At 36.1% G+C, this 144179-nt stretch overlaps 3 protein-coding genes and 2 long non-coding RNA genes across 10 annotated transcripts in view; 3 read left to right on the forward strand and 2 right to left on the reverse strand.

Moving 5' to 3' along the window:
• The window catches only part of LOC115212024 (protein ILRUN), a 39372-nt gene extending 2147 nt beyond the window's left edge, over positions 1-37225 (reverse strand). The window contains exons 1-4 of the mRNA XM_029780821.2: positions 35823-37225; positions 11982-12136; positions 6998-7195; positions 1905-2134 (exon numbers count right to left, since the gene is read on the reverse strand). Coding sequence (XP_029636681.1) covers positions 1905-2134; positions 6998-7195; positions 11982-12136; positions 35823-35980 — 741 coding nt within the window. The 5' untranslated portion in view covers positions 35981-37225. The remainder of the gene's footprint in view (positions 1-1904; positions 2135-6997; positions 7196-11981; positions 12137-35822) is intronic.
• LOC118763630 lies at positions 21828-32328 on the forward strand. The gene is made up of 3 exons (XR_004999395.1): positions 21828-21886; positions 25775-25781; positions 32317-32328. It is a non-coding gene; the product is annotated as an uncharacterized LOC118763630 (long non-coding RNA).
• Positions 37226-46001: 8776 nt separating the features above from the next.
• Positions 46002-46744, forward strand: LOC118763631. Its single transcript, XR_004999396.1, has 2 exons — positions 46002-46193; positions 46665-46744. It is a non-coding gene; the product is annotated as an uncharacterized LOC118763631 (long non-coding RNA).
• Positions 46745-65133: 18389 nt separating this feature from the next.
• On the reverse strand, positions 65134-91011 carry LOC115211620 (nucleosome assembly protein 1-like 1). 6 transcript variants are annotated; one of them, XR_003881673.2, is made up of 17 exons: positions 90874-90994; positions 82704-82741; positions 81481-81542; positions 80180-80300; positions 76546-76687; positions 76378-76452; positions 75335-75407; positions 74413-74486; positions 73537-73605; positions 73208-73347; positions 72967-73112; positions 72853-72875; positions 72642-72761; positions 72105-72131; positions 68358-68454; positions 67435-67485; positions 65134-65802 (listed from the first exon to the last, which is right to left on the reverse strand). XR_003881673.2 is itself a non-coding variant. In XM_029780234.2 (16 exons), exons 2-16 carry the CDS (start codon positions 82718-82720, stop codon positions 65767-65769), a joined length of 1176 nt encoding a protein of 391 aa, XP_029636094.1. In that variant the 5' UTR covers positions 82721-82741; positions 90874-91011; the 3' UTR covers positions 65138-65766. The 6 variants fall into 6 exon arrangements, 2 of the variants coding, with proteins under 2 accessions (XP_029636094.1, XP_029636095.1); XR_004999394.1 differs by lacking the exon at positions 68358-68454 and adding an exon at positions 69605-71728; XR_003881672.2 differs by lacking the exon at positions 67435-67485.
• Positions 91012-139462: 48451 nt separating this feature from the next.
• LOC115212391 (single-stranded DNA-binding protein, mitochondrial) overlaps positions 139463-144179 on the forward strand; it is an 18687-nt gene continuing 13970 nt past the window's right edge. Inside the window, exons 1-2 of the mRNA XM_029781274.2 lie at positions 139463-139611; positions 143367-143448. Of these exons, the coding sequence (XP_029637134.1) occupies positions 139588-139611; positions 143367-143448 (106 nt within the window). The 5' untranslated portion in view covers positions 139463-139587. The remainder of the gene's footprint in view (positions 139612-143366; positions 143449-144179) is intronic.

Consider the following 144179-nt stretch of genomic DNA (forward strand, 5'->3'; position numbering starts at 1 on the left):
TCCATCATACCAAAACAGACTGCTGCTTGATGCAGACTTCCAGCTTGTCAGCCCTGGTCAAACTGTCCAACCCATGCCTGTATAGACAATGGATGTTAAGTGATGATGATGATGATTCTTCTGCCACTGCCTGCAAAGTTAAATTTTGATCTTGTTCTAATTTTGTAAATTTCCAGGAACGCATATCTGCATCTTTCTTTGTAGGAAGCCTCTGAACAAAAATTAAACACTTGAACATGTCCTGGGTTAATTCTTTCAGTTTGAATTTCTCACACTCTCTGTTAACCACTCCAGCATAGGTGATGAAATCTTCATTGTCTTTTTTGATTAAATTTAAACATTGCCAGCGAGTAATGAACTGGGAACTTCTTTCACTGAAAATTTTCGATAAAATATTGTTTCATTGAAACAAATCTCACCTGGCTTCTTCAGCAGAATATAATTACTATATTTTTCATGTTTGGCAGTGGATAACTTTCTTAAAAGTAGTCATACTTTTTCTCATTGGACCAACTTTTACACTCTTCTTTGAAGATTTCTTCATATCTTCAAAAATATGCAGAGAAGGTAATCGCTTCCTCTGGATTATAGCTGAATTCTTCAATTGAGTTTGCTACACTGTCTGACAAGTACGGACCTGAAGTATTTTCAAACTTCTTCAATATTAATTCCAGCAACTGTTGGCTTTGTTGTTGTTGCTGTTGCAATTGCACCACAGAGGCCAATAAGTTCTCCATGTTAAAATGACATTTTCTTTGGTCTCGTACCAAAAAAATTTTTTATATGCAAGCTTTAAACAACTCGCTGCCACTTTTATATCCTTGTATGTTGCATACATAATATAACGAAGCAGTGAGGAAAGAAAGTATTTACATGACACACTACTATTACTATTACACAAGACACACCACTCTCTCAACCATGACTCACAGTGAACTCCTTACCAACCCGAACTGCCAATCACTCACCTTTAGTCACTTGCAGTGTGGTTGGAATCCTTCCACAACACATCTTCAATAAGTTGTAGCTCTAAGAATGCAACTTCCCAAATAAATTTAGTAAACAAATTTTGATGGTTACACACACGTCCCATCCTCCACAATTTTGCAAATTATTTAAACTGAAATGTTCTTAAAATATCCATTTAGAAAACTAGGAATTCTCTCTTTCTCTCTCTCTCCACTCAGAGGAAGAGATTGAGAAAAGAATAGAGTACATGTAGGAGAAAGTGTTTGGAAGAGTGTAAAGAAAATAAAAAATTGCCTGTAGGGTTACTTAACTGTATCTATTTTGCTTGTTATAGCAACAAGATTAGAGAGTTTGAAACTCCCACAATGTGGCTTCTCAATGTCAACAATTTTATAACATAAGTAAGGCCGACTTTTGAGATACTTCAGTAACAATTGTAAAATTAAAACAAGAAAAGAATAAGTGATCAGATAAAACCAAATTTATTTCAGAATAATACTAAGAAAACTAAAATTACATGGTTCTTTTTTGTTTTTAAATATTTGTTCTAAATCATTAATTGTGTCAGTTTTCTTCAAACTACAAGTTGGAGAACTGATAATTGATTTTTCATTATTAGCACAATATCGTATCACAGTGCAAGACATATCATATTAGTATAAGTCTACCTAGCTGTGGAAAAAGAACATAATATCTTATTGCTTAAACAGTAAGAGTGTATGATTGAAAAATAGTCCTACTGTCTAGAAGTAGACAAGAAATCATCCTCCCCAGAGGTTCTGAAATTAGCAGGATTTCCAAAGCCCAAACTCACTTAATTGAAAATGTGTCAGAAAACTATTACAAACTCAGTGTGTAATTGTTTTCTGCATCAAGCATTCCTTTCAAATGTGTATTCTATAAAACTCAATAATACAACTGAAAGTTATACTCACATGTAATACAACTTGGTCAGAGTTGTTATAATGGTTTACGCCCTGGGAATGTATGGTGTCTACAGCACCAGTTAGTTCAGAAGAATCCGAGTGGTTGATTTTGGGGGAATTAACATCAAATGGATTTGAAGGGTTCTGTGCTGATGGCCTGCCAAACTCAAATCGTGACATCTGTTGAGTAACTGCTAATAACCCAGCTTCATCTACATTAATTATAACCCAAATTACTTCTGCAATAAAATGAAAAAGTTTACAATGAATATCACTCATTTTAATTGCAAAATATTAACAAAACATTTTTTTACTGTTTCCCATGTATTTTTTAATGTTGATATGAATGAGTTGCTGGATATTTGAATATAAATGCTCTCTAACTGAAGGTGGATGTTTTGTGTCATTTTCTTCTGTACTAATGTTATGTAAAATCTATTTAACAGATTTTAAGCTCAGTAGTTAATGTTAAAGACTAAGTTTCAACCCTTGCAAATAGACTATGACTTCAGGTCATAGTGGGGAACAGCATTTCAGCCTTTATAGTATGGCTTTGTAGGTTTAGTGTAAACTCTCAATTGATTATCCTACTTCTTTGTAATTTCCTAAGACAACAAATCTTTTAACTTACCATTTATATTCAAAGGTATTTAATTTAACTGTATGTCTTGACAGTTCATGTAGAGTTTAGATAGTTTACCATAAAAGTCATAGCAGGGGGTTCATGTATCCATTATTCACTTGGCATCTAATGATAGTGTTAATTATGCAATATTTCTCAACAAAGTGTTACATTTCTTTTTGTATGAGAGGGGGAGGGATAACACATTGTCTTGTGTGTTATTGCTCTGATCAACTTCTATTTCTCCCATTTGTTTGGCAAATGGTAATTGCAATTATTGCACCCACCCTGCCACCAATCTTGATAATTGAAGCAGAACTACCATAATCCTAAAACATTCAATGTTCAAAACATTCTATTTATGCTTGATATTTTTTAGCAAGTGATTGATCATAAATAGTGTAGGCTCGGTAGCTTTTCTGTTACTTGTTCAGCATTGAGCATCATTTTTAAGCTATTTGTATACCTCACTTATCTCTGTTTGTGTCATGATTCATGTTTTTAACAGCTTTTTTGAGAGCAGAATCTAATGGACTGTTGATATTATTTACTATGCATTCTTGATGGTTGATTTTATTAGGTTATTTCTTCTCAACAAAGATAATTTATTGGTGCAGCTGCTTCACACTTAACTTTTTTGATATCAACCCTCCTGATATTGCCCTTATGATATAAACTTCCAGTATTTTAAAGCAAGTTGCCTTTCCTATTATCAACCATTTTACAGTACAGAAGGAGCGCATTTTATTACATGACCAACACTATAGAGATTGTCTACAGAAGTACTAAAGGAGTACCTTCAATCCAGCATGGATTTTATTCAGAATTTATATTCTCCAAGACATGTCTTTCCATTATGTAAGGAGGCTAAAAAGAGTCTCACAGTGGTAGTTTGTCTCCTCTATCAGGGTTAGGATTAGTTATAGCTTCCTTGAGGTCTTACAGCGGCATTCCTTGTTAAATGCATCCTCTCTCATGTTAAGGTTTTTATTCAGAGTTCACTTCTCTCTTAGTATATATTTGCTCCAGCTTGAAGGAGCCAACTCCTTTGTGCAATTAAAACAGAACATTTCTTATATCCTGCTAAGTTTGTTTAGTCAACCTGAACAGCTGAACTGAGAAGCCACATCTTTGCATGGTGTAAGTGGAAAGGTGTCAAGACACCATGGAAAATTGAAGTTGTCTATCAAAGGCTACTGCAACCAAAGGGTGGGAGTTTAGGATTATGGTAGTTCTGCTTTAATTATCAAGACTGGTGGCAGGGTGGGTGCAATAATGCATTTGCAAGTTAACCCAAGTCAGTTAATGAGTTATATAAATAGATTAATATTAATTATACAGATAAACAAATTTCTAGATTCTGTGAGAGTTTTCATCACTGCTAATGAGAAGATAGCTGTTTGAAAGTTACAGATTTGTTCAAGAGAATCACATATAGGAATTTCACTTAAGGTACCTAAATTTCTACAAATTTCAGAGAATTACATGTGGAGAGGGGAGTGTTGAGAGATAGAGAAAGAAGGGATAAGAGACACACACACACACATTTCTTTTATCCTTTCACTGTTTCTGTCTACAATCAACAATTACATTCAACAGAATTAACATACCACATACATAGAAAACAAACATTAGAAATTGTGCTCATCTCTATAATATTCAAACTTCATATAGGTAACAGCAAAGTAGTGTAAAAAAACACTGCAAGAGCATTATCAAGTACCATATTTTGTCAACAAAGAAACAACAGTAATCCTATCTAGATCTAGATTCTAATATACATAGAAATAGCTGCAACATAAATATCCTCACTAGCCTCAAACACTGAACTGAAATGCAAACTGCCAACAATAAGTGAAGAGTAACAGCAACTGTCAAACACTGACAAAGTTTATTTTGCCAGCCAATGTTGTGACCATCACCAGAATCTGTAGAAACAGATTAGATGGTAAAGAGAGGACAATATGTCAAGACTATTACACTGCAACTTCAATAAACAAGGGACAAAGATGACCTTAAGTTGTTTTGTAGATCATTCAGACCATGTTGGCATGGAATAATAGATATTGTAGCAATGATGACAACAGTGACAGAAAAACTAACACTGATAATATTCAATTTTCATATTCATGTCATCCTTCTCTGCGTCAACAAGTTTTAACAGGTATGGGTTGAACATATTTTCAATGCAGCATCTCTCCCTTTGATTCATTCTACCATTTCATATGTGAGGCTAAACAGTCTGAGCTATGACCTAAGAAGTACTTCCCAAGTATTCCAGACATTTTCTTCTCTATTTCTAGCAGTGACAGTAAATGCTGTTGCTACCACCACTCTATTTTTCCATACTTACATGTACTGGATCCTTTCATACATTGAGACTTCTAAGATCAGCTTTTACACTTTTCACATCTTCCTTGGTCTTCCTTTCTCAGTTTAACAAGTTCCTTCTACTCTGATCACTTGACATTTCTTTACCTGCACTATGCCAAAAATTCTGGACATTTTCTTGTACAGTTGTCATTTATTTGCTCTATGTCACATTCCTGTTCATAATTACCTTTATATATAGTCATCTTCAAAACGATATTTTATTTTCTCAAACCAATGTTGCTTCAAAATATATATTCTACTTACATTAGGAGAGATAATTAAAAAAACTAAGAGTAAATACATATTTTGTTACTTCATATTCAGTAGCTAATCAGAATTGAGACAAGACCATGCTGCTTTTGATAGCCAATCAGTAGTGAGTCACGATCACATTACTTTCAGCAACCAACCAGCAATGATACAGTCACACCCTTTCAATAGCCAATCATCACTGAGACACAATCACATCATCTATGTTAACTTATCAAACATTGATGGTACTTGTGTTTGAACTGTCACTCTTCATATGGCATTATGACTGCACACATTTTAGGAAAGACTGGATATTATATAAGCAAAGAAAAAAAAAGAATACCCCTCTCAACAAATAACAAAATGACTGGGAAAATGTGTAACAAAATTTTGTGTACAGTTTGTCACCATATTAAAGAACATGAAAAGAAGTAAAAAAAGTGAGCATGATTAAACTAGTTCTAATTGTCAAACAATAAAAATTTTTAAAAAACAGCAAAATTACAGTTTAAGTGCAAGATAAAAAACATCCCTGAATGGTCTTCTGAGAAGAAAATAGGTAACCAAAGCTAAGAAATAGTTCTAGAGAGTTCACTGAGCATTTGAAAGAATTTATATCATGGATGTTCACACTACTTCTACACATCCTTTTCTTGTTAGCCAGCCTGTTATTCCTCTCCATGTCTTGTACACTCATAAGTCTACATTGTGTACACCACATGGAATTCCTACCAACTCCTTTTCTTAATGGTTTGAATATCTAATTGTTAGACTCAGTTTTAGTTGATTTATTTAAAAAGTCCTAATTTGTTGAAATTACCAACATTTCAGTTAGGTGATGTGAATTATTTTCACTCATTAACTTGTATAATACATTTGAATCTACAGCCACTATCCAGTATTATACAAAGCAATATTGACAAAAATATATTCTTTCTTAAATAAAAAGAATTTGAAGCTTTTGTAATTTGCTAAATAATGATTATTAAGAGATTATTAAAGTTTTGTACATTGAAAATATAGTAATTGGTAATATTGCTAATATTCATAGCAACTGATGATCAAAATATCCTATTGAGGTTAACTATTTGGACAAGTTTCAACTAAAGTCATCCAAACTATTGATAGAGTGTTAAAATCTAAATCAATCCTTTTTGCCTTCTGTGTAGGATTATCGAAAGTAAAATAAAAAAATTAAAATAGAACCTCATTAAACCTAGTGTACCAAGTTTTCATTTTGATTGCAGAATGCATGATTACTGAGACATTCAGCAATAGTTTCAAATCCTAACACAAAATTATTTCAGTTGTTTATGGGCAAGCCACAGCAAATATTGTATTGGTAAAATGTTAAAGTGATGTGAATGTGGAAAACAAAATTAGCAAGCAAATAATAACTACTGATAATCAAGTCTGAATAAAGTTGAATAAGAGTAGAATACAGACATTTCCAATGGCCAGCTTTGGAAAGAAATTACCTTGACTACTGCACTCATCCTTATGCAACCACCAACCATGACATTTATGCATCCAGCAAACATTGCCTATTCTCACTGCATGTCCAAATAATTATAATTGCTACTTTTGCATGCATTACCCAATGTTTGTTATATCCAGGTTTTTCTCATCACATCTGCTCTCAATTCATCTTTTAAATTCATGTTACATATCCAGTGGATTACACTCAATCAAGTCTTCTTCAATCACTGTAAATTTTCAGCATTTACTGCTCAAGTCACACATGCATCACAGATTTAGTTGAACTATAACTGACCATATTTCTTTGCATATTTATGCAGACAAAATCAAAGAACTCTAGGCATTCAATTGTTTCAAAAAGTGATAAACCACAAACCTCCAAAATAACAACCTGATGGTGTTATCATTCGCCACTGTCCTTGGTAGATGCCTGTTTTAGAAGGACTGACCATATCTATACTTATATCAGTCACTTGACCAGGACTAAGACTTACTGACATAACTCTGTCTATATGAGTCATCTGGTCTCCATAACAAAACTTTAAGCAGCAGCCTGGTGGCCAGCTATCATCTCCTACAAAAGACAAACAATAGAAAAGAAATAAATTATAGAAATGTTCACAATAGAGTAAATTTAAAAGAACAACACAATAATGTAAAATGATTAATAAGGATATTTTAAAATTATTTCTATTTACTAGGTTAGTAGGAGGTGGTTGAAGCACTCAAACTAAATGATATTTAACTTTATCTTTAATCTAGAGAGCTTTAATCCCACTGAAACTGACTTTTCATCCATTTGAGGTCAATAAAATAATTCCAGTAATATATACCCAAAACATAAATCAGTAAAGGAAGTTCCTTTATTGCCTACAAGGAATGTTACATATCTAATTAAATATGTAATATACCTTTATAGTGTGATACATCATTTAATATCCATTGTCCATGCTGGGATGGGTTGGATGATTTGAACAGGGTTGGTAAGCTGAGGGGCTGCACCAGACTCCAGTCTGATTTGGCATGGTTTCTATGGCTGGAGGCTCTACCTAATGCCAGCCACTCCAAGAGTATAATGGATGCTTTTATGTGCCACCAGCACCAGTGCCAGTTGCATGGCACCAATATCTTCCACAATTACAATTTTACTTTGCCTGATGGGTCTTCTAGTCAAACACAGCATGTTACCAAAGGTCTCAGTCATTTGGTATTGCCTCCATGAGGCCCAATGCTCAAGAGGTGCTTTTTACATGCCACCAGCCATATTGTCTCTGTGGGGCCCAATGCTTGAAAGATGCTTTTTACATGCCAATAGCATGGGGTCCAGTTATGTGACACTGGCATCAGCCACGACTACGATTTCACTTGGCTTGATGGGTCTTCTCAAGCACAGCATATTGCCGAGTGTCTCAGTCACTAATAATTGTAATTGCCTCTATGAAGCCCAACGTTTAAAGATCATGCTTCACCACCTCACCCCATGTCTTCCCGAGTTTATCTCTTCCCCAGGTTCCCTCCACAATTAGAGATCGGTACTTCTTTACACAGCTGCCCGCTTCCAGTCTCATAGAGCTTGAAAGCTGATAACACAAGCTCAACATGGATCTCATTAATGGTAAAAAAAGGAAGTTACAATATATATATATATATATATATATATAAAATTCATTTCTGCTGTTTTCTGACTGTTACTTTCTTTAGAATCACATCGTATAAGTGCCATAAGAGTTAAAACTGTTTCTACTTCTTGTTTTCTGAAAAACAAAATCTCAACTCTAAACAACTAAATTGATTAGTATAGCAGTCAAATGGTTAGAAGCACCAGGGACAAAGATGACTTATATTGAAATGGAAAGATACATATTCATCTCAGAACTTCCAAATATTTCTGCCTCTGATATCAGAGCAGTATCTTTATCTCTAATACCATCTTCATGACCAGCCATTAATCTCATCTGCATTATTATCATCATCATCACCTATTGCTTTGCATACAAGCTCTGAAAAATGTTGTAAAAGTGTAGAACAGAATATGACATTAAGTTAACATTTTCTCAGTGTGCTGAAAAAAATCCAGACTCTAAAACAATAACATATTTCAGCTTTTCAAGTCACTCTGTGGATCAATGCTCAGTAAGTTAAGTCATTTTAGACCAAGGATTCTATCATATCTGTAGACATGAAGAGAAATGCTTTCACCTCACAATATCAATTAACATTTTTCTGTTTTGTAACACGGCCACTTTTCCTTATCACTCCACATTTCCATATTCCTCCATTTGTATCCCTTTGTTTTGCTAGCATTGATGCATGCTTACATCACTGAGAGAGAGAGAGAGAGAGAGAGAGAAAGAGAGTGTGTGTGTGTAACTTAAAGGAATAAGGATTTAGAATCCGAGCAGGTACCTTATTAGTACTCAGAAATAATCCAGGTTCTGATTAACCATATCAAATGATAAGGAACATAGAGAATTATTTCAGATAAACAATTACACGGCACTTCACTTGACAGGTAAATCCTGAGTTTGCTTCCTTGGATTTTATATGCTGTATAAAATCTATATAGTCAAAACATCACAAATGAGAATGGAGAATTATACATCTTCAAAACTTGTTTATTACAGTATTTTAATCAAATACATGTTTCTGCTGCATAAGTGTCCTAATGTCTCTTAATGTAGCATTTATGTACATTTAGTTGGTTCAGTTGAAGTATATATATTTATCCAGGGTAGAAATAGCTATGCAGCTTTGTTCAACATTGCACCTATGCAGGTGGGAGAAGCAAACTGAGGAACTCAGTGTCTGATTTAGATATATGTTGTAATCCCAGCACAAGATTAGGCTTACCTTTTCAACAAGTAGAAGATTAAGAGGATTAAAGAATTCACTAACAGAAAATAGTAAACACTGATAATAAAACGAATATTAATTGTAATAATATGACTGGTGGTAATAATAATTATACGGATATAGTGGAATGTAAAATAAATGACTCTAGGAAGAGAATAAATACCCGTTTGGCTAACAATAGAAGTGAAAATGATAATGAGCTTACTGAATATAGTGTAAGGGAGGTAACTGGGCCCAAACTACACTCATTTGAATCAATTGAATCACGTGAATATAACCAATTTAACATATATAGAAACTTAGTACCCATTGAGAGATAATGTTTCGGAAAAAAAAAGTTTATAGATGTACAGTTATGGCTGATAGCATTTCCAATTATGATACAAGTTCGTATTCAATGGGCTTTAAGCATAGATTGCATAACCACTTGATTTTTTGTTCAAATATAAGGATAAAATTAATTGTACAATCTTGAATGAAACACTAAATTTGACTTTAAATGGGCAGTAATTAGTAGAGCTTCACACAAAACTATTGGGAAATCAAAGTGTAATCTAAGCTTGGAAGAAATGTTCCAGGTTATAACAACAGGTTATTAAATCATAGACATGAATTAGCTCTGAGATGTGTATATTCTTTTAGTAAAATGTTTAAGTACTTCCCATATAAGGATTTTTAATAGAATATCACTTGAGTAAAAGATACATAAGCTAACCTAGTCAAATACCATAGATTTACTCTAGTTAGTCTTTAACAATCTCACAATAAACCTCATCCATCTTTATTTTTTATTTTTTATTATTATTTCTTATTTATTTTTGATTCCTCTTAATCTATTTACTTATCTTATAAGGTTCATTCTATCTTCATTAAGTATAGCCATTGAGGGATATACTTCTTGGCCAGGCTTCTTCTACTCCTAAGTATATCAAATAACCTATTCTCTTAAATTCTAAAAGGTCATTCTACGTTTAAATAATATCATATTTCAGAGCAACCTCTACAATCATGTACACTGAGCATTTGTGATTCCCTTACTTCAAGAAGGACAGTTTGCTTCACCCACCCGCATAGGTACAATCTTCAACAAAGTTGCATAGCCATTTCTGCTCTGGATGAATATGTATTGCAACTGAACCAACTAAATGCACATAAATGCTACATCAAGTGACATTAGGAGGCTTATGAAGCACAAACACATATCAGATTGAAATATTGTAATAAACAAGTTTTGAAGATGTGTGTGTGCACGCTCATGCTTGCTTGAATGCATGTGTGTGTATAAACTATAAAACATGGGGGTTTAGCTCACAGGTGATCTAAACGATTAGGTATGCCTGCACCTCAATAACATAAATAAAGAGCATTGTTTTTAAAAAGGTATCAACATCAAAATCTAGGCATTCATTCTCACACATACATACATATATTTATATATGTCAAAACTTATTACTTTGAATTTCAGAGATAAACTCAAGCAAAAATTCTAGAATTTGATCAAATCTTGACTATTGCTGGGTTTAAAATTCTTCAAACACACTTAGATCCAATTGCGACAACTCAATAAATAAAGGAAGTAAGTTCACTTCAGATTTACATAAAATGAAGCCACTTCTTTCATAATTTCTTTTATACATAGAGTTCTTTGAGGTCAGTTGAAATATATCTGACTATTTTAAATCCAGATCTCTATACATAATCTTAATTTAAATTTATCTGAAACTCAGAGCAATATTTTTTACAAAATTGATACTTTAATTACAAAAAGTATTTAATTTCATATCCAAATATTGAGTGCTCCCTTATTTTATGACACTTGTTCAAACATCTTTCTTTGTCTTTCTCTCTTTCCATCTCACTTTCTGGTTAAGAAACTGACTGTGGCTAGAGCTGTAGAGGGAAAAGTTGCATCAAGCTTAGACACCCAATACTGTGTGTCATGACTACTGCTTTCCCAAAGTTGATGCTTATAGGTAATGCAGCTTGCAGAGCCCAAGAGGTTATGGGTCCATTAACATAATTTACTTATGATAGCAATAAAGATGGAACTCAATTCTTCAATACAGCACCTGGGCTCAGAAGCACAAATATAACTTTGTATGTAATATGTATACAGATGTAAAAGTAATATGTATTTTACTTCCAATTTATTTAACACATATTTAATATTAATAGCTATATTTCAATTAGGTGTAAATAATCTGAGAAGCATATAAATGTAGAGCTTTTAGCTGATAAGCTCCACAGAGATTATCACATTAGTTTGACTACAATACACAAATAAATTATAAACAATAGGTGAAACAGGGTTTTCAGTTCAAGGTGGAAAGTATTGATGGGAGAAGATTTGAAAAGAAGATATTAGATCAGTTCTGAGCATGTAGGGCTTTACAAACACTAGATAGATAGAGTTGCTTTGCTGCATACTCATCTCACTCATAACCACATGGTAAAATAGATGCTAAAGATAATAAGATTAGTGATAATGATATTGTTTTAATTTTTACCTGAATTTTGCAGTCGCCAAGTTTTAGTGAATTTAGTATTTGGTGGAACTGACTCTCCTTCTCCAACAGTGACATCTTTGACAAAAGACATGGACGGTAGGCGAATACTAGGTTGTTCAAAATCATAATATGAACAAATTGCAGCTTGCAAATTCCTGAAAAACACAAAATTGAAACTTATGATCTTTAACACAATAATAATGTGAGGCCAATTCATGCATTTCACACTAAGAATAGAAAAGAAGATATTGATTTAACTCCTTTCTCAAAAGCCTTAGCAATGAAAAGTAATGATATCATGAGATTTGGTCAATAGTTCAGAAAATTGCTGAAGGTGCAAAAAGTGGAGAAAATGAAAATTGTGAAGGAAACACATTAATATACTTTTGCCTCATAACAAAATAAAAAAGACAAAAACAAAAACAGCACAAACTTAAACAGACATGAGGACTATTTGAAAAGTTTCATTCTTTATAAAAATTTAAAGAAATATTTTCTGTTTATGTGATCTTGACTTGGCTTTGTGAATGAAGGTTTGAAAAGGGGCTGGTTCAGATTGACTGCTGGCACACTCATGGCTGAGAAGACCAATGTAAGACAGGAAGGTACAGCCACTGTGGCTGGTCAGGATTTGATGACGTGGTGGTGTAGTTCTTCCTCCTACACCTTTTGTCCTTGAGACTGGCCCTGTGGGGGTTTTCAAAGGAGGAGACAGCATGGTTGATGGTGAGATGCCAAGCATCACAGTCCTCAGCTAGGGTGGACCACCAGCAATGGTCAATGTGACAGGCACCAAGGGATTTTTTTCAAGCAGTCTTTTTATCACTTCTCTGGTGCCTTTCTGTCACAATGGCCAGTGTAGAGGTCACTGTAAAGCATGATCTTGGGTAGGCAATGATTCTTCATCCTAGTGACATATCCTGCTGACTACAGCAACATGTTCTTGATGCTGGTGACCTCTACTTGTTTAAAGACTTCAATACTGGTGATGATGCCATTCTAGTAGATGTTGAGGATAGTGCAAAAGCAGCACTGATTGAAGTGCTCAAGGAGTCATACAGATCAGCATGTACAGAGCCATAGTATTTACCACATAGGGGAGTGGTAAATACTATTGCTCTGTACATGCTGATCATGGTGCCCATTTTCAGGTGTTTGTTGTTCCACATGCATTTGTATGGCCTATCAAATGCACTGTTCACCTTTGCTAGTCTGTTGTCTATTTCCCTGTTGATCTTGACATTTGACATAGTGGTGCACCCCAGGTAGGTGAACCAATGAACTATTTTCAATTCAGTCTCACTAATGGTGATCCGAGGAGAGTGATATTCTTCCCAAGGTGCAGGCTGATGGAGTACCTCCATCTTTAAGCTGACTTCAAGCCCAAAGAGCTAGACAGCTTCTGCATGGCTCTGGGCAACAAGGGCAACATCAGTGGCAAAGAAGACATCTTGGATTGGTTGTTCCAGGGTCTTCATGTGGGCCTGTAATCATTGAAGATTAAACTGGTTGCGATCAAGATGGTCTCTGATATAGACTCACACTTCATTGGCAAAATCTTTTGTGACCTACTTGAGCATCATGCTGAAGAAGATGGCAAAGAGAGTTGGTGCCAGTATGCAACCCTGTTTCACTCCATTGGTGATTGGGAGGGCTCTGAGCAGTCATTGCTGAGTCTGACTTGGCCACACTGGTCTTCATGCAGTTGGATGACCATATTCAGGAAGTTTGAGGGACAACCAAGTCATTCCATGATCTTTTCACATTCCTTTCCTACTCAATATGTCAAATATTTTAGTCAGGTGAACATATGTTACATACAACTCTTTGTTTTGCTCCTGGCACTTTTCTTGGAGCTGCCTGAGAATAAATACCATGTCTGTGGTGTACCTGTTGGCTCTGAAGCCACACTGGCTCTCTGGAAGGTCTTCTTCAGTGATGGTGGATACCAGTCTATTCAACAAAATCCTTGTGAGGATTTTTTCTGTGGGAGGAGAGCAGAGTAATCTCTCAGTAATTAGAGCAGTCTGACTTCTCCCCTTTGTTCTTATATAAAGTGATGATAATTACATTGCGGAGATCTTGTGGTAGTTTGCCCTGCATGCAGCTACAGACAAAGAGCTTGTAAAGTTTTGTATGTAACACTGGGCCTCCATGCTTCCAAATCTCTGGTGGGATCCCATCACCTCCTGCAGCTTTGCCATTCTTCAGTTGCTCGGTGAACTCTTCAATGGTGGGCAACTCACCTAATTTTACTTTTACTAATTGTTGGGGAAAACAGAGAATTGCTGATTCCTGGACAATGTAGTTAGCACTGAAGAGGGCCTGGCCTCTACTCTATGTTTTACTCTGGACTTGATGTGAAGGACAATAGAAGCCCCTGATGTCTCCAGTGTCTGCACACAGCTGACTTCTCTCAGTAAGATTGGTCCACCACTTGTTCTGGACCTTTTGAAGCTTGTACTGGAGGTTACTGCATACAAGATGGAATGCAGCTTTCTTCTCAGGACAAGATAACTGAGCTAAATGGGCCTGATGTATGACTCTCTTCACCAGCCATACTCAAATGTCCTCATTGTTTTCATCAAACCAGTCTTTGTTTTTCCTTGAAGTGAATCCAAAGACTTCCCAAAATGTCTGCAGAATGAGTTTCGTGTTGTTTCCAAAGTGTTCCAGTAAAGGGATCAGTGAGGACACTTGCATTTTCAAGCTTCAACTGAAGAGCTGCCAAAAATTTTGCTTTCACTTCAGCTGACTGGAGACTGCTAACCTTTAACTTTTCCCTGAGGGCTCATCCTTTCTTTGGAACAAGGCAATGGTTGGTGTGACATTCTACACTTGACGGACACACTGGTCATCACTTTGGTATGCAAGACATCTTTCATATCATGAGGGCACACTAAAATCTAATCAATGAGGTGTTAATGTTTGTACCAAGAATGCATCCAGGTTGTTTTCGAACTGTCTTTCTTCTGGAAGACAGTGTTTGTGATGACTAGTTGGTCCTTTCATACCTTTGCAGGTGGGTGTGTATCACTTTCTCCTTGATGCTGCTTGACCGCAAGCGAAGATGCCTGTTGACAGTAGTTTGCCACTGGGAAGTGGGGCAGGAGACAAGCTTTGTTTAGGCCATCTATTCTAGGCCCCTCTCCATATGGAGCAAGCAGTGCTGTCCCTAAAAGGCAGTTTGGTTATTCAAGGTGTGCAGAACAATGCTGTCATCACCAGGTCACCATCAAATGACCAATATCCTAAACCACCTGCATGCAGGACTAGGACAATAGCTTCCAGTGTTGTCTTCCACCTGCCATTTACACTCTTTTCCCATTGCTACAGGACTTGGAATAATTGGTGGTTGTGTCCGTCAAGCCTGTGCAGTGGAGTTTTTAGGTGAAGAGCAGTGTGCACTGAACTGGCCCAACTATTTACACCCAGGGTTCATTTGCCATGGCCCAGCAAGCTAGGATAATGACAGCAGGGTCCTCAGGTTAAAGGTTTCACACCAGATTTTCCTTCTCCTATCCTCTGGCTCAAAAACCTTCATCAGAAGCACAGGGGCAGTTACCCAGGCTGGGAAGAGGTGACTACTGGATGCTACACAACATGTCCATGGACTGAGGGTCTTGGTACATCAAGTCTGTTCAGTACACTTTGCCACTAAGCCTATTTAACCTATAGATGGAACCCTGATGGGTCCTACCACCCTGGGTCAGAGCAGACCCAGAGTAATAGTAACTAAAGGATAACTCCATTCTCCCGAGAATCTCAGAACTCTTGAATTGGAGCCTCACCACCAGCTGCAGTTTACTGTCATACCCAGAACTATTTATGTGATAGCATATCAGAAAAGTAGGGCAAAGATGACAGTTTCTTTAACATAAAGTAAGACTAAATACAGCAATTATGATCACACACAAGCATATGTATGTACATGTGCATATATATATATATATATATATATATCAGCAGCAGCAGCAGCAGCAATTAACATTTATGTTCCATGCTCACATGGGTTGAATGAGTTGACAGGATCTGACAGAATCAAGGACTGCATCGTGCTCCAATGTCTGCTTTAGCATGGTATTTATCAGCCCTTGAAAAGTTGCAATGCAGCTTGCAAGACTAAGATCTCATTCATCTGAGTGGGGCTACAGGAGAGCGGGGTGGCTTTATGATGAGGGACTTAAATATGAAAAAAGGGGTCAGAAGAGAAATGGTTTCTTACTATAGTGTAGTACATGGCTTCCCCCATTATAGAAGAAAGAAAGAAAATGTGGGAGTGACTAGGATGGAAATGGTCATAGATAAAATAATGGTGATGAGGTGTCATGGTGGAGCTTCAAGGTACAAGGTACAGTCTTTCCTTCATTCTGTGAGAGAAAATCTTTGTTTCCAGCAGAGTAACTACTCCCTGATCTTCTCCCAGTCTGTTCTTCTTCTGGTTTTTAAAGCACTCCACTTCCCACCTATGTAACAGAAACTATCAACTAATACTAGAGAACAGTTAAAGCACTTGAGAAAATCTATTTCATGTGTGCTCATAGTGCTTGCAACTCCTGAGTATCTAGCACATATAAAACTTACTTTCCCTTTAGTTTGCCTCTGATTTCACTATGCTATATAGTTTACAGTGACTAGTTTCTACCTATTCCTTTTCTGCATATCAAGTTTGGCCATTTCCATGATGGTAGTAGTGTCCTGCCTTCTTTTCTACTCACTAAAACTTAAATATTTACTAAGTTTACTTTGAGGCCTCTCAATTCTAGGTTTGCTCCCACATCTGAATTTTCTTCTCTAATTCTCCTTCAGACCCTGTCATTAGAATTAAGTCAACTGCATAATGAGTTTCTACAGACTAGTGGTCTTAGATTCTTTTGTTATGGTCTGGAGGATTATCATAAACAGAGATAAGTTAAAAACTGATCCCAGATAGATCACTACTGTTACGCAAAATGTATTGCTGTTCTTATTATTAATTCTTACCTGACTGACTGCACCTCTGTACATGGTTTGCATGGTTTTCACAAGCCATTCTTCTATCCCTGTCTTCCTTAGCAACTACTAAATTACTTAGTGTGGAATTTTGTCAAAGGCCTTCTCTATATCAACAAATGCTAGATTCAATGACTTCTACCTAAGCACATTTCTTGAAATTGTCTCAATAAATAGAGAGAATTAGTACTATCTTTTCCCAGCAAAAAGCCAAACTACATCCCTTCCTAATCAATTATGTTGTGACACTCTCTGTCAGTAACTTTCAGAAGCTAATGCCTGTGCAATTTCCTCAGTCTATTATATCTTTTCCTTTTTGATAGTTGACAATGACAGTGCTACATTAGTCATTGGGAATGATGCTTTCCTGTATTGGCTGATTATGTGGATGACTATCAATGTCTCCTACTCCACTGGACATTTTAATCATCTTGGAAACTATCCCACTTAGACCAGTAACCTTCTGTGTTCATATCTTTAATCATCTTAACTGTACTGCTGTCAAATTATATAGCTGGTCCCTTTATTGGGTCTACTTAGAGTAAGCCCTCCCTCAAGTAGTCCCCAGATTTAAAAGGCTCTCACAGTAGCACTTCCAACATTCTGTATACACTCCTTAACACATCTGTTTTCTCTGGCACACTCTTGTGTAATCCAGAAAACATCATGCTTCTGGTTCTTACACTGCATCCAACTAACCCAAACAAGCATAGAAAGTGAATATTAAAATGATGGAAATGATAATATATTCACACACATATTTACACATGTAGGCATAAAAACATACTACCCATTACATGTATTACCTAGGTTCATGCATGTTTATTTACTATATATCTCAGGGCATGTATAAATTATCCAATTTATTATATTCCTTCTGTAGACCACTTTGAAGGTATTTTTGTTTACCTTGCTAAGACAAGTATCATTTATTGGTGATATATATACAATAATAGTTTCTTTCCTCTGTCTGTTTCTGGTCAATTTATATACAAGTGATTCATGGTGTCCACAACTGCTATATATTGTGTGGCCAAAGAGCAACTGTTTTCAGTTCAACATCAGCTATTAGGTAACTGGTAGTAGATATTCTATGATTTTTTTTTTTGTGGTATTTGAGATTCATTCTTATTTGAGTAATTCTCATACACAAGTGTGGCTGTGTGATAAGAAGTTTGCTTCCCAACCACATGGTTCCAGGTTTAGTTCCACTGCATGACACCTTGGGAAAGTATCTTCTACTATAGCCCTGGGTTGACCAATGCCTTGTGAGTGGATTGGATTTGATAGACAGAAACTGAAAGAAGCTTGTTGTATGTATCTGGCCCCTGTGCGAGTGGTACATAAAAAACACCAACTACACTCACGGAGTGGTTGGCGTTAGGAAGGGCATCAAGCTGTAGAAACACTGCCAAATGAGACTAGAGCCTGGTGCAGCCTCCATGGCTTACCAGACCCCGGTCGAACCATCCAACCCATGCTAAGATGGAAAACAGACGTTAAATGATGATGATGATGATGATATATATGTGTGTGTGTGTGTGTTTGTGTGTGTGTGTGAGAGAGAGAGAGAGAGAGAGAGAGAAAGAGAGAAAGGGAGAGAAAGAGAGAGTGTGTGTGTGTGTCTTTGTATCTATGTTTGTCCCTCACCACTGCGAGACAACTGGTGCTAGTGTGTTTACACCCCCGTAACTTAACAGTTCAGCAAAAGAGACCAATCGAATAAGTACCAGGCTTAACAAAATAATTACTAGGGTTGATTCATTTGACTAAAACTTTTCAAGGTGGTGTCCCTGCATGGCCACTGTCTAATGTCTGAAACAAGTAAGAGACAAAAGATATATAAACTCCTACCATCAAATATCTGCTGAATCAGCACTCATTCCCAGTTATAAATATCTTGCTTTGATTAACTAAAATTGGTTCATATGTGCACACACACACACACGTACATGTAGACAAATATGAAAAAGGTTATTAAAAAGTAATAATAGCAAAAACAAAGACAAAGAACACTGGCAATTTGGAGATCGGAACTTAGCCATTCATCATTATCATCATTTAACATCCGGTTTCCATGCTAGCATGGGTTGGACGATTTGACTGAGGACTGGCGAACCAGATGGCTGAACCAGGCTCCAATCTGATCTGGCAGAGTTTCTACAGCTGGATGCCCTTCCTAACGCCAACCACTCCGAGAGTGTAGTGGATGCTTTTACGTGCCACCAGCATGAGGGCCAGTCAGGCGGTACTGGCAACGGCCATGCTCAAATCATGTTTTTTACGTGCCACCTGCACATGAGTCAGTCCAGCAGCACTGGCAACGACCTCGCTCGAATGTTTTTTCACGTGCCACCAGCACAAGTACCACTCAGGCGACGCTGGTAATGATCACACTCAAATGGTGCTGCTCTAGCAACGATCGCACTTGGATGGTGCTCTTAGCGCTCCACTAGCACGGATGCCAGTCAACGAATTTGATTTCGATTTCAATTTCGTTGCAAGCAGAGTTTAGTGTGCAATGAAGGAAAGGTACGCATAAATGGGCTGGTTACACCACTGGCATAGGCCACAGGTTATGGTCTCACTTAGCTTGCCAGGTCTTCTCAAGTACAGCATATTTCCAAAGGTCTCGGTCACTAGTCATTTCCTTGGTGATGCCTAATGTTCGAAGGTCATGCTTCACCACTTCATCCCAGGTCTTCCTGCATCTACCTCTTCCACAGGTTCCCTCAACTGCTAGGGTGTGGCACTTTTTCACACAGCTATCCTCATCCATTCTCGCCACATGACCATACCAGCACAGTCGTCTCTCTTGCACACTACATCTGATGCTTCTTAGGTCCAATTTTTCTCTCAAGGTACGTACACTCTGTCAAGTATGCACACTGACATTACACATCCATCGGAGCATATTGGCTTCATTCCTTGCAAGCTTACGCATGTCCTCAGCAGTCACTGCCCATGTTTTACTACCATGTAGCATGGCTGTTCGTACACATGCGTCATACAGTCTACCTTTTACTCTGAGCAAGAGGCCTTTTGTCACCAGCAGAGGTAAGAGCTCTCAATTGTCTGGATTTGGTTACAGAAATCTTTAACTGAAAGGGGAGAAGGTAACATTTGGGTTTTATTTTAGAGCAGGCAATTGATCAGAAGCAAAATAATGTATGATTCTGAAATTAAACTGAAATTTTCTTGAAACTGTGGCTATAGAGATTGGTAATCCTAACATCCAGATCTAGGACTCTCTTAATTAAAGACTTTTCATGAAAAGTGAATGACATGTAGTTGTCATGGTTGAAGATTTTTGCTGATAGCAACTGGGTGGGTGTATAAAAACAAACAGAAATGGATGATTAAAAATTTGAATGATTCCAAAGATGAAGAAGTTATAATCATTCAGTCTGTTTTCTTTTCTGATAAAATATACACAAAAAAATTGCCCATTCAAATGCTCGGCATGATCCATACTCTGCATGTAGGAACTTTGCTTAGAAAATGTCACATGAATCTGTGAATTTCATTTTGGAGATAAAACAGTATACATATGTGGAAGCAGACTACCTGCTATAAACAGACAAGAGAATTTGTTGTAGCTGTTGAAGATAAAATGATATTTGGTAAAGAGCACAGTTATCCGGTGCGCTTGACAGACTATCAAAGTTTACAAAAGCACATAAAGAATTATTTCTGTATATGTAATTTGTTTTAGAGCACTAGAAGAAAAGGACATCAGGGACAGTGTAGCAAATGTAAGAACAAAAATTTTATTGAGTTGAATTCAACTGATTTGACAACAGTTTAGAAAATTATTGAAGGACTTACAAAATTACAAACTTGCCCTTAACTACTTGTAGATTTCCAAGCAAAATGAAAACTGCAAAAGCCATGGCATCACACAAAACTAGGAATAAACACCATTTTACAAATAATAGAGGGTTTTTTTCCCCTTAAATCTCTAAGATATTGGAAAAAGTCAAGATAAAGTCACTGAGAATCACAAACTAAGATCTGTCAGTATACATTCAGAATGTTTAGATAACTTCTTTAGTGCTAATCAAATTAATCAAAGAAATTATTAATTGTATAGGTTAAAAAAGTACAGAGTGGCAGTATTTAAAAATCTAAGAAGATATATTGACATCATTGGTCACAATATACCACTTGATAAATTGGAAGATATGGTATCAGACAGGTTAGGCTTAATTGGTTTAATAATCATGTAAAAATTTGTATAGGTGGGTAAATGAAGATGCATAAATATTACTAGTAGAGTAATTCATAGGTTAGTATTAAGATCAAAATGGTTCATTTTGCATGTAAATAATATATGTAGAGTATCAAAAATACTGAAATTTGTTCTATTTGCAAATGACAAAAATGTGTTTTGTCTGGGAAAAAAATTTACATCAACTTCTGAAGATAGTCACAACAGAAATGAGAAAACTGAAATGGTGGTTTGACATAAACAAATTAACATTAAATTTGAACAAACAATGATTATGTAGCTTAGAAATAGTAAAATAAACACTCAAGTACAAGTAATGATATATAATATCAATACAGAAAGAGTATATATAAAACTAATTTCTGGATGTGATCCAAAATCTACAGGAAACCTTCCCTTTGAACAAGTGAGCATGCTTTAGCATGTGCAGTTACAATTGACTCCACTCCTAGAAGATGTAAAACTGTTTGGCTACGTGATTTTGAGTTTATGTCTCATTAATTGGCAGAAACTAAATTGGAAGACATTCATTAGCAAAAGTTTTGTTCACTCTTGAACATTAAACAGGAATATTAAGTGACCGACAACTAAGTCCTAGAAAGAGCCAACAGTCAAAGCACCAAATGGTCAGAACATGTAACAAGAATGGAAGAGTCAAGGTTCCCATGCCAAGTCTTATCCAGTGAGCTCTCTTCAGAGAAAATATCATGGAATTACCCTCTTGAAGATACAAAATCCAACTCAAAACAACACCAAAAGCCACAAGCCCAAGATCTTACCAACTGGTGGTGTTCCATCACCATTAGAACCAAAAACTTCAAAGCCACCATAAGAGAAAAGGAAGAAATCAAACAAGAGAGAAAGGCTCAACAAAATCAACCTTGTCCTTCACCAACATTACCATGCAGTCAACACCATCGACTCTTCCATGCAAGTCTACATAGTCATCAATGCTATCACCATAAAATCAGCAAAAAAAGAAATTAAATTCTTGGTTATGAGATAAAGTTGAGGACAATGACGATGATAAATTGACAGAAATATTATTTTCAGCCATAAACACAACACCAAATGGCTAACAACATTTACGTCTTCCAGGATATAGTCAAAGAAAATGATGCCTGCTAAAGTGTTTTCACAGGTTTAAGAGGTTTTAAAGTGACACACCTTGAAGTTCAAAGATTCTGTAGAACTTAAAGTAGCACAAATAATGCTTAAAGCAAGAAATAATTTGCTTTTGGGTAATATACACAAAATGTTCTTTGAATAAGATGGCATGGTAATTTGAGAGGAAACTTTAGTCTAAAGAAAATTCTTGTGTTCATATAGGTGCAGGAGTGGCTGTGTGGTAAGTAGCTTGCTTACCAACCACATGGTTCCGGGTTCAGTCTCACTGTGTGGCACCTTGGGCAAGTGTCTTCTAGTATAGCCTCAGGCCAACCAAAAGCCTTGTGAGTGGATTTGGTAGATGGAAACTGAAAGAAGCCTATCATATATATGTATGTGTGTTTGTGTGTCTGTGTTTGTCTCCCAGCATCGCTTGACAACCAATGCTGCTGTGTTTACGTCCCAGTAACTTAGCAGTTTGGCAAAAGAGACAGATAGAATAAGTACTAGGCTTACAAAGAATAAGTCCTGGGGTCGATTTGCATGACTAAAGGCAGTGCTCCAGCATGGCTGCAGTCAAATGACTGAAACAAGTAAAAGAGTATACCATTAAGAGGATATATATTTCGATCAATGGGGTGAAATTGTGGAATGGTTTGGATGTGGAACTAAACCAAAGTACAAACATTATTCATTTCTAAAAGATAAACAAAAAAATTGTTTTTAAAAGGTACGGGGGTGAAAAGTAATAATGGTTTAAATTTTATTTTATTGCCATCAAATGGATAATTAGGTTATACACAGAATTAGGATAGCTATGCATGCAAATGTGCTGAGTTGTGGATAGAACGGAAACGGTTTATGAAATGTACATACGAGTTAAATAAGTTATTAAAAAGTAAGAATTTCAACTCCTTCCGACTCCTTTTTTGAACAGGTTATATTTAATTTGTCTTGGCTTTGAAAATTCATTTAAGTTTGTTCCTTTTATTGTTATTATTATTATTAAAGGCAGTGAGCTGGCAGAATTGTTAGCATGCCAAGTGAAATGCTTAGTGGTATTCCGTCTACCATTAGGTTTTGAGTTCGAATTCCACTGAGGTCAACTTTACCTTTCATCCTATCAAGGTTGATAAAATTAGTACTAGCTACATACTGGGGGTCAATGTAATCGACTTAATCCTTTCCCCAAAAATTTGAGGCCTTGTGCTTCCAGTAGAAAGGATTATTATTATTATTATCATTATTATTATTATTACTATTATTATTGATTGATTGATTGATTGATTCTAGTTTCAGCTTATGAGCTGTGGCCATGCTGGGGCACCGCCATTTGGTGTTGCTACTTGGTTTCACTTTATGGAGGCTTTCTAGCAACTGCTATTTGGTGCATGAGAGAGTTCGATGCAGCTGCCCTCATCTGCCCCTCCTGCCGTGAAGTTGGTTCATCTGGGACACCTGACAGGAAGAGATCCAGCTTCATTTTAAAGACATCTGTATCCACCCCATGCAGGTCTCTCAGGTTCTTCGGGAGGATATTGAAGAGCTGTGGGCCTCGGAAGCCCAGGCTATCACAGAATCTTGTCCTACATCTTGATGGCAGGTTTGGAGTCCTAGGCACCACGCAGTGGCGCCCAGTTCTGGCATTTGCGTAACTCTCGATGCCAAAGTTCAGGACACTTCCCTCCAGGATCTTCCAGATGTATATTATGGCATATCTTTCCCGCCTACGCTCCAGGGAATATAATTTTAATCTCTTGAGTCTTTCCCAGTAGCTTACATTCTGCATAGAGGCTATCTTCTTGTGTAGCTTTGTTGGATCGCCTCAAGTTCTGTGATCAACTTGACACTGGATGGTGTGACCATAGCTGAGAGCAATAGTCAAAGTGGCTTGGACAAGTGTCTTCCAGAGGACCATCATGTTTCTTGTTCTCTTGTTCTAAAGGTTCTAAGAATCCATCCAGCCAGCCGTCTACATTTCATTGTCAGTTTAGCAACATGTACATGAAAGGTCGCGTCATCACTCATGTGAATACCCAGGTCACGCACTGATTGTGCCTCTGGGATTGCAATCCCTCCAGGTCCAGTGTATTCATTGGGTATTGCATTCAGTTTTGCATGCTGATAGTATAAAGCTTGAAACTTTCCAGCATTGAACTGCATGCTATTCTTTTCAGCCCACTTGTATATTTCGTCCAGCTCACATTGCAGGTGTTTAGTGTCCTCAGGGTTCTGTATTGCCTGTGAAACTTTTTATCATCTGCATAACTTGTGATCGTGGCTGAGGGCATGTCTGAGAGGGCCATTATGAACAGTAGTGGTCCCAGAACAGTGCCCTGCGGAACACCGCTCACTATTTGTGTGTTAATGGAGGTGGCCCCATTGGCTACTACCACCTGACTTCTATCCTTCAGAAAGTCATGAAGCCATTCTCCCAGTTTTCCAACTATGTTGAGATCACGCAGTTTGTGACATATCATTCCATGATCGACTTTATCAAAGGCCTTTGCAAGTCGAGATATATCACTTCCACATTTGAGTGGTTGAGCAGCCGTTTCAGCACCCAGTCGTAGTGTTGTAGGAGCTGAGTTAAACAGCTTCTCCCTGGTCGGAAACCATGCTGGGTGTCGGGCAGCAAGTCATTCTCTTCAAGGAAGGTGATCAGCTTCCTTCTGACTATTCGTTCCATGACCTTGCTGATGTGTGAGGTCAGAGAGATAGGTCTATAGTTCTTGGCTTCCGCTCTGCTACCTCCTTTATGAATGGGGCATATTTTACCTTCCTTCAGTTTTCCTGGAAGTTTGCCAGCTGCAAGGAAGCTCTGAAAGAGGAACTGCAGTGGTCTTGCTAGGACTCTCTTACATGCTTTTAGGAGGATTGCCGGGAATCCATCGGGGCCAGTAGCTGAGTCTGTTTTCATTTCATCTATAGCCTTGGTTACATCATCTTCCTTTATATCGATGTAATCTATCGTCGCCGCCTCTGATTTTATATCTGCAGTGGTAAAAAAGTCAGTTGGATTGGTGATTTGGAGATGCCCAAGGGGTGGAGTGAAAACACTCTTGAATTGCTCATTCAGTATTTCACTTACCCTCATTGGTTTTCCTGTAAGTGTGCCATCCTTTTCGAGGAGTGGCCCTATTCTACAGTGCACTGTAGCTGTTTCTTTGGCATACCTGTAGAAAGCTCTGGGGTTAGATTTTATGTTTTCTATAGCCCAGGCTTCTTTGTCTGCTCTTTCTTATTCATGGGAGAGTTGCAGACATTTTTCGATTTCCAACAGTTTTATTTTTTATTTTTATTTTTTATTATTTTGTTTTGTTTTATTTTTTTTTGTACATGTGTGAAATACAAAATTTTCAATTACAAAAGTTAAAGACTGTTAATGCTTTGATCTTCTTTGTGGAAAATATCAGAGTATTGCCTAGGGAATCAATTTGAGAATGTTTCATACATAATCTAGAAGAAAAGTGGTGTTCATGATAACTTAAGACACAAAAAATGTACAGTACAGGTTTGGCAAATGTTCAGTCAGTTTACTGATCTAAAACACAGTAAAAGGAAAATTTTAACAGAAAATTTAGTAATACTTAAGAGCAATTATAAAACTTACATGCAAAATCATTATCATCATTTAACATCCCTGTTCCATGATGGCATTAGTATGATGGTTTGAGAGGATCCAATGTGTCCAAGGAATGCATCATGGCAGTCTATTTTGGCATTGCTTCTATGTTGAGATGCCCTTTCTACTTTACAGCATGGACTGAATGCTCCTCTTCATATCACCAGCACTATTGAGGCCACCAGGCAGCTCACAGAACTACAAACTCTGGGAGTGGATAGTTGACTTCATACTAGGGTATGAGGGGATTGAACTATGAGAAGAGAGTGATTCCATGTAACTAAAGACAAAAAATGGGATTTCAAAACCCTACATGTCAGATTTTCACAAAATTTTGACCAGTTGTTCCTATCAATAAGAACAGAAAAAGTGCAAACTTTCAGACCCCAACAGTTCAAAAGTTATGCCAATTTGAAATTTGGCTCAAATCACCCGCTTTTCGGTCTACGGCACCCATCTTGAATCTCAATGCTGCAACAAATAATGTAATAACTTTCAATCCACATGGACTATTTTTCTGAAAATTTGTAACTGACCATTGGGAGGGGGGGGGCTGAATCTGAATTTGAAGAGAAAAGAGTGTATTTCTCATGGTAAAGTACTTGTTTTCTTGAATCAAAATGAAAATACTTAAAAATTTACCCCTAACACTGCTGTATAATCAAAGCCAAATTCCCAGAAGTGTCCAAACCCTACAGCTTCAAAACTTTTTGCACATAAACTGGACATAATCTTTTACTTGTGTGTGAAAAATCTCAATGGTATTCTCAGGACATCAAAAGTTATTATCATTTATCTCAGAAGCATAACTTTTTAATTTTTCTCAAAAGCAAAAAATTGTGTTTGACCAGTCAGTGAAAAACAATCAATGCATCCAGCATTGATGGCAAATCAAAATCCAAGTGGTAATAATGCAACAGATATCATTTTCAGACTTAATATCATTTGCATATAACATTTCTGAGTCATATCAATCCTACTATGACTGAGAGACTTTGTACCCTCCAGTCCACACCAAATTTTCACAAGTTCTGAGAATGTTTATATCACAATGAAACTCTGCACACATTGTCATGTTCTTTGTATCAGTAAATTTTGCAAGCCATCTTTTTCAAACATTCTGCTTTGTATGGTGTTGTTCTTCCAGAAATATTATCATCACTTCTGAGCAGCCAATATTTTCTAAAACATGCTGGCACAACATTGAAAAGAGCTTGAATTTGTCATATTTTGGTCTGTCCTCCTTCAGCAAAATGGCTGCCAAGAGAAAACTGCACCAAATATGGAGATTGTTTTTGTTTTGAAACAACAATAAATAAATTTCAGTCACATATATCAGACAAATTTTCAAACCAGTTGTTTGTGAAACAAAGTCATGATGAAAGAAAATTAGGGGGTTTGTTTGATTCAATAACTTATCACTCAGCAATTTCAATTCAGTGCCCTGAAAGTTGGTCTGAAATCTTGAGTCTAGTATTGCAACAACACTCACTTTCAGGCAGTATGAAAGCATCTTGTGGCAAGCACTAGATCTTGAAACTATGTACAATCAATGGAAATTCGAAACTTGCCAGTTTCCATGATCTATTGAACAAAGTTCTGAAGTGCACTGTATTCTCAAACACTCATCATGAGTATGAACTGCACACAATGGATAGAATTATTTCTCCAAAACGTCAACATACATCCAAATCAAGCTATGAAAAGTCAAACTCCAAAAAGGATGCACATTCGTCAGCAAAAGTGTGTGTTTACCAAGTTGAAAAAGAACAAATTTTAAAATTTAGGATAACAATATAGCAGCAAAGGAATCAGGAAAATTTCCTTTTTTGAAAAACAAAATCTGGTTTTGGGGGGAAATTTTGACAGAAATGTGTCCTTTTTGTCAAAAATTTCATCAAAGTGTGCCTTCATATGAGTCATGAGCCAGCCTCTTGCTTTCTAGAATATGGGCAGAAAAACAGTGTGTCAAACTTGAGGAATGAAAAAATTGTGCTCCCATATCTCGATTCAAAATCAAAAATACCTCAATTCAAACTCAATTGAAAGAAGGCTCAACAATTCTTTTGCAAACAACGAAATGCCAAACATTCACATGGAAAGTATATCCTTGATCAGTGTCATTTTTTTTTTTTGTCAGATGATATTGTCGAGCAGACAGTGATGAGACAATTGAGGTGGCTCAATTCTGGCAACCATGTGTCAGTGGTACCCCTCATAAATCATCTCTTGTCAGCCAGCTGAATGAATGGTTTGGAAGGTGTGGATGCATGAATTTCACCTTCACATCATTTGCTTCCCAATATATCTGGATAGCAATGCCAACCCAGTGTTAGTCATCATATCTGCAGAGAAGGTATTGAGAGAGTTTGATACCACCTGTATTAAGTTTGCAGTCAAAGTCAAAAGCAATACACTCTGACACCCATTTTATCTTGATTGTGTGGTCTAAAGTTGGAGTAAATTGGTGATAACTTCTGCTGCTTGGAATAGCTTTGTTAAAGCGAATCTTTCAGCTAGTTCATTTCAGGTGGAGTTCATTGCATGATTCCTTGAATTGAACTTTCACAGAATTCAAACATCTGTTTTGCAGACAGAATTTGAGAAGCAGTTGGTCACTGCAGGGTGGCTCTTGCTGTCAATCTTTTTCACAGTCCCTCTTATTTCATTACAGTGTGACTTACCATGGCTGGTGGCAAGAAAGTTCCACACACAGCTGATTGAGAAATCTGTGAGGTGATGACAAAGATTGAGGAAATGCTTGCAATTCCAAGCAGCACAAACATCTGAAAAATGATGAATGACTTCAATTGAAGGATTCAGCCTTTATGTGATCTGTTGTCTCCTGCAGAACCTTGTGAACAAAACCAACATTACGATCCACATCATCAATGATGCAAATGAAAGAATTATATGGAATTACCGAAGAGGATATGCGTGGCTACTCACATTTAGAAGGGGAACAAGAGAGAAAGAAATTAACAGTAGAAGATGCAGAAAGTTGTTAATTTTAAACAAGAAAAGTAAATATCGCAATTTCATGTATACTGGATCAGAATAAGCCAAGTGGAGTAAACAGAAAAACCACAACTGAAAACTTTTAATTAAGTGATGCATTTAAAAAGCTGTAAGTAACTGTTAAAACTAATATAATATAGCAAATTATTTTAGAGAAGATAGAGGTGTTTTAGCCAGAGCAATGGAAACATCCTAGATTGAAGCTTTTACATAGTTATAAATGTCCACAGTGAAAAATTTAGAGATTGCTGAGGAACTATTTGAGATGGGGTGGGGTAGAATTTAAGCTTCAATGAGTAGGGTACTGTTAAGTTTGGTGTAGTGGTGGTGGTAGAATTCACAATACATAACTTACTGTAAAGATATAATTTCTTTTAAAGTTACTTTCACCTAAAGAAAATTTATCATTTTTAACTTCATAATACTATTTACAACATGGTATAGCATTTTTAAAACTAATTTCTCAACTTGTGTTTTCATTGGGTTAAACATAACATACTTTAAATATCATTTTAATTTTAGGTACAATGACTAAGGTGAAAATACTGGACCACTGACCTTATGACCAAAGTTCAATCCCAGAGTTATTGTGGTATATCCAAGCAATTCTGAGAGATTAACACTAGGAAGAGCATCTGTCAAATCAAATTCTCCCACTAACAATACACAAAACAACATGGCAGATGCACTGGTGCAATAAACACTGAAGATGTAGAGAAAACAGATTCCATCACATGCCAGAAGAAACTAGAAGTTAATAGCTTCTACTACCTAGGCGACCAAGTCTGTAGTAGGGGGTGGTTGCTCTGAGAGTGTAGTGACTAGAGTAAGAATAGCCTGGGCAAAGTTCATGGAGTTCCTACCTCTGCTGGCAACTAAGGGCCTTTCCTTTCACTCAGAGTGAAAGGTAGACTGTATGATGCATGTGTGCGAACTGCCATGCTACACGGCAGTGAAACATGGTCTATGAATGCTGAGGACATGCGTAGGCTTTAAAGAAATGAAGCTAGTATGATCCACTGGATGTGTAATATCAGTGTGTATACATGACAGAGTGTAAGCACCCTGAGAGAAAAGTTGGGTATAAGAAGCATCAAATGTGGTGTGCAAAAGAGGCAACTGTACTGGTATGGTTATGTGTTACGTATGCATGAAGATAGCTGTGTGAGGAAATGCCACTCCCTAACTGTAGAAGGAACCTGTGGAAGAGGTAACTGAGGAAGACATAGGATGAGGTGGCAAAGCATGACCTTCGAACATTGGGCCTCACCGAGGCAATGACAGGAGACCGGGACCTTTGGAGATACACTGTGACTGAGAAGACCCGGCAACTAAGTGAGATTGCCACCATGCACATCCAGCCCTGTTAAGAATACTCCTGATGTGTCAGGCGATATGATATGCTTGAGAAGACCTGTTGATTCAAGTAAAACCAATACTGTAGCTGGAGCCAGTGCTCCCTGACTGGCTCCCATGCCAATGGCACATAATAAGTAGAATCCGAACATGGCCGATGCCAGGTCCGCCTGATTAGCTCCTGTGCCGGTGGCATGTAATAAGCACCAACTGATCGTGACTGATGCCAGTACCCGTTGACTGGCTCCTGTACCAGTGACATGTAAAAAGCACCATCCAAATGTGATCGTTGCCAGGCCTGCCTGACTGGCTCCTGTGCTGGTGGCACGTAAAAAGCACCCACTACACTCTCAGAGTGGTTGGCGTTAGGAAGGGCATCCAGCTGTAGAAACTTTGCCAGACCAAACTGGAGCCTGGTGCAGCCTTCTGGCTTCCCAGATCCCCGGTCGAACTGTCCAACCCATGCCAGCATGGAAAACAGACGTTAATCGATGAAGTGGAGGAGGTGCATTCAAAAAGTATCTGACTAATTTTCCCTTTCAAAACTAATGCCCCGTGGGTAAAATCCTTTGCACAGTCCAGCAGGTCCTGAGTGATTTCCATATGGAGTTGCTTCTGCTGCTCCACCAGCACCTTGGAGAAGAAGTTCACCAACACTCTTTGCATGCACAAATCTTCTGTTAAAATGGAATGCACTGATCCTGTGCTTATTTCTACTTCATGAGCAATTTCCTGGATTGTTACATAATGATCTTCCATGATTATTTGCCAAACCTCAACCAGCAACTCATTTTGGCTTGTGGAGCCATGTATGAAGTGATTGTACCACTCCCTGATCTGAGTTTTACCCATGGCATCATGGCCAAAAGCCTGCTGAATCTTCTGGATGGTTTGAATTTCAGTATCACCAAGCTTTTGGCAAAACTTAATGCAATATCTCTACTCAATGCATTTGGTGAATATAAAAATCTGATAAATGTGCACTACATGTCTGTACTCTTGGCAAACAGTCAGGTACTAATGCAGCCTACCTGTGCAAAAATTTTAATGCATGCACAGGAAGGGTGACATCACCTCCCATCTAAAAGATTTTGCCCTCATGGCATTAGATTTTGGTGAGAAAAAATAAAGTCAGATACTTTTTGAATGCACCTCATATGTATGTATCATCATCATCGTCATCATTTAACATCTGTCTTCCATGGTAGCATTGGCTGAATAATTTGACAAGCTAGAAGGTTGCAGCAGGCTCTAATGTTTGCTTTGACAAAGTTTCGACAGTAATACCAGCTGCTTTACAGATTGTACTGAGTACTTTTTTCATGGTGCTTTCACCATGAAGTTATGAAGTAACTTGCAAGACAAGAGCCCCTTGACAGAGTGGGAGTGCAGTATTGAGGAAGGTGACTTTGTGCCAGGTGATGAGAGGTTAAAGTACAATACAGGAACAAGAACAGTTGTCTTATTACAGGAGATATGTGGCTACCCCAGCAGGAAAAGGAGAAAGGGTAAAAATAGAAGTAAGGTCAGGGTAAAGGAAATAAGTGGTCATACATAAAAAAGAGTGGGTTGGAGAGCAACAGTAAATAAAACTATAGATAAACGTGAAATAGGGAGATGATATGAAGTGTGGAGGAGATATGCACAGTGACTGAGGTGGAGGTCAGAGATGAGTAAGTGTGGATATAGTGACAAAGAAAGGGGGAAACATCGATAGCAGATATGAGACAGTGTCCAGGAGAAAAGGGCATTCAATGGAACTAAAGCTGAAAGAGATGATGTTAGGAATGTGAATAAGGAATATGAACTGGTTCCAAGGCAAGGGATAACTGGCAACACAAAAAGAGGAGTGGAATATTTGCAGTTTTGCTCTCATATAATAACAACAACTGAGGAAATAGTGCCACACTTTGAAGAATGATGGAGGGATGGATGTTATAAAAATGAGTTGTAGAATCAGGTACAGATTGGGTGTTGGGGCATAGACATTGATGGTATGCTTTTAGGACCACAGGCCTTTGTTACCTCCTTCATCAGACTCAACAACCCAGGGTCAGTCTTTACTACTTCATTGCATGTCTTCCTGAGTCTCCCTCTTGCATGAGTTTCATGCACATTAGTGATCAGCACTCTTTTATGCAACTATCTTCATTCATATGCATCATATGACCATACCAGCAGTCTTCTTTCTTGTACACTACGTCTGATACCTTATACCAATTTTCCTCTCAACACATTTGCATTTGGTCATACACACACACATGATGATTGAAGACAGCTGTGTGAGGAAGTGCCACTCCCTAACTGTAGAAGGAACCTGTGGAAGAGGTAGATCCAGGAAGACATAGGATGAGGTGGTGAAGCATGACCTTCGAACATTGGGCCTCACAGAGGTAATGACAGGAGACCAGGACCTTTGGAGATATGCTGTGATTGAGAAGACCTGGCAACTAAATTCACAGCCCATATTTCACTACCATATAATATTGCTATGCACTTACACTTTTGAGAAGGATTTAAATTTTCTAAAACCCTGTAATATTAAATAAGGTTGCTCATCGTACCAAATGAGATAAAAAGAAGTAATAAAAACCACTAAATATGAAACTTACTGATCCTGATTTAGCTTCAAAGTTTCTTTCCATTCTAAGGTCAGGCAAATTTATAACTGTTAAATGTTATTAGTACATATATTTTTTATTTAGAAAGTTTTATACTTTAAAATAAGACACCTTAAAATTATTTATTTCCTTCTTGAAGAGCCTATAAATTTTTATATATAGCATTTAAAAAAATGTTCATTGATCAATGAGTAAATGTATAAGACAACAGTTGTTATTTAATGGCTTAATCATATACAAAAAATGAGAAGCATAATATTTTGTAGTTCTTCTTGAGTCTAGAAGAAAGGGAAGAAGAAAACACAACTCATGTGATAGTTGAAAGTGAAGTATCACAATATTCAGACCTGGCCTGAAAACTTGCAACAGAATCGACTCTGCAAAAGGCATCTAAGGGCCAGGTGGTAGCATTAAGCTGCATAACAGATTCAGTTCACTACCTAGTTTTATATTGAAAATTTGAAAGAAATAACAACCCTCAAAAAAACTGGAATTTGAAAGAGTGGTTTCCTTTAATAATTTCACTGTCACACACTGTCTGTTTCTGAAGAATACAAAGTTAAAACTTTCGCAATCTAAAAATATCAGAGCATTGCAATCGCTGATGACCTATCATGTCAACCATATATTTACAACACAGTCAATGTTGCATACCAAAGGTTGAGTTTCTTCTTTAAGGTCAAAAATACATTAGCAATGAATAGTTGCTGACACAAGTATGTCCCACATTAATCATCACCATCATCATTTTTGTCTCTTCCATATTTGCATGGATTGAACAGGTCTCAATGCCATCTACCAGACATAGAAGCATTCACTGTAACCCATTGATGCACAATGATGATGACCTCTGGTAAAATGGTTCCTGCATCTCTGAGCATGCAAACTGTACCTTTCCTATCCAAACACACTTGATGGAGCAACCTCAGCTCCACTCATTTCTGATGTCCAGTAAAATTGTATTAAACGTTTTCTCATTTTCATACCCCGGGAACTGTACAATGAAATACTCTGTATTTGAATCTAGCATCCACTTTGAATCTACATAAAGTTACATGTGTCTTTGTAATAACTGCCTTTTATATATATATTAAATCAATCTTAAAAGTTATATCCTAAGGAATTCCAATTGCTTTATGTCCTTGCCACAAAAACTGGACCTAAATATGATTTAGAACAGCACCACACGACTAAAAAGTGTGAAATGAAATAAAAAATAGTCAATATTGAATAGAAAAACCTTCCAATAATCATTTTTTCAAACCGCTCAAGCTTTAAAAGAGATTCAAAAATTCTATATGTGAACTATAAGAACAAAAGTACGAATATATGTGCTCCATACACACAAATACCTGGTACTTTATTGTTTTCATAAACGACTGAAGCAACTGGATCAAGATCTAGGATAAATAATACAAACAAGTGATTTGACAACCAAAGCAGATCAGTTTAGTTATATAACGGGCTTTATTTTCTCCAAAAAGGTGAAATAGCTTTGGTTACATTTTGAGAATTTTACGCTAAAACTAACAATGTCTGAAAGGCCATCACGCTTTACTCATCATATTTTCCCCTGGTATAGCGAAAACTTTATCGCAAAGCAGGATCTCCTTCACTCAGGTGGGGCATTAGAGCTAAGAAATTATATTTCTGAAACTAGAAACATTTCCATATATCGTTTCTAATTCAACTGTTTAGAAATTTATTGTGAAGATGGTTATGGTCTACGAAACGGAGGGCAGATAAATGTTGAGGGATACAACGAAGCTTTTAATAATATACTTACTCAAGTCGGAAAATACAGAAAACAGAAGACAAAGTTAAAATAGAATTGCAATATTTAAATTAAGACAACAATAATACAGGAGAATAGAATAACTGAATGCCAAAATGGGAATCGGAGGTTGGGGAAGATGATGTAAGAAAACTCTACAGCGAACTAACTACAAAATGGTTATAAAGACGGGGACCTATTTACTTGTATTTTAATTTGTAGTTCGAAAGCTTATTTTAGGTCGTTCGTATAACATCATGATATAAACAACATGCATGATGGTTTCATAAAACATCAGTAATAATCATGGAAGTAAATATAATTAATAAATAAGCAGGAAATTATGGTTTGTACATGAAATTACAAAAACAAACAAAAAAATAGTGAAAACAACTGTATGATAACGAAATACTGCTTAAATGCAAAATTTAGGATTCATAACACTAGATAAATATAACAACTTTAGAGTGACGAAAATGACCAAAAAAATTATAGAACTTTATTTCATTGTATAAACATGGGCATTTAATAATAAATAACCACGAGATTTGTTAGATACTAAACATTTCAAGCCAATTATTTAATGGTAACGTAAACCACATAAAATTTCCTTTCAGCGGAAAACTAGAGTTTAAAGGTAACAAGTAAGGTTCGAATAAATAAGTATAGGTTTAACATTTTAAAGGAAAATAAACAATGATCATTTGTCTTGATTGTGATCAAGTATTTAAAGTGACAAGTCATGAAGTATCAACAAATGAATATTTTTTCACTAAATTGGGTTTTATCGAGTCAGACAAGCTTGTCTTTTAACGAAGCAGAGAATGTGTTGCGTAGAGGCCTAGCTACACAAAATCACGAGCAACGCGATATTTTAGGTTATAACATTTAATATATTTACAAAATAGTATAATCATATATAAATATTTGACATGTAATCAGTAACAAAATATTGAGATAGCTTGAAATGTCATGAGAAGTATAATGTTTACAACAACAATGTATGTTGAGCAGGCGAGAGGGCCAGGAAAGGTTGGCTGCAAAACGAGTGTCGTTATAGTATGAAATAAAAATGGGAATGTCACAGAAATAAATCAGTAACAAAATACTAACTCACCAATTGTTCATATCAAGGAAGAAAGCACAGCCTGCAGCATTTAACTGGTCACCCAGTAGTTTCTGGAATTCGGCAATGAGCACCTCTTTATCAGTCGTCCCCATAGAGCTGAACTGTTGTAGTAATTTCCCGTCCAGTTCGTTGTCCTCGTCCCCCATTTTTCTGAGTGATTTTAGTTGTATAAGTAATTTTGGAGGATGTTTTGTCGTTCTTAAACCTAAATATGGTAATTGATAAACGCCAGGAATATGTCAGTGCTTGTTTGTGTTCCTCTGTAGACTGGATTATGTGTTTTTATGTACACATACACATTACACATGGACTTGAATTAAGTGATATAGTCTCATTTCGTTTTCACTTTACGTATTCCCGTTCAGCGTTCTAAACGAAAGGTATAACATCTAGAACGATGAAATACAGTATTAAAATGATTCTTAGTGCTTGGTTAGTAGTTCGTCTTGCCGTCGTCTCGATCTATTATTGTTGTTACTCAACTGATAGTAGTAGTGGTGGAGTTATCGCCGTCGTTGTAGTTCTGGATTCCAAAGTAACAATTCCCACCACTGCGTATGAACAGTTTACATTCTCAATGTTTTCCTTTCCACCTACTCAGTATTGTTTAGTTTACAGAATCAGAGGAAGTGTTAAAACACAACAAACTGAAGACAAGGATAATATATTAAAAGTGAGGTCGAGAATGATGTTTCAAAACCGAATTCTTAGAATATATAAACGAAAAGTAAAAAATAAAAAGTAAAATCAGTTGCGATAATTTACTTTTCAGTCACCAATATTCCACAGTTTGTGTCCACAAAAAAACCCCTATCTCCTTTCCTTGTCAACTTAGAGGCCAATAGTAAATATACTAAACACCTACACGTGTTTGAATACATTGACATTATTTACATTGAAACTTCAGGCTAGACATCTCTTATGATCAGCTATTATTTCGGACAACCAGTTCACTGAACTTTTTCCTATTATAGAAAAATATAGTTTATTTTAAATATTTTCTTCTAGTTTTGTCCAATCTTTATTTGTGTTTTAATATTTCATCATACACTTTTCCTCTCACTGTCAGTTCCCTCCTCTTTACTTTATTATATCGAGGCTCCAGTTTTAGGTTATTTTTGCAGGTTTCAAGCTGTTCCTAAGTCTGTTTCCAATGTTGTCTAAGAGGGTTAGGTTGACGGGCCATTATTACAGTTTAAACCCTGCTTACCTTACCTCTCTGGCAGTACTTTCCCATTAGATTTTTAGAAAAATTATGTAGGCTGGTTCTATGCATATACTTTCTTGTTTTCTACTCCTTCGCTCAATTCTATCCTACAAGTATGATAGTTAGGACATTGTCGAACATCCATTTCAAGACCCGAAACGAGTGCTTGGCTATAATGACGTCACAAAACTTTCGGCGCATGCTCTCTGATTATACTGTTGGTCTATGAAAGTGTCATGTCAGAAGCTTCTGTTTCTCAAGAAAAATATTCTACGAATAAACTTTGCCAGAATGTTTCTTGTTCTTTCTGTTCTTGTTCGGAAATATATAGCTAGATTTCGAATTCCTTCCATAAGATATTTTGCAATATCTAAAAACAATTTTTATTTTACACAGTTGAACGAAATATATACCCCATTGTTAAATCCTTTAGTTTTTGCAATTTATTGCCGTTATTTCTAACATTTTTACAAATCCTGCCAAAAGATTAACAAAACTTTATTCATACACATAGGAATACAGGGAACATCGCCCGTGCTAAATTTGTTCGAAAGTACTACTTTAAGTACTGGAGTCAATTTAACATTCTTGTAAGGCACGCTAAAAATGTGAATGGAATTTCAGTGAAAGACAAGACATGATTAAACTTCCGTAAATGAGTATTCAATTATTTTATTCGAATTAAATAGCCGTCAAAACTACTTGACAAAAAAAAAACTCTTCAAAATTGGAGAAATTTACAATCTACAGAGTTATCTGACCTTTGTTTATGAACTTCCACTGTTTTGTTTATAGTTAGAGCAGATAAGGCTTACTGACACTTTAAATAAGGTATAAACTAGAATTTTAAATTAGAATAAACAATGATCCACAAATATGGTAAAACATAATATTATTTGAATGTACATCAGCCGAAAATGTACTACTTCTGGCTTAATCAAATTATTGAAATTTCTGCGGCTAAAGTATGGATTTCAGATAATAATTGCCAGCGAACAAAAGCTGTACATCAATTTCTCTAAAGTAGTTGCTTCATCTGCTAGAAATAACAGCCAAATCTTTTCAAGTCAATTTTTTTTTTTTTTTAATGGAAAGGAGTGTTAGATCATTTATAAGTAGGAAAAGATGAAACGGTCAAGACAACAATGCCTTGGATTTAAAAAATCAGCTTGCTTGGGCTAACTTGAGGTTTAGCAACAAAATGATGGTAAGATGCTAGAATCGATTGAGAGCTCCCTATGTTTCTATGATAATGAATTTCTTAGATTAGCATTAAATTTATGAGATGGATATAATCGAATAGACCGACAACAATACACTGAAGGATCGGAAAGAAATCGAATATAGCTCAAAAAATATTGGTCTTCGACTTCAAAAGAAATATACCATTAAGTCCACAGGTTAATAGGAAATTAGCATGGGCCACATGTGCACACAAATCATTTGACTGCAACTAGGAACTAATTACAGTAATATCTCACTTGACGAGGACCCGCTTTATTAGACTCCAGGTTTACGAGTATATTTTTCAAGCACAAGATCCAAATTTTGAACGAAGTGCAATTGTTTTCACTGCCATAACAAATGCTTCTGCGTGTTACCGAGAAATTTATAGAGAGCGGGAAAAAGCTGCTTCTCAGCAAACTTGTTTTTTTTTTTAAGAAATCTACAAGTCCGTCTACGAGTGCTTGTGAATCGACAATCGTGTCACCGAGCGATGATGTGCGCGAGTCTAGTGCGAGTGAAAGTGATCCAGCAAACGATTATAATAGTAATTTTTTTTTATTATTATAAATGATATTGACATTCTTTTTACTTTGCATAAAATATTCTTTACATTCTATTGTTGTTTTATTGCCATTTATTTACGAGTATTATAAATTTTATAGGTAAAATATTTTTCTGGGAACGAATTACAATTTATAAGATTGCTACTATCGGAAATTATTGCTCTGCTTTACAAGTTTTCGCTTTGCTAGTAAGTATATACATTTTTAAACACACATATGTATGTATGTATGCATGCATGCGTGTATGTATATATCCATCTATGTGCGTATAAACACACCCAGAGACATATATACAGATTTAGAAACTCACACATACACAGATCTATACACGTGCGAGTATACTGATATGCATGCACAGAAATATCTATATAAATAAATATATACACATATGTTTGTGTGTGTATATATATATACATACATGTATATACATATGTATGTAAACACACACATACACGCACGCACATACATACACAAACAAAGAAGCAAATATAAGCAAAGTAGCTAGTTTTAAAATCTCTATCAGATTAAATCAATAACTATATTGAGAAGTGATCTTTATCGCCACATCAATATGGCTGTACGACGTTACTACCGTTTTTAACCCCAGGAAGAGCCTCCTCCAGCTGGTTATCGATTCAGTCTGCACCTGGTATATATTGCAAGCAGGGGAGCGAACCCCTACCATCTTCTAGTAACCACGGGATCATCAGACCGAATGTTTTCGGGCTATTCGTGCCCATCATCAGTGGTGAACACCCGGCTGCTAGAGATAGCAGGAATTCACTCCAACTCGCAATATATATAGAAAACGAAGCGACAATCAGTCACTGATCTTGCAGCAAACAAAGTAGCCAGTTAGGACATTTCTATACGAGATGAAAGTAGTAACTTTATTGATAAGTAATGTTTGCTGGGTGCAGACTGCGTCGATAACCAGCTGGAGGAGGCTCTTCCTGGGTTTAAAAACGGTAGTAACGTCGAACAGCCTTATTGATGTGGCGATAAACATTACTTTTCAGTATAGTTTCTAATTTCATCTCTTATAGAAGTTTTCCAACTAGCTACTTTGCTTGTTGCAAGATCAGTGGCCGGATGGAATAAAATCCAAGCAGTTAATTCATGGGCAAAAGCATCACTTCGGTATGAAGAGGGGATCATAAAACGACAAAAGAAAGAACAGATGAACATGGATATGAAAACAAGAAAACTGTTGACAGTGCACGAAGTCTTCCACCCTAAGATGACACCTATAGGCTGTACTTGTCCAGAAGAGAAAATGCGAGAGGTTTGATCGGTTGCCAGGATTGTATCGAAGCAGAGGAAAACAGCTTAAGGTGATATGTGAAAAATGCCGTGGAACCATTGTTGAAACATGTGAAGAAGGCTGGTTTCATTAAAATTGATAATTATCTAAAGAAAGAATAACAAAGCGGAAAACAACACAAAAAAGAAAGAGCACGGAAGGAAAAATGTACGGTCAGTCTGCAAGAGATACGAACGCCAAGGCAGATACAGAAGACCTTTAGCTATGGATGAAGAGAAGTGGCCTGAAAATAGAAACCGAAGCACTTATATGCGCAGCTCAAGAACAAGCGTTAAGGACCAACTATGTGAAGTGCAGAATCGACAACACTACCGACAGCGACAAATGCAGAATGTGTGGAGAGGGAGGTGAAATGGTATGGCACATCTTTAGCGAATGGCCGAAACTGGCACAACGCGAATACAAAAAAAAACACATAAAAATGTGGCAAGAATTATCCATTGGGATTTCTGAGGAAATCACGGCCTACAAAGAGCAAAGACGTAGCATGAGCAAACCCCAGAAGAAGTCACCGAGAATGAAAATTGCAAAATCCTATTTGATGCAATGATTCAGTGCCATCACCTGACTAGACATCGGAAACCGAACATTGTCGTGGTGGAAAAAATAGAAAGAACATGCATGATAATCGACATAGCATGTCTCGGTGACAACAGGATCAAAGAGAAAGAAGTAGAAAATCTGATTTTTCCTCAAGCATATGTCAAGGTATACTTAGTGTGGTTCTTAATGCTGATTTCAGATATACAATTAGGTTTTGACATCCCATACAGTTTTGAAGATAAGAACGTCTTTTGGTTTTAGCTCATGCATTATATAAAAATCACATTTAATGACGTGTATGCATACATTCCATTTACATCATGGAAATATACCTTTAAAATAAACTGCTTTATTCATTTCTGCATAGTTCAGATGCAATATTTCATCATCTTAAATAAACCAATCAAGTTTTGTCTGAAGAAATAGGTATTTCAATATTTCAAATTGGTCTTATGAAATATTTCATCATCTCAAATTCAATATAAGTATAACCGTTTGTGTCTATTTCCTTACTTGTTTTACATTGTTAACAATGTCAAGACAGTATAGAAATCGTCCTGGTGTGTTTTGTTATGTCCGTGGACAATTTATTGTGAAAGCTCAAAAACGTACAATAACACCAGAGGTCAAGAAGATTTATAAGCTATACTTTGACTGTCCTCTTGTAGATCACGATAAGTTATAGGCATCACATTTTATCTGCTCAGCCTTCTCAAATGGCTTATGTGACTGATTCATTAAGAGGAAGTCCATACCTTTTGCCATTCTAGGGATATGGAAGGAGCCAATAGACCATTTTAATGGCTGTTATTTTTGCAAAGTAAATGTCACAAGGTTTTCTATGAAGAATAAACACAAAATTGTGTATCCCAATTTGGATTTTGCAATAAGACCTGTGCTTCACAATGGAAGTCTGCCAATTCCAGTTCCACCCGATGGTGGTATTGAAACATTAGATGATGATGCTGACTGTCACGATAGTGCTGCTGAGGAAGATTACGTGGCTCATGACGATAGCTTTGAACTTCAGAAATTTTCCCAAGCTGAACTGAATGAACTTGTCAGAGACCTATATCTCTCAAAAGGTAAAGCAGAACTGTTAGCATCAAGACCGGAGGAGAAGTATTTGCTAGAGCACGATGTTCGTATAACTTATTTTCGGCAGAGAAATATGGTTCTACAAACATTTTTCTGTTGAAGGCCGCTTTGCTTTTGCAGTAACATCGATGACTTTTCGAATGTTTATCACATGATTGTGCAGAATGGCGTTTGTTTATTGACTCTTCAAAACGAAGTTTAAAAGCTGTACTTCTCCATAATGGCAATTTGAAGTCCTCTATTCCTATTACATACCCCGTTCGTCTTTCATGACTCATATGAAAATATGGAACTTTTATTTCATGAAAGATTCTCATGAAAGATGCTCATGGAAAATACGTGGAGATTTAAAAGTCATTGGAATGTTAATGGAAATGCAGTCAGGTTTCACAAAATACTGTTGTTTCTTGTGTATTCGGGCAACTGACAGACATTATTCGGAATCAAACTGGCAGACAAGAACATCATACCAGTCAGGACTGTGTAGCGTCAAGAATACTATTGGTATTGGCATCCTTTCTGTCTCGGGAGACAATGGAGTTGCGCATTTAAAAAAATTTTTTTTTTTTTTATAGTCTAGTCCGGCTTTTATATTTCATGTCCTGATACATTTCCTGCTGTGGCTGTGTAGTCCTATCCTGGACAAACACTCCCTCTGGCAGGTACCGCAAATGTAGCGAAGACTGTTCCTGGCTGGTTGTAGTGCCATAGTCTCTTGTTTACGTCTCTTCCTTTCTTTCCATTTCTCCTCTCTCTCTCTGTCACTCTTTTGTATTCCTTCTTTTACTGTACGTCACCATTCTCCACGGTTGCCGGCAACTGCCTCCCAACCGCTAATATTGATGTTGCAGGCCTTCATATCCCTTTTGCAAACATCCCTGTAACGTAAGATCGGTCTACCCACAGACCTAGTACCCCTAGCAAGCTCTCCGTAGAGTATGTCCTCGGGGATTCTGCCATCTTTCATACGGCTAACATGCCCAAGCCATCTCATACGTCTTTGGGTGAGGAGTGCAAACATGCTTGGTATTCCTGCTTGCCTGAGGACATCTTTGTTGGGGATATGATTCTGCCATTTGATGCGGAGGATTTTTCGGAGGCAGCGCAGGTGAAAGATGTTTAGGCGACGCTCTTGGCGTGTGTATAGCGTCCAGGTCTCGCTTCCATACAGTAGAGTGCTGAGTACACATGCCTGGTAGATCTTCATTTTCGTGGTCTTGGTCAGCTTATTGTTGTCCCAAGCCCGTTTGGAGAGTTGGGCCATCGCAGCAGCTGCCTTGCCAATGCGTATATTGAGCTCAGCGTCAAGGGATAGGTTGTGGGTGACGGTAGAGCCCAGATAGGTAAACTTCTCCACCTCTTGTAACCTGTGGTCTCCAATGTGTATGTTTGGGATGTCCGATGTAGCCTGGCTCATGATGTTGGTCTTCTTAAGGCTGATAGCTAAGCCAAAGTCGTTACATGCTTGCTCAAAACAGTTAATGAGCCTTTGGAGGGCTTCTTCTGTGTGTGTTACCAGAGCGGCATCATCAGCAAATAACATCTCCTTGATCAGGACTTTTCTGATTTTGGTCTTGGCACGCAGACGCGAGAGATTGAACAGTTTCCCGTCACTTCTACTGTGCAGAAACACTCCATCATCTGATGTCTGAAAGGCATGTGAAAGTAAGAGTGAGAAGAAGATGCCAAACAATGTAGGAGCGAAGACACAGCCTTACTTTACCCCGTTTTTTATTTGGAAGGCGGCTGATGTTGAACCGTTGTGCTGTATGGTGCCTTGCATGTCATCATGGAAAGACTTGATGATCCTCAGCAGCTTTGGTGGACATCCGATTTTTTGGAGCAGGATTCACCTCTTGCAGATTCATGTAATGTCATATTGCCTCCTTTTCACATAAAGCTTGGACTGATGAAACAGTTTGTAAAGACTCTAGGGGAGAGAAATGCCAGAGGGTTTGAGTATATTGTTTCCCAAAATCACAAAGGCGATGTTGAAAGAGGGTATCTTTGTCGGACCCCAAATTAGAGAAGTGCTAAACGATGTTAACTTCACGACAACACTGGATGTTAGTTAGTTAGTTAGTTAATTTGGCTCAAAAGCAAATAGCAAGGCCATGTAGGGGGACATGGAGTTAAGTGTTCATGTAAAGAGTTCAGGCCACTTGAGGTCCAGGGAGGCTTTGAACAAAGCGGTCGTCGGCATCTTCACCATCTCGTCTGGCAGCTTGTTCCACGGATCCGCAACCCGGACGGAGAAAGCTCCTCTCCTTCGATTGAGATGAAATCGTCGCAGGTAGAGCTTTTCGGAATGACCCCGCAGCCGACGCTCCGGAGCAGGAGTGAAGAACAGCTCTTTCGAGAGGTTACACTTCCCGCTTATGATGTTGTGGGCGAGAATGAGATCACCACGGCGGCGGCGTTTTTCAAGAGAATAAAGGTCGAGCGTCCTCAGCCTTTCTTCGTAGGACAAATTTTTGAGACCATGAACCATGCGGGTAGCCAGCCTCTGGACTCTTTCGAGATGCTGTATGTCTTTGAGGAGATAAGGAGAAGAGGCTTGAATCCCATACTCCAATATGGGTCTCACCAGCGTGACATAGAGTGGCAGGAATATGGCTGCTGTGAGCATTCCGAATGACCGTCGAATCAAAAACGAACTGGAACTGCCTGCCTGGAATGCTTTCAGTAGGATCTGTTAGAATTTGGGGGGCAACAAGAAGGCAATGGTCTACAAGGATGGCATCAAGGATCATCTGAAATGTTACTCAGCAATGGGCTGTAGTATGTCACTGAAAGTTCACTTCTTGGACTCCCATCTGGATTTCTTCGCAGATAACCTTGGAGCAGTGTCTGATGAACATAGTGGAAGATTTCACCAGGACATTAGTGCTATGGAGAAACGGTACCAAGCCTTCTGGAATGACAGTATGCTGGATGACTACTGCTGGACACTTTAACATTTTATCGTGATCAACCAGATCAGGAACAATGCAGAAAATCCAAATAACAATGTTTCTAACTCCGTTGTTTTAACTTTATCTGTCTTGTCTGACCCATTTTTGTGTATTCACTCTTTGTAGAGTGATAGTGAGAATTTTTAACTCAATAAACTCATTTATTTTCTAAAAATAATATTCCTAATTTATTACGCTAATGATTTCATATATACAAATATGTAAATATTTGTATGTATCTACTAAAACACTGATACGTGTTGCACACAGATGGTGTCTCGATAAAAATACTGGTTGGTGGCTAACCATAAAACACAAACCTCATTGTTGAGTGAAAATGTCTAAAACAAATGTATCAAATAACAGTGTTAATGAGGTTGGAACCAAAGGTGAAAGCCTTTCGCCCGGCAGGTACCATGTGGTTGTGCAGCGCAGGTCCAGTCGTCATCCAGAGACTACTTGTACACAAAGCCAGAGGCAGAGAAGAACATAGGATAGGGAAGCAAACCGAACGATAATTGAATGCTGTATCATGAGTGAACCCAGTAGAAGGATGGGGGAGGGTCCGACAACGATGAAAGCAGAATAAATGAAATATGAAATATGAAATAAGTGAGCAACGGTTACCGGACCAAGCAAGAGCAATAAGAGCAAAAGGGTGGATAACAGACATGGAAATTGAAGAAATAAGAAGGAAAGTAGAAAACAGAAATAATACTTCGCCAACAGATAACGTGCCCGGTGAGAACAGAGAAATGGATGGCGGAAGTGAAGATGTAGTGCAAAGTGTAAATGTAAATGCATTTTCAGCAAATGAAACAGAAGTAATAGGAAGAGCTATACCACAAGAATACGATGATGACCAACGAGATATAGCGAGGATGCTGTGCCGATATATTAGAGAAGACCAGGATCAAGCACCCCGCAACCTGAAATACGTTAATCGACGCAAGCTCAAAGTTGAAACCGAAAAGATAGATTCGGTCCATGGTCTATTCCAGACGAGAAATATTGCTGAAATTAACAAGATTATTTGGGATGCTGCTATGGTTGTTGCAGAGAGAGTTGAATACAAAAGAAAAGAACAAACAGAATGTAAGGAACCATACTGGTGTAGACGAATTTGTGTGAAACAAAGGTAAAAAAGTCAGATAGGACAAGCTGATAGATTGAGAAGAGAGGAATTGCAGAACGAAAGCATAAGAATAATGCTGGAAACAACATATAGAATAAGAGATAAAGAGTATGATGTGATACTGGAAAAACTGAAACAAAGAATAGTAGCAATCAAAGCAAAACTGGAAGAATATGACAATAGAACAAAACAATTCAGGCAAAACAGATCGTTTGAAGCAAATCAGAAGAAACTGTTTCAGGAACTAGATGGGCAATTACATGTAACAATGACACCAGATCCAGAGGAAAGCAGAGCATTCTGGAGAGGTCTAGTGAACCCTGGCGGTCAAGCAGGAAAGCAAAACGGAAAAGAAATTTAACGAGAGTAATCTCCCTCGACCTTCTAGAAAGTTCTCGAACATTCTAGAAGCTTCCGGTTAACGTGGAAGTCGAGGACTTACGATTCATCCCTTATATAAAGGAATAAGTGTCTGTCCAGTCTTAGACTGGCATTGAATCAGGCCTCCTGCATACACGCACTTGCACGCGCATATATTCGCTTCACTTAATTGGAGACATGCGATTGCAAAAAAGAATATGTTCATGTAATGTTACAAGCTTTCCTTCAATTAACCTTATATGTTAACGCATTACCTCCAATAATAAATATGTTATGACTTATTACAATCGTCTCGCGAATTCCTATTTTCTTGTTACTCCGTACAAGATGGTGTCCCCTCTTTATCTCATGCTCATTAAATTATAGGATGTCGTTTAATCGACATTTTCACTGTAGAGGGATCTGGGACCTACCTGTAGAGCATAATGATGAAGCGGAGTGGCTGCGTGAAATCCAGGATAGGTTAAGAAATATAGAAGGCCAAGAAGCCATAAAAATAACTACAGAAATGATGAAAAAGTAGTTAAGAAAATTCCAAAATTGGAAGAGCACAGGACCGGATGGGATCCAAGGTTATTGGATGAAGAAGCTGAGAGGGCTCCATGAAAGAATAGTACAACAGCTAGATGAGTGCTGGATGACAAAGGGAAGGACATTGTTATGTGCCAAGAATCCTAAAAAGGGATATGTTGCATCCAACTTTAGACCAATAACATGCTTTCCGCTAATCTGGAAACTAATGTCAGATGTTTGGCCGGTGAACTGTTTGGATACTTGGAAAAAAGTGGGCTGCAACCTACTGAACAGAAAGGGTGCCGAAAGAGGAGCCGGAGAACCAAGGATCAGCTCTTAATTGATAATTTAATTATCAGGAACTGCAAGAGAAGACACACAAACCTGAGTATGGCATGGGTTAACTATTGTAAAGCATACCATATGATACCACAATGGTATGTATGGAGTAGCAGAAAATATGAGAAGCCTTATATGGAATAGCATGAAATGCTGGAGAACGGAATTGACAGAAGGGAATCAAGTATTAGGAGAGGTGAAAATCAAGAGAGGAATCTTCCATGGGGATAATGTGTTCCCACTGATCTTCATGCTGGGAATGATCCCCTTGAATGAAATACTGCAAAAAACAAAGTTGGGGTGTGATCTTGGAAGAGGTAAGGGAAAACTGAAAAACTTGCTATTCATGGACGAAGTAAAGTTATCCAGTCTGCGGATGTTCTCCAATGATATTAAGATGGGGTTTATACTCTTAAAATGTGCTAGTAATGAGACGAGGAGAGCATGTCAGGACAGACGGCATATGGTTGCCAAGTGGTGAAATGATGATGGCTATTTAACCTCAATCCAGCTATAAATACCCGGGAATACTTGAGGTGGATGGAATGAAACACAACGACATGAAGGAAAAGACAAAAAGAGAGTATCTGCGTCGAGTGAGAAAAATATTGGCTACAAAGCTGAATGCCAAAAACATAATTCCGGCAAGTCAATTCATCGATAAACTGGGTGCACACGTGAAAATTGCATGTTTCAATTGTGGTTCACTAATGGCATTAATGCGATGATGAAGAAAACGGGGATCGAATGCTAGGACTCGCTGCAGTTCCTTTAACCCAGGTTTAAGCAGTAACCAAGGAAACTTATCTATTTAAAGGGCTTGGTGTCTGTGCATCGTACGTACGCCTCTGATTTGCTTTTCACTAGAAATTGGCTGGTTATTTATTTGTGTAACGAGAAGTGAGGATATTGTGTCCATGATATGTGCTTGGAGAAGTTCATTGAAGACTAAGTACTTCTTTTAAACACAGGTCAATTAGGGGCCACTAATCCTGTGTTCATTTATCTTCTCCGAAATCTTTCCTTACCTCTCTGCGCTAACGCTTCTCCGTTGTTGCTTATGTAATCCCTTTTTTGCGCCTGAAATTCAAGAACATTATAAAACATTTTATAATATGGGGTAATTTCTGCAACCCCGCCTGAATTTTATGTGGTCTGATTCTTGTTATTAATACTATAAGGTTTTGATTTTAGGCTTTGCTACAGTCTAAAGCACTGACTTCGGAGGGGCTGTCATTAGAATCCAGTGAGAACAGGTGCTGGAGGTGTGAAACGTGTGATTGTGTACTTTTTCAAAGGTAGAGTATGTCAACCAAGTTTCATGAAAGATGGACTCTATGTAATGTCCCTCATCCGAGGCTGAATGATTGGAAGTGTGTGGTGTAAAAGGGTTTGCAAGTCGATTCCGGGTTTGAAGAGACATATAGCAGTTCATACAGATCGTATTTCACAAAGTGATCCAATCAATCCGATGGAAGTTACAGCTTTTGTCTGCCACCTACACTTCAAAAAAATGCAAATCTGTAGCAGGAATGAATAGTCATCCGAGAAGTCGTAGACGAAAGGTCAGGTTACTATTGACAACGAGGAAGCTCAAAGAGACGACTATCATGTGTTAAGATGGAACAATCACCATCTATGTATGTATGTACTTATATACTTAAATATTACAAAGCCTCATATTGGGTAACCATGAAAAGGATGCACATTCTTTCTATCCTATTGATGTGAAGACGAGAAAGACAGAAAGAGAGAGAGAGGGGGAGAGAAAGAGAAGAGAGCGGAGGAGATAAATGGAGGGAGATGGGAGAGTGAAGAAGTCTTCTGGCAGAACGTCTCACGGTTTGTTACGTGATCTTCAGAGTATACACACCTAGCTTCTCTCCCCCAATCAACTGTATATTGCATTCACACACACACACACATACACACACACACACACACACACACATATCGTCACTTATCAGGTGACACTCTACACCGGGTTTCACTCTTAGATACTCACAACTAGGGAGGACAAATAAAGAACAAATCGTATTGAAAAGGTTTGTAGGATGTCAGATGGATGGAACATTAAATGTAAAGGTTTGTAGGATGTCAGATGGATGGAACATTAAATGTAAAGGTTTGTAGGATGTCAGATGGATGAAACATTAAATGTAAAGGTGGGACATTAAAAGTAAATTGTAAACTCTACTTTAAAATATTGGGACGAATGTAAAATAGTGTAAAATTCTCTGGTTAGTATCTGCATATTGAAATCATAATTAGAATTCAGTGCAAGTATGTGTGTGTAAATGAATGGGTGGATGGGTAGGTCCCACTCACCTTATAAATATGGTAGATACTTTTTGTCTCCTCTGCAGTCATGGCTGAAATCTAAAATAGACTGTGATCGTTTGATATCCTAAATCTTTTGACAATCGTTCGGCTATTTTTGCCTGTAGTATATGGAAGGTGAGGTGTGGGATGAGTTGCACTGAACTGGAAAGAAAGGGTTAGGGTCATTAGCGTAACTAGAGTGTGTGCCGCCCGGCGGCGAAATTTCTTTTCCCACGAGACGACCCCTGTTATGGACTCATTTGCATACAGTCAATTAGAGCTTAACTATCAAACTAATTTATGAGCGCGATAAGATAAGGTCACTTGGGTAAAGAATAACCATGTTTCTTTTCTCTTTTAATAATGCTTGTTGTTCTTGTTCTTGTTTCAACCATGACTGCTTCTGCGTAGTTATTTGTGGTGTTTACTTTATAAAACAGCAAGGGTAAAGGGTTGCTAGCACATCACCCTCTACCCACATTTTTCCCATCCTCATCTTTACCATATGGGGCCCTAACAAAATCCGATAATAGTTATAAATGCAAATCTAACTAATTACTTGTCTCCTAAAATCAGACATAGCTTGGCGATCACAACACCGTTCTTCGTTTTGAGTTTACTTAGTAGACTGTGTTTGTTAACTTGACAAGGTCAAGGTGAGCTCTGATTGGCTGTATGCAAATGAGTTCATTGCTGGGGTCCGGAACTCTCGTGGAAGAAATATTTCGCTGTCCTGGATGCGAAAATTTTCCACGAGAGTTCCGGACCCCAGTGATTAACTCATTTGCATACAACCAATCAGAGCAGAGTCACCTTTATCTTTTCTTCCTTTCTAGGCAGCACCGTGCATTCCTTTCTCTTTCCCTCTCGACTAGCAGACAGCAACTTCGTCCTCTAACTACCGGTCGGGCAAACGAATAAATATATGTAGATAGTATTTCTTTTTCTTTTTCTTTTTTTTTTTTTTCACCGGCTTCCTATGTTTTTGATGTCGGAGATTCCGAATGTGCAAAAACCCACGTTTTCAAAATATTTTATTCCACCCCACCCCCAAATTTTTAATTTTTAACCTTTCTTCAAAATTTCCTTTTTCAATCTACGTGGGAAAATACGGAGATAAAAAATATGGGGAAAAAACATTTTCATTTCAACTTTTTATGAAAAACTCCAAAATTGATCAACACCCCCACCTCGCTACCTCATCCCGCTGTCTAAAAGTGAAAATGAACGGCTGTTTTGTCAGTTTCCGCATGCGTAGATTTATAGTGAAACAGCAAAAGGATCGCAGCATGTGAAGCCTTCATCACGAAACTCGATACGCTAAAAACAACAGCTAAATGTCTGGAGAATTTTTGTGTTTGTGTGTGGTGCGTGCGTGCAACAATTTCTACAGCATAGCCGAAAGAACAGAGAAAGAAGTACACAACGTACCTGTCGTTTACGTCGCTTCTTTTTTCCTCTTTAAAGGTAAACGTTTCTGATAAAAGCAATTACCTTACTGTCAATTCATTGGAGTTGTAGAGATCTAGCTTGACCCTGAGATCTGAAACCAAATCTACCCGCTTCATGCTTGTCAAAACAACCGGGAAAACCTCTCCACACACGATGATTGATGAGGAAACACAGACACTAGGATCTGTGCTGGTCAAGGAAAGGTCAGTCCTTTGCTTATGGTTGAACCTACGTTACTGACCATAGTCTATATAATAGAGAACAGTTCTATCCCATCCACATTTGTGTCAGTCAGACCAAGGAGAAACACACTCTTTTGCGTCATCCATTACCAAGAGCAGCACTTTACTCGGCCGCAAGAAAGACAACGCCACCTCTATCCTTTCTTCCTTTCTAGTCAGCACGGTGCATTCCTTATTCTTTCACTCTCTACTGACTGACAACCTTTTTCTACACTATCAACTACTAACCAACGAGCCAACCTTGTTGTCAGTATCACTAGAATTACTACTATCTCTTTAACTACCTGTCGGACAAACGAATAAACATATATATTCTTTTACTCTTTTACTTGTTTCAGTCATTTGACTGCGACCATGCAGGAGCACCGCCTTTAGTCGAGCAAATCGACCCCAGGACTTATTCTTTGTAAGCCTAGTACTTATTCTATCAGTCTCTTTTGCCGAACTGATGAGTTACGGGGACGTAAACACACCAGCATAGAGGGGACAAACAGAGAAACACAAACATACACACACACACACACACATTCGACGGGCTTCTTTCAGTTTCCGCCAACCATATCCACTTACAAGGCTTTGGTCGGAACGAGGTTATAGTAGAAGACATTTGCCCAAGGTGTCACACAGTGGGACTGAACCCGGAACCATGTGGTTGGTAAGCAAGCTACTTACCACACAGCCACTCCTAATATTTCTTCCTTCTTGGTGTTGATTCTTCGATGTTTATTGGTACTTCGACGCGAAAACCTTGAAGCGTTACATCAACATGCTACATCATATCGACCTGATATCACATCTTTCATCCTGCCCGCTACAGAGCAGTCCCAACAAAATACTACATTTACATTATTTATATTTGATATTTGTCCTCATCTTGTTTGTTGTTAACACAACGTTTCGGCTAATATATCCTCCAACCTTCATCTTGGGGAGATTTCGAACCTGGGTTCTCATTCCTAAGGTATTTTTCGATCTTCTTCTTCTTCTTCTTATTATTATTATTATTATTATTATTATTATTATTATTATTATCATTATTATTATCATCATTATTATTCAGTAGTTTTATTTTTATAGCGTGCTTTTACTTCACTACCGAGCGTAGCTCTGTGTGCCTTGGTTATGTGCTGTGATTTGTTGTGATGCTCTGATGGTTATTGTATGGAAAGTGTTCTGCGTAGGATGTGTGCAGTGCCTAGTAGTGTAATTTTCTGTATGTTATATGTGTTTGTAAGTTATTATTATTACTCGGGTCACTGCCTGGAATCGAACTCGGAATCATGGGGTTAGTAGCCTGCGCTCTTAACCACTACGCCATATGCCCACGGGCATTTGGCGTAGTGGTTAAGAGCGCGGGCAACTAACCCCAAGATTCCGAGTTCAAATCCAGGTAGTGACCTGAATAATAATAACATCGAAAAACACTTTAGGAACGAGAACCCAGATTCGAAATTTCCCCAAGACACCTATTGAAGGCTGGAGGGTATATCAGTCGAAACGTTGTGTTAACAACAAACAAGATGAGGACAAATATCCGTCAAATGTAAATAATGTACATAATTCCTCATCTCTTAAATATAAAACTGTAAAATACTACAAGTTTAGTCACTGGCTCAGCACCTATGTTCTTCATTCCAAAATAATAAAAAACTTTAACATAATAGGCGTAGGAGTAGCTGTGTATGTATTTGTGTTTGTCCCCCACCCCAACCACCATCGCTAGACAACCGATGTTGGTGTGTTTAAGTCTCCGTAACTTAGCTGCATACAGATACATACATACATACATACATACATACATACATACATACATACATACATACATACATACACACACACACACACACATAAGTTCTACACTTTTAAAACGTTGAGGGAAAAAAAGAGAGGTGCATGTGGGGAATACTTAGCTTTAAGGAGGGGTTTGGTAAATTGACAACAGTTCACATGCAGTTTCTTCTGTCCATCAAAAAGAAGATAGGCACACACGCACGCGCACACACACACACACACACACACACACACACACGTAAAGGTTATATAAACCGAATAAATTGTCGGGAATATTTGCGGTTTAGACGAAAAGGAATGAACGTAATAAATTAATATGTAGTGGTAAAGGGTTGGTAAGTTTACATCAGCTGTCGTTCAGATGGTCAATACACCACCACTCTACACGCCACTTCTCTTCCCCCTCTCTGTTTGTCTCTCTCTTCTCCTCCTCCTCCTCCTCCTTCTCCTTCTTCTTCTTCTTCTTCTTCTTCTTCTTCTTCACCATCAATCAAATCTTTTGTACCACTGGAGTTTCATAAATGGATTCATGTTTTCATATGCAATGATGTATTCAAAGTAATCACTACAGCAGTCTTATACTGGCTCTTATCGGATGTTGAAAGTAAAACCCAAGTTCATAGTTTTGGACGGTCAGAGCAAACACCAAACTATTAGCATATATCGGGTGAAGGGGTGGATCTTTTCCTTTTGAACGGCACTTTGTAACATTTTTAAACTTCGTCTACTGGTAGAATGTGTTTATAAAACATCATTTTTTCTTGGCTTTAATTGAGAAAATTCTATAGGTTGTAAAATATTTCGTCTGAAAATTCGAGTATTTCGGCAATTTTAACCAATCGCTGGAATCCATTTAGACAAACAACATTCCGTGCTGTATGAATATGTCCCTCCTTTACGAAACAGATTGGGTTTATTTACATTTGTGAAGAAAAAAAGATAGCCTTCCCCAACCCCTAACCCTAACCCTAACCTTAAATCTAAAATAGATTGAAATACAATAGATCGATACTAGGGCCATAATTATGGATGACATTTTCATTTGACACCGCTAGAAAAAAATCTCATTTTCCGTAGCGGTGTCGTATGAAATTGTCACCCATAATTATGGCCCTAGTATCGATCTATTGCTTTTCAATCTATTTTAGATTTAGGGTTTGTTGGGGTTAGTTAGGGTTCATTTGTGAGACGTAACATCAATGAAGAGCACACATTCACACTGCGTGCGATTAGACTCGGGAAGTTTGAGAGTTAGGGTTAGGGGTGGGGGAAGGGTATCTTTTTTCTTCACAAATGTAAATAAACCCAATCTGTTTCTTAAAGGAGGGACATATTCATACAGCACGGAATGTTGTTTACCTAAATGGACTCCAGCGAGTGGTTAAAATTGCCGAAATACTCGAAATTTCAGACGAAATATCTTACAACCTATAGGATTTTCTCAATAAAGCCTAGAAAAAATGATGTTTTATAAACACATTCTACCAGTATACGAAGTTTAAAAGTGTTTAGTTAACTAGAAATTGTGTTGAAAAGTGCCGTTCAAAAGGAAAAGATCCAAGGGTTTTTTTTATTGATTCATCTTCCGAGCAACATCTTACTTCTTTACCCATGACACCCGTACCTACATCTACACATCCTTCGCACATCATCTGACATACCATCTTTTAATGATACACCAGTTATTACATATCCTCTTGCTCGTATTACCATGAGATTTAGAAAAGTTTATTGGCCAACCAAATATGTGCTTACATGCTATTTTTTTTACTGTTTTGTGTTTTCTAAAGACTTTCATTCCAAACTGTGTAGCATGATTTTTTCTTTCCATTTTTACGAACTTTCCTTTTGCTGTTTCTTACATCAGTGGGTTTTTGCAATTTTTTTGTGTGTTTATTTCCCCCCTTTATCTTCATTTTTGAACTTTTTTTTTTTTGCTTGTTACAATTATTGTGAATTTTGGCTACACTATTTGTATTTCGTGTTTTCTCTCCCGAGAATCTCACTAGTCCCATCACTAATTTCATAATTGCATGTTTTAAACTTAAGTAATTCCCCCCCCCCCCAAAAAAAAAGTATCCACGCGTAAGTTACTAATGATTGGTCATATGACGTTGAAATACTTGGTTGAGTTCAGCGTTTGATTGGTCTAGTTTTTTTGGGTTCTTTTTTGTTAGCAAACAGCATGATGTAATTCTGCCGAGGTTGACTTTGCCTGTCGATAAATTAAGTATAAGTTGCATACTGGAGTCGATCTGATCGACTGGCCCCCTCCCCAAAAGCTTCAGGCCTTGTACCAAGAGTAGAAAAGAATAAATAGCATGCTGTTTTTCATTTCAATTCTGAGTGAAGAGTTTGTTTTCAGGAAGTTATGTAACATTAGTTTTGTTTCTGTTGAAGCACATGTAACCGAATTGAACTGAGTTGAAAAGCCAACTATGCATGATTTTCTGTTGACAGCATTCTTCGTGATGTATTGATATAGTTTGCTGTATAGTTTTATTTACCGGAAAAATAAAGTGTCGCTGTTAATTGAAAGCTCGTTTCTTGTATTATTTCCACCGTTTTACATGCAACTCATGGGAAGCAAGAATTTGTACTAAGTGTGCCAGAGAGTCACTTCTAGCTAAAATATGAAAGGAAATGAATTTCATGGATATGGTCTTCCTCAAACCAATTGTTCTGAAAATAACTTTTTACAACAAAAAATACGTTGGCAAAAACGAACTCAAACTGTTGCATGCAAATTGTTGCTATACTCAAAAGGTTTTTTTTATTATTATTATTATTGTCGTCAGCATGATGTAATTCTGCCGAGGTCGACTTTGCCTGTCGATAAATTAAGTCGTCGTCGTCGTCGTCATTATTATTATTGGCAAAACATTTGTTACTAACCTGTTACGTACCCAAGTTCGACGACAAGAAAAAAATTGCTTTGATTTCTGCTTTGATACTTCCGAGGACGGACAGCTCACTCTACTTTCAGATTGCCCTTAAATTTATCTAACAACGATATACTAATTTGTAATACCACTGCAGTATCAGGAGACTTCCACCAGAATTTGCCTGTAATACTAAAGAGCACTAAATTGGATGAGTTAATGGTTTGCTTGAAATCATCATATTTGTGGAGACATATAACGAGAATGAGCCTAACTAAGAATATATGAATCACATTTTTTCGGGATGATTTGTCTGAAAAATTTGTTCAAAATTTATTGAAACTCGGAGAAGGTAGGGTAACTCTTGATAGAAATAGTTGTCTAGATACATCTCTAATTAGCACATCAGTTTCATTAATCGATGAACTAATAGCAAAAGTATTTCCAAATTTTCAGGACCACCTAACAAAATCATATTTACATAAAAGGGGCAATACTTGCAGCACGAACAAAAAAAAACCCACTGTCAGCACAATATACTATCAGGCTGCAATTCAGGAATTACAAAGGTTTATAAATCTGTAGATTCAATTCCAGATCCTGCAGAGGTTGTCAACTATCCGGTTGAATTCTTAAATTCTTTGGAACCTCTTGGGCTCCCACCACACTACTTCTGTTAAAAGGTGGAGCCACCATAATGCTACTACGGAACCTTGACCAGCCTCGGCTTTGAAATGGCACTAGACTGGTGGTAGAAAAAAAAAATTTATGCTCCACATTATTCAGGCCTCTATTTTAACTGGTTGTTCCACGTGAAATGATTTTATACTCATAATACCATCTGACACAAAAATATCTTTTGTATTCAAAAGCCTGAAGTTTTCTGTAAAACTCAGTTTTACCATGTCTATAAATAAATCACAAGGACAAACGTTTTATGTTGCTGAGCTACAACTTGTAGAACATTGTTTTTCACACGGGCAAAAGTATGTTGCATATACAAGAGTTGGAAGTCCACGCCATCTTTTTATTTATACTCCTGCAGGAAAAAGACATAACATTGTTTATAAGGAAGTTCTAGATTTACAGTAAATAGTAAATAGGAGTAAAAAGTAACACAATTAAGAGGTGAATTGGTGCTGAAAAATGAGAATCCTACAAATGAAATATTACATATATATCGTATGGTAAAATAGTGTTTATAGGTTGGCAAAACAATTACGCACACACATACAGTTGTGTCTGCGGAGAGTCATTTTCTTTTTGTGCCTTATAATGTAACACACTTACCGTTAAAATTTCCACTTATTTCTTATTTTTATTTTTCTAAAATTTTCGTTGCATCTTGCAACCTTTTTAATAGTCAAAGGTTGCAAGACGCAACGAAAATTTTATAAAAATAAAAATAAGAAATAAGTGGAAATTTTACCGGTGAGTGTGTTACATTATAAGGCACAAAAAGAAAATGACTCTCCCCAGACACAACAGGATATGCTTCAACACACGAGCTCATATAAAGAATCTTGCAAACCAAATCCCAAAACGAAATATATATATAACACTTTGACGCATAAATTAATATATATAGGCGCAGGAGTGGCTGTATGTAAGTAGCTTGCTAACTAACCACATGGTTCCGGGTTCAGTCCTACTGCGTGGCACCTTGGGCGATTGTCTTCTACTATAGCCTCGGGCCGACCAAAGCCTTGTGAGTGGATTTGGTAGATGGAAAGAGAAAGAAGCCCGTCGTATATATATATATATGTGTGTGTGTGTCTGTGTCTGTGTTTGTCCCCCACCATCGCTTGACAACCGACGCTGGTGTGTTTACGTCCCCGTAACTTAGCGGTTTGGCAAATAGACCGATAGAATAAGTACTAGGCTTACAAATGATAAGTCCTGGGGTCGATTTGCTCGACTACAAGGCGGTGCTCCAACATGGCCGCAGTCAAATGACTGAAACAATTATAAGAATAAAAGAATACGAAGTAAAATAATATATATATATATATACGAGGTCTGATCAATAAGTATCCGGACTGTTGCCAAAGTAACGAAGTTAAAAAACATGCAGAGTGAAACTGTTTGACACAGATTGAACTTGAACTCTGCTCTGCATGCTCACAACGCTTTAACGTTCTAGCTCACTTTCGCTGTTTACAGCGGTGTTTGGAAGGAACGTGTGTAGCGTGTGATCGACGCGCTGACCATGACAGAGAAAGCAGAGAATTTGCATCAAATTTTGTCAAAAGCTTGGCGATAACTGCTCAGATGCCTACTCAGAGTTTTCAAGAAGTTTTCATCGTTCTCGACACAATCAAGGAGATCTAGTGCAACTGAAACCCGAGTGCCCATTTGGCCACTTGGCAGACACGCGTCTCATACCTAAATCTTCTGTGATAATGGACTGAACTGAACCGTAACCTCTAATAACTCACGGATGGTGATTCGACGATTTCCCCTCTCATCTGCACGCACATCTACGATGCCTTTCTCAGTTCTGCTGGTTGCGGGCCTTCCAGAACGTTCGTCAATATCAACATTTTTTCGGCCATCTTGGAAACGTCTGAACCACTCGTACACGGCTCATACATTCCTCTCTATACACTTTCTGCAACTTTGTGTAGGCTTCTGAGCAGGTATCGCCATGACAACTTTGTCTGTCATGGCCAATGCGATAATAACAGGCGACACACGTTCCTTCCAAGCACTGCTGTAAACAGCAGAAGTAAGCTAGAATGTTAAAACTTAGTGCGCATGCAGAGCAGAGTTCAAGGTTAATCTTTGCCAAGCAGCTTCACTCTACGTGCTCTATGACTTGCTCCAGTATTCAGTTGCTGTAATTAAATGTGAGAACGACATATTTAATCAGCGCTTCCCAGATACCTCTTATCTTTCTTACTAACCGGAACCATTTCAGTTGATACTCATCCTTCAATCTTAATATTGTCCCTCGCTGCCAATACTTTACATTGATTACGCTCCTGATTGCCCAAATTACTTACCTTCACCACCACATGCTTTTCGCCCACACTCTTGCAACAAAACGTCACCTCTCTTTCTCGTCCTTCTGTTCTTCATTCCACTGTCTTACTTTTCCCTACTTATGCTCTCATCAGTTCATTATATTCGCCCTCTCTAATCAGCTATTACTCTCCAACACTCTTGCAACTTCCCACCTGCACTCCCTGTTCCAACTCACATGTTCACCAAGATACCTCACAAACAATCTTTTATTTTGCTCTAGCCTCACCCAATATTCTGAGTAGTCATGTAGCTCCTCTCCAGCAACCACCCCCACCCCGTTTTCTCTCATTTTAACACCTGGACAAGCATGAAGACATCTCCCTAAGGCGGCGAGCTGGCAGAAACGTTAGCAAGCCGAGCGAAATGTCTTTACATTCTGAGTTCAAATTCCGCCGAGGTCGACTTTGCCTTTCATCCTTTCGTGGTCGATAAATTAAGTACCAGTTACACACTGTGGTTGATGTAATTGACTTAATCCCTTTGTCTGTCCTTGTTTGTCCCCTCTATGTTTATCCCCTTGTAGGCAATAAAGAAATAAGAAACGTTAGCAAGCCGGGCGAAATGCTTACCAGTATTTCATCTGTCTTTATGTTCTGAGTTCAAATTTCGCCGAGGTCGACTTTGCCTTTCATCCTTTTAAAAGGCGGCGAGCTGGCAGAAACGTTAGCACGCCGGCCGAAATGCGTAGCCGTATTTCGTCTGTCGCTGCGTTCTGAGCTCAAATTCCGCCGAGGTCGACTTTGCCTTTCATCGTTTCGGAGTCGATTAAATTAAGTACCAGTTACGCACTGGGTCGACTTAATCTGTTTGTCTGTCCTGTGTTTAGCCCCTTGTGCGTAGTAAAGAAATAGGTATTAAAGGCGGCGAGCTGGCACAAACGTTAGCATACCGGGCGAAATGCGTAGCCATATTTCGTCTGCCGTTACGTTCTGAGTTCAAATTCCGCCGAGGTCGACTTTGCCTTTCATCCTTTCGGGGTCGATGAAATTAAGTACCAGTTACGCACTGGGGTCGATATAATCGACTTAATCCGTTTGTCATCTCTATGTTTAGCCCCTTGTGGGTAGTAAAGAAAGAGGTATTTCGTCTGTCTTTACTTCTGAGTTCAAATTCCGCCAAGGTCGACTTACCCTTTCATCTTTTAGGGGTCGATAAATTAAGGGATCTCGTCTTTCTGATTCGCAAAATGAGACCTATGAGGTTTTCATTACGATCAACCAATTACTTTATCTTGTAAATTAAAGAATCTGATGTTATTTGGCATTAAAGTCAGGAAATTTGTGTAATTTTAGTCAATCAACAAACAGCGTGGCATCAGCAGCTTGTTACCATGACAACCATACGCAGCGTTGTGATTCACTGTTTGTGTCGTTGTTGTCTATTTTTATTATTTTTACATTTAATTCTCCACACCCCGAGATTCTTTTCACCCGCGTTTTGTTTTAACTTCTCTGTCTTGTTAGTATATTACATTTTTCTGTGCGCTAGTATTTTAAATACTAACACACAGAAAAATACTAAGTTGGCTGTCTACGCCTGTTTATATCGAGCACAAACTTACACGAAGTGCAGACGTCAACGTGTTGTTTAATATATATCTCAGGAAAAACAGCCTTCTTATATTCAATAAGTTTGGTGGCACCCTGGTGATACATAGTGGAAAACGTAAAACCGTCTATAATTGTATTGTTATATTAATTACCAGGTGACCCACGCCGATTATATCGAGTATAAGCTTACACGAAGTATAGGTGGGTGTGTTTTATATAAGTACATTAATATATTTCAATATTTGCTAAGTTTTGTGGTATTTTCGTAGTACTTATAACTGTATTGATACATATATTAAATACCAAGGTTGCTCTCGATTTGGCTGGTTATCCACGCCGGGTATACCGAACACAAACTTACATAATGTACAGTTAGATGTGTGTGTCTGTATGAAGAGATAGCTGAAGTGGAATTGTGTGACAATCATGCATTTCTTAAATGAGGAAGAACAAATACTCCATCGCGATTCTTCCAAATTCTTTAACTTTGTCACGACAACGAAGTTTCTAAGGAAGAAAACGTCCAAAGTACATGTGGTGTATATATAAACTATATATTGTTCATAGAAAATATTTATAAGTTGTTAAAATATAGTTTTCTTTATCGTGCGTGTGTGAAAATCAAACAAACTCAAGAATGACCTCTCCACTTTTTCATTCTTCGATCCAAAACAATTTTTTTCTCCTCCCACAGAGAAATTAAGTTTAGAAACATGTGTGTATATTTCAACATTTGAGTTAAACATCTCTTATTACCCTCATTTTTTAAAAGTATTTTAATTGCAAATTAAGGAGATTTCTCACAACATTAATTTGTGTAAATATAATCAGCAATTCAGCATTAATAATAGAAGCTGCGTTGCTAACTAGGAACATTTCCCAAAAACATAAGATACAGATATTTTTCTGACAAATTGTTTGTTGACTAGTGTTATTGTAGTTTACAAAACCAAGCGTGAAAACTTTACTCAACTTTGAAGTGTTTGAGACAGACGCCCCACTTCTCACACACACACACACACACTTACATATTAATGATGTACACAAATACATGACAGGTAATAATACTGAAATACGCATAAGCACATGCAGACAATATATTAATAAAACAAATAAAACCATAGTCAATGAAGAGACAAAAGGAACAGTAAGATGATACATGTTGATTTTATTAGGTTTTTCAGTTTATTTAGAAACCTACAACGAACAGGTCAGATGCTAAACTCTAAATTTCAAAGGGTAGAATCTTAAAGTTAACACCGCTCCGACAAACGCAGAAAATTTCTAGGATCTTTTCAGTTTGAACGGTAGTTTTTTTTTTCTGGCGGTGTCATGAAATTGTCACCCATAATTATGACCCTAGTATCGATCTATTGCATTTCAACCTGTTTTAGGCTTGGGGGGGGGGGTTATCTTTTTTTTTCCCCAAATGTAAATAAACCCAATCTGTTTCTTAAACGAGGGACATATTCATACGGCACAGAATGTTTTCACCTTCAATAGACGTCATTGATTGGTAGAAATTGCAGAACAAAATATCTTACAACCATAGAATTTTCTCAATAAAGCCAAGAGAAAAAGATGTTTTATAAACACATTCTACCAGTATACGAAGTTTAAAAGTGTTTAGTTACGTGGAAATTATTTTAAAAAAAACTGCCGTTCAAACCGAAAAGATCCAATTTCTATCTCACTGTTGGCTAAAATTATAGTTTTTTTTCGATTTTTAAGCCTCGAACTTTTTTTCTCCACAACATATCTTCAAAGCGATGCTGGAAGGCTGTAGTCGATTTTCAAAATTTTTTACTGTCTTAAAAGAAAAAAAAAATACATATTTTGCTAATGAAAAAAAAACTAGATCCAATTAAGTACCAGTTGTGTACTGGGGCCAATCTAATCGACGGGGCTCCTCCAAAGTTTTTGGGCCTTACGCCTAGAGAGAGAGAGAAAAAAACCCCACAAAACCACTCGTAAAAATGGATGGTGTTCAGCCATAGAAACCGCACTAAAAGCAGACAGTAAAGCATGATGCAGTTTTTAAGCCAGTCTAATGAGGTCAAACAGTTTAACTCATGGATGTAGATAACAGATTTTTGTTAGGGACTGCAATTCGTCAACCAAGATACCACTGAACTAGATGGATTACACTGGGCAGAGTTAAAAATACGAATTGAGACAAATAACAGAGCTGAGAGAATTTCTTGCTGGTGATCCAATTCTTGGATGTAAAGAAGGTAATTCAAACGCAGCTGAACATGTGAATCTGAAATAACCAGATGTAACCACTAAAAACAATTTTACCTGCTCTAGGATATAGGATTCATTTCTAAATGCAAACTTAGTTTACAATAATCTGTACATAATCCATAATAAAATACTGAAGAGAAAACTGAAGCAAGATAAGTGGAATACCACTGATAATTGCTGAATGAAAATATCTAGAGCAAGTGTTTTGCAACAGTCTTACTAGAATCACTTTCTATACATTTGTCAGCATAAATGTATAAAAAAAAATTCATGTGAAAGCTGCAGAACTAGACAAACCAGTGGGCGTTTTTTTTTTTTTTTCTTTTGATAAGATTCTACTTCTGCAACAAAATCGAAATCAGCTATTTCTCATGACAGTGACCATCCCTAAAATATCTTAACTAAATGACCTAATTAAAAATAACTGAACACAAATGGTAGGTTGTGACATCTTTGAATCTTAACCTAAAACTGTTTTTAGATTGAAGCAGAGATTATGATTAAAAAAAAAACTCAGACAAGGTTTTGGGACGTGTCATTGTAAGCCATCTTGGGCAATTGCTCTCCACTATAACCTTTGGGCCACCAAGTTCTTGCAAGCGCAAGGCATCTAGTATTGGCTTAGAGACTCATGAATAACACTTTTAGAGAGAAAAAAAAAGTGGATAGTTCTCAATTTGGGTAAACCACTCAGTGTGGTACTCTAGTATGGTCACAACCAAGTAAAACCAGTTAGCATAAATTTTGAAAGGTATACCAGAAAATACATTAACCAAATAGCACCCTATAGGTATCTAATCATTTGAAGGTTTTAAAATGAAAAAAAATTTCCATCTGGAACAAAATTGCAGTTGCAGCAGACACTGGTGTCATGCAAATGGCACATAAAAGCATGTATTACATTCTCAGATAGGTTGGCATTAGGAAAGGAATCCAGCCATAGAAAACCATACCAAATCAGACTGGAGCCTGGTGCAGCCTTCCAGTGTGCCAGCATGGACAACAGACGTTAAATAAAAATCTTAAATTCCATATTTATGCATTTTAATAAAATATTGCTTTTGTTCACTTCATTATCACAGTACCTGACCTCAAGAATCACAATGGTTACTTCTATTCTTAACCTTTTAAAGTTATCCTGTGGTGTACACCATTTATGAGAACTGAAATACTTACACATTTCATTATATTAAAACTTTTTTTTTTTTGCTTAGTACTTCATTAATTTCAATTATCTTTTGAATTACACAAGGACAATGGAGTACGATCACATGCACAAATCAAGTGACAGTGAAGTTTCTCTTGAGCTAATAGAAAGAATGGAAGAAAATTCTAAGTTATGGAGCAACAAAATTATGAAATAAATAGAAATCAATTAGAATTGTTAAAAGCAAAATTCCAGTATACAATCATATTTTAAACGTATGTATTGGGGGTACCCAAAAGAAACTAACTTTGCAATGTTATTCACTTAGTTTTACACGTTTAATTTTGCTGCCTTCAGGGTATTCTCTATTTAAAGCAATGCACTGGTCCAGGCACATTTTCAACTGTTCAAAGCAGTACTGGAACCCTTTTAATGCCACCATAATTCCATCTTCACCTCTGCAAATTCCATAGTGTCCCTTCAATTCATGACTGCAGTTGATATGCGAGCAAGCAAGGAGCAAATTTTGCACTCTTTTCATATGCAATTCCTCACTCAAAACTCATTAATGAGAGCTCCAGGACACACCAATCATATCAAGTTCGTCAATTGTTCAGTGACAGAGTTCTGGTATTTTCAATTGTTTAAGAGGCCGATGGCTGCCCTGAACGAAGCTGGTCCTCAAGCAACAAGTGAAAACCACTCGAACTTGTGTTTTGCTTATGGCAGCATTGTTGTAAGCTGTTTGAAGCAATGACAACTGTTTCGGCCGCTGTTTTCCAGGCAAAAAACAGAATTTCATGGAAGCTCACCTGTCTTTTGTAATGGATAAAATGAAGGAACAAGGGAGAAGCACTGCAAGAAATATAACCCCACTGGATGGTGCTGGTCAGAAGAAGTCTGAACGAGTTTGTCCCACAATGTCTCCAGCTGCTTTTGGACACCTGGTATGTATGTATATGTCTACCGTAAACTTTGTTAATAATGAATCAATAAGTTCATAAAATTGAAGATCAAATTTGTGACAACTGTTCTCAAATCACCTAAAATCAGTACAAATTTATCAAAATTAAATAACTTATTGCATTTATATAAAATCCTTAATAATGTGTAAATCAGATACGCTATAAGAAACTGGATTTACAGAGAGTGGGGAATAAACCTCGACTCAACTATCATAGACAATTACCTCTCACAATTGTTATCTGCAACCTGAAGTAAACACGTCAGCTTCAATCCGAACATAAAAAAAAAACATTTTACAATTATATACACATTCCTAAAACAAAAATCCAGTTCCACCCATTTAAAAGGAAACTATAATGGTAAACACAAAAAAGAAATTAACAAAATTGAAAGTTAACTAAGTCAAAATATGTCTTTATTCAAAGAATATTCCAGAAAAGATTGCATGGAGAGGGTCAATTTTTAAAATTTTTTCTTTTTTTTTTGCACAAAATAAATTTCCAATGTTTTGACTTAAACATGGTTAAAAACCTGTAGCTATGGCCAAGGAATCAAGTGCACAGACAGAAAGATTAAAATAAAACAAATAAGTAGACCATGAAAAGCACACGTGCACAACATTGGAAGTTTATTTTGTTCAGTTTCTAGAAGCAGCTTTTATCCCTCATGTTCTTCTCTTTGAGAAAGAGATTAAGCACAAGAAAATTCAAGTTAATTTATAAAGGAATAAGATATTCCTTGAAGTGTTCTTGGTCACAATATCTTAATCTTTGGTAAGGTGAAGAAAAAAAAAACCAACTTCTATTTCATGTCTGGTTAATTGTAACCCACCTCAATCAGTCTTAACAGGTCAGTTTTTATATGCCAACACTGTAAACTGAGAAAAAAAACTTCTCAATTTCCCACCCTCCCCATTTATAATATTTGACATTGCAGAATGAAGAGTGGTGACCCATTATTGGTCAAATGTTCCTTTGGCCATTTTCTAAGTTGATGGTTTCAGTTTGACATCTCACACTGGTTCATTGTTGCTTACAGTCCTTCTTCCCTTGATCGGACTGAAAAAGGAAAAGTTCAGATATAAGTTCTAAATGCATAATCTAACTTATATCATTTTACAATCAGGTCTTTGAATTCTATTTAAGAACTAAGATGTTATAAAGAGTTAACATTTTAAAATTTCTATCAAATTTGAGGTTTACATGACTTAAAGTATGACCAAAGAATTTGTCTTCCTAAAGAGGCCAGGTTTTGAATCAGAGCAACTGTGCTGTATATATAGTTTCAGTTTTGAGTACACTCAGTGCTAAGAAGAACAAGGAGTTACTACACTAGCAGTTTTTACTACACATTTTCACAGGAATGCAAAAGAATGACAAATTGTAGCTGTAACTGGATTGAAGTTCAGATACTCTTCGCTATGAAATACCATGTTCACTACCCAGCAGCATTACTCTAAGAAATAAAAATGTCAAAAATCAGCATGGGTATTTTCTAATTAGCCCGATGACTTCTGTTGCAAACCCGCAGTTTTTCACACCTTTAAAAATATGAAATCAGGTAATTTGGCTCACGACAAAACCACTAGGAGCAACTGAGTGCAAATGTAAACAAACACAGCAGGCTTCTAGGTTCTGCCTCCCAAATTCACTCACAAAGCCTATGTATGGCTGGGGGCTATATAAAACTCCAAGGTACTCAGCAGTGGGACTGAACCAAAACTCACACAGCTAGGAAGCAAACCTAACTGCACATCCATGCATGCACCTTTATAAATCGAATTTAAAGCCGAGAGCCCCCCCCCCCCAATGATACCTATTCAAATACTTAAATTGTGTACCTGCTGTGTGAAATAAAAATTTAAACCATCACAAGGTGAAGTAGTATTGTCAGTATAATCCAACACCAAGCCAATTAATTGGGTGTACCAAAGTTGTGTTATTAATGATTAAAAGTTGGGCACTTTGATTAGGCAGTTAAAATAAATTCAAAAAATAGAAAGCACCATTACATTAGTAATGTTAGACCAAGTTTACATCAATGTTACAAGAATTCCGATTTAGGTCAGAAATCACTTGAGGAAAAAAAAACAAAAAAACTAGTAATTTCCTTTTAGTAGACATATTGGATTTAAATGTTACTCTCAGTTTTACAGACATCACTAATCTAATATTTGGGCTATTTTTAGCTTACTGGTTTATGAAAACTTACACATTTAAAAATATTAATCCAACTAAGCCTTGTACATAGACTAAATAAGGAATGGAGCTAAAAAATGTTTTTTTTTTAATCTAATATACAAAACTGTAACGAAATAGGTTTAAAAAATTTTCTTTACATTATCTGAAATTACTTGGAAATGGCATTAACTTATTCTAGATACTGTTTAGCAGAGCAATAAAATACCCAATCCATTATGTCTAGTGATTAAGCATTTATTCCTTATCTCACACTCTCTCTCTCTATATATATATATATTTTGAAGATTAGATTTACAAGAAACTCCACACCAAGTCAAATTTGAACAGAACTAAGACATGACCGAAGGAAAAATCATTCAAGATGACAACCAATTTCTAATAAGAAACATCCTTTCCACACTCACTACCATTAATTTGTAAAAGTTCCCTCAAAAAGGACAAATAAAATGGTTAGTGTTAAAAATCATGTTAGGTGTTTTGAGGTCTTACCTCAGGATTATAGTCTGGGTCATTTTCTCCATCATACTCGTCACCTTCATGCTGAAAGGAAGCAAAGACAGCCCATGCAACAAGTGTGCACTTTAACTAGCAAATTAAAGCAGGACAACAGACATGCCAGGATACCAATCACCACAACTTTACATTAACATAGCAACACCCATTCAGACACCTAACCTGTCTTTAAAGACCACAACAAATTAACACACATACCTATGCTGAAATACTCTAGTCTCATGTGTGTCCAGTGGCCATCTAATCAGAGGACCAAAATTGAAAATCTAAACAGGCTCTTCTATGCAAGTGTTCTAATATACAAAAGTAATGTGCAAGAATGAAAACAGGAGAAAAGTGGGCAACTAGGAACTACAGTAAGACTACAACCAGTGTCCTTATCTTAGGATACCCACCAGTGATAAAATATAAACAGGAGGGATTGTGGACAAAATTACAATGCCAGATCTGGAACAATCAATAAAGCTTCAAAGACCACTAAACAAAATGCTATAGACAATATTTGAAAAATGTTAAAATTTTTAAATATACAAAAAGATAGCATTTAAGTGAGCATATGCAAAGGTTCATTTAACCGCTAGTAATAAAAATACACTTGGCTTTCCTTATACTATGAGCAGGAGTGTGGAGTAAAAAAAAAAAAAAAAAGCAAAAGCCCCATCATTTAATATTTCATTTAGAAAATTCATCTTGGCTGCTAATGATTAATCCATTTACCTTAGCTTGAACAAATTTTGCAAATCTAATGAGAAAAAATCCATGAAAGGTAATATCACTGCACTAACAATGATAAAAGTAAATATTAAAAACCCAGAAATGGCATGTGAAGGACAAGCAATGGTGCTCCAACAAGTTACATTAATTTATATTAGGTATTATACACTTGGAATAGTACTTACAATAGATTGTAAAGAAGTTTCACTGTCATCTTCACACAACTATGAAGATCCAACAAGTATATAGTGTTCCCTATCCCCTATTTGTCTGCATCTAAAACTGAGGGAATAAAATAATAAAATATAGCTAAGTTAATTTATGAAAAATTCTGGGGCCACATTGCTCGTCGTTATACACACTTGGATGTTAAAAAACAAAACAAAAAAAAAAGAGGGAAAAATTGCTAAGTTAATGAACCCAACATAATCACTTTATTTTAAAATTACAAGCCTAAAAAGAAAATTAACATAAATAAGTATTTAAAAGTTACATTTTAATTTCATGCAACAAAAACATCCTGACTAGTATAAAAACTGGGTAAGAAATTAAAATTTTACGCTACAATACAGTCAAAGTAGAAACTTGCCAGGTTAAAAAATTTTTTTTAAAAGCCCACAAAACGGAATAGACTGAATATTTTGCTGAGTCCTTTACAGGGTCACCACTTTAAGCCTGAAACAATTTCAGATCAGACTTGCAAACATTGCCAAGAGGGGTATTCTTTAAAATGATTAATTGTGCTCCTCTCATTAGTTCGAAAAATAAGTCTTGCAACCACCCTTGTATAACACCTAGAGCCTAGCAGCTTTTCACACTAACGCAATATGAAAAAAAGGAAACCACAATATGTAGGCTCAAATTATTCCTCAAATGAGAGGAACCACTGTATTGAACAGGTTGCTTAGCCACTACTGTGATTTTGAGAAAAAAACCTAATATAAAAATTTAGCATACAACTAGAATCATAGAAGATTCAAAATCAACAAGAAGATCATGACTAGTATAAAATCAAATATCCGCAATCTAAACATTAAGTAAAAATTGCTTTTCATTAATGATCAGAACAGACTGGCAATGAAGTCATTTTCATTCTGGAAGTTAGACACCTCAAATTTGTAGAATGATAAATTTTATGAGAAATTGAACGGCTGTTTTGGGGAAACTTTTCTTCCTCCAACCACATTTGATGGCTTGACAAGTGACAGTCTACAGATTACAACATTACAAAGTAACAATTTCATCTATTTGGGTATTTATAAATGGCCTTTAGCTTCAAAAATTGCTATGACTACATGGACGAACAATTTATCACAATGTTAGGAAAATAAAGGTGTATAACAATAAGGGGAATATATAATTTTACACAAACACACACAAAGGGTTGTTCTGAATAGAATCAAAAATTGGAATAACTTATCTACTGACATACGTTGTTCAAATTGCACATGTTGGTACTGTAGCTTCTTCCTGTTCTCCATTGCAGGTAAATAATAGATCCCAAACAGAAGCAATGTGAAGTCAAAGTTCTTGATGTAGGAGAGGTGCAGGCAGGCCAACATCCTTAGAAGGCTACAGGTTGTTTAGAGAGGACACCACCGAGAGCCATGTATACAGATAAAGTTCAAAGAAAGAAAACTTGCATTGAAGACCAACTACACAATGGGAAACCAACTGTGAACACTGAAATGAACTGCCAGCAAGTGGACAAATTGATTAAGACAGACAAGCCACAAACTGTGGGCTTGCTGCACACTTGGTCCTACTTCACAGTGCATAAGAGAAGACTGAATACTGGAAAGCTTGCATATAGAGAATACTTGAGCATTTGACATGGAATTTAAGGGGTAGAAGTTTGCTGATCTACTGGAAATAATTCAAGGCAGTGGAGACCTCACACACTATCTCATGAAATATGACATCTAGATTTATGATCAACAGAGAAACAGTCCATGGAATGGACACCACACCTGCTCTCCATGACTTACGAAACTCAAAAACAAAGCAGTCATGAGATTAAAGTGACTCGTGCATTAAGGACAACAGTGCATGCTTGAATTTTTTCAAAGGGCTCGTAAGTTGGGCTCAATGAGGTACAAATTTATCACTTGAGATGGTGACTTCAAAAGCACACTTGTATAGAGGGAGAGTTACTCTACAAAAACATGCAGTTGAACCTATATCAGTTAACACAAATTTATGTCCACTTTTGCATTTCTAAGAAAACCTTTTAGTGTTTTAATGTCTAGCTTCTATGACTCGGATAAGTGAAGTGTAAGTTGAGGAATTTTTTTATGGTTAGATGTCAACCAAACTCATTTCCAAGCAAGGACTCCAAGTGTATCAAACACAGCCTGGACATTGCTAAGCAGAGAACATATACAGGCAGGATATGGTCTACATCCAGCAAATGAGAGGATGTCTGAACTCAACCCACCCCCTCCATACCAAATCCGCTCACTAAGCTCTAGTCAACTCAAGGGTGTAGACACGATGTCAGACAGTGGGATTGAACTCAAAACCACCTGTACCTCTCAAAAGTATTACTAATAGGAATCTACAGCATTCACCAAAAACAACGATTTGCTCACAAAATTGGCAGTTCTACCCCTTAACTACAATACATACAATAATTTACGGGTTTGGCTAGGTTAGTGAAAACTCTTTGGTGAGCCTTGCAGAATGGGCCGCTAATAAGATTTTGCTTAGAAAATATTTGGAGAACCAGACAGCTAATCATCACACCATCAGCCACTCCAGTCAAACAAGGTATTATTTTACTTTTTATTCTTTCTTTAATTGGGTTCATTGAAATATAGAAGATTATACATAACTTTGTATCATATACAGTAAGGGTTCAGAGCATGTTAAAATCAATTTTATCCCAAGTATTTCAAACGAATCAGAAAATAAGATGTAACATAAACACTCCCTAATTATTGATTGTCAAATGATTATCAGAAAAGACTTGTTCAACTAAAACCTGAATGGAAAAGCCTGCCAATAGACTTGCATTTCTTATTCCAACAATAACTGTGCTTAAGTGATACCAATGTACCCCTTAACCATAGTCTGAAAATTACAATTGTCAAACCAATGGTCAAGCAGTGGGATTATCACTTGGATGCATAAAGCCTAGCAAGAACACATTTTAACACTCATGCTCAAGTGTGCACTTCAATGGATAACAACTAATTCTGATGAAACAAGCAGAAAAATTAAGATGAACTAGTATCACAAACATTGTAACTGAACTGAACTGTTAAATTATAGGGATGTCAATTCATAAAATTTGAAGAACAAAACACCTTTTGGTAAGAAAGGGTACCATACGGATGGCATAATCCAAATATGCAAAAACAAACCCAAAGCTATAGCGAAGAGAATAAATCTTAGCTCTTGATTTATAGTAAACATAATACAGATATTTTCCACAGCACTCCTAGTCATACAAAGTATTTCTTGAATATACTGAAGTGGTGAAAGCAATTGTTGCATGAAAACCCTTCCCACCTGTTATAGTAGAAAACTGAAGAAAAAGCTAGTCAGAATTTATCTATTAAAAAGAAAAGAAAAAAAAAAAACCAAATGAAGGATTTGCAATTATTGTTCTAAATATGGTGCACAATTAACATTCTATTTTAATTATTTTATTTGGAGTATTCTTTAGTCTGTAGTTGCTGACAATTTTATACGAATGAAATTTAATTACTAAGTGACAGTTAACTGATAATTTATGATGGCTTACTATGTGAAAAATTTTAACCAGGAAGCACTTTCAGTCTGTAGAATTAGGTATACGAACACTAAAGAATTAAGTAGTTTCAGATTCTCTAGGGAACTGATAAAATTTTTAGTGAAACAATATTTCATTTTAAAACTAATCTAGATACATGTTAAAGTCTCTCAAACTAATTTAAGCATTAACTTACCTCCTCTTCATCACCCTCCTCTTCATACTGAAATGAAAAAAAATTTATGCAAATAAAATTGTAAAACAATACCTTGAAGCATAAAAGTCAAAAACTTCCTTTAAGAATTCTCTATACAAACTAAATTTATGTCACATTTTCCCCCTGTGCTATGTTACAAATAACTAGAATATTGACAGTTCAATATAATTTGATAATGTTACTGATGTAAGCAAGTAGATGTATCAAAGAATGAAGTAATCTGTTGACTAGCACTGTATTAAGTATGGTGGTGAGGGGGGATAAAGCTGTGACAGAACAGTATTCAATTGAGAATGTAATTTAAAATTTATATTTGATTTCCAGAACGAAAAATTAAGACTGTATATTTCAGACTTTACCCGTAGAATAGTTATGAGAGAATTCATAAGACAGATCTTTATATGAAACCAATTAATGGTTTACGAAACAAATTTAAAGATTTTAGAATTTAATTAAAATAAGAGAACAGTCACAAATATAACAATGGGTTAGAGAACAGGAGGAATCAATATTTACATCTTCATCATCTTCCAATGCTTCGCCAGTAAAATACAAAACAGCCTTTGGGATGATTCTTTCTCGTATAAAGTGCCCAACTTCAAAATCTGTTGCCAAAATTGTTTCAGCATTCTCATCCTTAAAAAACATTTTAAAAAAATTAAATAATAAAAATGTAAAATGAGAAGAAAAAAATTCAAATCAAAATGTATGTGAAGCCAAAACTTACCAGCTCTGATTCATCAGCAGGAACTAAAAAGAAATAAAAATTTTTTTTTAGAATAACTCAACATTTCACCATACAAAATAATCTATGCAGATAGAACAAGTCAGAAAATTTTACCTGTAGGAGGATTGAAGAAATTGAAAAAGGAATCAATTTCTACAGTTTTTGTAACAGTCCTTGTCGTTCCTCTACCTTTATGCTTCAGTTTTTTCTTCAACACTTTCACAGTAACATCTTTTCCCTTTTTCCATTCTATTGGACAACTAAAAGAAACAAAGATTTGACAAGCGTTATTAATGACTGAAGCAGAGGAGAAAAATTAGTGGACAGCTGGCTCCAAAAGAATTTACCCACTTACCCAACACATTTTATTATTTCTGGGCCTTCAAAGGAGAAAGGATCATTTACATCAGGCTCTGATTTCATAATATATTTCTTTGTTAATACACTATTCTTGATAAAATCATTTGGTTCAAAGTAGAATTGTAAGGTGAAACCCTGTAAAATGAAAACGTAAAGAACTTTCATTTCAACAAGTTGGTAATTCTGTTAATGTTACATATAATGAGTAAATAATAACCATCAGATTATTTTAAGTGGCACTTATTCAAGATTAAAAATTGTACATCATAACTTAGGAATTATCCAACTCCTTACAAAATGTTAAAGTCCAGAAAGAGAACTCACCATTGGGTCTTTCTCTGAGAAAACACACTTTATATCAATAAGATGTTGCAGAATAGGTTCATCATGTTCCTAATTTAAATGGAGGATAAAAAAAAGTTTACATTAATTACAATTCTTCAAAGATAATGAAAACAAAGGTGTTACTAACAACTGGCAAAAATAAGCAATGTACAAATTTTTCATGTTTGGCAAAAAAAAAAAAAAAAATCTTAAATCTCAAAACATTTTGTACCCAAAAAAGGTTTCCTGTCAACGTTGAGCCCCATGTATAGATTATATCTACCCATTAAAACTGACACATCAAATATACAAAAATAGAAAACCATGCAGTTAATCTATACAGAACAGCATGCTTAGTAGACCCATAGTGGTGGGTTAAATCTTCAGTATTCAGATTACTGTCAAATGTAATGCTTATTCACATTGTTTTGAATAAATCATAACATGCAGCTTCAAGATCTCAATAATGTTTGTTTTATGACTTGTGTAGGTCTGAGAAGCCAGATCTGGCCAGTTTCAATGCAAAATGGGTAAACATTTTGGCTGGATATGGCCAGTTTAAATGCTTAGCCACAGTTGTGCTATCTTTTCAGAGCTGAAATCCCACCAGAACTCACAAGATTTTGTTAGGGTTTTGAAGTAAAAAGAAAAATAAACTATTGAATTTACACCCAATATCTAACAAATGTGAACTTGTACGAAAACTAGTAAAGCAACACAAGCCAATTCAGTTGGTTAATTTATAATCTAGCTCAACAGAAGAGAAAGAGGGGGAGGGGGAAGAAAAAAAAAAGAGGGCTAATAGAAATTAAGTCAGTTTTCTTCCGACATTATGGATGCCCAACACACATTTGTAACTGAAAGTAATCTATTTACCTGAACCATTTCTGAAAGAATATCTACATTCTTGAAGACTGTCAACCAGAAATGAGGAATACCTTTTGTATTTTCTGGAAAAAAATAAATAAAATTTTAATTAAAACTTTACAATTGATAGGTTGATGTTTAGTAATTCCCAATTGCTGTTTCAGAAAACCTCAGTAATATCCATACATCAACTTTTACTTGCAGATTGTATTTTAGCAAGAAAGACTTATCTCTACACTTATGCAAATTGCACCATACACTTTCATGACTCGCTGTTCTCTAAACCCATATCCAACAGACTGCATTGGACTACCACTCCACCTAATAAATTAGCTTCACTTTAACATTACATTCTGCACTAAATTTTCTGGGTGTACCCCTATTGCCACTAACTCATCAGCACCCTTGTCTTGCTCATTTATTATTCTACTGCCTACTCCAAATACTCCTGCACTTTCCTTTATACTCTTGATTCTGCCTTATTCCCTTTCAGTCCTTTTGATGTCTAGCTCCCTTCCTCTCATAAATAGATGTGCCATTGGCTACCAAGTACAATATATTTACACCTTGATAACTACCTATTTCTAGCCTTTCTACTATTATTACTCCTTCACATTCCCTTCTCAGTCTACATGCCCAAGGTTAATGGGCGCTTTAGTGTTGGTGCCACAAGAAAATGTATGCAGATCAAATTACAATATGATTGGCAATACGAGGGTCATCTAGCCAAAGAAACTGGAATTAATGTCACATAACCAGTCATTAGGAGTGACTTCCCAATAACAAATGACAGACTATAATGTTCAGTCCAACCTATACCAGCTTTGGAAAACAAAAGCCAATGATATCAGAAAAAGATAATTGTTATATTGCTTACATCTTTTGACAATCAGTTGTGTTAATAGCTAAATAACTGAATTTAAATACTTACCATCTAAAACCTCAACCTCAGGTTCTTTTTGTTCTGGCTTATCCTCAACTGCGGCTTTATTTCGCATATCATCCTGGAAAAAATTTGAACCTCTATTACATGCTCGTTAGAAATATTTAAAACAGTTTGATGCAACTCTATGCAATCTTAAGCTTTGTATGCTCCTTACAGAAACCTAGCTTGTTGGTTTTGGTGGCTGTTATGACACTAAGGTACATTGGGCTGAATGGAACCGTTTTAAATAATAGTGTAATTCCTACTAAATGTGTTAAGTGCCTTTCTTTTATTTGTCCAATCACCCATGAGTGTATGTGTCCTTGTCTTGACATCACAATAGTTGTAAATGAGTGCCATCCAAGGAATGTCATTTGCAATGCTCTGAGCAAACATGTCTAGCAATGGGGAAACTAACTTGCCTGGAAACAAGGGCATCTGGATGTAGAAAACCTGCCTCAAATTCAGTTAAACCCATGCAAGCATGGAAATGCAGATGTTATCTTTTAAGCAGAAATTTTTTGTACAGAAAGAATTTACAATTCCATATTCATTTATAGCTATTTCATATTTAAACACTTTGGGAAGAAATAATTTAAACCTACTTGAATCTAAGTCACAAATTTCCACATCAAAAGATAATATTCAAATTTCAGTATGGAGAAAAAGTAATTTCATTTTTTTTTTATCATACATATTGACAGCTATTTGCAAAGCTACTTATCAGACACAGGAACAAATTTATTTCTGAACCATTTTCAAACAAGCGTTATAGCTTAGATTTAGCATATCTATAAATAATTACATTTGATGGAAACTAAACTTTAAATCAAAAATTTCAGAATTTAAATCCATTCAATACTAAAGCATTATACAAAATAATTGAATCAGATGTAAATTACCCATGCAATAAATTAGCCACTTAACCCATACATTACTTATATTTCTAAAATGCACAACTTTTGCTTCAATTAAAAAAAAAAGAGAATTTAGTACATTAATGTCAATATTATTGACACTAAACTGGTGCATGAAAATGTGATACATACTGCTAATTCTTCATCACTCGACCAATCACATTCTTCATCTGTGGGTTCAACATTAGCATTCACAATATCTTTTCTCTACAAAAAGAGTTGAGAAAGTAAAATTAAAATGACTTAAAATTAACATTAAAGCATAAGCAATTAACTCAATAGTTACAATGAAAATCTCACTTTGTCATAGAATGGAGCATATTTCTCAGCAAATTTGCATTCCAATGAGTGAAGCTCTTCATAGAAATCAGATTCAATTTTAGTTGTTTCAAATTGGAGTTTCTTTAAGGCTTTTATTCTCCGCTTAACACATTTAGGTAAACTGAAAGAAAAAAAAATCCAACACAGAGTATGATTATTGGGATTAAATAAAAGGCACTGTAGAGTCTACATACAGCAAGAAAATTCAAAATGTTAATACATTTAGGAAATTTATAAATAACCACAAGCACATCAATGCACAATTTCCTTTATCAAAAGCTTAACATTAACTCGTACAGCAATACTTAACAGCTAAATTTGAATTACCCAGTAAAATTCTATAACTGAAAATTCTAAATTTATAATCCTGCCGTGCCCAAATGAAATTTTCATATCAAAAAATAAGATTTATGACTTCTAAGTTCATTTTAGAATTGAACTAAATTATAGGTGGGGAGATTATTTTATTTAGAAGCATACTAAAGAAGTTAAATTTCAAGTGCACTTTTAATAGTCCTTCAGAACGTTCATTTGTGATCCATTTTCTTTTACCCTGCATAGGTTACACAAATATTACTAACGCATTCTTTTACAGCCAGATGTCCTTCCTATTACTAATACATACCTATATATATTTCAAGTAAGGGATCCTTGAAAGCAATGACTATCCCTTAAAGCTTAGCTATTTTCAAAGAGCAAATGTAAAGACATACAAGATAAGCATATTTACTGTCAAGCACATCCAACCAGGTTGGTGCAAGGCAATTGTCAAAAGTACTGTGCAGAGAGGCTGAATCTGAAACTATGTGATTGGAATAATAACTCAACGACACAGCTATACCATTATCCTACAAAATTACATTACAAATACTGAAAATTCTAATACTTCAGTCATAACTAAAAACCAAAAGGGAACAAAATTTCAATATTTTCAAGTAAGCACTATTACTATTAGCTCATATGATTGTTTTATAACTATATTTACATAAATATTTGCCACTTTTGTAGACAGCAACTAACTCATGAATAATTCATTTAAGTTGTTTTCTTTATTCTTTCAGAAAATTGAATTTTAACAAAAAGAAAAACAATAAGCTTTGAAGGAAATTTTAAAGTTTGCATAAGAGGAAGTTTTTCAAACAAACCTAACATCCCTGTACAACACAGATCCACACAGTACCCCAGCCCAACCTACACTGCTCAAAAACTAAGACCTGCTTAATTCTTTCCTCTATAATCCATTTTCATTCTGTTTGTTAACATCAACCCACATGGTACCAAATTGTTGCACACTTTCTTTGTTAAATGAAGCTTTCTTCAGAAAATGGCAACTAAATAATGAACAACTTATTCGATGAATCAAATGCAGTTAAGGCTTTGGGGATGATAACCAGAGCAATATATATTTTTCTTCTGTGCATATTCAATGTCTAACTTCAATCTGATTTTTCATCCAGGTTACATTGGGCACTGAACTTTTTGTCAAGTGTTGTTAGTATAGAAACAATGGAAAATGCTGAAAAATTATCAACCTTCTCTTTAATTTTGATCAGAATAATCACTTAACAATTTTATCTTGCAAAACAGAAGTTTCGAAGAGTGCAGTTTGATTCTCAGTTACTTTTTCAAAGGAAGTGACAAAGGAGAATATTCAGCATATTTTGCTTTACAAGTTCAATAAAAGCAACAATACAATGCAAAGTGCGAGGAATATTAATACAGTAGATGGAAGCCAGACAATAAGCATAAGCCAATGTCAACAGTGAGCCGGAAACTACAGCCTAGACAAGGACATCCTTCAAACCCTGGAACAAAATCCCATCGTAACTGTTGAGGAACTGGCAAAGAAGATTGGATTTGGTCATTCAACCATTCATTGACACCGGCATGCCATTGGAAAACTCAAATTTGGTCAATGGGTTCCTCACAAACTTTGTGTAATTGCACATAGTGAATGTGTGCTCTTCTTTGCTGTCACAGCTCACGAATGAACTATTTTTTTTTGACCGAATAATGACGGGTGATGAGAAATGGGTCCTCTATAAAAACGTCAAGTGCCAAAGACGGACGGTAAAATAAAGAGAAACAGCAGCACCCCAGGCTAAAGGTCTTTACCCACATAAAGTTGCCTGTTTGGTAGGATATGAAAAGATTAACTTTTAAACACAAAATGATAAAGAAGATCTATGAGCAGCTTAAGTGGCTTCACCCTCTAGTGTTCAAACCGGCCAAAATTAATTCCGCTTTATTTGTTCAAACCAGCCGTATTCGAAAGCTCTATGAAATCGCTAAGAAATAAAAAAATCACGTTATTGAATTCTTATAGCTTTGAGATAATGCAAGATGAAGCCTTTCCCGCCTTTATTCAAGTATAAATACTGTGAAATTGTTTAAACCACATGGTTATTTCCACAAAGAGAAGTGTTTACCATTGTTGTGAAAGAAATGGTGTCAGCAAGTAGCAATTCCGACTTTGAAGGAGTTACAATTGATGATATAGAAGATATAAACAAAAACAAAAGTATTTTGTCTTCGGATGAATCTGATATTGATATCAGTGAGTATTCGTCAGATGAAGATTTCGATAACGAAAGTGATGAAAACGATATTGTAAACATGGCAAAAAATTACGACACCAAACACTATTTCTGATTTTACAAAAAACACAGGTCCACAACACAATTTACCTCCTGATGCTTAACCATTAGACTGTTTTTATTTTGCCTGAAGGTTTTTTTGAAAATTCCGTTTTTGGATTTGGTATGCAAGATTCTTTATACGAGTTCGTGTGTTGAAGCATATTCTGTTGTGTCTGAAGAGAGTCACTTCCTTTTTGTGCCTTATAATGTAACACTCACCAGTAAAATTACCACTTTTTCTTCTTTTTTTTTCCCCTAAAATTTTCGTCGCGTCTTGCAGCCTTCTCAATATCTCAACTCTTGACTCTAGAGTCAAAACTATTGAAAAGGTTGCAAGATGCAATGAAAATTTTAGGAAAATAAAAATAAGAAATAAGTGGAAATTTTACCAGTGAGTGTTACATTACAAGGAACAAAAAGAAATTGATTCTCCCTAAACAGAATATTATCTAATATATTGAAATACGGCACTTTACAAGGTGTTATAGAAAGCAGAGCAAATCAGAGACATAGCCTAAAATACTAAATGCTAGTAACAGAGATAACTATTAAGGTGCTACTGAAGGGCTAGTTAAAAGGTAGTAAAATCATACTAACAATATCTAACTGCTTATAATATAAGTAACAACCCTGTGTAAATCTAGCAACAGGAAAGCTATAATAGCTTGAATAGGTGCTGGTATGGCTGTGTGCTAAGACACTTGCTTCCCAACCACATGGCACCTTGGGCAAGTGTCTACTATAACCTCAGGCTGACTAAACCTTTGAGTGGATTTGGTAGATGGAAATTGAAAGAGGCCCATCATGTGTGTGTGGTATCACTTGACAACTGATGGTGCGTTTATGTCCCCAAAAGAGACTGATAGAATGAGTTCTAGACCTAGAAGGAATGTGCCATAGGGTTAATCTCTTCAACCAAAGGTGGTGCTCCAGCATAAACTCAGTCAAATGACAAACAAAATAAAATAAAATACCTTTGAATATAAGTGGATGGAGTACCAATAATACTGCCTAGCTTATCTTGCAGAGCAGCCAATTCAAAAGGATTTTGCATCCATTCACAAGCAACGTCTGTAGATCCAGTTTGTGGAGCATCTGAAAGAAAATTAGTGAAGCAATTGTAATTACAATAGCCTATAACAAAATAATATACTCAAGTTAACCCTTTTGTTACCATATTTCTGCCTAGATGCTATGTGTTTCTTTCATTTATTTTAACCCTTTAGTATTTAAACCGGCCAAAATATTTAATCTGTTTTATGTTCAAACTGACCAGATCCAGGCTCTCACACCTACCCTACAATGTTATTCTACATTAAGTAATTACACCATCAAGATCTTGATATGAGATAATGCATGGTTAATTCAAATCAATGGGAATCAATAAGCATTATGTTTGAATAATCTGAACACTAAAGGGTTAAACAAAGAATTTAGTAAAATAACTTGGTTATCATTAAGCTAGTGTTAGGAATGTAAATTGTGAATAAGGTTAAGATTTTAATTCAGAACTTTCAAAAACAAAACATTTATACTACAGAGCCAGAGGCGGTTTGGTATCAAAAGGGTTAATAATAATAATCAAACTATCTTTACATGTGGCAAATTATATATATATATATATATATATATATATATATATATTATTAGGGTACTAAGAAGCACCAGCTTTGCTAAGGAAAGGAGTTATATGAATAATAGTGTTCTTTTGTAATATTTATTATGAATAATACTTTTATTTTGAGATCTGGTTTGCAAGATTCTTTGAGAGTTTGTGTTGAAACATTGTGTCTGGGGAGTTCCTATTTTCTTTCGTGTCTTAACACACGAGTGTGTTAAATAAGGAACTAAAAGAAAATGACTCTCCCCAGACAATATTCTTTTATATATTTATAAATAATTCACATAGTTCATTTCTTCATTGGAAAGTGAATTTAACAATATCGTTATGAGTAGATTTGGCTGAAGACGACCAAGTGCTTTTTGGCACTAAATTCAAAACCATGATACCAATTAACTGCTATTCCTTCTTGCAATCTTGCAGAAGGAAAGACATTTTTATTCACTTAATTTTTCTCCCCACCCCCCATGCCTATAAATTTGATTACAGTGGCTTCAGAAATTTTTCAAGGCTGCCTTCCATAGCAAAGCTGGTGCTTCATAGTACCCATGCACACAAATTAAAACCCTTTCGAATATTTTTTTTATATAAAAAATATGCTTCTAAATTTACACTGTACCCACAGGTTAAAATAATTGAAATATTGAGGATTACCTTCTGATCCTTCTTCAACATCTGTTTCTACTTCCTCAGGATCAGCTTCTGCATTGTTTTGTCTGAAATAAAATTTTATACAATTAAAGATATTGCTATTTATAATTTTCAAGTCTTATTTCCATTATTATAAATTAAAAATGTAAGTGATCAAGTAGTCTGGAAAATTTACTTTATACATCCAGAATGTTCTAATCACTTTTTCATTTACTATTAGAGGGGTGTATCTGTAAACAGAAATAATTCTGCCTACATTCTTAACCCTCTAAAATACCCATTATATACATACAGCAAATTATTTGCTAAAAAACTGCATCAGTTTTGTAAAATAAAACTACGTAGCATATCAGACTGCTAATATGACATACTTTGTAAGTAGGTGGTAGCATCTCACAAAAACCAGCCTGTATCTTATAAATACATGGTCAGTTTGAATTACTGGCCAGCAGTATTTCAGGTGGAGCAGTACCCAATAAAATTGTTAGTATTATCACAAAATTACTACCAACAGAAATGAAAATACATAACCATACACAAACTAATAATTGGTCATATATCAATCTTGTGTCTGCCCCACTGCATTTCAAGAGTTTGAAGCACTCAGACAATCTGATGCTGGTTGAATTGAAATTCATGTTTAATTTAGATTAACCCATCTTTAGAGTCACAGAAAACAAAAACTTTGAATCAGACGTTTCAATTTCTGAGTGTAAACAATAGCATCAACAACAGGTAATGCAATGATTTCACAAGAGAAATCTTTGATTTTAATGTATTTTTCAAAATCTAGATGAAAATAGTGGTTTCACTAAGTAAACAATTGAATTACACTGTCCACATATGTGTGAGCACTACAAATTTTTGGAGACTTTTTTCTCTCCATTTTGATTTTCAGAAAGGTTTTACAATGGACAAAAAATTGATACTGGTGTTGTGTTGTCAAGCAACTAGTTTTAATTTGAAGTATTTTTCAAAGAAGACATTAAAAATAGTATAAGAAAATTTACGGTAAACAAAAAAAAAACTATGTATGATTATGAATTGGATATTTCATTAAAATGAGAAGTGCTGGATTTCATAAATGCATGAATACATTCAACTTCAAAATAATCTGGAGGAAAGTTATACACGAAAAACAGGTTTTGAAAGACCTGTCAAAGTTATATACACCGTTATTAAATTTAACTTCTAAATTATACTAATTTTATATCTTAAATACTCACGGGTCATTGTCCGCCATGTTTACTTGATAAGTTGTAACCTGAAAAAGAAAAGTTTTCAGTAGATTCATTTTTTATATCTTAACACAGATGAAAAGAAGAGGATGCAATATATGAAACAAAAAGAAATTAGTGCTCCATTTTTGCAATTTTGAAAACTTTCTCTAAAACAAGCAAGCAATTACATATCTTATGATTATAGGTATATATATGGGCTGGACACATCGCCCGGCTCGCCGATAATCGGTGGACCCACGCGAGCGGAAAAGACCACCTGGAAGACCTCTACGACGGTGGGGTTACGATTTCAGGAGGACGATTGGGATCATGTGGATGAGAAAGGCGCGATCCAGAGATGAGTGAACAGCGATGTCAAATGGACGCCTGACGGACTGGTCGGTCAAAGTGATATATATATATATATATATATATATATATATACACACACACACTAGTATATGTATCAATATTATTGACTACACACACAAGTTTCCTAAAGTTAAATCCTTCCAGTCACCAAGAAGGCAGTCTGGCTGCAGCATATTGCCTCACTAACTCAACCCATAGAAAAAGCAGGTGAGGCAGCAGTCTAAAGTCAGAGACTCTTATTGCCAATTTAGCTTTCACATGAAAACCACAAAAGCCAATGCTTTGATAAGAGGTACAAACAATGCACAAATGGGAAGATGCAATACAAATAGGCTCCAGTACCATTTCCATCTACCAACTCCACTGCTCACAAGGAAATGGTAAGCCATGGCTAAAGTGGAAGCCTAAAACTACTTGTGATTCTGAAAACGAACTGTTCAACCACTCAGTTATGCTTCAAATGAATACTTTCATATTTAGCAGTATATCATTGTTTCATTCACCTGACTATGGACATGCTGGAGCACTGCCTTGAAGTATTTTACACCTTTAGCAATATACTGTGCTTGAGAAGACCTGTCAAGCCAAGTGAGATTGTAGTCATGGCCAATGCTGGTTTTTGTAACTGGCACACAAAAAGCAACCACTACACTCTTGGAGTGGTTGGCATTAGGAAGGGCATCCAGCTGTAGAAACCATGCCAAATTAGATTGTAACATGCAGCTCCCAAGTTTCCAATCAAACCCTCCAACCCATGTCAGCATGGAAAACAGACATTAAATGAAGAAATTGACTCATGGGCTTGTTTTTTAAAGCTTAGTGCTTATTCTGTCAGTCTCCTTTGCTGAACTACCAAGATAACAGGGATGTAAACACTGACACTGGTTGGGGTGGGGGAACAAACAGATACAAAGATATACATATATGTATATATAAGTCTAGCGAGATTGTTGAGATGCTTGAACTGAAGCATGTTGGCATATGCTGCATCCAAGAGGTGTGGTGTAGAAGGGCTTCAGCCAGGTTCCTCACAGGTAAGACAGGTATAAAATCTTCTGGGAAAGTAACAGTGATGGGATAGGTGATGTGGGGATACTTCTTGCTGAGAAGTGGGTGGATAAGGTCATAGAGGTAGTCAAAATGTGCGAGTGCTTAAGCTCAGGTTAGCTTTGCAGAATAGTATAGCTACAATTATATCTGCCTATGCCCCACAAGCAGGCCTACCAATGGAACAGAAGGACAACTTTTATGATATTCTGCTGCAGGCTACCTCAAAGATGGTGCACTTGCATTTAGTTATTCTGCAAAGAGGCTTGGGAATGCCTTCATGAAAGACTGCTGAACGTGGAGAATGAATGCAAGGAGGAGAGTGTCAAATGTTGACCCAATTCAGGGACTAGCCACCTGAATTGACAATGCCTTGGAAGACAGGGAAAGCAAATCAGGAATCATCACCGAGATGCATCTGGTGGTGTGTGTTATGGTCTAGTCGCCAGTATTGTAAATCAAGTGGTTCACGAAGGAATCAGACCTAATGACTGATGCAGCAGCACCATAGCCAACTGCTACAAAGCTGAAGATGATGCCTCAAAAACAATTACAAAAGTATCAAATTGTTGGATCAGGTTATGAAAGTTACAAAGAGTATTAGCACAACTAATTAGGGAGAGAGAGAATTAGCCTAGATGAAATGCAGTTTGGTTTTGTGACAGGTAAAAGTACCACTGATGCTAAATTTTTGGTAAGGCAGCTGCAGGAAAAAAGGCATAGCCGAAGATAAACCTCTAATTAGTCTTTGACAAGGTCCCCCAATCCCTTATCTGGTGGTCAATGTGATGGTTGGCATTGAGCACAGAAAAGAATTTCGGGTAGAAGATGCACAGGTACGATAAATGCTGAAAATGTGCCAAAAATAGACCAACTGCCAGGTGGGCAAGCTAGAGAAAGAAGTAGATCCAGGAAGACATGGGACAGTGGCAAAGTATGATCTTCAAATTGAACTTCACAGAGGAAATGGCTAGTGATATGCTGTGCTTGACAGGAAACCAAGTGAAATCCTAGTCATGGCTGATGTGGGAGTCATGTAACTGGCACCAATGCCTGTGGCACATAAGGGATACCTTTCGAGCACTGGGCCCCACAGAGGCAATGACCGAGACTTTTGGCATTGTCGTGCTTAAGACCCATGAAGCTGAGCAAAATTAGTCATGGCAAATACCGGTGTCACATAAAAGCACCTATTACACTCTCAGAGTAGCTTGCATTAGGAAGGGCATCCAGCTGTAGAAAACCATACCAAATCAAACTGGAGCCTGGTACAGCCTTCCAGCATGGACAATAAACATTAAATGAAAATATATATGACGGGCTTCGTTCAGTTTTCATCTAACAAATCCATTCTCAAGGCTTTTTGGCTGGCCTGGAGCTATAGTAGAAAACACTTGTCAAAACAAAGGGACTGAACCTGAAGCCATTTGATTATGAAGCAAGCTTCTTACCACACAACCACACCTATATATTGTGCACTTTCCTTGGAAAAAAATATTTAGAAGCAACTATTTTCTTAGTTTTTCTAGTAAACTAAGACAATATAAAAATGTGTATGTGTGTGTATGTATAAATTTAAGCAGTCAGCCAAATTATGCCCTAGTCCAAATTTCAAATATTTGATCCAGGACTAAAGGAGAAAGCTTACTTTCCTCCAGAAAGGACTGAAGAATTCCATACAGAACAATATCAAATGAAATTGAAATAGGTGACTACTTCATAAATAGCAAATTCCCAACCTTTCACATTAGTCAGTGGCAGCAGAAAATTGAACAGTTTCCAACATTGATTGCAATGTGTTACACCTTTAAATTTTTCAAGATAAATGCAATGATAAACTTTGAAACCAAACAAGAATGCATTTCTAATTTCAAATATACCAAAAATTCAGTCAGCCAGTGTACTACCTTTATTTTTTACCAAGAGAGCAACCCCTAATTTTTTATTTTTCTTGTAAAATTTTCACATTACATGTATCTGAAATTCTCTAACAATTTTTTTTCATAGGTATAGCTTCACATTTATATAGAGTAAAAAATCAAGTTTTTAATTAATATCTTTTTCGTACTTTCTTCCCTCCTCCAAATTAGTGTGCATGCTGCACACAAGAAAAAGCAATGAAAGACATCTCCAGTCTAAATACAAACTTTCAATTGATTATTTGCATCTATTTCCATAGACAGTTGGATAGATATTTACATGAAATATGTATCTTTAAATAGTATAGCTTTGCATCATGAGACTCCTTGATCGTACACTCAGTCCTCAATGTTATGATACTGGGAGACACAGCAATAGATTCCGGTTGCCATCTGCTTGTCAAGGAGGCATACTCTTGAGATACATCGCATTTAATCGTTAAAGATAGAGAATGGTTCATATGATATCAGGACATGCCCACACGAAAATACCTGTGCAACACATTTAGGGGATAGTCCTCCCACCAAGTCCCACCTAACTTAACCACAAGACCACCTTGTATCTGACTGATAACTGGAGCACCTGACAGGTACTATCACTCAAAGCCACAGCAAACCTGGGAGTGGTGACAACTTAAAGCTTAGTCCATATTCCACAAATCTAAACTCTTAAGCTCTGGGACCTCACTACTGGATGCAGACTAATGTTTTATCAAGATGGACATGGACACTGTGTAAGTATGTAATATATAATATATATATATATGAAGGTATACACATGCACACACACATGCAGGTGTAACTGCAAAGTTTGCTTTGCAACTATGTAGTTCCGGCATGGCAACTTAAGGTGTCCTCATTAGAGCGTTGGGATGACCAAGGCCTTACAAATGAAATTTGGTATACAGAAACTGAATGGAAGCACATGATTGAGAATTCAGTTTTTCCTGTCTCCTGTAAACAATGTCCTGTAACTCAGTAATCAGGCGGTAAAGATCAAGAGAATATAATTATCCCACTTGAAAAAGAGTAGCAAAGAAAAAGACATCTTGCTGCTTCAAAGATGGATAAGGAGAGTGTGAAATCGAGGAGACAATTTATAAATTAACGTATTCTAGTTTTAAGAGGAATTGTAAGATTAAACACCGAAAGAGAACAATTATGAACGCGTACACATTCAGTTGTCTTTGCAGCAGTCATAGATTTACTCCAAGAAGTGTCCATGTAACTAAGTGTATTTGTAAAAATTAGCAGATGGAAAAAAATATTACACGCACTTCCAGTACTTGGAGTTGAGAATAAAAGGCAGAGGTAAAGAGCACACTACCCGTTTTCGACGTAACCGTAAACACTGCGTGTGCGTATTCTTTACCTTCACCGAATAAAATATTGAAAGCAAATTTTATGAGGAAAAGTGCCCACTAGCACTAAATAGTAAAAGTCTTTCATTTTCAGTATCCTATTCTTCGTGTGCTATGCCTATAAGGCAAGGAGATCAAGTACCTCAAAGCCCTTCAGTTCCTACAAATCTTGGCACTTACGCTGGTATTTTTGAAGCCAGACATACAGGGTATCTTCGTCTTCCTGTTTCTACGTTTGTTGGGATTATTTTTTTTCTATCATTACTACATCCATAAAATTAGATTTATATTTGTGGAATTCTTTACTCTAATGAGACAAATATGTATTCCACTTCGGCAGCACAGCATCTCTAACGTTATTCCACAAATTCAGCAACATGTATGCCGGGCACAATCGTTTACTATGAAATTACAGTAAAAATAGCCGTGTTTGTGGAACTTTACTACCCAATTTCGGAATCCGTAAAGACTTTCTAACAAAAAAAATAAAATAAATAAAAAAACGATAATTTTTTTCGTGTACAGTAGCTCTCGTAACTAATTCAATTTGTACATCTGTTGACATATTTTCGACATCCTTGAAAGCAACGAGAAATATCTAATGCTAATGTATACAAATGATGCACATGCCAGCTGTTTCCCCCGTAAGGAAAAACGTAAAACAATGTTTGAGACAAACTAGTGAGGTGTACCACGATTTTTTTCATAACTTTCCTAAAAAGAATGTTTCTATGAAATTTTGCAGATATATTGAGTGCAGATTACGTGTTAAAATTGGGAGAGAAGGGGAGAGAAGTTTCAGACCACCACCACTCCACACACGCGAGCGCGCGATAGTTACCACCATTCAACCTCGAAATTACGTAATCTACAAAAAGCTAAATATTAAAAATATTTTGAAGAGTTATGAGGGAACAAGGTTGAGACGGGGAGAGAATGATTTGAAATTAAACAAAAAAATTAAATGCTAAGCAGTCTACACACATCTTTTTCTTTACTCGTTTCAGTTGTTCAGCTCCGACGAAGCGCCTTCGAGAGTTTTTTTTTAAACGAACAAATTGTTCCCAGTACTTTCAAGTCTGGTATTTTTTCTGTCGTCCTTTTGCGGATCAGCTGGAATCGTAAACAAACCAACATCGTTGCCAAGTGATTAGGGAAGGGCTCTGACATATGTAATACACACAAACCAGAAACCACGTGGTTCCAAATGGAGATTCTTAACAATAGAGCAATGTGAATGTCTTCACCTCTGCCTTTACATGAAAATTAAAAAATTTTTAATTGGCGTTCCTTTTTTATAAAAACTTACACTATATTAATAATAACATTAACTGAACACTGGAAAACCCAAATTAAATATTAGCAATGGTTAAAATTAAGTCATAGGCTCCTTAAAATTACATATTCGAAAACGTACTCCTTGAGAACATATGACTAAATACGGATATTTTAAAATTATATAATAGAGGCATTTCAATATAGAAATAGTAAGGCCTCAGAATTTCAATTTTATTAACATTTTTAGTATCTTTAATATTCAATTTGAGAATCATACTAATTTCTTAACTATAAGATGCGACAAATTAAAACACGTGCTTCATTGAGCAAAGGATGGGGAAAAAAACCCCATAAAAGTCTGCAGGCGTTAGGCTTCTAGAGATACAATTACTGTTAACAAGAAAAAAAAAAAATTCACGGCAGCCGGCAAAGAATTTATCATTTCTAGAAAACAGAAAAAATATTAAGAGCAACAGTTTAATATCATTTAAGATGTTAATATGTCATAGTATGCAAGCAGACGAAAAACACAGGAGCTAGTTCCGATCGAAGCTTAATTTGTTTACGATAAGTGTAGTAAATATTCCCCCGTTTTAATCCTGAAGTCGGGAGTTAATCGCAGTCGTATATGGTATATAAGCTAGTGTTTATTGGGATATTTCGAGTCGCTTAGCGAAGCTTTTCGTATTTAAGTCAACCTGAAACTCGCACGTGTATGTTTCGTAATCCCAGTTTCAACAATTAAAACAAATATTTCGCTTCTTTTAAAATACTAATTCAGTTTCATAGAAAAAAAAATGTTTCTTTACTACGGTAAAGGTAATAAAAAAAACTGGTTTTGAACAGGACAACACCTCAAAAAGTTACATTACTAAACTTCAATAAATCGCCGACTCCAGGATTCAAGCTCAATGAAAGCTAAGGAGGGAGTACTAGTGTAATATAAAACCTAAGACCAATAGAAAGATACTGAAATATAGGAATAGAAAAAATACGCTAGATTAAGATACAAGGTAAGAGTTTATGGCTACATACATCTGACTAAACGAAAGAAAATAATTTACAGTTTGCCATTTATAGATGTCGGTTCTTCAACCAGTCAGAAACTGCGACTTAAATTAGAAGCCATAGAACTATTTGGAACAATCAACACAGCCACGACTTTCAATTATAATTCATTAAAAGTGTATTGTTAACCCTACGTAATACTAGAAAAGCAAAAATGTTAAATGATAGTTTTCTTCGACATTTGCACAATGACGACGGCATGTGGGTGTCAGTACCCCAAGCGAAATTATTCTTCGTCGTTAGACAGGCGGCTGCAAACATTTCACAAGATGACACGCTCATATCGGCTAAAAACAAGTTTTAGAGTCTCAACTAGTGCTAATAACGGGCAGTCAATGACCCCTAGAGTTAAATATAATTCCGTTACATATGTTAGTGCAGAATGCACGAAAGACCTTGAAATAATGCCCTCTTAGCATGAAAGCAATCAGCGATTTCACTTTTTTTTAAATTCTATATCTAATAAATGATATATGAAATGATGGATAAAACTAAAAGAGATATGTAGAGTATGTTTTAAGCTGACTCACATTAGTATTGAGTTAAATATGGCTGAATTACATTTGCCAGAGAAATAGCGATATGGGGGTTAGTAAGAGGTGGTGACTATCAGAGAGAACCGAGAGAAAACATGTGGCATCAAAAGAGCCTTCCTATCCTCTAATACTGACAGAAGAATTACAAATTTGGGACTATGATTCTGTTACACGTTATAACTTAAGTATTTCACCTAGAATGCGCTGTGAAGTCGTCGATTTTATCACTCAACTTATATCATTTCGTAATACTGTTTGTGTAACTTAAGAACGTCAAATTCGATTATTCTTAAAATATCATGAACAAAGATATTCCCAAAATTAGTTAAAATGAATTTCGTAAGATAATTGAAATTGCTTTTTCTGTTAAATATTTGCAATTAACTAGAAGGTTCTAAAGAAAAGGGAGGCCCCAGACACCCCACATGCAGTCAATAAGATAATGGTCACAAGGAAGAAAAACAATTTAACACTCAACATAATAACAACCACTGGTGTACAGATATTACAATAAATTAACTTACAGTAATAACGAATAACTTAGGTAGATTACATTTATAAAATCAACGATTTCTCCTTGAATAAAGAAACTTACCGTAGAGCTTTTCGAAGCTGCTTCTAACACGAGGGTAAGATGATGGTCGACTCCTACACCTAATTTCAGTGACGATAAATGTGATTGGATTAAATTGCCATCATACCAAATAATAGACCAATGAAAATTGTTAGCTTTTCAAGCTGCTGGTTGCGCATACAATTTGGCGGGTAATTGGATGTCGAGGTAGGATAGGTAAAGGGGGATAATTATGAGATTTGATACACATTATTTGGCGTCTTCGTTTCCATTTCATACATAGAACACAAATTCCACAATTTAACACTCCCAATTTTACGTATTACATTAGTACATACGTTACATTTTGGTTATGTCTGCACATTGTGTAAGAACGGGAAACATCAACCATCAACTATAAGTATAGACTCAGCCCATTAAATTGGACACCTTACTTCAGGAAATAGTTACTGAGTATCAAAGAAAGGAATTCAGAAATAGTTACAAATGTTACAGAATTATTCAGTTGGTATGAGTTAATTCAAATACTCTGAAATTACATTTTCTTCAATGAATTATTCTCAAGTTATGTACTATGATGAGATTTGATGCTAATAATGACAGTTTTAGGTGTTAAGTTGACTTTTTAATCACTTAAGTAGTGACTTTCAAACTAACATCATCAATGAGATGTGGGAAAGTTTCAATATAAGCGCTAGTTTCAAATTCTTTAGATTTTGAAACAATTTAAATTTATGAACTGGGTATATATATATATGCTGTTTCAATGTTGACTTTTTCATGTTTGCTTGGGTCAGACAGCTTATTGAGGCAGATTTTCAAAGGTGGGATGCTCTTCCTGTGTTAACTCTAACTTGTTTCCGAGCAAACTGATGCTTCCTCATGACCAGACATGTTTCTGAAAAATATTGGTTCTAAGTTTTGGCACAAGACTAGCATTTTCGGGGGAGGGGACAAGTCGATTACATCAGCCCCAGTACTCAACTGGTTCTTATTTTATCAACTTAAAAAGAAAAAATGAAAAGTAAAATCAACCTTGGCATAATTTGAACTCAAAACATAAAGATGAATGAAATGCTACTAAAGGTTTATGCCTGGTATGCTAATGATTGACACTTCTTGTGTGATAGTGACATTTGTCTACAACTGTCATATGATGTCAAGACAAGGAGACAGACACATGCTCACTTGTCATCTCCTCTGTGAGGTTCAAAATTTGAAGATCCTTTCTCACTACTTCATCCCATATCTTCCTGGGTTTAACCCTTCCACAAGTTCCCTCTACAATCTTCTTGATGCAGCTGTCCTCATACATATCACATGAACATACCAGCACAGTCTTCTGTCTTCCACACTACATCTGATGCCTTGTATAGCCAATTTTGCTCTCAAATCACTTACACTCTGTCATATATGCACACTGACAGAGCATGTTTGCTTCATTTCTTTGCATGTCCTCAGTGGTTACAGCCCAAGTCTCACTGCCATGTACTCAGGCATCATACAATCTGCCTTACTGAGTGAAAGGCTCTTTGTTACCAACAAAGGCAGTAGCACTCTGAAATTTGCCCAACCAATTCTTATTTTTTCACCACACTTTTAGAACTACCCACTCCATTACTAACTTAGTCACCTAAGTAACAGAAACTATCTGCTACTTCAAGGATCTCTTGGACATTTGAGGGAGTCTGTTTCCTCTACATTCTTAGTGTTTAATGTACCTGGATATATGCCACATACAAAGACTATGTTCTCTCTTAACCTTCCTGTGATACCACTGCAGCACTGGGTACACTGTATGGAGTTTCTACCAACGTCTTTTCTACATATTGAGCAGGGTCATCTCCCTGAAGAGATCTGTGATTTGTCTATTTTCCTACTTACTAAGACTTTGGTCTTTGCTAAATTAACTCTAAGGCCTTTTGCTTCCAGACCTTGCTTCCTCACTTGAAATTTCTTTTCTAGTTCTCGTAGTGATTCAGCAATAAGAACAAGGTTGTCAGTGTAGAGGAACTCCCAAGGGCAGCCAATCATAAATTCTTCTATTATGGCCTGAACGGCTGTGATAAACAAGATGGGGCTGAGAAACAATTCATGGTGAACACCTACCTGTACACGAAATTCATTGTTATACTCATTACCAACCTAGACCTTACTGACAGCACCCTTGTACATGGATTGTACAGTTTTCACCAACCACTCATCTATTTCCAGTTTCCACATTGCTCACTAGATGAGGGGGACAGGACCCTGTCAAAGGCTTAAAACATTTATAAACTCAAACATTTTTATGTTCCTATTAATTACTTGTAGTAATAATACTGAGAATGATGTTAGAAAATAAATATCTTCTGTGTTTTATGACATATACCACATACAAATACATTGATAGAGATATTTCACCAGTATTATTGATATTAAACTATTGGGTGCTATTTTGGCATGTGATCTACAAGGGAGATTATTTTAGGTTACTTTATAGTTTACTTTTCAATTTCTAAAAGCTCGTAAAATGTTGGCTAAAGATTTTTACAATGACGAAACAAAGGCAGCTGCATTTTTACAAAAAACCAGCACTAAATTCACATCATTTCTTGAGAAAAAGAACAGTGCCACTTTACCATGTAATCTACAATTTAAAGGAAAATTACTTTTGGTTACTTTTTAGTTTACTTTGTGTTTGTGCTATTTTCTTTGTGATCTACATGAGCAAATTTACTTTAATGGGTGATCTACGTGCTTATTTTAATTATTATATGGTTTTCTTATTAAAATAGTAAGAATTTTGAAAAAATACATTTACAATACTAAGTATGTAAAAAATAATCTAAAAAGTAATCTAAAGTAATCTACCTTGTAGATCACATGCCAAAGTAGGACCAACTATTGTATTAAATTTGCTTACTGTCAGTTCCTCTAACACCAACATAGCTATATATGAAGATAACTGTTTGCTTTTCTAAAATTAATAATTTCATTGAAGTTAGCCTACTAAAATCTTATATGTACAAAGCTATCATTGTGCCAAAAATTCTTATATATAGCATTTCCTATGTCAATTATCAGAATTAGTATTTAAATATAAATGATTATTGTGTGTGATTGAACATCAGGTCAGCCCTAAGTGAAAAGATTTATAGTATTTGTGGTTATCATTTGAATGATAAGATGTGATTCAAAAATGCATTGGGCCACATATGCCATGCCTTAACATATTTAAGAATCATACTAAGTGCACCAACCTGCTGTAATTTGTCATACTAGAGTAAAGTGTCTTGCTCTTTTAGATGTACTGTCCAGTTTCTCCATGTGTACTTATAATTTCTGGAAGTGGCATATCAGCAAATCTTTAATTACTCAAAATGAACTACAATATTAAACTGCCCAATACATAAATGAATGTTATGTATACATATGTATGTGCATGTACACACACACATACATATATTGTAATCATCATTATCATTTCATGCCCAAGAGAATACGAAGAAAGATAATGTAGTTATTAAATTTACAATAATGCACATAGTATGGAAGTGAAATTGGCTTTTCTGTGCCGTGAGGACCAAAGACTTGATGTATTTCGTGTTGCAAGACAGTGTGTGAGAGAGAATCGTGATGTAGGAGAGAAATGTGTCCGCATGGATGATGGTTCACTCGCACTAAGCGAGGCTGCAGAGAAAGAGGTTTGGAGAGGCCACTATGAAAAGTTGCTCAATAAAGAAAATGAATGGGAGAAAGAGAGTCTGCCGAATATCGACCCAACAGAGGGACCAGCTATCCGAGTTAACAGTACTTTGGTAGATAAAGCAATTAAGAGTATGAAGACAGGGAAAGCTCCCGGCCCATTAAGAATCACTGCAGAGATGCTCAAAATATCTGGCAGTGTCAGCTATAGCCTAGTCTCCCGTATAGTTAACCAGGTGATACATGAAGGAGTCATACCCAATGACTGGTGTAGCAGCACACTATAGTCAACTACTTCAAAAGTAAAAGTGATGCATTAGATACAAATAATTACAGAGGTATCAAGTTGTTGGATCAGGAAATGAAGGTCACGGAGAGGGTCATAGCCCAACTAATTAGGGAGACAGTCAGTTTAGATGAGATGCAGTTCATGCCAGGGAAAAGCACCACTGATGCTATATTTCTAGTAAGACAGCTGCAGGAGAAATACCTAGCCAAAGATAAACCTCTGTACCTGGCTTTTGTTGACATGGAGAAAGCCTTTGACACGGTCCCCCGATCCATTTTCTGGTGGTCAATGAGGAAACTAGGGATAGACAAATAGTTAGTGAGAGCTGTGCAAGCCATGTACAGGGACGCTGTCAGTAAGGTGAGGGTTGGCAGTGAGTACAGTGAAGAATTCTGGGTAGAGGTAGAGGTCCACCAAGGTTCAGTCTTCAGCCCCTCCTATTTATCATAGTCCTCCAGGCAATAACAGAGGGATTCAAGACAGGATGCCCCTGGGAGCTCCTCTATGCTCACGACCTTGCTCTAATTACTGAGTCACTATCAGAACTAGAGGAAAAGTTTCAGGTTTGGAAACAAGGATTAGAATCGAAGGGCCTTAGAGTCAACCTAGCTAAAACCAAAGTCTTGATAAGTAGGAAGGCAGGCAAACCCCAAATCCCTTCAGGTAGTTGGCCCTGCTCGTAGGTAGAAACTCTATAAGATGTACTCAGTGTAAGCTATGGATACATAAGAGGTGCAACAATATCAAAGGAAGGCTAACTGGGAAGATAGTTTTTGTATGTGGCAGATGCTCAGGAGCAATAAACACTGAAAATGTGCAGAGAACAACTTCCACCACATTCCAGGGAGAAAAACTAGAAGTAGTTGATAGCTTCTGCTACCTAGGTAACCAAGTCAGTAGCAGGTGAGGGTGCACTGAAAGTGGAGCTGCTAGAATAAGAATAGCCTGGGCAAAGCTCAGTGAGCTCTTACCTCTGCTGGTGACAAAGGGCCTCTCACTCAGAGTAAAATGTAGACTGTATGATGCATGTATGTGAACAGCCATGCTACAGTACCGCCTGACTGGCCCTCGTGCTGCTACACTCTCAGAGTGGTTGGCGTTAGGAAGAGCATCCAGTTGTAGAAACTCTGCCAGATCAGATTCGAGCCTGGTGCAGCCATCTAGTTCGCCAGTCCCCAGTCAAATCGTCCAACCTATGCTAGCATGTAAAGAGATGTTAAATGATGATGATGATGATGATGATATATATATATATATATATATATAGGAAAAAATGGGATTAAAAAATCCTGGCAGACATCAAATAGGCCTTCAGTAAAAAGGAATAAGGGTATATGTATGTGTGTGTGTGTGTGTGTGGAGTAGCTGTGTGGTAAGTAGCTTGCTTACCAACCACATGGTTCCAGGTTCATTCCCACTGCATGGCACCTTGGGAAAGTGTCTTCTATTATAGCCTCGGGCCGACCAAAGCCTTGTGAGTGGATTTGGTAGATGGAAACTGAAAGAAGCCCATCGTATATATGTATGTACATATATATATAACAAATTAATAAATAAAACATATGCATATATACATACATATATGTATGTACCTACATCTACATGTATATATACATGCATATATGTGTACAGGACACAAAAAAAAAACGTCGAACACAATGAGAAACGAAAACATTAACACAAACCCAAGAAAATGGACATTTTTCTTAAACAACAAAAAAATAGAGTACAGGACATACAACACAAGGAAAATTCCCCTTCTTCAGTCGCCTCTGTTTCATCTACTCTGCGTTTCGAAGGTCAAGGTGAGACACGACTTCGTTGAAACATTCCTTCCCGCAAAAAGCAAATTAAATAAAATTGGAGATATTTTGCGGAGGGGTAAAAATGGTAATAAAAACAGGACAGTAAAGACAGTACAAAATATAAACAGTAAAAGACAGGACAAGGAGAATAACAGTAACACAAACATTAAGAGCTGTTAAGTCAGAACGAAAGAAAAAATATTATGAACGCTTTTAAGGATGGCAAGAGAGAGACAGGAAAGCCATCCACACTTGAAGGAAGCCAGGTCAGAAAGACAGTAAGCAAGAGAAAAGGAGAGAAAAAAAAGGGAATGGTTGTAGAGAAAACCAGAAAGAATGAAGAAAGAGAGAGAGAGGGAGAGACAGTAAGGTAGAAGAAAAGGAAACCAGAAAGGATGAAGGCTGAGAAAGGGAGGGGGACAGAAAGGTTAATAGTGCACATCATTATTAATATTAAGAACAAACTTACTTAGAAATGGATGCATGCGTTCCGTCATATAACAACAAATTAATAAATAAAACATATGCATATACACATACATATATGTACGTACCTACATCTACATGTATATATACATGCATATATGGGTACAGGACACAAAAAAAAAAACGTTGAACACAATGAGAAACGAAAACATAAACACAAAACCAAGGAAATGGACATTTTTCTTAAACAACAAAAAATAGAGTACAGGACAAACAACACAAGGAAAATTCCCCTTCTTCAGTCACCTCTGTTTCATCTACTCCGCGTTTCAAAGGTCAAGGCGAGACACGACTTCATTGAAACATTCCTTCCCGCAAAAAGCAAATTAAATAAAATTATGTATATATATATATATATACGTGTGTGTGTGTATGTGTTTGTCCCCCCAACATCGCTTGACAACCGATGGTGGTGTGTTTATGTTCCCCTAACTTAGCAGTTTGGATAAAGAGACCAAAAGAATAAGTACTAGGCTTACAAAGAATAAGTCCTGGGGGCAATTTGTTTGACTAAATGCAGTGCTCCAGCATGGCTGCAGTCAAATGACTGAAACAAGTTATAGAGTGAAAAAGAGAGTAAGAGTATGTATATTGTTGCTATTATGCTAAACTGGCGTATGTCCAAATTTGGCCAAATGTGACCTTTTCAGTACTTATTTTTACTTACAATAGCCAGTTCTTTTGGTCAAACTATATCTCCAGCTGCTTCAAATACCAAGATATCAAAAATTGTTTAAGTGTAGTACAATGGTTTGTAATGCTTTGGAATGGTGAAACTATTTTTTCGTTTCTAAAAAAGTAACCTTTTGGATTTACAACACTTTGCATAATAGCAATGATTTATGTGTGTAGGTATATATAAAGTGAGAACAAATGGTGTTTAAAATTTACATATAAATATAAATATATGTATGTGTGTGTGTGTGTGAGTGTATACCTTATACACACACACACATATATATATATATATATATATATATATACAGAATATGAAGAAAGTCTGAGGTATGAGATGAATATATTTATTTCACCAGTTGATATCAGCAGGATGATGAAATCCATACATTATCACCATCATCATCATCGCTTAACATCCACCTTCTATGCTAGCATGGGTGGGACAGTTTCACAAGAGCCGGCTAGGCTAAAGCCTGCACCAAACTTCTGTGACTGTTTTGGCAGGATTTTTACACCTGGATGCCCTTTTGAACACCAACCACTTTACGGTGTGGACTGGGTGCTTTTAAGTGGCACCTGCACTGACACAGTCGCCAAGTACTTGCAAGACAAAAAAAAACTTTCAAGAGGAGAGGGGGCATTGGAGGAGGTAATCTTGTATTGGATGATAGAAAGGTTATAGTGTCAGATACAGATGTCTTGGTGTAGAGGAAGTACACGGTTATCCAGCCAGAGAGAAATATCAGGAATGAAGACAGAAAGAGGTGTGCTACCGCAAAGGAAATACATGGTTACCCAACCTGAGGGAAATGCAAGAGAAGGAGAGAGAGTGGGAGACAGCAGGATAGAGAAGGCGGCAAAATGCTGGGCATACTCTCAAGGAACAAGGATCAGAATATAAATGGGATGGTAGAGTAAAGGAAGAGAGAGATGTAGATGGGGGTAAGTGCCAGGGCATACCCTTGAGGTTCAAATGCCATAATATAAGTGGAAGAATATTGCAAAGGGAGTGTGATTAAAGAGTGTGAGTAAGTGGCAAAGACCTGTGTATTTATGGAGCTGGGAGGCTACTAGGTAGCAATGGTACAGAGAAACAGGAGTGTGAGGACAGACATAGTGTATGAAGGAGTTCCTTGTGGGTGGAAAACACAGATCGGGGGTGGGGCTAGCAGATAGATGGTAGAGTGAGACAGGGCATGTGGGTAGAACACACAGGTCAGGGGCAAGCAGAGAACAATGATACAGTGATACAGGGCCAAGAGGACAGGATTTGGGAGTGGAAGGTAATCAAAGTACATGAAGCAGAAATGTGAGGAAGAGAAGAGATGTAATTTGGTTTGTTGTGGTAGTGTGTGTGAGACGTTTTCTTGTTAAGTGTGGGTGGAACACACAATGCTTCTAGAACTCAGTTTCGCTGACATGGGCAGATCTCCTCAAGAACTTCATATCGCCAGACTTCTCAGTCCATTGTCATTTCCTCCATGAGGCCCAACTTCCTGAGATCAGTCCTTACCACTTCATCCCAAGTCTTCCTAGGTCTCCCTCTTTCAAGGGTACCGTCCACTTTCAGTGACTAGCATTTCTTTATGCAGCTGTCCTCATTCATACGCATCACATGTCCAAACCAACGTAATCTTCTCTCTTGCATGCTACATTTGATTCCTCTTATGCCAAACCTTTCTCTCAGTACATTTGCACTTTACTGTACATGTGTACTGATGTTGCACATCCAATAGAGTATTTTTTATATATATATATATATATGTGTGTGTGTGTGTGTGTATGTATGTATGTATGTATATTCTTTTACTTGTTTTGTCATTTGACTGTGGCCATGCTGGAGCACTGCTTTTAGTTAAGCAAATCACCCCCGGACTTATTCTTTGCAAGCCTAATACTTTTTCTAGCGGTCTCTTTTGCCAAGCCACTAAGTTACGGGGACATAAATGCATCAACATTGGTTGTCAAATGATGGTGGGGAGACAAATACAAACACACAAATACATATATACGACAGGCTTCTTTTAGTTTCCGTCAACCAAATCCACTCACAAGGCTTTGGTCAGCCCAAGGCTATAGTATAAGACACCTGCCCAAGGTGCCACGCAGTGGGACTGAACCCATAACCATGTGGTTGGAAGCAAGCTTCTTACCACACAGCCACCTCTGCACCTATGTATATACATATATTAAATATATATATATATGTGTGTGTGTAAGTATGTATGTATATATAAGTATATATGGATGTATATATGTACGTGTGTGTGTGTGTGAGAGAGAGAGAGAGTGTGTATGTGTCTCCTTTTCTTGGTATTGCATAAAAGTTGTAAATAATTGTCACTGTGATACAAGCAATGTCATTCATTTCCAATATTCTGTGAGAACATGTCTGGCCGTGGGGAAATATTACTTTACTTGAAAATAGGTGAGTGTTGGCAATAGGAAGGGCATCCAGCCTTTAAAAACTTGTCTCAATAAACCCCATCCAAACCATAAAAGCACAGAAATGTGAATGTTGAATAATGATGATGATGATGAATGATATATACAGGCTAACTAGAAAGATAGCTTTTGTATGTGGCAGATGCTCAGGAGTAATAAACACTGAAAATGTGCAGAGAACAACTTATGCCACATTCCAGGGAGAAAAACTAGAAGTAGTTGTTGATAGCTTGGGTTACCTAGTCAGTAGCAGAGGTGGATGCTCTGAAAGTGTAGCTGCTAGAATAAAAATAGTCTGGGCAAAGTTCAGAGAGCTCCTACCTCTGCTGGTGACAAAGGGCCTCTCACTCAGAGTAAAAAGTAGACTGTATAACACATGTGTACGAACAGCCATGCTACATGGCAGTGAAACTTGGACCGTGACTGCTGAGGACATGCAAAAGCTTGCAAGGAATGAAGCCAGTATGATCCGATGGATGTGTAATGTCAGTCTGCATACTCGACAGTGTAAGCACCTTGAGAGAAAAGTTGAACCTAAGAAGCATCAGATGTGGTGTGCAAGAGAGACGACTATGCTGGTATAGTCATGTAGTGCGACTGGATGAGGATAGTTGTGTGAAAAAGTGTCACACTCTAGTGGTTGAGGGAACCTATGGAAGTGGTAAATCTAGGAAGACCTGAGATGAGGTGATGGAGCATGACCTTCAAACATTAGGCCTCTCCGAGGCAATGACTAGTGACCAAAACCTTTGGAAATATGCTGTGCTTGAGAAGACCCGGCAAGCTTAGTGAGACCATAACACATGGCCTATGCCAGTGGTGTAACCAACCCACTTAGGCATACCTTTCTTTCATTGGTCAATAAACTCTGCTTGCAAAGACCTGTTGAGGCAAGTGAAATCGAAATCAAATTCAATGACAGCACTGCATGATCGGCATCTGTGCTAGTGGAGCACTAAGAGCACCATCCAAGCATGATCATTGCCAGGGTTGGTGGTACGTAAAAAGCACCATTTGAGCGTGAGCATTACCAGCATCGCCTTACTGGCACTTGTGCCAGTGGTATGTGAAAAACAACATTCGAGTGAGGTCATTGCCAGTGCTGCTGGACTGGCTCCTGTGCAGGTGGCATGAAAAACACCATTTGAGTGTGGCTGTTGCCAGTACCGCCTGACTGGCCCGTAAAAGCATCCACTACACTCTTGGAGTGATTGGCATTAGGAAGGGCATCCAGCTGTAGAAACTCTGCCAGATCAGATTGGAGCCTGGTGCAGCCATTTGGTTCGCCAGTCCCCAGTCAAACCGTCAAACCGATGCCAGCATTGAAAGTGGATGCTAAAGGATGATGATGATATATATACAACAAATATTGTATAAACAGTTTGTAATGACAACTGCTTTGTAGCTTTAAGTTTCATGTCAATTACAAGCCTTTCATATAAAACAATCATTTGAATCTGAGACAAAAACTTCTTTTGCACAAATGTATAGAGAGACATGAAGCTTTAATTAATTCATGACAGTTACGAACCATCAGTATTCAACAACTCCTACACACTGTGAGTGTGTGTGTGTGTATACACAAACATAAATACACATATGTGTCTATACATGTGTGTACAAAACTGGTTAGTGTCACTATAGACACTTACAAACTATGGGAGGAGGAATTTTTCACTGAATTTTTGTGTGTGAATATTTGTATATATTTTCTTGGGTCACAATGAATATCTATTATCTCTTTCTCTCTCTCTCTCTCTCCCTCTTTCTCTCTCTCTTTTCTTTCTCTCTCTCTCTCTCTTTCTCTCAATATATATGTGTGTGTGTGTGTGTGTGTGTGTGTGAGCCTTGTCCACCAACACCACTGTCTGTTATCAACACCAAAACAACAAGCATCAACATAAAAACCAATGCTATTGCCCGCCATTACCAAACCAACAATTCCTTAATGATCAACAACAACCGCAACAACAGAATGAACAAAAAGACAATGACATGAGGTAAAGTGATACCCTTGTGTATTTTAAAATATTGAATGAAATGACTTTTATTTCAAGCCAATGAAAATTAACTTGAGACCAAACAACAACGATGCAATTAACAAGAAAAATATAGCCTTCACCAACAACACCAAAATGAATAGAGCCAATGCTATCACCACTACCAACCCATCAACTTTTGAATAACCAACTAGCAATAGCAATAATATTATCAGCTTCATAGCAATGTTTGTAGTTACATATGTTGTATGTCAACACAGCAGAGTGTGTGTGTATAAGTGTTTGTGTGTTTGCATGCATGTGTGAGAGAGTAGAGTGTGGAGTTTTAATGGCTTAGGCAAGAAGAGCAAAGGGCGAAGTATCCATGAACCTGCTATTCCTCAAACTAACTGTAATCACATGCTACTTTCTCCCACCTTACTGCTGCACCACATTCATCTTCTCGTTTCCATTCTTACATTTTTTGCTACAGAACTGTTCTTTACTGGTGCCATTTTTTTCATACTTTTCATACTTATTTATTATGGATAATTGTTGATCATTGCTGCTGTTGGATTTACCTACAATTGAAGATGTCTGGAAAGAGACCATCAAGTGGAACTGAAGACAATAGTGCAAAAAGGAACCACAAAGGGATTAATCATATTAGATATTAAACTTCATGTTTTAGGAAAGTTTGACATGGAAGAGAAAAACAGCCACATTATCAAAACACTAAGACTTGCAATGTTTATGATGGGAACAATATGCGACATTAGAGAAAAAAACTAAAGAGCTCAGGAAGCCACTCTATCAATCTCTTAGATTTTATTTTTTCATAGATTTAATGTTGTTCTTAAGATGGAATGGCTCTTGAGTGTATGGATTAAGGATTAGACTCAACATAATGTACCAGTAAGCATAATAGTAATTAAATTTTTAAAATAAGCCAAAAGTTTCTCTTATGATTTACAGAAAAAGATAAATGAAATATCTATTGAAAGAACTTTTTTGGCTAATAAAGGCTAGTTTGAAAAGTTTAAGAAGCATATGAATTTGTATAACATAAGCTTGACATAAGCTACATGTGCAAATACAGATATTTGCTCCTCTGTATTCCCAAAAGACAGATTCACTTTAATCAGTTATGCTGAATGTATTCTCCTTGTCATAATATTTCCATTATTGACAAAAGCATCACAGAAAAATCTGTCACTGCATCATGTTATTTAAGAAACACATTATAATCCTAACACAGGGGAAGTTAAAAATTGCCATTAAAACATCAACTCATAAAAATCACAGGAGCTAATGATATAGCAGCTGAAGTTATTAAGCATGGTGGGGATATAGTGGCTGATCTTGTGATCTCATAAATTATCAAAGTGTGGAATGGCTCACCAGTTCCACTGGAGAAGTGCTATATTGATTTTACTGTACAAGGCAAAGGGTGCTATGTCAAACTGTGGTAACTTAAGTAGTATTTCTTTATTGCAATTTTTGGCAAGATATTTGCCAGACTTGGCTGCAGACATATATATGCTCAATTGTTGTCCTATAGTCTCAATGTGGATTTTAATCTGGTAAAGATATAATCACTGATGTAAAAACTTACACTTCCTTTTTCCGAGCGGAGATTCGAAACCAAATCTAAGGATTCTCGCTTGTCTGATCCACCACTGGCAAAATAGGTGTGAAAGAAATTTCTTTGCCCCATCAAAAAGTGATGGATGGATTTCTCTTTGACCTTCAACCTGAGCTGTATCATTTAAGGTTCAAGTGGACAGGAGGCAACCTACATTAAGTAGAAATTACTCCTGTGGTATGTCTGTCCTTCTAGCTGTCATGACCATTATAAATACAGCAATCAGTCAAGGGACTGCAGATAGCCATCACCAGTCAAACTCTCAAGAGGCAAACCATCGACAGACAGCAGTTAACTTGCACCAGTCAAGCAGCCAACATAGAACCACATATTCAGCATGAATGACCCAACACAGTAGCAGTCACAGAACATAAACAGATACCACCGAATGACCAACGCATACACAGACACAGAACATGCCTGGTTCTACCTTATCACATCGACACAGTATTTCCCCTGTTTATTTCCTTCATTACCAACTCAAAGCAAGTTGGTAATGTCATGTTGTGAAACTTTTTGTGTATACAACAAGTAAATGCAAGTGTCAATGAAATAAATTATTTAAATCACAATCTGATGCTTTCCCATTGTTTTACTTTGATGTCGTTCACATGCCTATTTCATCTGCTACCTCAACATCTTTTGATACACCTTTCCTACCTCGCAGATAACAGAAATGGATAGAACAGAGTTTGCATTTTACCAAGTTTTCTTGGATCTAATACCATAGTGAGTAGAAATGCATTGAGGAGACTCTCAGGCAAGTTTGTGTTCCCACCTATATTTGTTGACCTGATTGTCTGGCTATACACTGCTATGAAGGCCTACATCAACTTGGTGTTAAGTTGGAACCAATTCCAGCAAACAGTGGTGTTAAATAGGGCATATACCTGTGCCAACTTCTATCTTTGTATAGATTGCAATGGTGATTACTCCCGCATTTAAGGACTGTGATCCAGGCATTTTTGTTTGCAATTGTACTACAGGTTAATTGTTTAATACAAATCATTTCAGTGTCAAATCAAAGACCTTTGTAACTGCCATTTGCAATTGATTATATGCTGGTGAGTACTTGTGGTTCACTTGAAACAAAACATTCAGTAATATACTTCTTTTCAGTACCTGTACTGCCTTGGACTTATGATAAGCCTGAAGAAGATTAAAGTGATGTTTATATATGATCCAGAAGAGACAAATGTAGAACCAAATATACTTACCCAAGGGATTAGACTTGATGTAATGGATTTTGTGTGTGTGTGTGTGTGTGTGTGTGTGTGTATCTTGGCAATATTCACTGGAAACATCTTGCAGATGAATGTAAGCACTATATAGCATTTAATACGATGCATACTGCTATAGCCTTCAAATATTCCTACTCCTCTAATACATAAACCAAATGTCTTAGAGTTAGAGGAGACCAGAAATAAGGAGACATGATATTCATGCCTATTTCATGTACACAAGGAAAGCAAATTCAATAGATTCAAAGGCTAATTTCATTCACTGCGAATTTACTATCACACACTGTTCATCTTACAATTTCAATAATAGTATATATAATAACAATGCTATTCTTTTTGTTTGAATAAAATTTAATAAAAAAAAATTGATCTTTGTAAAACTAATTGATTTTCATTTTCTTAACACCACACCAATGAAAGTTTAGTGAAATTTGCTTGACAATACCTTTTATCCTACTATACCCTGGGGATTAGAGCTAAGCTCTGGTATTATGGCAAGAAGCGGATGGGAGATAAAACCTCCTCTGGTTTGGACATTGCTCTCTTACAATTTGTTGTTGTTGAAAGCATTTCAGCTCTGATTATCACATCTTTTTGTATATCTCAAATTACATTGGCTAATGCATCCTTTTCCTTTTAAGATGGTTGGGTGCAATTTGAGGAAATTTTGTTGCTATTTCTAGTGGCAGTTAGAGACCTATTTCCATAGTTAAGTTGTAAGATAAAGTTAAATGTTTTGCTCAAGAGCACACCACAGTATGATTGTTCCCATTTACTCAATATCAGATAAGTTAATGAAGGAGCATCTATTTGGTCGCTTGATCTGCTAGAAATAACATCTAAATTTTCCTCAACTCACAACCTACAATCTTATTAAAAGGAAGGACATATTAGCTAATGTTGTCCATGACACCCCTAAAAGACAAGGCTCTCTATCAACTACATTTATCATCTCTTCAAACAAGAACAATGACAACAGCACCTAGATGATTTGGTCCTACCTTCTCTTGGCATCAGATATTAACAGAAGTAGCAGAGAACATTGATAATGCCAACTGCTCCTTACAACTAAAATATATTCCACAGGGAGAAGTGCACCAATTCTCTGTTGTGGGCAAATAGATATATTACATATGTGATGAGCATTTTGTTGGGTAGCAGTGCTGAGCTTAATGTTTAAGCTTGTATTCATTGTACCTTTTCCTTTCCCAAACCAGTAGGTTATGGTTTTAGAAAGATTTCCTACTATTTCTAGGAGGTTGAACAACTATGAAGATGCTTCCTGACTAACTTGCATCCTATTGATTCTTTCCAGTTGGCAAAGCTCAAGCAGGAAGAAAGTTACATTTCAACAACATGAAGCAACAATAACTGTAAGGTGGGGTCCTCTTTTTATTTCCACACTGTAGAGCACTTTCCCAATGACAAAATTATGAATGAAATCAACAACGGCAAAGCAAACATCTCTCTTGACTGACGAAGCAACCATGAAATATTTTGTCAGCAAGCAGTGGTTCTCTATTTCTAGTTTAGTACCCTCTTTCATGGAATGGCATTTTACACATGCCTTCTCAAGTGTTTTGAAAGTAAATAAATTAAATAAATGAAGAGACACCAGATTATTTCAATCAAAACAAAAGCTAATTTTGCACAGTAGTATATTATCTATATTTTCTTATACTATCCTTCTTTTTAGATATTTGTCCCCTATGTAAAATTTTTATGGAAATTGCTGAAGAATGTGAGTACTTATATTATAATTATATTGGACCTTGGTGCTTCATCAGTCATGCTTCTGCTCACTTATAACACAAAACCTATTTATATTCCAATTCTGACGAAGATTTTTGAAAATTTTTTAAAACTGCATACAGTAGCTCCTTTTAATATGTAATTTCTAAGAAAAACCATAACCCCTCTGAACACTTACTAGGCACCCCTAGATATTTATGGATTCCTTGTAAGTTCCCAATGCACCCAAAGGAATACAAACACTGAGGTTCAGAATCACAGATCTAAGATAGGTCAATTGTAGGAAATATTCTTGACTATAAATTATAGGCCTTGTACCTATGTTAGAATCATTATTATACATGTTAATATATTTTATTATCAACGTTTTACAAGAATTATTTTCATGTAGTAAACAAAAGAACTGTGATTTATAATTAGCAAATCTTTTCAATGCATTTTAAATACATTTTATTAAATATATTTGAAAGTTAACATATTTTTATACAATGTTATTTGCATCTTTATTTACATAAGGTGTCTCAACCTGGAAGCTATACCTAAAGCCATGGTTTAAATGGAAAATTTATAAAGCTATTTATGAAGATTCATTATAACTCCTATCCATCCTTTGGTATAATTTGCTTCACCTCACCTAATTTCTGTATTTTTTTTTTTTTTTTTGCTTTGAAACAATTATACAAAAATACGTGTTAATCTGTTTTAGAATACAGAAAATTGGAGCAAAATTGGTTGACATAATAAACACAAGCTCACACAATTCTCTTGAATCCAGTATTATTTACTTTGAACATGTAAGTTTTTTTTTCACTAAATCCTTCTTGCTTAACATTTACTTTTTCCCAAAATTTTATGACCTGGATTCATATAATTATTATAATTGGATAATTGAAAGTTACAATGAAACTTCAATAATAAAGGTCTGATGATGTAAAAAGTGAAAACAATTCACTAAGACTACAAATATTTTGAAGACCAATGTTCATGTATTGTGTATTATTCACTTCATAGTAATTTTTTCCTGCTGATATGCACCAGCTTCAATATTTCTGCCACTTCTGGAAACAAAGCTTGAGATATTTAACTTTTATGTGGCTAAGTTCTGCCTTAACATTATTATATACTAGCTTAAGAGCTGCACTCTGTGCAGGCTTTTGAGCTAGCTCCTGTGGAGAGCTAATTGGGCCTGTGGCCCAAAACTAAAGAGGGCTGAATTGCATGACTATAATACATCTATAATGACTATATGCCCCTGTGGTTTTTGATCAGAGGTTAAGGATGGATCAGAATTAGTTCTGTAATGCAATCATTCTATTGTTCCAGTCCCAAGTTGAATTCCAACTGTTGGCCAATTTGTTCAACGTTCTTATCTCAATGTAAAATTAATGACGCAAATGTCATTTATCTCCCCCTTGATTTTTGACATTATCTGACAAACAGCAAGATGGTGTGAATCAGCCAAGCTTTACCTGCTGGAAATAGCATCCCAAATGCTTTTAAATCAGATCCCAATGCTGGCTGTTCAAGAACCAAATGAAGGGCAAATTTTCAATCCTGGGATCATCCTGATTCAAAAAAGGTATAATATGTCTATGCACAGCAAATGTAGACTGAGATCCAGGGATCCCAGGTGGACAGACAAAATTTTGCTTTTATTATTATTGCCAGCCTTGCCTGGCACCTGTGCTGGTGGCATGTAAAAAGCACCCACTACACTCACGGAGTGGTTGGCATTAGGAAGGGCATCCAGCTGTAGAAACACTGCCAGATCAGACTGGGCCTGGTGCAGCCTTCTGGCTTCCCAGACCCCAGTTGAACCGTCCAACCCATGCCAGCATGGAAAGCAAGACGTTAAACAATGATGATGATGATGATGATGAAATGCCTGAAATTTCATGAAATTCATTTCAGCATCATTTTGATAATTCAGAACAGGATCAAAAAAAGAAAAAAACATGCAAAATCATGTAAGTGTGGAGGATGTGGTATTGTAAAAATTTATTTTTACTTCCAAGAATTCTTGAATTTAGCAGGATCCAAAAAGAAAAAAAACATTCCGTGGTGTGAAATAGTGTGATCATTTTCCCAACAGCTGATTTCAGTCATTCTTCTATAATCAAACTAAAGGCTATTGATTGAGATTTTCTGACAAACAACCAAAAATATCATCAACATGACATAACATTTGATGATGACTATCATTACTGTATTGTTGTTTTTTAGTTCCAGGTCAAACTAACCCAGCTGAAAGATGATCAGAGATCTTCTAGTCATGGCTGTCCTCCCACTCCCAGTTTTTTCCATAGGGTACTACATTATTTTGGTTTCAAAATGATATAACAGAAATTTATAGTTTATTAACCATTTTTGAAATGGCTAGTTGCTAACAACTTTAATTTTTTTTGAAACCATTTCATCAGAGAATGTTGCCAAAGAGTAATCTTTGTTTAACTGATTAAATGACAGCCTTTTGCAAACAGATATCTCAAAAGGCAAGTTCTTTACATTCCACCAATTTAAATTCAGATTTTCCACAAATAGATTGTAGCCCTTTTTAATTCAATTTTTGTGACAATGGAAGCAAAAATATGTCTTTAAAAACATATAGTGTAATACTAGTATAAAATATAGAAAAAATTTTTTTTTTCTTAAAATAAGTTAATATAATCATTTTGTACACATTGCAGCTCAGTCTAAGTATTATAAGTCTGTGAGCATTTTGAACAGTTATAATTCAAATACATTAATAACACTTTTAAACTGTATTAGAACATTTATGAGACAGCTTATTTTCAGGAGTCAGTTATAGATATATTCTATTTACTTTTATTAATCTTTGTATAGAAAGATTGGCAATGCCTCAGTCACTTTAAAAGGACATAAACATTGCCATTCGCTGATACTGGGGGAGGAAGGTATTTTCAAACTGGAGGGCTTGCCTGAAATGCTTGCAACAGAGTAGATTCTGTCAAAGACACCCATAATGTCAGAGTGGTATTCAACTGAGCAATGTATTAAGGCTACCATCCAAGGAAGATATGGTAGGACTTGAACTCAGACCACAAAGAGCTGGAACAAATATTCCAAACCATCCTGTCCAACATTCTTACAGTTCTACTAGTTCACTCTGGATTAGTATTTTTATTGACCTTAAAAGGTAAAAGACAAAGTTGACCTTAGAAGGATTTGAACTCAGAGTGCCAAAACTCAGAACTAATACCACAAGGCATTCTATCAAAAGCTCTAATGACTCTACCAATTTACTACCTTTAATGTCTTTGAAGGATCAAGACAAAAAGCCTTCCTTGCATATTGAAAAGAAATTATGCACAACATGGTTTCAAGCAAGTGAGATATTAATGCAAATTTTATATGTAACTTCTTTGAAAAGTTTGATCTAAATTTCATTCTCAATGACCATCAATTCTTATTATGTGTTAGTCACCACTAACATAGTAAGTAATACATAACATATGCACCCAAACAAACATTGCATAATTGAATTTTTACTTCCTTTCTTGATGAATGAATTCTAACATCTGTAATAAATGGCTTTAACTATGTACAGGTTTGAGAATTAGTTGTTAATATTATTTGACAAGATTTGACAAGAATTGTTAGCATACCAAGCAAAAAACTAACTGGCATTTCACCCATCTTTACATTCTGAGTTCAAATGTCTTTCATCCTTTCAGAGTTGATTGAATAAGTACCAGTTGAACACTGGGTTCAATGCAATTGACTTATACCCCACCCCCAAATTTTCTGGCCTTGTGCTAAAATTTAAAACCAATATTATTTGACAAAGTTAATATTTTCACAAGTGTGTTAATATTGGTTTCTCACTTAGACACAAGGCTATATATTGTAGCTAAGGGTTTATTGCTTTACAACTGTTCATAATTGGAAATTATTTTAACCAAGGAGTGTAGCAGGTTTGATCCCAGTAGGGGTTTCAATACAGAATCCAAAGGAATATAGCTAAATACTGCAAGACATTTAATGTAGATTTTCACCATTGCTGGTATAAGACAATCATACATAAGTTCATTAACATAGCAAGATATTGTGTCTAACAGCCTATTATATCTACCAGTAAATCAATATACATGAGCTAATTAATACTGTAAAGTATTTTGTTTATCAGTGCTCCATTTTTCCCAGTAAATCATCAGTCATAAGTGCAGTAATAGAGCAAAACACTTTGTCTAATTCTCTACTGTTCAGGCCATTAAATAATCATGCATAATTTTAAAGAAATTCTGTATAGAAATCCACTGATCCTGTCAGTAAATCATCACCAAAAGTGTATTAATATTAAAGACATTTTGATACATCTTCCATCATTCTTGTATTAAATCACCAGTTATAAATACATTATAAGGCTATCATCTGTAAGAGGACTCATAGTACCATATATTTTTAACTAACAGTCTTCCATTGTTGCAAGTAATTCATCATCCAAAGTCCATAAATATTTAATATATTTTTGTCTAGTTGGTTAATATTTCTGTAATCAAGGTATCATCTATAAATGCATGAGTAATGCAAAACATTTTGTTTAACAGACCACCATTTCAGCTATTAACACATAGGTGAGTAAGCCATTTTGCCTTATCCTCTACCATTCTTGTAATCAAGTCATTGTACACAAGTGCATTGTACGCAAGGTATTTTGTCTAACACACTGCCTTTTCTGCTATTAAATCACTATCCATTAGTGCTTTGATTCATCAAAATTGATTCCTGCAATCCTGAATGCTTCAAACCTCTGATCCACACACTGCAGGATGTGCAAATCTCTTCTCTTCAGCATCTCCTTAGCCAAGTATCTCTGTTCCCTTGCTGCCACTCTAACTAATTGATAATGCTCTCTGTTACCATCTTGCTTCCAAGTTTTACAAGCCTATCTCTCAACTTTCATAACTATGTCATTTGGTTTGGCTGAGACCGTGCACCAGCAAGACATCTGATTTGTAGCCCCAAGAAGGTTAATCTCTACTATTGGTATCAAAATATTTATCACTCTAGTCAAACATGTCGATTAAAATTTTTTTGAATTTGCCTAACCTTGACTCATTCTTCACCAAGAAAGTTTTTAGTATCTATAATGGCCTGTCTATTCCTGGTGAAAATGAAATCTGTCTGACTTGTGCATTCACCAAACTGATAGGTGATGAGATTATTGGTCAATTTCATGAGATCAATTTCATCAAAGAACATACACCTTCATTTCTTGTACCATATCCATAGCTTTCGTGCATATAATGGAAACCATTATTGATTGACTAATATGTCAGTTAAAGTCATCAGCCATGATAATGAAGCTGCAGTTTATTGTCAGGCGGTAGTTTGCAGATGGGTCTTCTAAAAATGGTCCTTCTGTTTGTCAATCCCATACATATATATTAATATATATATATAAATAAATATATATTTATACATATATATTAATATATATGTATAAATAAATATATATGGCTAAGGACTGAGATATCTGGCACATTGCTGTATTCAAGAAGATCAGTCTGCCACAGCAGAATTGATACTGGTGTGCTCACTGGCCTTACTAGCTCTGGTTCAATCCATGCCAGCATAGAAAATGGATGCTAAGTGATGATGATGACATACATACATACATACATACAGTGAGAGAGAGAGAGAACAGACTTCCTCAAATGTCTGGTGGGATCTCAAGAAGTTGTAGATAGCTTCCGTTACCTAGGTGACCAAGTTAGCAGAGGGATTCAGTGTTTCATTATGCGTATACTCATGCTTTGTGGTTGTTCTAGGTCTTTTAGTAAATCACTTCTAATTGCAAATCCAACACCACCTTCCCTTTTCTCGCCTTTCAGCTTTTCAACCCAGAATAATGTGAAACCTGCCACTCTTTCGACAAGATGATCTTCATCTACAAATCTTGTTTCAGAAAGAGCTTTTTCTCAAAAGGATACTGCAATCCAACAGTGGTAAGTCAATTTGAATTCAGAGCTTTATTCTCCTATACTGGTTGTCCTAATCATGGCTTCATTTCAAAACAGGAGCTCAGTCTACCTCCATCAACAGTCATGGCTTTGACAGTGCAGCCAGTTAAGGGACTGTCATTACCATGACCTGGTTTATGTCAGAGTTACTCTTCTAGAAGAGTTGCCTTCTCCATGGCTAATGAGCTTCATCTTCCCTCACAAAAAAAAAACAAAAACATTTGTACACATTTAAAACACACACACACACATATACATACATATATATATATATATATATATATATATATATATATGAGCAAAATGCCCCCCATCCAATGGAAGGTGCTGAGTTGTCAAACATTTAAACCAAATTTTCTTAAAACAACTTGTCTAACCGTCCCATAGGCCTCCCTTTGAGAAACACTGATTTAACCTAAATTTGAGACACCAGCAAAAGAAGGAAAACGATTTCCCACGGTTTTATCGATCACATTCTCACCTGGAATCGATTTTTGTAATTTTTTCAAGACTTATACACGCCCTGATACCGTCGGTATCTACATATCAAATTTGAGTGCAATCGGATGGAGGGTTTCCAAGATCCTAGAAGCCACACACACACTCACACAGACAGAACGGATTTTATAAGATATATATATATATATATATATATAAATAAATATATATTTATACATATATATTAATATATATGTATAAATAAATATATATGGCTAAGGACTGAGATATCTGGCACATTGCTGTATTCAAGAAGATCAGTCTGCCACAGCAGAATTGATACTGGTGTGCTCACTGGCCTTACTAGCTCTGGTTCAATCCATGCCAGCATAGAAAATGGATGCTAAGTGATGATGATGACATACATACATACATACAGTGAGAGAGAGAGAGAACAGACTTCCTCAAATGTCTGGTGGGATCTCAAGAAGTTGTAGATAGCTTCCGTTACCTAGGTGACCAAGTTAGCAGAGGGATTCAGTGTTTCATTATGCGTATACTCATGCTTTGTGGTTGTTCTAGGTCTTTTAGTAAATCACTTCTAATTGCAAATCCAACACCACCTTCCCTTTTCTCGCCTTTCAGCTTTTCAACCCAGAATAATGTGAAACCTGCCACTCTTTCGACAAGATGATCTTCATCTACAAATCTTGTTTCAGAAAGAGCTTTTTCTCAAAAGGATACTGCAATCCAACAGTGGTAAGTCAATTTGAATTCAGAGCTTTATTCTCCTATACTGGTTGTCCTAATCATGGCTTCATTTCAAAACAGGAGCTCAGTCTACCTCCATCAACAGTCATGGCTTTGACAGTGCAGCCAGTTAAGGGACTGTCATTACCATGACCTGGTTTATGTCAGAGTTACTCTTCTAGAAGAGTTGCCTTCTCCATGGCTAATGAGCTTCATCTTCCCTCACAAAAAAAAAACAAAAACATTTGTACACATTTAAAACACACACACACATATACATACATATATATATATATTATATATATATATATATATATATGAGCAAAATGCCCCCCATCCAATGGAAGGTGCTGAGTTGTCAAACATTTAAACCAAATTTTCTTAAAACAACTTGTCTAACCGTCCCATAGGCCTCCCTTTGAGAAACACTGATTTAACCTAAATTTGAGACACCAGCAAAAGAAGGAAAACGATTTCCCACGGTTTTATCGATCACATTCTCACCTGGAATCGATTTTTGTAATTTTTTCAAGACTTATACACGCCCTGATACCGTCGGTATCTACATATCAAATTTGAGTGCAATCGGATGGAGGGTTTCCAAGATCCTAGAAGCCACACACACACTCACACAGACAGAACGGATTTTATAAGATATATATATATATATATATATATACACATATATAAAACTTATAATTTTTACAATTTAAAAAATATTTTTTATTAATTTTTTTATTCATAAAAATAGATAGATAAATAAATAGATTTACAATAAAAAACTTCGTGGAAAATGGCGATTTGACATCTATATCTAGCATATAGGCTGTCCACTTTTAGTGGTCTGTCCTCTAAATTTATATATATATATATATATATGCATTCACACACATACATGCACACAAAATGAACTTCTGTTTCAGTTTCCACTGGTAAAGTCTAAGTTAATTCTAGGCTATGATAGAAGATACTTGTCCAAGATGGCATGCTGTTGTATTGAAACCAGAACCATATGTCTGTAAAGCAAACGTTTTAACCCCTCAGCTATAAGTAGATACCATCTTGGCTACTAAGACTCATAGAGCCAGTTACTCAGTTTCCATGATGTATAAGTGACTGAGAGCATAACATTCTCTGGTACCCTGAACAGGGTACCTATCTATCACAGTGCTACTCATTTACAGCTGAGTAGACTAGAGCAACGTGAAATTATTTTTACCCCAAAACACAACACACCACCTGATCTGGGAATCAAAACGATTTTGCAATTAAAGTACTACATGATAACCACTAGGTCACTCACACACCTTCACCACAGCTGTACCTAATTAAATTTTTTTTTAATTATTTTTTTTTTTTTGGTTACTTACAATTTACAGATATCAGTTATTTAACTAACACCCTTATCCCGATGATGAATTTTGCAATTGTCCTATGCCACCTCACATTTTTTTAGAGACAATGTCACTTTAGACATTATATAGTAGCTGAGACTGTGTAAGTAGAATAGAGGAGGAATAGAGGACAAGAATGAGGACATGTTAAAAAAATACAATGAAAAACAGTAAGAAGAAAGTAGAACAGCAGCAGGATTGGATAAAAGTAAAAGAGGGTGTGTTTAATAAAACTTAGGAGTATTGGCACTAACATATACATTGATACTACCCTCTGAATTATTTTAATTTCCCTCTTATCATTGATATATACTTTTACTCTACTATACCTACTGTCATTCATTAAAAGAAGAACAGAAAATAAATGACAAATGTCATTGCCAGGAACATTAACATTAACCAATCCAAAGACCCTGCATACAGTTATGCAACAGTGCTAATGGGGAATGAAAATTTCTTCACTGATGACAATCCCACCAGTTAGATGGAGCTGTGATGGGTGAATGAAGAGGGGTTGGGACAATATAAGTGGCTGGGGAGTGAGAAACTATAGTGGGTGAGGAAAGAAGTCAGAGTATGAACAAGAGAGGAGAAAAAAGTGAAGAGCTGAATGCAAGTGAAAAAAAGATGAAGGGAAGAGGAGAGGATCACGAGTGGTAAAACAGTAAGAGTAGAATGTATCCCACTCATCCTGTATTAATTACTACATATATTAGTCAGATATCAACAGGAGAAAGAATATTATTAGTCACATCAAAATGAAGCCTTTATATTGAAAGTTCATGTGTCAAGGAAGCTGCATAGTATATTAGGTGGCTATATGTACATATATACACACACATACATATACATTCAAAGATATACTCTTTTACTTGTTTCAGTCATTTGATTGTGGCTATGCTGGAGCACCACCTTTAGTCGATCAAATTGACCCCATGACTTATTCTTTGTAAGCCTAGTACTTATTCTATCGGTCTCTTTTGCCAAACCGCTAAGTTACAGGGACGTAAGCACATCACCATCGGCTGTCAAGCAAAGCTGGGGGGACAAACACAGACGCACAAACATACATTTACATATATATACATATATATGACGGGCTTCTTTCAGTTTCTGTCTACCAAATCCACTCACAAGGCCTTGGTCAGCCCGAGGCTATAGTAGAAGAAACTTGCCCAAGGTGCCACACAGTGGGACTGAACCCAGAACCATGTGGTTGGTAAGCAATCTACTTACCACACAGCCACTTCTATGCCTATATATATATACACACACATACATATATACACATATACATACATGTATGTATGCATAAATATATGTGTGTGTGTGTATATATACACACAAACACACACATACACACGTATACACACACACATACATACATACACACATGTGCACATGCATGTACACACAGTCCACCAATAAAATGTATACAGACTTCAAAAAAAAAGAAAAACATGGAAAAATATTTTAGACTAAATTTATTCAGACATTATGAGACAAATACAAGTTACCTTTAGCCTCTACAATTACAAGAGGTGCTGAAAGTGGTGACCATTAGCTTTTGGCAGTTATTATTGTGCCGAACTGCAGCTTGGGCAATGTCAGCTAATGTATCCAGTGGGACTGCTGCACATTCCATTTCATTTTCATTCCAAAGGGTCACCAGAGTAACCAATTTTCTGCAATGAACAGCATCCTTTAGGGTGCCCCATAAGTAAAAATCTGCAAGTGTTAAATCAGGAGAACATGTAAGGAACTCAGTTGCCCCTCTTTGTCCTGTCCAGTATTTTTGCAAATTCTCATCCAAGGAAGTGTGGACATCTTGGCAGCAATATGATAGTGCACCATCTTTTGAAAGAAAAATTCACCATTTTCATAAATTGCATGTATGGCAAGTAAAATTGACATGTGCAGCTTGTCTGGGTATGCTTGACCAGCAACAGTAACTTCAAAGAAAAATGGTCCTATTAGACACTCTACACAAGACAGGATTGGATTTAAACCAAAGGGGTGCCCAGGGCACTTCAAATTCAGTGGGCCCCCTCATACACAAGAATTAAAATCTTGGAAAATTAGCAAATTTAAATTTCAAAACCCATTGCATGTAATTATATTTGACAAGTTAGCAGAGGAAGTTCAAATAAATGACAGAAAATGTCGCCTTATAGACACACTTTTCAAAATTCAAATTATTTTCTCACACATTCACTTGCAGTGTTTGACTTTTCCTTCATTATGAAAAGTACAATGAAGGAGGGAAGAGATGGTAAGATTTTTTTTCTTTAACATGAGTTACAAATGTTTCAGAATGTAGAATATGATAAAATGACAGAAAATTACGAAAAAGAAAGATATATCATTTTAGTGGTTATTGTTGTTCCAAAGGCACAATGAATGTGTGTGAGTGTGTGTGTGTGTGAGTGTGTGTGTGTGTGTGTGTGAGAGAGAGAGAGAGAGAGAGAGAGAGAGAGAGAGGGTGAGGTGGATGAGAGACAAACATTTAACCCTTTCGTTACCAACCCGGCTGAAACCGGCTCTGGCTCTGAATACAAATGTCTTGTTTTCAAAAGTCCTGAATTAAAATCTTCCACTAAACCTTAGTCACAATTTATGTTCCTAACACCAGTTTAATGATAACTAAGTTATTTTACTAAATTCTTTGTTTTATTTAAAGTAATTGAAAGAAACACTGAGCATCTCAAAATAAATACGGTAACAAAAGGGTTAAAAGACATCGATTTTTAAAACTTTGGTTTTAAAAAAGCTTCCTTTCATTGTTTTGCAACGCATGAAAAAAGGGAAAACCTGAACAAAAGTGAGGAAATTCCAACATATATGGGGCAGCCATTCTGAAAGAATTTCATTTCTCCATCAGATGACAACACACAAGTTCTGGTCTTCTCGTAAGCCTTCGCAATGGCAAGAACTATTTCTAGAATGCCATATGCTCAAAGGATCTTCAACACTTTGTAATGATGGATGCTGTCAAACCCATTGCTAGAGTCCATAAAGGTTATAATGGTGGGTAGTGGTCTTGATTTAGCTCCTGTAATACGCCTCAGGGTTTAGATCTAAAATGTAGATATCCCTGGTCTAAATCCATTTTAATTTACTTTCAGGTGACTATCAAGCACCTGTTAAATCCTGTTGAGGATCATTCAGTGGATGACTTTGAGTGAAATATTGGACAGTGCAATTCCTCTGTAGTTAGTTTCATTGCTGAGGTTTCCTGACATTCGGATTGGTATCAAGTTGATCTCAGACCACTGATCTGGATTTTCTTAGTTCTGCAACAGCTTATTAGCAAAATCCAGTATTATTCCATCCAGATTACCCCTCTTGATAACTTCAAGGGGAGTTTCATCAGGCCCAGCAGTTTTTACCTCTTTTAGTCAACTCTTAACACTCTGGATTATTTCAAATACTAGCTGGGGTGCTACAAGGAGATACACTTGTACCATATCTGTATTGAATTATGCAATGCATGATCCAAAAGACAACAGTAATGAAGGCCTTGGTTTCATCATAGACTGACAAAGATCATGGTGAGTGCCAGCAGTAACCATCACAGACCTGAACTTCACAGATGACACAGAACTCATATCTAATAAATTGCTCATATCTAATAGATCATGCTCAAAAGCTGCTAAGACAGTACTGTACACATATGTCAAGAAAACGGAATACATGTCGTTCAACCAATCAAATGGTTCCAAATTGAATGTTGTTGAAGACTTCAAGTATTTAGGTGGTTAGGTGAGCAGTTTGGAAGCAGACATTGAGATCAGGAAGACACAAGTATGGACAACCAGTCACAAACTAAAGAAAGTCTGAAACTCCAAATTGCCCAGGCAAATCAAAATCAAGCTGGTCATTGCAACTGTTGAATCAGTGCTATTATATGGTAGTGAAACATGGACACTGACAAAGAAATTATCAAATGGGCTAAATGGATGCTACCCAAGGATGCTGCAAAAGGCTGTAAATGTGAAATGGCAGCAACATATGACAAATGAATTGCCTTTATGGAGACCTTCCGAAAGTTAGCAAGAAGATCAGGCAAAAACAGCTGTGACTATCTGATCACTGCATGCATCACCCTGAGCTGGAGTGCCCAAATTTGTCTTGTGAGCAGAGGAATTCATTGTCATACTTACATCAACAACTTGATTGCAGACACTGGCCTGGAATGTATCCAGGACCATGAAGCAGTGATGATGGACCAAGAAGTGTGGCAGGTAGACTTTGTTGCTGCAGCCTGGATTGGAACCCAACCATAATAAAAAGTAATATTCCAAAAGTCTGCTTTCCCCCCCTGTTTCTAGTGGTGGGGCACAATGAGTAATATTTACTGCATTTTTTACTTTGAGAAAAAAATATTTCTATAAATGTTTGCCATTTAACAAAATCTACATCAACTAAGCAAATGATCTTCTCTAAAATGCATTAAAAACATTGCAACATATTCAGGTCACTATTTCAGAAAATTATCTCCGTTCTCTTCGCGCATATAAAAGGCAAATTTAGATGGGGTAAAATGAGTAAGGCAAAATAAGGTAAATTTGCCTCTTCAGTTCTCCAGAATTACATTTGAAAAAATTCATACACATCAATATCCATTCTTAAAAACCAGAAAAATCAGAAATTCAACAAAAATTTAAATATCTAGGTCAAATGAAAGGGAATTGTGGAAAAATGTCATTATATGAAATTAACAAAACTTGACTAAATGAAAAAACTCAATATAAAATATTCTCTATAGCATTTTCATAATCTGCTGGAATGGCTCTCAGCAGAATTCTGGTTTAAGCAACCCATATAACTTCTCATAACATTAATATTTTGAAATTTTGGAACATTTTTGTGAATTTATGTTCTACACTTGAGAATTTGTACAACTATGAAAAAAATTTTTTTTTAATCAAAAAAAAATTTTTTATATCACAAACAGTCCGAATTTTTGACTTAAATCCTAGCAATAGACTATTAAATGTGTTTATGAGGAGAAAGATATTGAAAAGCATTAGAGGGTATCAGGTGGTTGTGAGACATGCTAAAAATACCAGCTGAATAGCCCTTCACACACACGCTTACACATACATGCACACACACACACACACACTCAAACACATACATACATGCATACAGTTTTCAATGCCTCACTGAAATAATGAAATTTACAATGGCAATATATGTGTGTGCATATTTGCATGTGTATGTGTGTGTGTGTGTGTGTGTCTTTAATTGCCATTGGTCACTCCAAGGTCACTGTTCAGTCATTCATTGAAAGAAGAAATTTGAACTAGTGGTGGCACGTAAGTGAACCATCCAAACATGGCCATTGCCAGCCTTGTCTGGCACCTGTGCTGGTGGCACGTAAAAAGCACTCACTACACTCACGGAGTGGTTGGTGTTAGGAAGGGCATCCAGCCGTAGAAACATTGCCAGATCAGACTGGGCCTGGTGCAGCCTTCTGGCTTCCCAGACCCCAGTTGACCCGTCCAACCCATGCTAGCATGGAAAGCGGATGCTAAATGATGATGATGATGATGAGACAATAACTTCCTTCTATCAAGTTATTTATCTATCTTTATATACATTCATATTCTTCCCTCTCTGTCTCTCTCTCTCTCTCTCTCACAGACACACACACATATACACAAACATACACACACTCACAAATACATACATTTTTTTTAGTGTTTTGTTGCTTTCCTTTTGTCTGTCAATGTTCCAAAATCAGCTACAATCAGGGTTGGGTAGAAAGCGTTATTTAATTGAATGAATTGATGTCACTAATGCAGTTAAAACGATTGTTGTTTATCAAAAATGATGAGCCATTATATTTTTAAAGATATGTTTGTTTATTGAGAGAGAGAGAGAGCCTTGAGAGGTGGAGCTTCCTATATTGAGTGCTACATACCCATCATAGCATGGGGGGGGGGGCTATATCTAGGGGATGCCTGGGGCAATTGAACTCTTCGACCCCCACCCCATAAATTTGGCCCTGATACCAGACACTGACCCCCTAGTAAATTGACTGCTTTTAAAAAGCTTAATGAAAAAGGCCAAAACAAGGCAAAAAAGGTAAAAGCAACTTATATTAATCCCATGGTGTCTGAATAAATTTACTATTAAAATATTAAGTTTTTGTCTTCTTTAGCACAATCAAGGAGATCCTGTGCAGCAGAAACCTGATCTTCTTTTTGAGACAACCACACTCTACACACTTTACTTCCAAGCACTGCTATGACCAATGGAAGTAAGGTCATAACTTAGTGTGCATGCATGACAGAGATCAAGGTCGATTTGTACACTCTGTGTACTTTAGCACCATTACCATAACAACAGTCCCGATACTTTTTCATCAGACCTCATGCACATGAGTTGCTTACCAACCACATGGTTCCAGGTTCAGTTCCACTGCATGGCACCTTCGGCAAGTGTCTTCTACTTAGGCCTTGGGTCGACCAAAGCCTTGTGAGTGGATTTGGTAGATGGAAACTGAAAGAAGCCTGTTGTATCTCATCTATAAAAAGCAGAATTTAAATGTGTGTGTATGTATGTTGAAAATTCATACATTTACACAATTCCAAATTTAGTGGATGAAAAAATCGGAATTAATATTCTAAATACCATAACTTAGGTCATAGGGTCATTTTTATGGTCAAAATAACTCCCAATTATGAAAAAATTCCATAAAACTACATACATAACCAATATTATTTTCTCGTCCCACTACCATTTCAACTGCTACTTTCTGTTATGAGCGTGTAATGGAATCTGTTTTCTGTACATTTTCGGTGTTTATTGCCCCTGTGCATCTGCCACACACAAAAACTATCTTCCTGGTTAACCTTCCTTCAATATTGCTGCACCTCTTATGTGTCCTTAGCTTACACCGGGTACATCTTATGGAGTTTCTACCTATGCTTTTTCTACAGATTGAGCAGGCCATCTACCTGAAGGGGTTTGTGATTTGTTTGCCTTCCTATTTACTTGGACTTTTTGCTAGGTTGACTCTAAAGCCCTTCAGTTCTAGACATTGCTTCCACACCTGAAACTTCATTTCTAGTTCAGGTAGGGACTCAGCTATTAGACCAAAGTCATCAGTATAGAGGAGCTCCCAGGGGCATCCTGTCTTGAAATTCTCTGTTATTGCCTGGAAGATTATGATGAATATGTGGTGGCTGAGGACTGATCCTTGGTGAACCCCTACTTCAACACAGAATTCTTCACTATACTTGTTGCCAACCCTCACCTTACTGACAGCATCCCTGTACAAATCTCTTACCAACCACTTGTCTATCCCTAGTTTCCACATTGACCACTAGATAAGGGATCTGCCTTACCAGAAATATAACATCAGTGATGCTTCTATCAGGCACAAACCCAAGCTGCATCTCATCTAGGCTAATTCTCTCCCTAATTAGTTGAGCTATGACCCTCTCCGTAACTTTCATCACCTGATCCAGCAATTTGATACCCCTGTAGTTATTTCTATCTAAAGCATCACCTTTACCTTTGTAGTAGTTGACTGTGCTGCTGCCACACCAGTAATTGGGTATGACTCCTTCATGAACTACCTGATTTATGATACAGGTGACTAGACCATAACCCACACCGCCAGATATTTTAAGCATCTCAGTGGTGATTCCTGATGGACCAAGACCTTTCCCTGTCTTGATATCCTTAATTGCTTTATCTATCAGGGTACTGTCAATTCGGGTAGCTGGTCCCTCAATTGGATCAATCTTTGGCATATTCTTTTATTCTTTTACTCATTTCAGCCATGTGGCTGCGGTCATGGTGGAGCACCACCGTGGATATATATATATATATTCAGACAGAGTTATAAATATAGATAGATACATACATACATACATATAAATATATACACATGCATCTATATGCATATTTGTGTGTACGTGCATGTGTGTGCATGTATATTTGAAACAAAAACTGTATACTATGGGTGTTAGGTCTTTACAATTTTAAGTGGTTTACAACTATACTACAAAGTAAGAGAACTTACCCTGGTTTGTGGTATTATTTTAAATAACACATTACTGCAATGACCTAGCATTCGTAATATGTATGCATAAATGCATGCATTCATATATGCATTCATACATACATGTACACACACACACATATGCATGTACGCGTATGCACTCACATGCACATACATATACACACACACACATACATACATACATAAGATTGATAGAGTGATAGTATATCTGTTTTGAACTATGCATTTATATATGTCAGGTCACTCAAGATTCAGGTCATTTGAACACACTGCAGGATAAAAAACAAGACTTATAAGAGGGAGGATGAACTCATGAGAGACAACATCCATCTACTTGTATGAAAATATGCTTCTGTCAAATTCTTGCAGGTATCCTTTCAAGGGAAAAATTTAAGAGACATCACTCTGAAATCAATTCTGCACTTGATGTAGCTGCCAGTTATTTTGTAATGCTTATCACAGAGCTCCAATTACTGGTACTTGGAGAGGGATATATACTGTACAAGCAAATATCACCTTAATCCGACACACTGATTCATCTTGTCTCTCTATTAAAGTCCTGTGGTGATAGCTCAGAGCATAAATTGTTGAGATTGTCAGGATGATGTAGATTGATTGAAATGGTTATCATCTGACATGATGGAATGATCATCATTTATGCATGCATATATAATGTATATATACTATTATCTATGTATGTGTATGTGTTTTTGTATATATGTGTGTCTGTGTGTATATATGTGTCTGCATCTCAATTTTTGGAATAGGTTGTTCATGTCTCTGTGAGTTAAAAGTAAATTAAAATTGCCATCATAATGAATAGCACCCGGATGTAAAACATGCCTCAAAATTTCTGTCCAAGCTATGTCAGTATGGAAAAGCAGATACAAGAAAAGAAATTATCATGATGATATGACTGTATGTGTGAACATATGCATGTGCACATCTATGTACATATTTGTGTCTGTCTGTCTATATGATATTTTTTTTTACTTGTTTCAGTCATTTGACTGCGGCCATGCTGGAGCACCGCCTTTAGTCGAGCAAATCGACCCCAAGACTTATTCTTTGTAAGCCCAGTACATATTCTATCAGTCTCTTTTGCCGAACCGCTAAGTGACGGTGACGTAAACACACCAGCATCGGTTGTCAAGCGATGCTAGGGGGACAAACACAGACACACAAACACATATATATATATACATATATACGACAGGCTTCTTTCAGTTTCCATCTACCAAATCCACTCACAAGGCATTGGTCGGCCCAGGGCTATAGTAGAAGACACTTGCCCAAGGTGCCACGCAGTGGGCGAAAATGTAAACTTGTGCAACCCATGGCCTTGCAAGTTCCTGTCAATCTGTCCAACCCATACCAGCATGGAAAATGGACGTTAAATGCTGCTGATGATGATAAAGATGTGTGCCAAGCAATGGAAAATATAACAAAATACAAAGAAAACAAAATCACCAAGCAGACAAAAAACATGCAAGTCTAGTCCATAAAAAAAAACAGACTTTAAAATAGTACACCAACCAGACATGTTGTAACGGTTGGCTGATGTGCTATATGTAGGTGAGATTGACCTTCGATTTGATAATAACCAAATTATACCACATCAGTTATGATATACAAATACAAGAATGAGTGTATGTTTAGTGCACTTGGTGATTTGTCAATGACTGAACTATAAAGATTTCAGAAGAACAATGTAAAATTTTGTTTCAAATTGGAAATATCTTTTGTAGAGACTTTTCTTATGCTGTAATTGGCCGATTGGAAGGGTAGTTTGAAATATTGGTACCATGAATTATACTAGCATTTCAAATTGGTTTAGAACATCAACTATAGATGATTTCATATCAAAACAACCATCTAAAACAACGAACAACAAGCAGATTGTGAAAGTGCATGCTGTGAGCCATAAATGTAGTTAACTGACTGCCAGTAAAGTTTCTGTAGAATTTGACATCTCTAAAAGATTGCACCACCTGATTTTTAAAAGGAAATTGAAAATGCATTGTACTACTGTAAAATTTGTGTCATGTCTATAGGCAAACAAAATATAATGACAGTGACAAAACATGAATATATGACAACATAACAAAACCACAATCATTACAGTTGGTTGAATCATTATGTATGTCATAATAGTGTGTCAGAGTTGCTCAAATGTGAAGGTGATATTATCTTTTTTGTTGGAAAGGTATTGTTAATTAGTAGTTTGTTCCATTTTGGTCAGACAATTCATAAAGAGTTGCAAGAGGCATGAACAAACAAAGCCTAGATACTGCACCACAACAGTGAGGTGGATGCTTGTCCAACCTATGTATGCATGGAAAAGATGAACATAAAATGTTGATATAATTTTGTACTTATTATGCATCACATTCTATCAATTTATTGAAGTATATTGCACTATATACACAGAATATGTATGTGTGTGTGTATGCATATATATATATATATATATATATATATAAATTCAGTTGAATAAGGTACTTGAATGTAATGCACCTGGTTAGGTCAGAATAAAATGCATACACAACAGTTATAGATAAATACCAACATTGGTACAGATGTATTGGCAGAATGATATTCGGGTAATGTATGCAATTGAACCCAACTGAGTATAAAATCAGCTCTTGAGCTATTCAGAAATGTACATCTTATCAAATATATAGTCCATTATATACTTCAGGACATGTGAAGGGCAGGTTCTGAGAGAAGTGAATTATAAATAAATAAGTAACAATTGATGGATAGGTGTCAATTCCTTACACCTGTTTCTAATTAATTTTTTAATTGATTAATGATTACATTATATCATTATAAAAAACCATTTGCATCAGATGACTACCGTAAAACCTCGAGTATAGTCTGCCCTTGAGTATAATACGCAGGGGATTTTTAGGGGGCTGTACCTCTGAAAAACCTAAACCTTGTGTATAATACACACCCCTTGTCTAACTTGAGTCAAGGAGGTCTATATAATGTCCTTGGTTTGTAAAAATGTATATGGTAACGTTCTTTATTATTATTGTATATATCACATAATGCAAACATGTAGCTTTTTTGTGTATTTTGTTTGCAGAAAATAAAGAAATAACAGTAATAGCGTTTAATAAATGTTGCTTACTGCAAGTTATGGATGATCCTTTTATGACTTTATTGCTTTCAGGCTTAGCTTAAGGTATTTTCATCCCTGACATCACAAAATGTGTCTGAATAAACATTGCCAGACAGCAAATAGAGACTTGGACATTGCTTAGAAAATATTTTTCATTTTTAACCTCATATATAGTACGCACTAAGGATTTTGACCTTTAAATTTTGGGAAAAAAATGCGGATTATACTCGAGGATTTACGGTATATGCATTTTACAATCCAGGACATTCAAAAAAATTTTTTAATCCACAGCACATACATATTTGGTGATTCCACGATTGGTACTTACCGCAGAATTCTGCAGGGGTAACACAACATGTCCATTGAACAACTACTGTAACGCAGAGACCATCATATATGAGGCAGAGGTAACAGCCAAACGACCAAATGGGCAACCAAATGTGTGAAAGTATGTGGGGCAACTAAAGTCCCCTTCATAACCCGCTTTAACAACCACTAGTCCTCCTTCAACATCCTAGAGATATGCACCACAACCCTGGCCAAGCATATCAGGTCTTTGAAAGAAAGCACAGCTGAATACAGCATAAAGTGGAAGATCCTAGAGAAATGTAAACTGTACTTCAATAGCAGCAGGAAGTGCAGGTTGTGTCTGGCTGAAAAAAGGGTGATTTTTAAAGGGCACCCAGCACCCAGGCATTTACCTGAATAGAAGTGAAGTGCTTAATCCTTGCCCACATGAAAGGAAGTACATCCTATCATACTTGTGTGCCCCATCATGACTACAATCACCAGTCCCCCAGCCTCGGCTCTCCCCAATACCCTGGAGTCTGGCAAAGAGTTTGACCAGAGCATTCACCAGCACACCCATATACAAATATGCATGCCCCAATGTGGCGGACACCTACCACATAGACTGTTTTTCCACCAACTCCAATATAAGCTTCCCCAGACACATTGTACTCCTACACACACTGCATGCACACATAAAGCCCCCATGACCTTAACCAATACAGAAAAAAAGCACACTAGTGAACACAGTTATGTATGCCTAAACCTCCTGCAAAAGTTATACACATAGTACCACTACACATACCCAATTTCCACAAGAACACCAACCTGAAAGACGTACACATTTCCTACTAACACTTCAAGGCAGCTCTTACTAACTTGCAGCATAACCAACTTAGTGGCAATATCTTGGTACTAAAGAACATAACTCTTTAACTTAAGCCCCTACTTATTTCATTTCATCATCTTTTCACAGCAACTGCAATCCAGAAGTGTCCATTCACCCCCAACAATAGAGAGCAGTCGCTATATTTCATTCTATACCAGCTACCTCTGATGAATGTTGGGTTATATAATCAGAGTGTTGCCTAACACTCTGGTGTACCAGTACTGTGAAACTGATTGGTAAGATCAGCCATGATGGATATATAATACTGGACACTTTGGATAATATATATACATATATACAAAATATATATTAAAAGCCAGGGTACAATATGTACCTATTTGCTTGAAAGAAGAGTTAAAACTCTCCCAAACCACACATATTACCTGTGTAGTGACTGCTGGTGCAAACTGCCACTTCCTGCACCCAAAACGATGCCAGAAGCAGAGCAAAAACAAAAAACTTCCCTCCAAATGGACCAAAAGACAAAGGAAGATCCCAAAGGGGAAAAGTCACACATCACCTGCATCAAAACTATATGTTGATATAGTGTGCACTACCTCTAAAAGCCATAAAACAATGTTTTATGCATAGCACAAAAGATTGACCTGGCTACATCAATTCCTGAGTCAGAGCCATCACCACCAACATACAAGATCACCACAGCCAATGGATCCAGCGTGGCACCACTGGCATCAGCACAGATGTCACACCAATATACTTTATAAACATCAGAGGACTTTTATAACTCAATAACAGAACCAAAATTACCTTCCTGAGAGACCTTGTGGAAGACAATCAAGCCTTATGCATAACAGTCACTGAAATGCATCTAAAACCTGACATACATATACCAAAGCAGGTTCTGTTGCAATGCAATAGAATAGACAGAAGCCATGGTGGAATTCCAATGTACATCCATGCCCCAGATCCTTTTGTCACACTCAAATTCTGTATGTGACATTAATTATACATATAAGATAACTTTATATAGTTATATGTACTACTTATCACCCACTAGGAGACTGAAAAAGTTAAAACTCTAGTCCTTAGAATGAAGGTGGGGAAGATACTCAGTGATATACATCTGGAAAATCACAGAACTTGTACAAAACTTTGGCACACAAACAGCAGGATGGGACACCACTGCATAGTACCAAAAATCTCAACATTGCCATCAGTATACAGGACCAGATACTGCAACAGCCTGGGCTTCAAGGGCCCACAGCTCTTCATATCCTCCCACAAAGCCTGAGAGACCTGCATGGCATGGATGTAGGTGTTTTCAAAACAAAACTGGATCTCTTTCTGTCAAGAGTTCTGGATGAAGCTACCTCAATGCAAGACACACAGATAAGGGCAGCAACATCAAACCCCCTCATTCACGAAAATACTACACATCAGAGGAGGTTTAGAGAAAGTGTAGCAAAGCAAACAGCAGTGTCCCTGCATGGCTGCAGCCCTCAGCTTGAAACAAAAAAAAAAAATATGCCTACACACCCATATATATGTGTTGTAACAGGACTACTTTTCAAAACATTTCATGGCAAGTTAAAACATCAACCTGCTACAAATAACAAACAGTTTCATTATATATCCACAGACAATAAATATATTTGGCAGATTACCATATATGGATTACTTTAATGTAGCAATGACTGTAGATCAATACAAATTCAGAAAAAGAATACAAAAACAAAAACAATAAAATTTTTGAAATATAATTTAACATAAAGATTTGCTTTCTAAAAAAATTTGGTTGACCATTCTGTAGTATGTAACTGAATAAATCATAAAAAGATGGAGATTAAGATAATAAAATGAATAAACAAACAAAATAAATAGAATGAAAAGTACAGAGAAAAAAGAAAAGTTTTAAAATCAAGATAAGAGGACTGGTTTGTTAACTGTAATGTATTTGTTTCAGTATTAGGAGTGCATTGTCAAGTGGGTGGTTCATTTTTTTTCTGAATGAAACACTTTATCACACATTGTTCTGCAATCACTTTGACATCTGATGTGTAGTACACCATCCACCTGTTCAAGCAACATTGCTTTGATGTACAGCACATACATTTGATCACTATAAACGTATCATTTGTGCAGTTGTTCAGCAACAAATTGCAGACCTGGCTTTCTCAGACTATGAGAGGAGACGACAACGACCCCCCCCCCCCATCATCATCATTTATTTTAGTAGAGGTAATTAAGTGCAGAATAAAGAAAATGGTATAAACTGTTTGAATTTCACACGTAGTTGATTTGGAAGGACAGCCATGTCATTCCAAGACCACTAATATCAGTATCATGTTACACACACATATACCTCATATGAATATTCTCAAGCACATTCTTACATACACATACTCTCTCTCTCTCTCCCTCTCTTTCATACACATACAATTTCTGGTACAAAATATCTATATTAAAATACTAATTTCATAAATAGTAGATGTTCATCATTTTGTTTTTAGTGGCCAAATCAGTCTCTATTATTATTTATGCATATTCACACATACATAAGATATTCACACACCTACGTATATATAATGATTTGTTTGTACTTTACTAAGCAATCGCACAACCCATTGTAAGAGTTAGGCTACATTATACTATAGTCATGCTTTCATATGTAATTGAAAACGACAAGCTAAAGGTAAGGAAACAGATGTAATCAAATCGAATAGAAAAAAGTAAATAAAATGAAAAAAAATTCAATAAAGTATGGGAAACAAATTTAGAAGGAAATGAAGAGGGCTACATTATAAAGTTAAATGGTAATATTATTAATACACTACAGTACATGCTAACAGTTTAATTACTAGTATAATTATAGGGAGGATCAATGGTACATTTGTGGACATCATATAACTAATTTATTAGAAAGATTTAGAGTTAATTAGTTCACAGATTAAAGAAGTATGCTAATCATATTTACCATTACTATCTGTATGTGGTAAAACTAAACAGCCACTCAAAATCAATCCAGTTGAACTTGGATAAGATAAACTAAGTAATGTAAAAATACAGAAACATAGAAAAATAGAAGTTATACTAATTAGAGGAGGCAGACTTAGAAGGGTTTTCCTAATAACATTAGTATTAATTGTGCATTCCAGTTAAAGCTAATTCATTAATTTTTAGTATTATGTAGGAAGTACATACAGTACATGTGCAGACTTCATATTATTACAAACCAGTACTCTTATTTCAATTTTTAAACCTAATTTTGTTTTGTTTTTTTCTCCATACATAAATTTAGAAGGAAATGAAGAGGGCTACATTTTAAAGTTAAATGGTAATATTATCAACACAGTACAGTACATGCTAACAGTTTAATTACTAGTATAATTATGGGGAGGATCAATGGTACATTTGTGGACATCATATAACTAATTTATTAGAAAGATTTAGAGTTAATTAGTTCACAGATTAAAGAAGTATGCTAATCATATTTACCATTACTATCTGTATGTGGTAAAACTAAACAGCCACTCAAAATCAATCCAGTTGATTCTGTTTATTAGATGATGATTCCATTTTTATTTACATTAATTTGCATTTTTTATCCTTATCATAAGCAGAAAACAAGAATATTGACTATTAAACTCTGAAGTAGGATATTTGTCAACAATAGATTTTTGTTCGTTCTTGTTTTTTATTTTTTTAGGTGATGCTTAAGAGGTAAAAAAAAAACTTGCATGAATAAAGTTTACTTTATATGAACTTCATATAACCTATAAAGTAATGCCTATAAAGTTTACATAGGAAATTGATTAAATTATTTGATATTTCATGACTGTTGGCATCTATTAGAGGGAGAATGTATGCATATAATATTACTCTTTTGTTGTTCCTCTTCTAATTAGAGTTATCTGATGCTTTTTATTTTGGATCTTTAAGCATTGATTCTTCAACAATTTATGGATACTATATGCAAAATGTTTCACTTTGATCATCATGCAGTCATGAGTTTAAATTTTCTGCAACACATCATGTCATGCTCCTAAGCAAGGCATAAAATTGCCTTGCTCCAGTTAGTCTGACTTACAAAAACAAAAAAAAAAGTCCACTCTTACTTCATAATTGAATTGTGTATTATACATGAATAACAGTGGCTGTTTCACATCAGCTAGTAATCAGAACCAGTGTGTGAATCCAATGGTAAAATAAACTAGTGAAGGCACATGGCTAGGTAGTTAGGGTATTTGGCTCAAGATTGTAAGGTCATGAGTTTGACACCAGGTGGAATGTTGTGTCCTTGAGCAAGACACTTTATTTTACATTGCTCCAGTCTGCTCATCTGGTAAAAATGAGCAGTACCTGTATTTCAAAGAGCCAGCCTTGTAGTATTCTGTTTGATACTTAACCTCCCTGAGAACTATGTTAAGGATACATGTAACTGTGGAGTGTACAGCCACTTACAGGTTAATTTCATGGAACCCTTGTCATCATAACCAAGAGTGCTAGTTTTTTTAAAAAATAAACTAAAATGGATGGAGGAATCTGGTCTGTGGTTCAGTATTGGTGTGGCTTTTCTTTCCTTTTTCTTTTTTCAGACTCACAAGAGGAGCTGAACTCAATGATAAGTTGAGGAAGTAATCATCAATTTTACTGTGACTGATACTTATAACTGTGGGTTTGTTTTTATTCTTTAGTGTGGTTAGATAAAGTAACTCATTTAAGAACAAATGCAATACCAGTAACAGTACATGACATTTATGTTGATTATCGTTTTACTTAATCAACTTATATATATATATCATTATATACTAGTTATAGCTCATCTGATACACATACACATATATTTTGTAAATATGATTATAAGTTTTCACCTTATATTGACTATAGAAAATAGCTAATATGAGAACATGTAAACACCCCGATGGTAAAAATGAGCATTAGTATGCATGGGAAATGAATGCATGCCTCTTATTTCTGCAATAAGGTTGCTGACCAGTTACACCAATATACCCATCCATTTTTTCTGTTAAATTTAGGAATGCAGTTCTATATTTAAGAGATGAGGAATTATATACATTATTTACATTTGACAGATATTTGTCCTCATCTTGTTTGTTGTTAACATGTTTCAGCTGATATACTCTCCAGCCTTCATTAGGTGTCTTGGGGAAATTTTGAACCTGAGTTCTCATTCCTAAGGTATTTTTCGATGTTATTATTATTATTATTATTCAGGTCACTGCCTGGAATCGAACTCGGAATCTTGGTGTTAGTAGCCCGCTCTCTTAACCACTACACCATATGCCCGAGTTTGATTCCAGGCAGTGACCTGAATAATAATAATGATAATGACACAAAAACTTGTCAATAGCCTGGATAGACCATAAAAAAGCTTTTGATAGCCTACCACATAGCTGGATTAAGAAATGTCTGGAAATGTATTAAATAGCACCTACTCAGCGAAACTTTTTGTCTGTAAGTATGAGATCATGGAGAACCACACTGACTTTGAACAGTGACAATGAATCTCTAAATGCTGGAGATGTAAAAATTTCATGTGGCATTTTCCAGGGTGATTCACTATCACCACTCCTCTTTTGACCAGCCTTAATACCTCTCTCAAAATTGCTCAATGATGCACAGTACGGTTATAAAATGTTTGATAAAAATATAAAACATCTCATTTACATGGATGATTTAAAGTTCCTTGCAAAAAATGACCAACAACTCAAGGGCTTACTAGCGATTGTTAAACAATTCAGTGATGACATCAGAATGCAATTTGGCTTCGATAAATGTGCAAATGCTACCTTTATCAAAGGAAAAATGACAGATATAGCTAACGTTAACCTTGACCAGCAGAATGTCATAAAAGAGTTAGAACCAGCAGAGAGCTACAAATACCTAGGGGTAATTGAAGGGGATGGAATCAGGCATTCAGTGATGAAAGTAAGGATCAGGAGAGAATGATATTGCAGAGTGAGAGTAATACTTATGACAGAGCTGAATGCAAGAAACAGGATTGAAGCAATCAATGCTTTAGCCATACCAGTCATGACTTACAGTTTCAATATCATTAACTGGTCAATTACTGAAATATGTAATCTTGACAGAAAACTATGTAAAGTGTTGACAATGCATATAATGCACCATCCTAAGGCAGATGTAGAACGACTTTATCTGCCAAGAAAAGAGGGAGGCCGGGGACTTTTACAACTGGCATTAACAATGAAGATTACCACAATTGGCCTAGACACCTACCTGAAAAACTCTGAGGACTGGATGTTAAAACTTGTCTTAAAACATGAAAACAAGAAAGCATCATACTCAGTAACAAAACAAGCAAAAGAACATCTAAGTGAATTCCAAATACAACAAATTCCGGAATTAGACATATAAGAAACAAGTGCAGAAAAAGCTAAGCACATGAAAACTCGTGCTAAAACTGCTGCCTTAGATATTCTGACTGATAAATGACAAAAAAAAACCTCTCAATGGCAAATATCCAAAGAGAAGGAATAATGCTGAATAAATCCAAGAGAGTGGAGAGCAAGCATGAAGAAGGCAGATAAATGGAGGGATAGTAGTAGAACAATTGTAGTTGTAGCTTGGGGCCGAAGGGACGCTGCAAAGACCCTTAGATAATGCCTACATTACACCATACAAGGTGCAATGATAGCATCATCTCCTTACATGGGGTGAGAAAGAGAGTGGGTGTGAGTGTGTGTCATTATTGTAATTTCTTAGAATTAGCCTAGGCTGACTTGTAAAAGATTGTGAATGAAACTATGACATCATGAGATCAATAGTTGAATGATTTAGTGAAAGAGTAGAAAATGCAGTGAATGATGAGTGGAATAACGAATACTACTTTATTGGAGGTAGTAGTCCTATAAGCTCTAAGCACCTACACCTATGATGTTTGAGCTAGAATGTAGCTGCACTCCCTATGCACCAGATTAATTTTAAGACCATAACGGCTACATCCAATGCATAGGGTAATAGATTTTTCTAAAATCTAAGACTACAATTGTATTCATCTTGGCTTAGGAAAAATGATTAAATCGTAGGGGTTAAGCCCCCATTAAGGGGTCTTACTAACCTCCTAAGAAGTTGAAATTTTAGGAATATTACTTCATTTGTTAAATATCTATGGTTAAAATCTCATCAACAGCAAAAATATATGAATTTTCATAAAGTTATGGCCTCATTTATGCCCCCTCACTTTCAGACATATACTGCATTACATCCGCTCTTATGCATAGAATATAATTTCCAAATTTCATAAAGATCCATTCAGTACTTTTGACCTTGTTTCGGTTCATAAAAAAATGACTAAAATTTGGGAGTTAAGGCTCCTATTAGAGGGTCTTAGAATCCTCATAAGAAGTGAAAACTTTGGGAATACTTCTTGATTTGTGTCAATTACCTATGGTTGAAATTTCATCAAATTCAAACCAAACATACTGCATTATACCCACCTTTATGCATAGAATCTTAGTTCTAGGTATCATAAGGATACATTCAGTAATTTTGATCCATGAAAAATTACTAAAATTTGGGGGTTAAGCTCCTATTAGGGAGTCTTAGAATCATCCAAAGAAATGGAAATTTTGGGTATATTTTAAAATTTATTTTTAATACCTATGGTTTAAATTTCATCAAAATCCGAAGCATATGAATTTTCACGGGGGTGGGGTTCTCCCCCTTTCTGCCTCCTTAAAATTGTATGAAACATACGGCATTAACCTTCTCCCTAGGCTTGGATTTTGTGTTCCAAATTTCATTAGGATCAGTCCAGTAGCTTTCAAGTCTATAACACAAGAACACACATAGACATTGACTTTTACATAATAGATGACTTCATAGTGGTAGGTGTGTAAGCATGTGCATATTCTGTGTAAGTTAAGAAATGGTGACAAGTGAAAATTTTGTAAATATGATTATAAGTTTTCATCATATAGTAACTATAGGGCATATAAAACCCTGATGGTGGAAAAAATGGGCATTAGTACATGATTTGGACCCTACTCACCTGAAGATATGCATGTATATTGTTGAGTCATATTAATGCAAAAATGTGTATAATATATGTAACATTCAGTAATTACCAGCTGGTAAAGCTGTGCTGAAACAATTGTAGTGATTTGTAATAAAGCTTGTTCATTCCATCTTCTTGCATTTAAATTCTTTTATATATATATATATATATTAGGTGTCATCCGTGGTAAAGGCAGTCTCATCAGTGGTAGCTGCAAATGGTGAATGACACACTGCTAGGGACATACTCAAAATAAGGTTTGGATGCTAGATTTTAAAATTTCATATCTAAACACTTCAATTTTAATTGTAACTTATATATATATATATAATATTAAGTTACAATTCAAACTCTAAAGCTGGTTGGTTAACATTTGCAAATTCAAATAAATTAGAAACATGCGTAAGTTCACTGAAGTTAGCATGAAAAAAATGAACCCACAAATGTTAAGAATAAAATTGAATTATCTTATTACTGTACAAGAAAAGAATAATTCTACCATCAATCATTAACAACATAAGATATTATTGATCATAATAATGTAAGTTATGACTACAATTCTTGTTTTAGAGAATATAAAATTCACTGATGAGCTCATTGCTAAAGCTGTGAAATAGAATAAAATTCCAACAACTTTGTGTATACATTGCAGATAAATTATATATACACAGACAGACATAAATAAACACACATGAATACATATATAGACATACACACATAATATTCTGAGTGTTCCTATTTCTATTCATTAATCAAGATTAAACAGATTCAGTTAATTTTCTCTATATTTTTTAACTAAATGAAAGGGCAAATATTTCATGACCCAGCTGCAAAAGAAATACTTGATAATTATAAACAAATAAAGATATTTGTTAACCAAAAGAACACAAGTGAGACTAAAAAATTATGGAACTGTTAATTTATTGAAAATTAATATGCTTGCTACTGATTGATTATTTCCATACAGTGAAGGGTATGAGACCAAAGATAAATTAATATAAAGAAAATTATGTGAAATTTAGGTGGCATTCATAATACCAACTTCTCTATAAATGCATAAAACAGCTGAAACAGTAAGAAAGCAAGTGAAAAGAATTGAAGACAAAATTAAAATGAGGTGCAAAAATAAAAAGACTTTGTATGCATTAAAAATTTATAGTATCACCAACTAATACTAAAAAAAGTTATGCACCACTTACAAATAAACTTTGTTGTATAGAAAAGTATTCTTAATTTAAATGACATGATGAAGTCAGTTTGCATGAGAAAAGTAACTCAAACAATCTCACCCAAAATTTTTCTGAGAATGTTGAGATCTATGAAGGGCCTAGCTTATAAGAATAACAGGAATATGAGCTAGGTATGTATGTACATGTAGAACTTGATGTGATGTGTGAATTATGTATGCATAAATGCATCCATCACAACTAGTCAGAAAACAACTATTCAAATGAAATCTGTCTATGGAAACATGTTTTGATGCGTTATGATTGTGAGATACTGATGTGTTACTGTTTAGTAATGATTTGAAAATATGCCAAAAACTTCACACTGGTTCATGACATAGTTAAGCTAACTTTGAAAGAGAAGATGGTAAGAACCAAATGGAAAAATTAAATGATGAAAGCAACTAGGCTGTAAATATCTTTGGAAAGAACAAAATCCAATTTTGTCCAAAATGAAATTTTTAGATTTCTGAGTGTGAATGGAGTAAAAGAAAATTGTTTTGTAATCCTTAAGAAAAAAAAAAATTTATTTTACTAACAAGAATTTTGGTAAATGTCTAGCGCTAGACGATCAAACTCTCCAGTGCGAGACAATTACACAAAAATCTAGGTAGACAATGTTCTACCATTTTCTTAGAAAAATTCTAACTTTTCATATCTGTATATATATAAAAAAAAACAGGTACCTTCCTTTCTGAATTACTTTTCCATCATTATTAATGGACTTAAATAGTAAAAAGACATAAACGATTGGAAAAATGAAAATTTAACCTTTATCATTTACAAAGCTAAAGATTCTAAGACATCAAAACCGCGAGATTTCTTTCCGAGAAACGGGATGAGCTCTAAATTTTCGTTCGATATGACTTAAATGTTTTTTCTATTAGTGCCCATTCCTTACATTCAAGAATGCCAGCGCACACACCCAAATTTTCTCGCACGTTTGTATGTATATATTATAAGGCTTAGTCAGAGGAAGAAGTAGATACCATAACCTTTGAAGATTTCTGAGACTGTTGGGAAATGGGGCGAGTTATTCACAAATCGAAGCCCTTCTCTAAGTGCTTGCAACAGAGTGGACTGTATTAAAGGTACCAAAAAAAACACACGAAGGTGTGCTAAACCCGAACCACGACTTCAGTTAAAAACCCCGTACAGTCCGTACAAATAGGCTATTGCATAATTCTCACATATTCATTTTCATTCACAAGTCTTGACTGGCCTGAATGTCTAGGGTACCTCTTGGTATCCTGTCACTGGGGGAGGGGTTAATATTACAACTTAACTATCATCCATTAAAGTATTGTATTCAGCAAAAGAAAAAATACATCAGTATAGTCAGGATAGTGAGGAAATTATTTTCGTCTTATGATTTCAAATTATACGAAATAGTATTTTTGTCAAGACACAATTTAACTCAATTAAGCGGACGTGATCAATAATGCTTCAGCATTAACCAGTTATTTTATAATAGTGTTCAATTTTCATTTGCATTTTAATAATTTCGGTCGAGAGGAAGAGAATGTGCCCATGACATTCGCAGGCCCTTTACTTACACACGCACATATATACATGCTTCTCAAAAATAAAAGTTATGCATAAAAAAATGGTTATATGTAGGTCTACATAATACTCGCTTGGATAATCTCTTTTAAGTTTTTCCAACTCGCTATATAACAACTTGGGACTCCTACAGCATATACATCTGTGTATGTGCATAACAGTTAATTGGGAACTTAACTTCATGTCGATCTTCTAGCACAAAATCTTCCCAGAATTATAGATTCACAGTTAACTGGATAATCGTGATATGTATCAACTAAAACGAATGATTTATTTGGAATCTTCTAACATAATTTGGGAAAATCTTAATTTCATCTTGGGTAGCCTTATAAGGTAAAACAATTGTTTTACCAACAGCATATACATATTATATATCTAATCAGACCAGTAAACATCTTTGAATAAACACAATGAAACATTGTTGCTTGGCAATAATTTTCACATGGGTAGATAGGTTTAGGGGAAAGAAAACCTAAGATTGTAAGACAAAAAAAAAATAGTCTGGTGAATTTGAAATGAAGTTGCAACAATCGAGAATCGAAACATGCTTATTCAGATAAAGTAAGGCATAATTTTTAGAAATACAGAACAATTCAACTTCAAAACTGACTAGTTTTTTTCCATTCATTCCAAACAAGTAGTTTTTTTTCCTTCATTATGACGAACTGAGAGGAAATACCGAAATTAGAAACGAAAACCGCGCAATTGATGCCGATATTTCCCGTACCATTGTACTTATCGCAGTTGTTACAAGAAGCAAAACTATATAGAAAAATTAATAGCTTTAAGATAGAAGGCTATTAACTTCATTAACTACCTTATTATTTTTTTCTTTTTTGTCAAATTTGGAAATTCCCCCAATTTTTTTTATTACTTTTCTTGAAATATTTTATTTTATTGTTTGTTTCGAAGCTGTTGCTATTCTGATAACACTTCCTGCATGTCAACACGTGCCCTCATTAAAACCTTCTTTCATTCTCATATCCCGCCAACCTTCTAATTCTGTTATATTACGCGGCAAATATGTTCACTCGCAACTTAACTCAGGTTAGTGTATTGTTGTTAGAGCCTACTGAGCAAAGGCGTTCCAGCCATGACTATCTCGTTTTGTTTCAGACAGTGTGTATTCTTGAAGAAGATTCGGTTGCTACTTGTAACAAGTCGAGTATTCGCGTGAAGCCTCCTATATGATTCGGTTTTGTAATAGGATAGGTTCGTGTATTTGTTGATATATATTTCACACATACAAAAGAAAGTTTGTGATTTTATCTTTGCAACCGTTGTTTTCTACTCCTATAAACTTTTATGCATTTATTGATGTTTAACAATCACAAACCTGGGATTTGTAGATAAAAAGAAATGAATCAGCGATATTCGTACCTTTTTTTTAGTGACATTGCATAAATGAATTAATATTGTTATAACTAAAAGTTTAAAAGCTGAGTCACGGACTCTCTTTTTTTTCTGGATGTTTACCTTTACAGTGCTTCTTGTGTATATATTTATCTTATTGAGTACTGCTGCGGAGTCGTAGATGAATTATTTTTCTATATCGAAAACATTAACATTATGAATAAATGTTAAGCAACAAGTTAAAGAAGAATTTATAGACACTGATATACACCTGTCTTAAAAAAAAGTTTTAGAAAAATAATTAACTTTCGCCAAAGCATATTTCTGTTTATCTGCGTCAATTACTTCAATCTCATTAATAAATATAAAACATACACACATGTACAGAATTGTTTATATACATTTATTACAAGTTAATGACATAAGGGACATAACTCTATAATGACAACTGCCCAAAGTGCCTTAATATCTTCACGACCATATGTTGTGTGTATTTTTGATACGTTGAGATTGCAGTTGCTGTTTTTTTTTTTTATTATTGCTTTGTGTTACTATCGAATCGTTTCATTATTTCTTGCCCTAATAATGTGTTTGGGAATCTGAGATTGTTCTTTGTGAGGTGAGGCAAACATTTGGAAGACTCGAAATAGTTTTGGTTCGAAGAAAATTTCGGTAAAATTTTCGACACTCTGGATGAGGACGCTTCAGAAAATAGTTATAAATTTCCGGTTTTCGTGAAATAATCGCTGACAGTACATTAAGATTTGTAAATCAACTAGAATACTCCGCAGACTTCTTTTATTGACGATCAAAAACTAGATATTTTATACAAATCGGATTATCTTGATCCATTAGTTTTGTAAAGATTCAAGCAAGACTCCAACTTAAGTTTTGACTGTTCGTTTTGCTTGGGTAACAATTGGTGTAAGCAGAATGTATAAAGCAACAACAATAATGGAAAGTAAATTACAAATTAAACCAAAAAACAGCTTTCGACAAACTTAACGATGGATTGCCTTATCATTTTAGATTTAAATAGCGAAATATATAAGGAAGTATAGAAGCACAAGTAGGGATATCTCACGAGATTTTCGGCTCATCTGTTGGTTTGTTTTAACTAAGGTTTTATTATTTCAAAATCTGACAATCACAGGTAGACCATGCTTTGCTGATGAAGTCAGGTGTTATTTGGGGGTGTGGTGGGGTCTCAACCAGAATTAGACATGTTAATAATAATTGTTTTTAATGGATAAAATTTTGTTAACTCACTACAAGTATGTCAATTAAGTTTCCATACATTTAATATCTTTAGGCTAAATGCAATCTTAATGTTAGGATTCCATCTGTGTATAAAATTTCAAGAAAATCAGTTGAAAACTTTAAAGGTTATGACAGAAAATAACATTCATATGAGAATTTGCATTGAAATATCCTATTGATTTTTGAAAAAAACGACGCTGATTAAAAATTATCGATTTTTTTTAAAGTGACCGCATGGGCATAAGCTCCACACACTAGTAAAGTTTCATCAAGATCAGTTGGATAGTCTCAGAGAAGTTAAAGTAACAGATTAACAAACACACACAGATCGAAATTACCATTTCTGTATATAGATAAGCACACACACACACATGACAGGCTTCTATACAGCTTCTGTCTACTAAATTCACTCTCAATACTTTGGTCAGCCTGGAGCTAGAGTAGTTACTTGCCCCAGGTGCTGCACAGTGGGACTGAACCCAAAATCAGATGGTTGCAAAGTGAGCTTCTTAACAACACAGCCATGCTTGAGGATTTTTTTTTTCATATAATTTCTAAACTTTTGATACTTAAATGAGATTAAATTTAGAGATAAGGAAATCAACAAGTAACAGTGATCAAACATCTGGTAATTTAAGAGGTTACAAAAGGTTAGTTCTGTTCTGACACTTATTAAAATGTAGATAGAGTGCTTTTGCAAATATATATCCATTACATGATATTCTGGATACCAAACATCTAGTGGCCTGTTCAGTCTAGTTACAGTGTCATTGATTTTTGTTACCTGGGTTATCTTATCCATAAAGTATGAAGCTATTAAAGAAAATGGCTTATTTTATTACTAGTCATCTTATGAAATTCATTTACAATCACAGATTCTTAAAAAAAGAATGAAGTTTTACTAACTGGACAGGTTTTGAGAATGTGACTGATGCTACTTTAATTGTGATCAAGAAGTTTGTTAGAAGAATCTAGCCACATAAATTGTTTCAGTCTGTTATGAACCTTATATTCCTGTCTTAGAAGAAGTGAAAATTCTTGTAACATATGGAAGTAAAAAGGCAGCGAGCTGGCAGAATTGTTAGCATGCTGGGCGAAATGCTTAGCTGTATTTCGTTTGTTATCACGTTCTGAGTTCAAATCCTGCTGGGGTTGACTTTACCTTTCATCCTTTCAGGATCGATGTAAACAACTGGTCCCCTCCCCAAAAATGTCAGGCCTTGTGCCTATAATAGAAAGGATATTCAAAGCAAATCATCAATAAATTAGAATTGTAGTAGGATTGATAATATTAGAAGTGTTATCTTTTTTAAAATCAGAAATCTTTTCATAACCTTAGGAATATTGAAAATATTATTGAAAATATTTGGTCAGTTTCATATTCATTTTGCTATCAAATTAAATTTTCATTGTCATTGTAGGGAAAATTTTCGGCTCAGTCTGTTTATCTTTCCAGGAAATTATTTTCTTTTTTCTGTATCAGTGGTCTCTGCATACAATTTAAGACATCTACATTGCAACATAAAGAATTTGAACTCACAACTTCTCTTCTATGACAGACATAAAATTTTACATTTTGATATTGATTTTTTAAAACTGGAAATTTCATTCTAATCTCTCTATATCATCATCATCATCATTTAGCGTCCGTTTTCCACGGCAAAATGTCTGTGCGTGTCCTTTATACAAATCCACAATTTTTCAGTTAGAGGGCTCACACTTTCTATGGTCATTCAAAACCGTCCAAGGGTGGTTGTGTACATCTTTACGTTTCCCCAGTCACCCCGCAAAGTCATTAAAAAATCAATAGAAGTGAATTTTCTCTCCAAAACCCAATCAAAATGCCCAAAACTTGATATGCCAATTGAATGCCAGCTAGCTGTATGTGATTGGTTGGAGATTTAGACAGTACTCGCATGTATGTGCACACGCACGCAGCTGTATATGCATGCACTAGCACTATGACCCGGTGTTGCCAGGTCATAGTGCTAGTAAATGAATAGAGTATTAAGAACTTCAGTTATTTTTGTCCATTCTAAACTCAATGATTCTATAAAGGAACTCAACAGATTAATTGGTATCTGCTGCATTTCTGTACTGTATTCTGTAATTTCTTTTTATTGTAAATGTGTGCAACCCATGCAGCATGGAATACAGACATTAAATGATGTTATCTTGATATTTTGTAGTTGCTACGCCATACAAAGTACATAGGTATCCCTGTAGCTCGGTGTGCTGATGATGCTACATCTCTTCTAAAGTTTGAAAAATGTAAGTTACATTCTGAAATTTGTAAATTGGTATTGCATGCTCCTGATAAAATTTCAAAACTGTTCTAAAGATCACAGCTGAATGATTGATATCAATAAAAAAGTATGGATCTTTAAATTATGTATTTATTTTTAGCCTAATTTCTGTGACCATTTGATTATTATGATCATTGTTGTTCATTTTTCCATGCTTATTATATAAAGTCTGTGCATGATAGTGAGGTGCAGATACAGAATAGACAGAAATTAGTTGTGTTAGTTTATTTGCTTACATGTAAAGCAGAATGCCAAGACCTGCAGAAGAGCTTGACATCATTGGTACAACTGATGATATGTATTGAAAAGACAGCTGTATTGATATGGATATATAACAACAATGGAAAAGGACCATGAAAAATATGGAAGGAAGTGATTTATCATATTAAAGATATTTCATCTCACAAGTATGATGACAAAAACTAGAAAGTCAAAGATTGTGAGCTAAAGTGGAGAAACAAATTTCAGTCTTAGTTTGAAGCAGAAATCATACTTTATGCATTTATTTTGTGTTAGATAAATATCTCTATATATAAACGGCAAAATGTCTGTCTGTGTGTATGTCCTTTATACAAATCCACAATTTTTCAGTTAGAGGGCTCGCACTTTCTATGGTCATTCAAAACCGTCCAAGGGTGGTCGTGCACATCTTTACATTTCCCCAGTCACCCTGCAAAGCCATTAAAAAATCAATAG

Source organism: Octopus sinensis, linkage group LG5, assembly GCF_006345805.1.
Source record: "Octopus sinensis linkage group LG5, ASM634580v1, whole genome shotgun sequence".
NCBI classification, from domain to species: Eukaryota; Metazoa; Mollusca; class Cephalopoda; order Octopoda; family Octopodidae; genus Octopus; species Octopus sinensis.

Excerpts from the sequence above, each read along its gene's own strand:
- LOC115211620 (XM_029780234.2), bottom strand. Across the intron at positions 80,301-81,480 it reads TGTTGAAGAAGGATCAGAAG|ATGCTCCACAAACTGGATCT; the intron begins GTAATCCTCAAT and ends ATTTTCTTTCAG. Across the intron at positions 73,348-73,536 it reads TCTCAGAGAAAGACCCAATG|GGTTTCACCTTACAATTCTA; the intron begins GTGAGTTCTCTT and ends TTCATTTTACAG.